The sequence below is a fragment of the Ursus americanus genome, chromosome 13 (assembly GCF_024610735.1).
Source record: "Ursus americanus isolate L20-20 chromosome 13, mUrsAme1.1.p, whole genome shotgun sequence".
NCBI classification, from domain to species: domain Eukaryota; kingdom Metazoa; phylum Chordata; class Mammalia; order Carnivora; family Ursidae; genus Ursus; species Ursus americanus.
Genome location: NC_142139.1, coordinates 28,918,326 through 29,062,504, shown reverse-complemented (window position 1 = coordinate 29,062,504; position 144,179 = coordinate 28,918,326). Strand labels below are relative to the sequence as shown.

At 36.1% G+C, this 144,179-nt stretch overlaps 1 protein-coding gene across 1 annotated transcript; it reads left to right on the top strand.

Moving 5' to 3' along the window:
- Window positions 1-56,820: 56,820 nt before the first annotated feature.
- Window positions 56,821-136,527, top strand: SLC7A11 (solute carrier family 7 member 11). The gene is made up of 12 exons (XM_045798970.2): window positions 56,821-57,440; window positions 61,170-61,296; window positions 65,129-65,244; window positions 72,805-72,930; window positions 77,043-77,142; window positions 85,168-85,212; window positions 111,691-111,814; window positions 113,725-113,828; window positions 114,654-114,750; window positions 116,263-116,412; window positions 117,659-117,836; window positions 129,099-136,527. Exons 1-12 carry the CDS (start codon window positions 57,164-57,166, stop codon window positions 129,164-129,166), a joined length of 1,512 nt encoding a protein of 503 aa, XP_045654926.1. The 5' UTR covers window positions 56,821-57,163; the 3' UTR covers window positions 129,167-136,527.
- Window positions 136,528-144,179: the final 7,652 nt, after the last annotated feature.

The window sequence follows — 144,179 nt, the reverse complement described above, 5'->3', positions numbered from 1 at the left end:
GTTTTGTTTTTACATCTATAGAAATGGGAAAGAAAAGTTCACCCCGTGGAACTGTAGGATAGTGGTTAGTGCGAGTACATGAAGCATAGAAAATGTTCTGGTAATAATGGTTAATCTAATCTTCTAGAAATGTTTATTATCCCCTTCAGAAGTTAGTCTATGAGAACAAAATTTTCAACCATCATTGTGGGCTACATATATAATTCAGATGCTCTTCTTTTTCAGAAACTGGGGATCAAACTATAGATTGATGTTCAATGTATACTTGTAAAATACTTAAATTTTTCTCTAATGGAAAAATAAATTCACTATTTATAAGGTTCTGTTGATTTATTTAATTTTTCCACCTTGTAAAGATTTGACCCATAGGATTTTTTTGTTCTCCTATAGTTCGAATGCTAAAAAGAGTAAAATTGTAAATAGCTTTCTTTTGGTGATATTGAAAAACGTTCTCCTCCTTATATTAGAATAATAAAATCGTAAAGATTCAATAAAAGGGTTATGCAGAAATAGTATTTACTATGTTTAAACACGAGGTTTTTTGTTTGTTCGCAGAATTCTAATTGTAGTTTTGCAATGAGTTAATGTTGAAGCTATCAGAGAACATTTGGGTTCCTTCTGACCCCGTGATTTTTTTTTTTTCATTTATTGAAGATTTATTAATTAGGCTATCACTACATGTGGGCATTGCTTTAGGTGCTCAGGATATAGCAGTGAATAAAACAGATAATGATCCTGTTCTCATGACAATAAATAGACAACAAAAATGTCAAAAGTATGTATATCCCATATTAGGTGATGGTAAGTGCTGTGGAGGAAGGCTAAGAGAAACAAGAAATGCTGGGTAGAGGAAGGGAATGTAATTTGGTCTTTTATATTGGAAGGGTACTCTCACAGGGTGGTATTTAAGCAAAGGCTTGAAGGCAGTGAAGGACCAAGCCATCCTGATGTCAGGGAGAAAAGCATTCCACATAGAAGAAGTAGCAAATGCAAAGGCTTTGAAATGGAAGAGAAAATGAAATATTTCAGGAACAGCCAGAAAGCTAGTATACATGAGAGCAGACCTTTGGCTATGGATATTTAGTATTCATGACCAAACTAAGACAGAGTTAAATTTAAGAACTCATGGTTTAAAAATAAGTCCTAGTTAAAAAGAAAATTGAAGTAGACATAGGTCATCCAGTTACTTTAACCTTCAAGACCTTTACTTATTCTGTAAATATGCCTCCTTTCCTAACAAAATAAGTGTGTTAGTATGTTTGAGTTCCCTGTGAGAAGGCATTCTCATTGCCTTTGCTTAGGGATGAGATTTTGTTTAATGTTGCTACTAAGATTTGATTACAGTCTTTAAGCTTTATGAAGGGTTTATAAGGGCTTTTTCTTTCCTATATTTTATTTATGTGATATCATTGGCCATGGCCTTCTTCCAATATGGCACAGAGATTGCCTTACCTTAATCAGATTAACTGAGACCAGGTCAATTCTCAATATCAGAAACAATTATATGAATACTAATATGCTCCCAAGAAATATATTCTTCAATATTTATGAAAATAATAAAAAAAGACTGATAGTCTTGACTCCTACTTGGAATAAATTCAGTGCTTTAAGTATTTTGGTTTAAAAAAACCTTTAAAATTTTTTTTCTCAAAGCATTCACATATGAAAAGTATAAGCATCTTAGATAAAATCAGATATGTTATCCTTTATCCCCATTCCAGGGTTCACAGAGACCTGTTTTCACTGGAACAGGCAGTCAGACTCAACCGTGAGGGAGTATTATTTTGTACTTTGTGGAATCTCAGGGAGACAATGTTTAGATGGGTTTTGCCTGCTGGGAGCTCTACTGTCCTCCCTGTGGATTTCAGACACCCGCAGGGGTGTCTTCTTTGTGGATGATAATCACCCTGTTTGGATTGGAACAGTATGGCCCATGTCAGTGTGTGTGTATGTGTATAATTGAATTTTAATTTAGGTCAATAGCTTTTGTTGGCTTTAGGGTAAGACAACTTCTTATGTCTTTGGAAATACTGATAATCAAATATTTTTAAATGACATTGGGTTGCTGAGGCTAGGACAGAACTAGGTCAATTTGTTTTTTATCTAAAATATTGCTTTTAAAGATAATTCTGTCTCATCAGTAGAGTTTCATATGTTTTCAGATAATTTCTAAAAATGGAAACATAAAAAGTTAATAAATTTTGAAAAAGAGAAACAGTTGTCCTAAAGCAAATATTTTTCAGTGAAAGAGATAGTTTTTACCTTTTCCTAAAACTCAAACATTCTACTATAGCATGTTCTTGCATGTGCTTTGCAGGCAAATTGGCTCTCTGGGGGAAGAAAAAGCTCTGATTTGTAGCATTTACTGATTTCCATGTTGGAGATACTCCCACCATGGCCAATTTCAAGCTACCAACAATTTAACAACCAGCTCACAAAATTCCTGAAAATTTAGCAATCAGCTTTAGGGAGTCCAAAAGAATAGGTTCCAGAACACATACAAGATTTGTTCTTTCTCTCTGGAAAAATGAATATGGAACCTACCTTGGTTCATTTTAGGACTGCTCAAATTTTCTTCTTGTAACTTATTTTTATTGCTTTCCTGGTCTTGGTCAGTTTTTGTTAATTTAGCAAGGAAGGACAATATTCTTCTGACCGCATGGGAACTGAATGAAGTAAAGAAACAGCTGTGATTTGGATTGTCCAATAACTTGCTAAATTAATTGTCGTTGATCTAAGTGCACAGGTGATATCATCTTGATTTTTCCCCTAGCTCTTCTCTTGGCTTTCAGGAGATTTCCTCTTTCACTAGGCTGAGGTTCACAACATCAGTAGAGGACAGTTTCAATTAAACAGAAAAAACAAACATTAACCAAATTTGGAACTCAGATGCAGTATGGTCTCAATCCTAATGTGCCATCATTTACAAAATGTATCTTTGACTTAATACTTTTTGTGGAAAATAAACTACATTAAATATACCTATCATTTATAAAATGTAAAATCCCTCAGTGTGTGTGTGTGTGTGTGTGTGTGTGTGTGAAAGAGAGAGAAAGAGAAAATTAAGTGTGCATATCTTGGAATTAAGGAAACATGGGTGGTAATATTATATGAATACTTTTGAAAGCTTTGGTGTGGTGTGAACAGAACTATCCAAGGACTGTGTTTTTTTAATTGGGGGAGATAGACTTTCATTGAAACTCTTATGTCACAACATTTGCGGGTAATGTGTGGACTCCAAACTTCTCTGCTATCGCCTATCAGAGAATGAGCTTTGCAACAATTTTCCTGCTCTTACCTTTCTTTAAAAATATCTTGTACTCTTTTGGTTTAAATTGCTAAACAAAGCTGATACTCTGACTTAGAAGCTCATGAAAACCCTGACGCCACCTTGATTGTATTATCATCTGAACCAGAACCACACAATCATATACCAGGAATTGGCATTATTACCTTTAAGGTAAAACAACAGATGAAGAATTTACATTGGAAAATCTGTATTCCCTCCCTCTCTTTTACGGTAATTGGATTTTTGTGTGATATGTTTTAAATTCCAAGTTTTTTTACTGACTGTCTCTACCTTTATCTTTTAAAATCTATCCTTTATCTCTATGGATTGAACAATTAATCAATTGATCTATTATAGTATTTAAGGTAAATAAAAGAACAGAATTATAAATTGAAAGTCCAAAGCATAGAAACAATATTTTCTTTCTTATATGTGCTGCTGTTACTAATAACTTGTCCATTAATGACATAATAAACAGTTACTTATATGGTATTCTTTTTTTTTTGCTACTGATTTTTTTCTCAGCTGAGAGCCTTATTTGGCCATTCTCTAAGTCTTCTGTTTATTGGGTGGGATGAGGAGTGCCGTAGATAAATATAATACTCACATAGTGAGGATTTATTTAAAGGAAAACAAGGTGAAAATTAGATTAAACTATTTTTATTGATAAATTTCCCATTTATGAAGGCAAGGGATAGATATTACACGGTGAACACATTACTAATTAATTCAGTAAGCATGCCAGACCTGGGGTTAGAAAGATCAATAGGAGGAGAAACTTTCCTCTAAGATCTTAATGTGTTATGGGAAATGTACTAAAAATATAGATTTCAGAGCTCTACTCAGACTGAGAATATCAGAATCTCCAGAGGGTGAGCCTGAGCATATCTTTTCAATAAACCCACACATTTTTTAGTGAATTTATTGTACAGTCATGTTTAGAAATCTCTGGCGCATACCAAATATGATCCACAGAATAAGTCAAATTAGCACTGGGGTATCTATCTTCTCTTTATCCAAAAGGCAAACGTATTCCCGTCTTTAAAGTATTTTTTCCCCAGCTTGAGGTTTTGCCACAGAAAAAGTTCTTTCCACTCTTAACTCCATTCCCAACTACTCTGAACATCCACTCCCTGACACACTCCCCCCCCCCTTCCCCAGTCCCAACTGTGGGGAAACTGTTTTCAGTTGGAGAAACACAACTAGACAAAAGTAATTTCTTTAGCCCTCAGCCAATTCTATATTGCTTCTTATGTTGAAACAAAGATCTTCATTTTTATTCCGTCTTCCTGCTGCTTCTGAAATTCTTTTTCTCCTTAATTTAATGAGCTCCTGCTCTGCAATACGCTAAGCATAGTATAGGAGAAATATAAAGATGAATACATGTGCTTACATTCCACTGGGGGAGGCCAGGGTGATTTACATAAGTATAACACGAGGCAAAAATCAGATTCGTAATAAGCTGAACGTTCCCAAGTCCCCAAGGTTTCTTGGGTGCTTTTTCTTTTATGTTCAAGTAAAATAATTCAAGACCCCTGCCCACACACTGGGAGGAGTTGTGTCATTTCTGGTGTTTCTAAGGATTCCTGCCTGCTGGCACCTGGACTCTCCTAGTAGGTGCCCTCCAGCGTCTTCAACGACTGAAATTAGGATCACTTTTGCCTGTTTCTTCCTGATTCTCAGGGCTTTTCTCTAAGTCTGGATATTTTCCCTTTATTCCTCAAAAGAATCACTAACATAAGGTTCTTGTGTTGGGTAACTGAAAATCTAGAAACAATGGAAGCCCATTATAGAACAAACAAGGGTCTATCTAAAATTGAATATCAGATGTTATTCCAAAATTATTTACTTTGGTCAGACACTCCTGGTGTATGAAAATTACTCACTCATTAAGTATGTCTTTGCCTCCCTGACTTCCCACACCTTGCTGGATTCACCCTCATACTAACCAAAATCTACCATCTGTCTCTATTTCCTAAACATTAAAGAAAAGTTTCCAAGTCACCAGGCAGAATCAGAAATTGGTGATACTTAGTTACAGAGAATAAATTGGCCCCTTTTAGTTTCAACCTCTCTCCTCCACATCATCCTGAGAGCCAGCCTGGGTACAACCAATGGGCCCAGAGAAATGTTTTATAAATCAAGCAGTCTTCCTTCAACATCACTTGTAACAGTAGTGACCTTCCTTCCATTTCCATTTTATTATAGAAATATAAGCTAAATGCCATAAGGATGTGTAGCTCTTGGAATGATACATAAAACATATGAGAGGGAGAGAGAAAGAGAGAGAGGGTGGCAGAAGGGGAAAGGAGGGAGGGAGAGACAGAAAGAGAGAGAAAGAGAGCTTTTTGGTGGTTCCTAACCATCTTTGTTCACTATATTCTTAAATTCGAACATACTTCTGGCACAAAATTGTCATTTGTTATATGCTTGTAGAATGAATGGATAATTGAATGATAAAAAATGTGTCTTGTTCTTCCAGCCATTAAATGTGAATGCCAAATCATTTTTGAAGTCTAGGAGACATGGAACACCTGTGTGGGCTGAGAAAGGATATGTGGTGGGGTGTGGTCATCTACTTAAGTAGGCAATTAATTTTTCAACATAATTAGTTATTTAATTGACCATTCATGTAGTGTTAATGATTCAAATTCCTAATTAATTTCCATTTTACTTAAAGCATTTTATATCTATACCCCCAGTTCTAATTTAACAGTAAGTGGCCTTGAATTTTGAAGTGTATTTGCCACTAAGCATGCACACACACGCACACGCACGCGCACACACACATGCACACACACACACACACACACACACACTTACATGAAAGACTAGGGAAATGAGACAAGTAAAGTCAGCCCTGCTGGCTTTTTAGAAGATTAAAAAAAATTAGATGGATCTCATTCCACAGAATTTTATTAAAAACATGGATTATTCAAATTTTTAACTTCTTTTTCTAGATCAAGGGTGACCAAACTTTTTCTGTGAAGGACCAGAAAGTAAATATTTTAGTCTCTGTAGGCCATACAGTCTCTGTCCCAACTGCATGATATGTAAATTAAGGGACAATGCTGTGTTCCACTAAGGCTGTACTTAACAAAAATAGGCAATGGGATAGATTTGCCCTATGGACTATAGTTTGCCAGCTCCAGCTCTAGGCCCATTTATGTGATTTATATTTGTCTGTTGCCAAATGAGGGCTCTTGCTTTTAACTTTGTCTTCCTCTAAATATATATGGTCTTTTGATCTTGAAAAATGGTTTTTTTTTGTGTTTCTTTTTGTTTTTGGGGGGAGGTTTTTTTTGGTTGAGAAAACGCTATTCCAACTAAGAGATCATCTTGCCTATCTCCTTCCATATCTGAAACTTTCCTCTTCTTCCAACATCTGTCATTCCCTCATTTTCTCAGATGTTAGTTACCTAGAATCCACTGGAAGCTAGCAAACTTTTTTTTAAGATTTTTATTTGAGAGAGAGAGAGAGAGACAGAGAGTGCATAAGCGGGGGGAGGGACAGAGGGAGAGGGAAAGAGAGAATCTCAAGCATACTCCCTGCTGAGCACGGAGCCCAATGCAGGGCTCCATCCCCCTGAGATCATAACCTGAGCTGAAACCAAGAGTCAGAGTTTTAAACAACTGAGCCACCCAGGTGCCCCAACACCATTGTTCTTATATTCCTCTTGTACCTAGCACAATAAAAATTCCCATAGTTCTTTCTTTAAGTAGATTTTTCAAGTCAATTTTTAAATTGAGGTTTAATATACATACAGAAATATGCACAAGTCATAAATATACAGCTTGAAGAATTTTCAAGATTTTTTTTTGTTTTTAAATTTTCATTATCCAAATATTTTAGAAATAGTCATAGTGGTTAGGAGCACAGACTTGGGAGCCAGATTGCTGGGTTCAAAACCCAGGTCTATCTACCACTCACTAAGTTGATGACTTGTGGCAAATTATTTGATCTCCTTGTGCCTTGTTTTTCTCACTTGTATCATCTATTTCAGATGGTCCCTCCCCCCAGCTTTATTGAAATGTGATTGACATATGACATTGTATAAATTTTAAGTGTACAACATGGTGATTTGATACTCCTATATCGCCAAATGATTACCAGAGTAGCGTTAGGTTAATACATCCATCACCTCACATAGTTACCATCTTTTTTGGGTGAGAATACTTAAGATCTACTCTCTTAACAACTTTTAAATATATAATACAGTATTATTAACTATAGTCACCATGCTGTACATTAGATCCCCAAAATCTACTGTAAGTTTTTACCTTTTGATCAACATATCTCCATTTCCTCTACCTCCAAGTCCCTCGTAACCACCCTTCTACTTTGTTTCTAGGAGTTTGGCTTTTTCAGGTTCCACATATAAGTGAGACCATACAATATTTGTCTTTCTCTGTCTGGCTTCTTTCACTTAGCATAATGCCTCCAGGTGTAACAATGTTGTTGCAAATGGCAAAATTAGCTTTTTTTTGGATCATTATTTATATATATATATATATATAATGTATATAATATATATATAAATATAAATATATATAAATATAAAATATAAAAATATAAAATATATAAAAATATATATAAATATATAATAATTTATATATATAAATATATATAATATATATATATGAATATATAGTTATTGGAATATATATGTTGGAATATTCATGACCTGAGCCAAAATCAAGAGTTGGGCACTTAACTGACTAAGGCACCCAGGCACGCTCTTTGTTACGAAATTTTTAATCTGTAGCTATGACATTCTATTTTATGCTAAGATCAACCTAAATTTGATCACATATGAAAACTCTATACACTTTGACTCCTTGCTTTCTTCTCTTTATCTCTTCCTTTCTTTCTTTCTTTCTTTCTTTCTTTCTTTCTTTCTTTCTTGAGTTGTTGCTTTGGTTTTAATTTTTTTCTCTTGTTTTTTTTGAAATATAATTAACATATAACATGTTATGTTTTTGATATCATGATTTACCTCTTTTTTTTTTTTAAAGATTTTATTTATTTATTTTACAGAGAGAGACAGTCAGCGAGAGAGGGAACACAGGCAGGGGGAGTGGGAGAGGAAGAAGCAGGCTCCCAGCGGAGGAGCCTGATGTGGTGCTTGATCCCAGAACGCCGGGATCACACCCTGAGCCAAAGGCAGACGCTTAACGATTAAGCCACCCAGGCGCCCCTGATTTACCTCTTTTTATATTGTGTATTCATTAACAAATAATTGTAGCTATGGTTAAAATAGCTTGTCCTTTTATTCTTATACTATAGTTAGGTGGTTAATACACCACCATACTGTAGTATTAGAGTATTTTGAATTTGACAGTGTACTTACTTTTATCGTGTATGTTTCATATTTTATTTTTTAAAGTTTTTTTCTTTATGCTTCATATTTTAATATATAATTTGTCCACTTACCTTCTTCTTTTGAAGGAACTCATTGCCTGAATCACTATGCTCACATGATCATACTAAACTGCAAGGGAGGCAGGGAAATGTTGTCTTTTTATTGGGTGGTAAGTGCACAGCTAAAATATTGGAGTTCTATTAATTATGAAGAGAGAATGAATTTTGAGAAGCAGATAGCAGCATCTGCCAACAGGCCTTATTTCTCTGCTCTTTATTATTTTATTTTTATTTTTAAATTTTTCTGGCATTAATAAGTAATTTTTATTATTATTATCATTTTATTTAAATTCAACTAGCCAACATATAGTACATCATTAGTTTCAGGTGAAGAGTTCAGTAATTCATCAGTTGCATATAACACCCAGTGCTCATCACATCACATGCCCTCCTTACTGCCCACCACCCAATTACCCCATCCCCCTCCAGCAACCTTCAGTTTGTTTCTTACAGTTGAGAGACTCTCATGGTTTTTCTCCCTCTCTGATGACTTCCCATTCTGTTTTCCCTCCCTTCCCCTATGATCCTCTACACTGTTTCTTATATTCCACGTATGAGTGAAACCATATGATAATTGTCTTTCTCTGATTGAGTTATTTCACTCAGCATAATACCCTCCCGTTCTAGCCACATCGATGTAAATTGTATTCCTCCTTTCTGACTGTTGAGTAACATTCCATCTTGTGTGTGTGTGCGTATACCACATCTTCTTTATCCATTCATCTGTTGATGGACATTTTGGCTCTTTCCACAGTTTGGCTATTGTGGACATTGCTGCTATAAACATTGGGGTACAGCTACCCCTTTGGATCAAGACACTCGTATCTTTGGGGTAAATACCTAGTAGTGCAATTGCTGGGTGGTATGGGAGCTCTATTTTTAACTCTGCTCCTTATTTTAAATAACACAATGGGACACTAGTGTTAATTTGTCTTATTATAATTTATTTTGGGGGGATTGTAGAAATAAGACTACTTTTTAAGGCTCAGTTTAGTGTAACAAGTGTTTATTGGGCATCATATTGTAAGGTCCTAGGGATGTGAACAAGATATTGTCTCCTGCTTATGGGGTGCGTACGGGATGATGTGTTAAATGCAATGATAGAGATACAAATGGATCTCTATGTATCTGCTGATTCATGGATTGATTTATATATAAAAAATTCTCAGTAATGTACATTTAAGTTTTATTATTCTTTTGTAAGTTGCCCTCTTCAAAAGGATGAAACTACATGAAGTTTAAAAAAGGATACAGAGATTATAAATCAGTTCTTATAACATTTCTCTTGACATTTCAACATTTGTTTATTACTGAAGTTGATAGCTATTGCTTTTCTTACACTTAATTGAAGAAATATCTTTTCACATCTCTCTTGGCAAGTCTCAGAGTAATTCATGTTTTAGATTATCAACAGTAATCATTGTAAATGATTAGGTTTCCTGTTCCTAGGAATTTGTGAAACAATGAAATGACCCCTCAATTTTAACATTCACACCTAATAATGAGAAGATTTCACACATTTGTTTTATGTTTGACATATTGATTGATGTTTTCTTGTTAAAATCACTGAATAGTTTCAACTATTGATGATTATATATACTTTCTTCAAGTCTCATTAAAATGATTTAAGGTCACAGATTTCATCACAAAAATTTTTGTACAGCAGTGATTCTCTATCACGTAAGCAATCAAGATTTGCTCAGTCAACTTAATCAGATAATTTAACATGGACACCTTTTCTTACTTGCTACCTTAGATCCAAAGCAGAATGGATATTATGCCTATCAGTTCCTTGTGCATATCTTAATTAGTATATAGAAGAAAGTCATGATTCTGAAGAAGGAACGACATTTACATGAGGCTTTCAGTGTTGACATATTCTATCTGACCATTTTGGAAATTAGAACAAATGAAAAATACAGGAAAAATTATGTAAGTACCATTACAAAGTTTCTTTTTGCTTGAGTGAGATGTGCTAAACCTTTTATTTTCATCATGGGAGTCCTAAATTACAGAAACTGTGGAACGTACTATGGTCTTACTAATAGTTACATATTTAAAATGTAAATCTTAAAATGTAATTCTTAATTTAAAAGCCATATTAAAATAATAAATTTCTTTTTGTTTTTGGAATTAATATTTTTCTCTACCATAAGCACATTATAATTATTATTCTTTATTTTAAAACTTTTATATGAAGCATTACAAATATATACAAAGTAAACTATATATATATAAATTATTAAAGTGAATAGGCCTGGATAATCAGCACCAAGTTCAAGAAATAGAACATGGTCAGCACTCAGAAGCTTGCATTATGACCCTTTGATCAGTATTCTCTCCCTCTGTCCAAAAGCTATTCTGACTTCTGACATTATAAAAAAATTTGGTCTGTTTTTGAACTTTATATGTATAAATCATACCTGTGTTTGGCTTCCTCAACTTAATATTATGTATATAAGATTAATCCATATTGTTTTGGTGTAACTGGAAGTCATTCATTTTATTGTTTTATAGTATCCGAATGTATCACTGTAACAATTGGAGACTGTGGATATGTATGATTGTAATAATTCTTAGCTATTATCTTTTCAAATATTACCTCTGCCCCATTACCTCTCTCTGCTCCAATTACACATATAATGGACCATATAGCTTTTTGACCATGTTGTTCATGTCTTCTATATTCTCTTCTGTATATTCCATTCCTTTATCTTTCCATGCTTTCTGATGCTTATTTTCTTTTCAACTTGCCTTGTAACTTACTAATTCTTTCTTCAGTTGTGTCTAATTTGCTGTTAAATCTATCCAGTGACTTTTACATTTTGGTTATTGTACTCTTCAGGTAGAGATTCTATTGGTTATTTTTTTTTTTTTAAAGATTTTATTTATTTATGTGACAGAGAGACAGCCAGCGAGAGAGGGAACACAGCAGGGGGAGTGGGAGAGGAAGAAGCAGGCTCCGAACGGAGGAGCCCGATGTGGGACTCGATCCCGGAATGCCAGGATCACGCCCTGAGCTGAAGGCAGACGCTTTAACGACTGCGCTACCCAGGCACCCTATTGGTTATTTTTTTTATACTTTCTAGTTTTCTGCCAAAATTCTTAGTCATATATTTTAGTCTCTCAAACTTAAGCAACATATTTATTTTTAACTTATTTTTAATTTAATTTATGTATTTTTGCAACATATTTATTTTGAAAGTCTCTTTTGCTTATCTGGATCTCTTAAGATCTGTTTCTACTATTTATTGTTTGTTTTTTTAAATCAAGTTAATCCATCTCTTCATGTGCTTATTTATGAGAGTTGGATATTGGTGTGAAAATTTGTAAAAATAATTTTATGCTTAAGATACAATTATCTTTACTCAGAGATGATTTACCTTGGATTCTGTTGGGTAGATAAGAATTCTGTTAATACTAGATTATCTTAACACATTCATTTCATTTGAAGTTAAGCTGCAGCCCCTATGAGGGCTGTTATATTTCCTATTTACTCTTAAACTATAGTCTTTAGGTTCCCAATCTAAAGCTTGAGAGGTTTACCAGGACCTTTAACTGCAAAACTTTCCCCTTTGCCTCACAAAGATGTCAAAAGCTCTGCTCAGCTTCCAGACCTGATAGATACTAATTCTGAAGTAAGTGGATTTTCCTAGGAGAAAAGAGAATTTGAATGACACGTTCACCTTTCACATTCTATTCAGCTGAATGAAATACAGTGGTGTAATGATTTTTCAGAATGATGCTAATTCCAAATCTGTCATATAATGGTGTTCAGATGTAGCCAGACTAAGTTTTATTCCCCTTTCCCCACAAGATATTAGCCCTGAAATTCCTGACCATTTTATTAAAATCTTTGAGATCTTAAAACAGATCTTTTTTTAAGTTTAGCCTAATTTTCTAATTGTTTTTAGCAGAAGAGTTGATCCAAGTTGATCCAAGAGTTAGTCTGGTTTTACTAGAATCAGAACCTATATACATTTTTGTAATATGTAATGAGTAATGGTAGTTTTTATTTGATAACAGTAATACCTTCAAATGAAACAGATGTTTTGATACCAAGAAAAATACTCTAATTGATTGATACTATAAGCTATTAAATTAAACACTGATTATATTTTGGAAAAGGTTAATATTCTAACTTTTGTCTATATACTTACACGAGGCACTAGTGAAGAGTATAAGGTCTAGATCCATATTTCCTGGATTTAAATCCCACATCTGCAACATGGTAGTTTTGTGATCTTAGCATGTAATTTAACCTCTTTAGGCCTCAGTGTTTCCATCAATAGAATGAGATAATAAGTGTCCTTCAAGGCTTGTTGTGAGGGGTGAGTGAAATAATTCATTCAAAGCATAAAAATGATTTCTGTTCCATAATATACACAAAGTGTTGGCTATTATGATTTTGATGAGATAATTTTATAATCTATTGTTTTCTTATTGACTCTTCTGTATAATTATTATTCATTAAGGAACAGATAGTGGTTATAAATAGAGAAAAACTGGTACTCAATGGTGATGTTCAACTGAATAGGATAGAATGGTGTAATTGTTTTAGGGATTATGGCATTTTTATATCTCTTATATAATGCCATTCAAATTTTCAAAGACTCTCTTAGCCACTTGATTTAATCAGGGTGGTTGGTAACTGCATGGGTATTATACCTGCCATATGCCAAAATTTGACAATCTTGAGGGATGTGCCATCAATTTATAAAGTTTTCTCCTTGTAAATAATGAGGATCTTCTTGTGAGATTTAATTTTACAGTCACTTTGGATTTTCATGGGGAAAAAAATGTTTTCTTTATGTATTATTACCTTCATACTACCATAAAAGAGGAAGATGGGTTTAGGAGGATTCATGTACAGAATATGGCAAAATTTCACACTAAACTGAATTTTTTTCACATATGAAATTATAGATAGTATTATCCCTGCCACCCCAGCTAGTAATCTATCTCTATATTTATTCAGTTGTTTATAGACAAACACATGGACACATTTATTTATTTCCTCTTTCCAGGTACAACATTCTTATTGATAATAACATAATATTCTGAGTATTCTAGGAGTAATTTAGCCAGTGACACTACTATTACATCAGCAAATATCAATGATCAACAATCAAAAATCTTTTCTCTAAATTCAAATTCTATCGATGTATATAATTTAAAAAGTTATTTAGGGACGCTTAAGCAGAACCATTGTGTTTTGAAAATAATTTTCAGTAAACTATAATGTTAGAGAATTTGGTACTTAAGCAAGTTTTAGGATATTTTGGATACTTGATTTAGTGAGTTAAGGAATGAATGGAAAACTAGTGGGATGAATACAGAGTGTTTAATCAGTACTTTCCTCTCAATAAAAAATTACAGTGGTACCTCAGAAGCAGAAAAAGACAAATTTGAGTTTCCCAAAATTAAAATTTTCTATGTGGCAAAAGAGGCCATAAACCATCTAAATATAAAAATTATTTGTGAGAAAATATTAGCAATACATATGGTAGAATAAATCTAAATTTCTCTAAATATAAAAGGCTCCTTCCAATTAAGGAGGAAATGAAAGGAAAAGATACTCAGTATGAAAACTAGAACAAAAGACAAAAGCAGGCCTCCACAGAAATATAAATATAAATAGAAAATGTATAAAAAGATGCTTAATCTGAGTGAAATTCAATGAAAAGATCAATATTTCATTTTCAACTGTAAGTTTGTTGAAAATCAGAAGACTGAAAAATTCAGTTATTTAGAGGGGGGGAAAAAGGTGTTTTCATGTATTGCTCTGTGAGTTAAATTGCCACAACTTTTGGAATGTAATCTGTCAATATCTATTAAAATTAAGAGTATGCATTCCATTTAACATAGCAGTATGCTTTTGGGAACCTATCTTAAGAATGTAAGCCATAGGGGTGCCTGGGTGGCACAGCGGTTAAGCGTCTGCCTTCGGCTCAGGGCATGATCCCGGCGTTATGGGATCGAGCCCCACATCAGGCTTCTCTGCTATGAGCCTGCTTCTTCCTCTCCCACTCCCCCCTCCTTGTGTTCCCTCTCTCACTGGCTGTCTCTATCTCTGTCAAATAAATAAATTTTTTAAAAAAATCTTTAAAAAAAAGAAAAAAGAATGTAAGCCATAAATATGTAAGAGTACATACAAAAAAATTTGTGAATCAGCTGTGTTTTGTGAGAAAAATTGAACACAATCTAAAATATTCATTAATAGAGAAATGTTGACGAAATCATGCTGTAGTTACTGTCCAAACTGCGGGATATTACGTAGCTAGTGACAATACTGACATCTATGAGATACTAGTAAGAAGAAAATAGATGCAAGATAAAGACTAATTTGTAGAGCAAAAGTTCATATTTTTGTAAAAACAACACATTCTAATACCTAGGATACCATTTTTATTAGTTTATGTTAATATAGAAAAAAGTTAGGAAGAACGTATGCCAAGCTATTGATATTAGTATCTTAATGAGGACAATGATAGGAGAAGACAAGATTTGTCATTTTTTTCTTACTGTATTTATGTTATTTTCTATTTAAAATGAACACGTTCTGTTTTTGTGGCTTAAAAATAAATTCTAATAAAGCATAGCAATAATAAACAACATATGTGAAAGGCCCAATTCCCCAATAATCAGAGATTTTGTAGTATGTAGTAAGTAATGGTAAGTTTTCTCTTATAAGGGTAAGACTATTCATATAGATCCACATTTGTTTATTAATAATGATTGACATTCATTATTTTATAATACAAATGTAGATGAAACAATTTTTCTAAAATTAAGTACTTATATTTGTATCACATGTCTGAAGTAGCTCTTGTTGTATTTCTGGTTTTTGAAAGTTTGCAAATGTATCAGACTAATCTTAATACTATTCCTTAAAGTCCTCGATAAAAATATCTTTTTGTTAACATTTCTATAAATATTTATTAGAATTTTCTCAAATATTCCATCAGATTTATTTATACAATTCCTACTTTTATTGTACCACTCTTTTTATGCTAAAAAATAAAAACTAGTCTGTCAACATAAACTGTAAATTCTCTGAGAACAGCTGGGCAGATAGAACTCAACAAATACTGAGTGATTGATTAGAATACTAAAATGGTACAGATTAGTTTTATTTTTAAATTTATAACAGGCAATGCAGAAGTTTAAAAAGAATAGTCATTCTGAAGAATAGAGAATGTGGTTAGGGCTCAATAACATTAAACAAGTTGTATATTCTGTGCGTACAACACTGTTTCCTTTCATGTTCTTTTGTAAGCTCAATTTGTTAATTTCCTTTTGGAAAGGGTGGCATGAAATTGTTGAGAAGTTAATTTCCAAATTCAATTATTTTTCTTAACTCTAACTTATTTAATGTTGTTTGCAACCCTGGGTGATTTTATATTCCCTTGTCATGTATGTGAGTTTTCTCTGACTACTGTAACAACTTACCAAACTTGATAGCTTAAAACAATACAAATTTATCATCTTACGGTCTCATTGTGTGGACTTCTGGAGGTAGAAGTCCAACATGGGTCTCACTGGGCTAAAACCAAGATGAGGTCAGGGCTGCATTCCTTTCTGGAGGCTCTAGGAGAGAATGCGTTTTCTTGCCTTCTCCAACTTCTAAAGGTTGCCCCACATTGCTTGGCACTAGCCCCTTCCCTCTTCAAAGCTGGCAATGGCTATTCAAGTCTTTTTCACATTGTGTAATTCTGACAGACTCTTAGGCCTCCCTTTTCCACATTTAAGGACCCCATGTGATTCAATGGGCCCATCTGGATAATCCAGGATAATCTCTATTTTAAAGTCCACTGATCAACAACCTTCATCCCATCTGCACAGTTAATTCCCCTTTGCCATGTAAAGCAACATATTCACAGGTTCTAAGGATTAGGATTTAGACCTCTCTTGGGTGTCCATCATTCTGCCTACCACATCGTTTTGTTGTATAAGGAACCACAGATGGAAATGGAATAGAGAGAGTCAGAGAGATGATCAATTTTTTAAAAGATCACATTCTCTAAATCAGCAGTTCATATATTATTTGTTTAAATTTTGCCTTGGAGGGAGAAAAATGTGTTCCTGATTGTGGAATAAAAACAATTGAAATAAAAACAAGAGCTGGTTATTTACAAAAATATTAAATATACTTTGAGATATAGGATTTATAAAATTTAGAGATTTTGACATCAGAAATATGCATAGTCCCAAACTCTAAAATTATTCATTATGGTAATTATTCCTGAATTATTGCCCCCTTTTAACCAATGTATATTTTAGAAATTTCTTTTACTATATATACTTAAAAGTAGATATATTTACCTTTCAGATGAAATGGTGATTTAATTCAAAATGAATAATTACTTTCTCTGAAGTGCATTCTGTTGGCAAAGGATCGTTACAAACCTCTGTCTCTGAGTCTAGAGTCTTACCTCTCTTCTCCTCTCATCACTGGTTACTTCTGCTGCAAGTACACTGAGCTAGCTATAGTACCCTTCCTCAGGCAACATCTACACAGTACCGTGTACTCTCAAAGAAGGAGATGTTATGCACCCCCTGCCCCAGTTTTTCTCTTGCAAGAAATAAATAGATGAAAACTTCCATCGATTAAATTCATGAACGGGAAGGCTGTGCTTGGACACCATTTGCACTCCTCAGAGGTCTTAGGAGTCTTGTTTATACTACACTTGGGAGCAGTAAGAAGGACAAGGGAGAGAGTGCACAAAACTCGTGATCGTTGCACCTGTTATAGCTGTCCTTAAATCACCTACTTTATCTCTGTTTCATTTTCCTAGTTTGAAAAATTGAGAGATTGATGACTTGTACTTCAAGGTATCTTCCAGTTCCAAAATTCTATGATTTAAAGATCTCTTTTTTTGAAGACTAAATTCTACTTAGTCTAGAAATTGACAGTTATGGTCATAGTTACCTGTATAATCCTTTCCACTAAGATTATATCATCCTTACTAATTGTCAGTGGGAAGGACTACCATCTTCTCAAAAGCCAGTCATCTAGGGGGTATTCTTTTCCAGGTAAGAAAACCTCAAGCACACAGAGTATCCCTTAACATGTTTTGAGCAATGGTTTTCTTGCATTTTCATGGACACTCTTCCATGCTCTTGCTTCCCTTAGCTGGCCCTATCTCTGTCAGCCCTGGAAACAACAACACCTACCAGTCATAGAAGGATCTCTGTCCTGCAGGTCTTTAAGGACACAATCTTTTCTCTTGGTGAAGCTTGCTGCCTGTGTGTGCTTTTCCACAAAGGAAGACTAGCACATCCTGCCTTTAGGGTAATAAAGGGTCTCTGTGTGAGAAAATAAACAAAGAAAAGTTTTCAGCTCGTTCTTCAGAATTATTTGTGTATGTCTTAGTCAGTGTCAATAAATACATTTTATCTCACTAAAGTACACACACAAAACACAAAAACCAAAACAGAAAACTTCCCACTATTCATGGGAAGAAACAAGGGGGCTTTTCTTTGTACTGGTGCTTTCCCAGTGTGGGAGCCATGGGGGGAAATCTGTTTCATCAGCTTTCTTGGAACCTGGGGAGACATGTGTCTTTCTTACTCCTCACATTCATGTTGTCTTTCTCCAAAACTAAATTCTTTTCTTTCTGCATGTTCTAGGGATTCGTTTTGCTTTTCTTTCCTGTATAAAGCAGCCACTACCCACTTTGTACTTAGAGGATTCCTTTCTTCACAAATTTGACTGATAGGTGGAATGCAAATATCCTTTATAGTAACCACACATTTATTCACTCATTTATTCATTTGCTTGTTCAGCTTATAACTTAACTCCCTAACTCCTTTGGGCCATTTGCTCTCTCACTATGCTTTCCCTAAATGGATTTCTATTCATACCTCAAATATACCAAGCTCCTTTTTACCTTGAATCATATCTTGTGTTATTTCAACTGTCTGGATTGCTCTTCCCTTTTGCTTTTTTGCAAGGCTGACTTCTTATCCTAAATGCTACATTCTCAGAAAGGGCTTCTCTGACAACCTTATGCAGGACAATTCATCTCTATCCCTGGAAGTTAGGCCTTCTATTTTCTCTTTCACTTTCAGGTAGAATCCTAGCAGTTCATAAGATCTACTGGGTTGTCATCTCATACCTGAGCACTCACTCAAGGAAGCATGGTCTGCCTGTCTGATTTACTGAGCCTTTGAAATCATCACTGAATAATGTTCCGAGAAGTACTCATCTGTTCCACTTAAAGCCCTGCCAGGGATTTTTGTGACTGTAAACTTTTTATCTTTTACCTCTTTCCATCTTCAGTGACTTTGACCTCCCTCTCCTCCTCTTTCCAAATTAGCTTCATTAATTTCAGGACAACAGCAGGCTCGCATCTCAACAAACTGTTCTAACCAGGGATCCAAAGTTTCTTCCTCTGGGAAGTTCAGAATTACCTATATTTTTACGTCTTGCTGGTTTTCACAAAACACTGGACAGCACACTCTTCTGTCCCTTCTATGAGATAAGCCTGTTTTTCTGGTGGTGTGCCCTCAACACTTTAGGGAGGTTTGTCAGGTTGTAAGATGTAGGCCATTCTTGCACAGTTTTTCCTTTCTTTAGGAAGAGGTTCAGTCTTTTGAAAAAACTTGAGCATCTGAGGTGGTGTATAAATATCACTTTCAATGCATCCTTACAAGAGTTCCCTGAAGAATGCAGAGGAATCAGCATGGTCAGCAAGCCCTATCACAGCTGTATGCATGTTACTCCCACTTGAACGTCTAGTCAAGCACTTTATGTCTGCATAAGGGCTTTAAAGAAGATACTGGAAAGTCCCCATATTCATCACCATCTGAGATGTCTGGTATTTCCCAAGCTTGTGCTGATGTCTGAGAACCTACATCAAAACTCTTGCCTCTGTTCTCAAAGAATGTCATAGCCATTATTTCAAAAACTCATTGCATCTATTTCTAGGGATGGCAGTCATTAGTCCGTGTGTGGATAGATGGATGCTTCACATCAGAATTAATGACAACCCAAGGTTGCATTTGGGCATTTTATCAAGCTCTGGGATTTAATTGTCTTGTTCAACAAACCTGAAATGGGTGGGGCACAAAAACATGAATATGTTTTACTTTTTCTCCTTGTCACCATTTAAAGAGATTTATGTAGACTCTAAAACTTTCCCAGTTTTGTAGAAAGGTCCAGTATGGTCTAGAAGAGTTTAGCATTTTAATCTCATTTCTTTTTTTTTTTAATTTTTTATTATGTTAGTTACCATACAGTACATCATTAGTTTTTGATGTAGTGTTCCATGATTCATTGTTTGCATATAACACCCAGTGCTCTATGCAATACGTGCCCTCCTTAATACCCATCACCAGGCTAGCCCATCTCCCCACCCCCCTCCCCTCTGAAACCCTTGTTTGTTTCCCAGAGTCCATAGTCTCTCATGGTTCATTCCCCCTTCTGTTTACTGCCCCCCCTTCATTCTTCCCTTCCTTCTCCTTCCGATCTCCCTGCTATTCCTTATGTTCAACAAATGAGTGAAACCATATGGTAATTGTCTTTCTCTGCTTGACTTATTTCGCTTAGCATCATCTCCTCCAGTCCCATCCATGTTGCTGTCAAATGTTGGGTAATCATTCTCTCTGATGGCTGAGTAATATTCCATTGTATATATGGACCACATCTTCTTTATCCATTTGTCTGTTGAAGGGCATCTCGGCTCCTTCCACAGTTTAGCTATTGTGGACAACACTGCTATGAACATTGGGGTGCATATGGCCCTTCTCTTCACTACGTCTATATCTTTGGGGTAAATACCCAGTAGTGCAATTGCTGGGTCACAGGGTAGCTCTATTTTTAACTTTTTGAGGGACCTCCACACTGTCTTCCAGAGTGGCTGTACCAACTTGCATTCCCACCAACAGTGTAAGAGGGTTCCCTTTTCTCCACATCCTCTCCAACATTGTTGTTTCTTGCTTTGTCAATTTCTGCCATTCTAACTGGCGTAATGTGGTATCTCAATGTGGTTTTGATTTGAATTTCCCTGATGGCTAATGATTTTGAACATTTTTTCATGTGTCAAATCTCACTTCTGATCTAAAACTCTCTTTTCTCCTCCCCTTACTGATCAGCCTAAAACAATGGTATGTGGGGGTCAGGGGGGAAGCTCTAATCCAGAGACACTGTCTCCTTCATCTTAGATTGGGTTGTCAGATTTATCAAAAACAAACTAAACTGAACAAAAAAGCAAAATGTCTAGTAAGATTTGAGTTTAGTATAGGTATAATCCAAATACTGCATAGTATGTATTAGGCTAATTGTTCTGTTGTTACTGTTGATCTGAAATTCAAATTTAACTGGGCATTCTGTGTTTTATCTGGTAACCCTACTTTTATATCCTCCAGAGTGTTGGCACTTGGAAAAGGGGAAAGGAAAGAGAAAAATATCTTTTGTGTAATTGAGCACATGATAGGCAGTTTCTTCTCTATTGATTCTCTAGGTTCTGCTTTGCTTCCCTGAGTGGTAGAAGCTCAGACCGGGTCCTCTCATAGGGGCACATGCGTAGTCTTAGGAAGCTCTGCAGGTGATGTCCCACCCAGTGTTCAATTCCCTGACCCAGGGAATGTGTTCTTGTGTGACCTCTACTGAGTCCCCTCAGGTCCTGCCTCTGACAGGAGACCCCACAGCATAGAGGGAAGACAGCAAGTCCACTGAAAAATCAGAAGTCCAAAGTTGTTCAAAAACCCATTTCCCCTATTGACTGATACCTAATCTCTTTGAGTGGTTTTCTTAAAGCTCCCCTCACATGGTTTTGATAGACATTAGTTTAAGTGACAGTAAGAAATAGATATCATATTTGGGGCACCTGTGTGGCTCCATCAGTTAAGGGTCCATCTGCCTTCAGCTCGGGTCATGATCTCAGGGTCCTGGTATAGAGCCATGCATCGGGTTCCCTGTTCATCGGAGAGTCTGCATCTCCCTCTCCCTCTGCCTCCTCCCCCCTGCTCATGTTCTCTGTCTCTCTCTCTCTCTTTTTCTCAAATAAATAAGTAAAATCTTAAAAAAAAAAAAAAGAAATAGATATCATATTCAAAATGGTCAAATGAGAAGAAGTTTACAAAATGTAAAACGGGAGAAATAACTATTTACTTTTTATTTAAGGTTGAATGATATTCCATTGTATATACACTACATTTTATATTATAGTATAGTATGGTGGGCATGGATTGTTTCTATGTTTTAGCTATTATAAAAAACAATGTGTTAGGAACATGGGTGTACAAATATCCCTTTGAGGCCTTGCTTTCAGTTCTTTTGGGTGGATACTTAGAAGTGGAATGGGTAGATCATATGGTAATTGTATTGTTATTTTTTAGGAACTGCCATATATTTTCCACAGTGGATGCACCATTTTACATTTCTACCAACAGTGCACAGGGTTCCAATTTCTCCACATCTTCACCTGTACTTTTTTTTTTTTTTTGTAGCCATTTTAATGGATTGTGAGGTGATATCTCATTGTGGTTTTGATTTGCATTATCCTTAATGACTATTGATGTGGAAGAGCTTTTCATGTGCTTGTTTGGTCATTTGTATATCTTCTTTGGAGAAATGTCTATTCAACCTTTTGCTGTTTTTTGAATTGAATTGTCTGTTTTTGGTGGTGAGTTTTTGTAGTTCTCCATATATTCTGGATATTAATCTCTTATCAGATATATGATTTATAAATATTTTATCCTATTCTATGAATTGCCTTTTTAGAGACAGGAAGTAAAGTGTTGGTTGCTGGGGGAGGGGGAGGAAGGAAAAGGGAGAGTTATTGTTTAATGGGTGTAGGGTTTCAGTTTTGCCAGATTTTATGTAAAGAGTTCTAGAAATGGTTGATAGTGATAGTTGCACAATGATACAAATGTACTTGAAACCACTGAAATGTACACCTCAAAGTGATTAAGATAGTGCTGTGCATTTTACCACACACACAAAATTAGAAAACAAAAATTCACCTGGGAAAACCTATGGATGAGAAAGTAAAACTTTAAATGTTATAAAATGATCAAAGTAAAATAATAAATTTCATTTACTCATTAAAACATGACTATTTAAAAAGATGGAGGAATATGAGAAAATCAAAAAGAAAAATTCAATACCCTTGAATTCTTACAGTCACTATCCCTAAGACTGAAATACTAGGGAGAAAGTGGTTACTGAAGGAGGAGACAGCTGTGTAGAGAAGGTCACCCAATGTGAGTTGTGTCCTTCACCTGCTAGGTACAGTCAGCTGTTGGTAACACCGTAGCTCTCCTTCCTCTTGCCAATTTCCTATCCATTGTCCTCAAGAGTGGCACCCAGCAACAGCCAGAGGGCATGAGAACCCACTGATGCAGCCCACACTGGTCATCCTCTCCAGGGTAGGGGTTTCAGGATAAGAAGGGTTGGTGAGTTGGGGATAGGGTGTAGAAGTGTTGGAAGGTGCATCTGCTGGGGAAGAGAAAAGGACATTATATTCCCTCCTTAGGCAAATGACTCTTGATTCTTATTCACTCTCTGAATTTTTTAGTCTGCTTTTATATAAGTCCGTAAGGGTATGTAATGTTTGGAGCAGCAGACAGAACCTTTAGTGGGCACATGGAGATGTGTATATTGGCAGTCTCTACAATGTGTGATACTTAGCCCCAGTAGTCCTCAGCTTTGGAACATTAGCAGAAATCTCAAACTATTGAAAGAGGCTTATTCAACATCCTGATTCAGGTAAAAATTAAAAAATATGTATATATTATTAATACACCACCTAGAGGAAGATAGAAGTTTTATGGAACCTGAAGTTTGTCCGATTTTGTAGAAATTCTTTACAAAAAGGGTATAAAAGTATGAGTACAAATTTAGCTATGAAAGAAAGTATTGATATAGAATTCAAAAACCACAACACATTTTAAAAAGTTGAATAATGCCAAGGACATCACAAAATCCCCCACACCACTGAGGTCTTGTTTTCTACCCTTTTGGGCTGAATACTCTGAACACTTCTTTATATAAGAAATATTATATAGTATTTTCTGTAAAATATAGGAAGATAATTCAGCCCTTCCTCTGAGATTAGTTGATTAAAATTTGTTTTTATTGGTATTTTCACCACTTACCATTGATATCATCATGCCAGTTTTTAGAATTTAAGTAAACCACTATAGTGTATTAATAATTGTATACACTTATCCATCAAGAATATTCTTGACATAAGTCAATTCTTTTTGACTAGCTGTCAACGTGAATCAAATTCTCTGCGTATAATTTTAACTTTTCTAATGATTAGAAAATTTTCCACAGCCTACCTTCTGGCTGTGTACATTTCCCATCTTGCTTCTTCTCTACCCAAATGCTCTGGTTCCAGGTGCCATAGCATTTGCTCACATTGTGACTTGACCTTTGGACCTGTATATTTGTGTTATGAAACTAGGTGTGTCTATATAATAGTGTGTTCCTAAAAACCTCTCCCAGCTGGCAATAACCTAACCACACACATAAATGACTGAGAACCACAGAAATATATCTCATTAAACTCCATGTAGATGTATTCCTGACTCAACTTCTGCGTCACTGTATCTCAAACATGCCTGTAACCACGCCAACTCCAGAGCAGGCTGGGGTGGAAAGAGGTGGTAGTCTATAGTGGTTGGGGTTAAATATCTTATATGTGCTAAATTTCCAAAAATTCACGACATGTGATCACTTCCTTAGACCCTCTTAGCATAGTGAGGGCCCTCAAAGCGTAAACCTCATTCATGGTAAACCCATCTCCGTTTCCCAACCCTTTCATCCTGGACCACTCAAAGTGCTTCCTGTGTGGTCAGCTGTGGTGAGTTCTCCTGTCGTGCTCAGGTCATCTTAAGAAATCCAGCATCCTGTGCTGTCTTCTTCAGCCTTTATAAAGTAAACTCTCTCAGGGAATTGGCATCTGTGAATATTGGGTACTTTTGCTCCCCCGTTCCCAGTCCCGTAGGCTTTAGTAGTTATTTAGAAGGACAGAGTTGTAAGCTTCATTTTTTTCCTCCAGGAGGCATCTCAGCTCTCAGGTAAACCTACAGGTATAACTTGATCCTTGGGGGTGAAGTCACATATATATTGCAGATACTTGAGTCCCAGGATGACTGGGACCAGGATGCCTCAGACTGTCTCTCTGCTCAGGTGACAACCATCAGGAGTGCCCTTAGAATAATATTGGACAATATTGCTTATATATTGCACATTTTTATATTAATTTCATTTTTAGTCCATATAGATAAAGACTACTGATAATTTTACTGTCAAGTCATTTGAATGAGCTGATAATGCTTGTAATTTTAAATGAGGTGAGCATCTAAGGAACCTCAGATTAAAATTGTTTCTTTATTCTGCCAAATTATGGGTAGAATACTAAAGTCAAAAAGAAATGTCTTCAGTTCTGGGAATAACATATTCCTCATCATATTGAATTCTGCTGCTGCTTATTTTGCACTTTTAAATTTGTAATTTAAATAGTGATATCATACAAATATGCAGATGTGTGCTGCATATATGACATGCATATAAAGGATTTCTGTTTTTTCAGCCATTTAAACAAAATCAGTATCATGTCCCTATTAGCAGTGAATGGTGTTCCTGTATTGGCCATACTATAGGGTTCAGATACTTAAAGCAGAGATCCTGGGGCGCCTGGGTGGCTCAGTCAGTTAAGCATCTGCCTTCAGCTCAAGTTGTGCCCCCGGGGTTCTGGGATTGAGCCCCGTGTCGGGCTCTCTGCTCAGCTGTGAAACTGCTTCTCCCTCTGCCTGCCTCTCTGCCTACTTGTGCTTTCTCTCTGTCAAATAAATAAATACGAATCTTTAAAAAAATAAAAAATAAAACAGATCAAGGTTAGACTGCTAGTACTTCAACTATAATTTGAGACATATAGACATAGAAAGTCAATTCTTTATGACCTCCCTACCAGGCAAGTTCAGACTTTTTCTTTCATTGTCAAGAGAAAAGAACAAGCACAATGTTACGTGACAGCAAGGAGAGAAATTAGAATACAGGGATGCCTAAGGTGTATGATAATTGCTAGCTTACCTATACTATATGGGTGTTGTGACAGTCTAATAAGGTGGAGTACATGAAAACATTTTGGAAAATGTAAAATACTATAGCCAAACATAATTATGTTTGTGTTTTACAATTATATTTCTCTCTACTTAAATATAAATATTGACCCAATAATCTGTGCATAGCAGGAGTTCTTATTTTAAAAATTCACAAAGATTTAATGGATTAAAAAAATTTCTTGGAAACCTGATGGTTCTAATTATTCCCATTAAGTTGAATGTGGTTTTGTAAAAATAGTTCACTTGAGAACCTTGCAGATTTTAGCAAATAGTGTGTTTGAAGACAGTTTTACTGGGAAAAAAATTAAGACCAAAAAAGGCATACTCCTGAACAGGCTTGAATAAGTCCAGTGGAATAAAATGTAACATAAAGATTTACTTCAATGCAGTGTTAGCATATGTTTTACCTTCCCCCCCCCATTCTTATCTGCCTGCTTATTACACTATTGACAATGATATTTTCCCATAAATTTTATTTAAACATTTTTCGCTATAATGGAGGCAGTGATCACAGATGTTGGTAGTTCCTGGTTACCTTTTTCCCCCCAAACTTTAATTTGATATTTTGAATGAATTCCACAGGATTCATATTGGGAAAAAAAAGAAGAAAAACTCCAATTTTGATTATTTTATATGCCTGTTTGTGGCTCATAAAGCTATAAATTGAAACTTTGTGTTTAGCTTACAAACTTTGTATGATATACACACTGTTGTTAACTTTTAGTGTGCAGCATAATTAATATATAAATGCGGATGGATATATATAAACAAACACTAAATATCTACATATATTTGTGTATATATATATTTAAACATTGGACCATAAAAGATTAGACCCCTATTTTGCTATCTTAGGATGATATCCCAGTTGTAACAGTAAGGTATAGTTTATAAACAAAGCATTTTATTTATCAGATTACTTGAACTGTGAAGAAATAATCCTTTTGCTTAAAATTATTGAGGTCTAGCACCTGTAAATACTTTTTAAACCATAAAAAATTTAACAGAGTTGCTCTCACAGCCGAAGATCAAGGGCATGTATCAAACTAAAAAACAGACATCACATCTGATTTTTAATTCTAGCAAGACACAGTCCATATTTCAGTTTACGTCTTTTCTGATTGATTCAGCAGGCCTGATGCTGAACAACATATAATATCACCAGCTTGATGAGGTGTGACCTGTCCTAAGGTCACTGAGTAACTCTAAAAAAACTCTGCATCTATGTTCCCAAGTCTTGGGCTTCAAAATTGGACGGTGTTTCTTGGAAATATATTAAAAAATGATGTTGCCAATTGCTACGTACTTTTAAGGTTTACTTTGCTGAAAAGAATATTCCTTGGAGTAAATTAAATAGCAGTATTAGAGACAGAACCAAGGAACATTCGTAATAGGAAATATTGAATTACTGTAGTGCAGCAATGATTTTTGCATTTCATTAATGAAATAAAAATGCCTTTGCTTTAAAATAGACAGTTGAGTTAGATAATTATGTCATTTTCTTTCTAGCTCTAAAAGTCTATAAGTAAACAATAAAGATCAATACTATAAAAAGAAAAGCAGCAGAGCCAAATGGAGGCTTTCTTCTCATACTTTGTAACTTGGATCTTTGTTTTGGCTTTCCCTTTCAAATCATGTTTTCATTCAATGTATTAAGTATCCTAAACAGGAATCATCAAGCTTCAATCAAGCAAAAACTTAGTAGTGAGACAAACCAGGAGATATCCAGAAAGGTAGCTGATGTGTTTATAGTCATATCATTCTTGTTCATTCTACTTTGAAAATGGAGTTATTTGTATGTCACTAGCAAAGTCCTTAACAAAATAACCTCCCAATCTGTTTTAAAGTGGTTGAAAGGGAAGAGCAAAAAATAATTTGATTTCCACTCTCCGTGATAGTTTCCCTTCCATTAAAAAAATCCATTAAAAAGGTGTTTAAAAGCTCCTGTTTTTGACAGCCACTGCAAAGGCAGGTCCTACGGCTGCACTCTCGCACAACTGTCAGACAGCAGGACCCAGGAGCATCTGGTTGAATAAATCTCCGGAATTATCCAAAATGATTATTTGCAAAAAGTCATTTTTCTTCCCTAGCATCCTGGTCTTCAGTGTTGAATGACTTTCCTGTCTGAATATGTTTTCTCAAAGCATTGCTAAGCAGAGGTGATGTGGGCAGAGATCATTATAAAGAAACATAACCTTCATAAAAACTGTGCTAATATACATGCTTGGAAATGGGTATGATTTACTCTGATATATTTGTGTTTGCTTTTTGGTATGTCTCCTAGTTCATGCAGCATTTCTAAGTTGAGAGTAGAAAATAGAGCCCCACAAGCAAAGGGGAGGAGAATTTGGTAGGAAAATTTGCATTCTAATAATAGAATAAAACACTCTGCTTCTCTGAAATGTATTTAATTTTTGTAATCACTTTAAAGAAATAGTTAATTAAAAAAATACCCAATGGGAAGTTATGTGCAACATTTATACATTATCAGTTTCTTCCCTAAAGTTTTCATAATAGATTATTTTTCTATAAAGATCAAGGAAATACTTACTATAAACACATTCTGAGTAGGATAAATTATAAAATTGCTTAGAGTAACATAGCTTAAAATATAATTTCCTCAAGAATGTAGCACTGTAGGATTAATTTTCAATTATGAAAGTTTCAATTATGAAGTATGAACATCATAGATATTAAATATACAATCTGGTAACTAAAGTAAGTCATTCTTAGGAATATTATTTTACCAATCTTTTGAAAATTATATGGAATATTTAGGAATTTTGGATAGAATTTAGAAACAAGTCAGGATTGTGTCAACCCACCCATTTTGTAGATGAGAAAATTGAGATGGAGACAAGATAAATCATTTGCCTAGTATCCCAGCAAGACTTGGGGTAGCATGGGCAGCGGGACTGTTCACGGATCACACTCACTCTCTACCGCAGGAATCCTTCTAGAATGTAAGGCTGACATAATATTATGTATCCAATGTAAATGCAGCACCGGGAAATTTTTACCTAACTTCATACTGAAAATGTGTGTAATATTTCACAGTCACTCTGATGTAACATAAGTGAAATATTTTATGATTCTAATGAGGGTTTTGATTCATGGCACAATACTTTCTAAATAGTGAGGTGATTTGTTATTTGAACACTGCACTCCTCGTGTCATTGCACGTTCTACTTCAGTTGTCGGATGCACAGCATAAATGTATTAGCGGATAGAAGGTATGCTTTTGCTTTTGAACTTCACACCTGTTCAATGGAAAGAAAAGAAGTAATTTCACAATTATACACTATTTAGTATATTTAGGAATTTGAATATTGTAATCAAATTTTTAAAATCATTTTGTTTGATGAGAGTATCATTTGGGGGACATGTTGGCCAAATTGTAGCTTCCTGATGCAGGCGTCCTCAGAAGCTTACCATCTGTAATAAATTGGGGCTTTGTAGAGAACAACTACTGAGACTTCAGATAGAGTTTCTACTTCTTAAGAATCCAATAGAGAGAATAACAGATGTGTTTCCAAGCATACTTGTCAATACAAAAGGGAAAAAAATGAAGAATATTAAGAGGTCAGGGATTATACAGGTAGGTTAGAGATTGAAAAGAGGCGAATAGGTAGATGTTGAAACACACAATTAGACGTAAGATTGCCATATGCTTTCCTGGAAGTTGTTCCAGAAGTAAGGAATGGCTTGTGCACGGGCTCAAAGGTGTCTGAAGCAAGGAAACATACCATCAGAGAGGGTATGAAATGGAAGTTAGTGAGGAAAAAATATCACGGAATAGAATTGTATGGGAAGGGAATTTGATGTTAAAGAGACGGGTGTCATCTCTTACACTCATGATTTCTAATTTCATACAATTTACACTAAACACAGAATTGTGGACAAGAACATGGATTCTGGAAGCTTTATAACTTAAGGGTTCTCTCTAACTTTAAAATGTGGATAATTATTCCACTTACCAAATACCACTTTCTGAAATCTTATTATGAGCCAAGATCTAAACACTTTACATATATCAACTCATTAGACCTCAGGATAACTCCCTGAGGAAAGTTCTAGTGCTCTTGTTATGAGGATTAGAGGGACGATAAAATGACATGCACTTAAGTGAACATGGCAAAATTGAGAAAAAGTTAGCAGTTAGGACCATCTTAGTGAGATGATTTTCAAATTAAAATGGACATACATTTAGTCCAAATCTAATCAGTCATTGTTGGTAGTGACATCGCCAATGTCAAGAGAGTAAATGAACAGTCACAGCTAGAATTATTTGTGAATTTGAGCTTCCTTATCGTATCTGAAGATCAAAATAGATCATCCCGTCCATGTGTGATGCTTCACATTTGTAGGTCAACTATTTTTATTTGTTCCTTGTCTTTTAGGAAGTGCCTCTTTTTCACTGTCCACGGATATGCCTTGAGGATGGGTTTTCTAAAGAATACATTTTTGCTTTTGGCTAGTTGGTTCTATTTAAAATAAATGTAATTTATAATAGAATCTGTTAACCTTTTGGGGGAATTTAGTTGATTCCTTAGTGATTTCCACTCCTTGTCCATAGTAGTTTTGATTATCTTTTCTCACTGTGGCAAGGCCTATCAGAAAATCTCAATCTTCATAACAGAACTCTGCAAAAATAATTTGGGCCAAGGTTCTCCAACACGATGGAACAGGTGCTGATTGTAGGGGACTGGAAGTTAATGACTTTAGCCGAAGCTGAGATTTGCTTCCACATCTCCCTGGTCTGTAGCATAGAGCCATTAGGGTTAAGTAAGATAGGTTTACTGATCTACTATAACGTGCATGAACAGGTGCCTATATCAATAGCAAATGAAGAAAAGGGCAAAGGTCAATTCCTTCTGAATAATCACCCTGGATAAGAAAGAAATAGATTTGTCTTTCATATTAGATTTTGTGGTTTTTGACTGAGGTGTAATTGTTACCTTAAAATCTTCAGCTTTTTCTGGTTTTCAGATATTTGTATATTGTAATTTAGTCAACTAAAACGTTATTAATCAATAAATGCAATGTGAAGTACATGATAAAGTGATTTGGCAATTAGGCACATGATTACTATCCTCGAGAAAACTGCAATTGGGCAAATATCAGGGATATATTTTATTTTACTTTACTTTAGAAGAATGTACCTTTTTAAAAGATTTTATTTATTTGAGAGAGAGAGCACTAGAGAGTGAGAGCAAGCATGACTGGGGGGCAGAGGGAGAGGGAGAAGCAGATTACCTGCCGAGCAAGGGAGCCCGACATACGGGGTCTATCCCAGGACCCTGAGACCATGACCTGAGCTGAAGGCAGACGCTCAACTGACTGAGCCACCCAGGCACCCCAGGAATATATTTTAGATTTCTTTTTTAGGTAGGGGAATGGTGTGAATCCCTGGCTACAAAATATCCTTGGAGATTGTTGGAAGTTAATTTATGCAATACATTCAACTCACCATGATGGCCTATTTCTGTTATGATTACGTTGCAACTTTTTTAGACATAATTATTAAAGATAATATACTAACCTGAAGAGCATATTATAAAAGTGGAGAAATTGAGCCCTGATACTTTTCAGAAAGCCAAAAAAGGAAGAAGTGGGAATAAATTTTGAAAAATGTTTGTGGGGCTAAAATAATGATTTCAATAAAAATGCAGGAATAAAATATAGGCTGTGCTCCTATAAACTAGTAACCTCCTTGGCTGGGCTTCAAGTAATGCTCTTTCTGATTGAGCATTTTTTCTTTAACAAGATACAGTGTACACATTGGCTTGTCCCACTAATGAACCCCTCTAGAATCCACTGATGGCGATTCAACTCTTAACTCTGAGAGCATTATATGAGATCTGATATACTCATCCTGAAGGCTTCTTTTTCACACCTCGGATGTTATCTCCATTTTTATTTTAATTTCTTTCGGAAATTAAAGAGAGAATCTATGTTGACTCAAGGGGTTTTTTCTACCCTTTTGTTTTCAGCATTGTCTATATTCTTTTGAGAGTGCCTTCCTTCCAGCTGTTGACTCAGTAACTTAGTCAACTTCACAAATCAGTTTCTCCTCGGATCCAGCGTAAGTTTTAAGTGGAGATACTGATGATCTTTATGCCATCCCTTTAACAGCAGAAGTGATGACTGCCTTCTCCAGCGATACAGACAATGTTTTGCCGCACAGCTATATTTGGAGCTTGTACATAGTATACGAGAGAAAAACAAAACGTTTGTTTACGGGAAATTGTACAGAATAGCAATACTTTCACATGTATTTCAGATACTAATTTGTGTCGAAGGATTCAAGAAATAATGCAGTTTATACGTCAAGATTCTTTGAAAATAATGTCCAGTCTTCTACAGTTAGAGAGGCCATACAGCAGAGTACCAAGAATAGACTTTGGAGAGAGACATCTCTATGGCCAAATCACACCTAATGGGAATTTTTAACCATCCGCCACGCTCCTTACACTCTCCGAGACTCTGCTTCCTCATCTGTAACACAGGGGTTTTAGTATATCCCCCATAAAGTCATTGGGAGCATCGCATGGGATTATTAAGCAGAATAAAACATTATAACAGCAGGAGACGACAGTTCTGAGAGAGAAGAAATATTTATCAAATTACAATCAGAAGTTTGTAGTTTTTTTCATTGTAGAAGATATTCCAATTATATTTGGTCTTGCTTTGTGAGAATTGAGAAGTAAAGTATATGATCTAGGTACATGTAAACATTTTTGGAAGCCCACACACTACCTGTTTCTGCCTATGGAGTGTAGTACAGGGGAGCACCTGTTCATATGATGGTAGAAGTTTGTAATGAATGACTGGGCCCTGGTCTGGCTCTCAACAGAACAAAAGTGAAAACGCCAATTTAAACAGGGCACCTGAATATCTTTGACGTTGTTCTAGGCAAAGGGACGGAGCGATGAATAAAAGAGACAAGATTTCCTGATTTCTTAGAGTTTATATATAGGTGAAGAGAACAGATAAGAGCTAAGATAAATAGGTAATTTTAAACACACAATAGAAACGAAGTAAGTTCTTTGGAGAAAAAACAAGGAAGTGATTGGGAATGCTCACTGGGCAAAGAGGGAAGGCCTCTTGCTTAAGACTTGAAAGAGGGAAGGAGCCAGTAATCTCTATAGTTAAGTGTTCCAGGCAGAAGAGCATGGGGTAAATTCCCTGAGACATGAAGGAAGTGGCATTCCCAGCATCAGCAGGAAAGGCATCAGGGGAAGGGACTGAGGGGAATGAGGAGTAAATGCCCTCAAACAGACTGCAGAAACTTCTAGGCCATTTTAAGGACTCTTGGCCATTGTAAGGACTTCTGCTTTCCCTTAGCATGTGTTAGAAACCAGAGGAGAGACCTGATAGGACTTAACATTTTAACTTAACTACAATCACTCTGGCTTCTGTGTTTCAAATTCTCAGTGATCTGTGAAGGTGATAGGCAAGATGATTTATTTAAAATCTTAAAATTTGTGGGGCGCCTGGGTGGCTCAGCCCATTAAACATCTGACTCATGATTTCAGCTCAGGTCATGATCTCAGGGTCATGAGATCGAACACTGAATCTCGAGCACTGAATCTCGAGCACCGAATAGGACTCCATGCCGGGCAGAGTCTGCTTGAGATCTTCTCTCCCTCTCTCTCTGCCCCCCCCCCCTTACTCACGCTCGCGCTCTCTCTCTCTCTCTCTCTCTCTCTCAAATAGATAAATAAAATAAATCTTAAAATCTTAAAATTTGAAACTGAAGAGTAAACGATAAAAGTAGTTGCATATATTTGTTGAAAGATTTACCCTCTGGTTAAATCCTGCATGGATTTCATGTTCCATAATCTCATTTAATCCTCACTAATGTAAGAGGTGGTACATATATTATCCCCATTTTACAGATGGGAAAGTGAGTTTACAGTTCAAGCAACTAAGATCACGGGGCTAATGGGTCACATGGAAAAGATCTGATTCTAGAGTCAGGACTTGAATATGTCTCTCCTCTTAGGATATTAGGTGAGATTTTTGAAAATTTATGTGTGTGTATGGATTTAGGTGTGCATGTATTTAAATTTTTTTCTTTAAATTCTATCTTCTTTCTACTATGAGGCCTAGTTATTAGTTTTTAATAAAATACATTGTCTTTCATATTAATGACCATGAACACATGAAAATATCTTCACATTTCCACCTACTGTATTTTGTAGCAAGGAACGAAGGTTAGCAAACATTTTTCTGTAAATCATATGAGATATTACTTAATATATGAATGCTCAGCAATGGGACGATATGTAAAACATTGATTCATAAATGTATGCTCTTATGTCTTGACAGTCGTTAGCTAATAGCTTTTTGATGTAAAGTGTATTTATTTTTTTTCATTTTGACACACAATTTGGCATCCTATTTAAGCCTTTCCAGGAAAACAGCAGATTTTAAAATGGATTGAAATGAATAGATATTTACCTTTAATCTAAACCTCTTTTCATCTTTCAAATGTCTTCTGCTCAGGTTCTAGTGTTATAGGTAAAGCCCAAAGTGCACTGACTGTTTTCGAAATACTAAATGTTTTTTGAGAGCCCTGAGGAACTGGCTTAGTTTATGTCCTAGTGAAAACATGAACATAATAACCAATCATAGCTTTAAGAAGTGGAAGGCATATTTTACTTTGCCTTTCATACAGAAAGGTTAGTCTTCGTGTGCTCCCTGTGGTTGGCTGCATAATATCACCCCCACCCCAGAGATGTCCACATCCTAGTCTGAACCTTGTAAATGTTACCTTATGCTGCAAAAAGAACTCTAAAGATGTGGCTAATGATTTTAAGATGGGAAGATTATCTGGGAGTATGTAAGTGGGACCAATGCAATCACAAGGGTCCTTAGAGGAGGGAGGCAGGAGATCAGAGAGGAGTAGTACATGTGATGACCAAAGCAACAGTTAGAGTGAGACAGAGAGTAGCCACGAGCCAGGGGAAGCAGGTGGCCTCTAGAAGCTGAATAAGGCAAGGGAAATGGATTGTCCCTTCTAGCCTACAGAAAGAGCCAGCCCTGCTGACAGCTTGAGTTTAGTCCAGTGAGGCTTTTGAATTCACTTCTGACCTCCAGAAATGTGAAAGAATACATTTGTGTTGTTTTAGGCCAGTGAGTAGGTAGGAATTTGCTATAACAGTCATAGGAAACTAACACACTCCCGTGTTTCCCTCCAGTCTCTGTTCCACGGTTGTCTTACAGCTGAAGTTTTCCCTGAACCCTCTACGTAGAATAGCCATGCTCTTCCTACCAAGCCACCACCTCTGTAGCACTTTTCCTCTTCATGTGGTGCTCTGCTGCTGAGTGTCTCCTTAGTGCAGAGTTTCATCGGGAAGGAGTCCATGGGGTGTGGAGAGCTCAGCACTGTCACACCTTACTATGGCCCCTTTGCTCTCATCCATAGATTGGAGCCTGCAGAGCCCACTTGAAGTTTTGGTGGCTGCCTATAGCTGGCCCTACGAAGCTTTCCAATGAGTATTTCTTGGCAATACTTGGTCTCTTCAGTTCTCAAGGCCTTCAGAAATCCCCTGTGCCTTACCTCTATTTTCTCCTTAACAGTCTCTGAGGCTATGTGGTTCTTTCCACTTTTGGTGGACTTGTGACCACTGACTCATATTTTGGGATTTGTAAGGATACTCTGTCAACTTAATTTTGTTGTAGATATTGTCTGTCAGTTTTGAGTGTTTGCTTGTTGTTTAGGGGGATTCAGGGAGATTCCAAAACTATGCCCCCACTGCCATCTCTTCCCAGAATCTTCTCTTATCATTTTAAATATTCACAAATCTGGGAATGGAGCTTTGTGTTTTGTTTTGCTTTTATTATTTTTTTAAAAACAGGTTTTGGAGAAACACAGAAAAAACAATTATATGTCACTTAGGGATTTTGCAACTAGAATTTTTAATGGACACTTACTAAATAAGCTATCAGCCCAGTACAAACTTCTACTTAACATTTTCTTAAGACAGACCTCTCTTATTTAGAAGGGAAGTCGAAGCTATTTCATTTACTGTATGTTAGGCGCTCTGCAGAGTAATTGGTGTTTGTTTGGTCAAATATTCTGCATAATCTTATGAGAATATGTGAGCCACATGAGACAGATAAATAGACTTGGGTTGAGCATGTTTGGTTTGCTCAAGGTGGTAGGTGGGATGCTTACAGAACCCTGGCTTCTGAGTGTGATGCAAAGACAAGGGCTCCCAAGAGAGATGTAGTCAAGGTAGGTCTCTAATTACAGTGGAAGAGAAGATGTGGAGAAACAGGCAGAAAATTATTCCTGGGGGCTGGGCTAGCATGTTATGGGCTTGGAACTTTAGTATGGGGGTGGACATGTGGATGAGCCGGAGCTACTCTCTTGGCCTCTGGGGGAAACGGGACAAGGCTTTCTCATCCTAACTCCTGAGTGAGTGAGGCTGAAAATTCACGACCTGTCTTCAGCAGTACCTGGGGTGATTAAGAGAGGGAGGAGCACTGTGGAGACAAGACAAGGCCAGTATGCTACAAACAGAGTGATACATTGTTGGGTTTGGCAGGAGTTAACAACCTATTAGAAAATCTATTGAATTTTAAAAAAAGAAAATCTATTGAGTTATTGTGTAATTACTCTTAAAATACATGAAATAAGACTACTCTGGCAGAGTAAGCAAGAGCTGCTTTGAAAGTTTCCAAGTCAAACAAACAAGCAAAACAAAAGCAGAAATAAAAACAAGACAAATAGACAAAAAGACCTTCCTACACATACCATACCATCAACTGATTTTAGTTAGAAAATATGCCTTTGATGTTTGACTTGTATCAGCCCCATCTGTCCCTAGTATGAATGTCTTTAGTCAGATTGCTTTTTTTGGTTGTTGTTGTTATATATAAAAGAATGGGAGTTTTCACTGTTATTTTGTAATGGGGCACTTTAGTGAAAAGTGAATTTAGTTGGGGGATTTCAACAGACGAAAAACATAACAAAAATATTTAGCTTAAAAGGAGGGAAAATGATGACCAAAGGATGCCAGCAGTAAATTTTTTCTTCATTTACCATTTTCCTAAGTGTCCACGGGAAATGTTCTCTTGGGAAGACCCCGCATGCCACAGATTCCCTGTACTTCATCTTTGAAACCAGCAAAAGTATTTTGATTCTGTCAAAATTATAAAAATGGTTGATTACAGTTTCTTTCTCTCTTATATTTAAAATATGTTGGAGAAAAATGAGTTATTATAATTGGACACTTTCCTCATACGGCATTCTCAATTAAAATGACCACAAAACATTCAATCCTGTGTATATTTTTAAAGAATGAGCTTCTTCATTCTTTCTTCCTCTTTCCCTCCTTTCCTTCTTCTCTCCTCCCCTCGCTCCCTTCCTCCCTTCCTCCCTTCCTCCCGCCTGCCTGCCTTCCTTCCTTCTCTCCTTTTCTTCCTTTCTTAAAATGCAAACTAGCGTTGACTCAGTTTGTTAGAAAATGATGTGTGACACTAACAGATACAGTTTGAACGCTTATTTCTTTGGCATGTTGATACCAAAACTTCGAACCTATCATTGGTCAAATTTCTTACTATTCTTAATCAAGAAATCCAAGCCACCGAAATGTGCTCAAATAATTAGTTATGACAAATGCCCTGGATGTTGTGGCTGGGTACATCACTGAAATGGCTGCATTCTGCCTTGATATTAGTGGAAGGAAAAGGCCTCTTCGCCAAATTAAAAACATACTTCCAATTTAGAGCTTTGCAAGTTTAAGTTATTGTCAATCGTGGTGCATTTGAATATATAATACCTAAGCAGAGCAGAACTACCTGCATTAGTTCAAATTTTTAAACATGCTCTGAAGCTTTACTTCTCATCTTCCCCTTCTTTTCAGCCTGCTCGTGAACACCTGTCAGGTCTTGATACTTTTTTCCTTTTACATTTTTCAAAATGTGTTGGTTCCAGATTCACTGACACTTTCCCAGGCCATGATATATGTTTTTGGTTAGCTCCAGCCTGGCTTTCTTTCTTGGTTCTTTCCCAAGACATTGTGCATTTGATCACTGTAGGGTTGGGTGGGACAGACTGCTAGCTTGCAGTTTGCTCATTAACCTGGCCGATTAATCAGTTCAGAGTTTCCATGGGAGACAGAGCAAATGTACCACATTGACGTTTTGTATGGTTGTCATTTCAGTGGCCACTTTAGCATTTCTCGCATTTACTATCCTCACCATTTCAACTAACACCTCTCCACCCCCCACCCCACGCACATACCCCACCCACCCTGGCCCCGCCGCCCCCAGACTTGCACAATGTATTTAACTTCCAGGAGCCATAACTATGCCTGCATTTCTGAGGTTTCTGCCACTGCTTGTCTGTTAACCAAAGTCTTAATATTCTTTTTGCTTTGTCCTCATATTGTATTTTGCCATATATTAGACTTTTTATTAGTATTTTAGAAACTGATGGGTACACACCACAGACACAAATGTAGTGTTAGATATAAATTTGTATTTGTTGGAGGGAATTCCATTATAATTATTTTAATAAGGCACTGCTGACTACAAGGCACTGGCCAGAACTGTTAGACAAATTTATTACAGCACATTTTACCTTTCAATATTATTCCTTTGAGATTGATGTGTTTGCTTTTGCTTTATTCTTATTTACAGTTATGCTTTCAAAATTGTAACGAGGAGGAAAAAAGAACCTGTTAGCTTAAGTGCAAGGGAAGGGTTCCTCTGCGGTCAAACAAATGAATTTCTCAAGTGTTGCAAGGGACCGTTTGGTTTGTGGAATGTTGTCTTTCGGTATAAAAATCATAAAAACTGTCTAAGCTAGGGGCACCTGGGTGGCTCGGTCGGTTAAGTGTCCGCTGCTTGATTTCAGCTTGGGTCATGATCTTGTGGTTGTGGGATCAAACCCCACGTCAGGCTCCGTGCTCAGTGCGGAGTCTGCTTCACACTCCCTCCCCTTTTGCCCCTCCCCTCTTGTACTCTCTCTCTCTCTCTCTCCCTTGAGTGAATAGATGAAATCTTAAAAAAAAAAAAATAAGAATAGTCTGGGCTAGGAGTAAGGCAAAAGCAAACCAGTTGCTCTGAATGGCAGAGTAAGTGTAAGTTTCTCTAGGCAGCCTGGGAATGAGACAGAAGTTGAAACGGGGTGAGGGAAGACAGGACAGTTAGCAACTTCCTATATGGACGGAGGGTGGCCAGGCAAAAGTCTCCAGTGCCAGGAGTGCCTAAGAGATTTGAAAAACAGGTACGCCTCATGTTTAATTTCAAGTAGTTCTCTGTATTGCTCTGGTAGGTAACCCCCACCTCCAACTCTGATTGCACCAAAATTTCACTCTAGTCTGCTAGGCATATGTAAGTAGATAACTTTGAGTGGTTGCTATTTGTGTGCGTGTGAAAGGGTTAGGGCAGTGTCCAAATAGGATGGGGTGAAGAGGGAAGGAAAATCAATAAGCAAAGGCAGAACAGTGATATAAAATTCAGCAGAAGTAACCAGTGCCAGTGCCAGTTGGCAGAAATATAAGTGCTGCCCTCTTCTCACTCCAAATCTGTAACACACCTGAGATGAGAGGTTTGGTCGGCTTTACTTAAGGGACAAGGCGACCTCAAAACTATGGAACACTTCTTGCACCTGCTGGCTGACTTTTGCATTGCTATGCAATCTGTAGGAGGAAGGAGCTCTGCTTCTAGTAATGCCATGATAGAAGTTTTAGATTGTGCGTGTATGTGTACTGAGAGCCACAGGAGACAAAAAGTAATGCAAGGAGAAAGGTGAGAGAAAGAAGGGAAAGAACAACAGGAGGGAGGAAAAGGCACGCCAAAGTTCTCCTGTGCTTTCAAAATTGATCGTGAACCTGCCGGTGATGCTCTTCTCTCCTCCTCCTTTTCTTCCCTTCTTACTTTCTCTTCTTTTTTTCTCTTCTTTCATTCTCTCCTCCTCCATGTCCTTCTGCTCTCATTTTCTTTGCAATAAAAGAGAACAGATTGAGAGGTAGGAGTGTCATGAAAGAATTTGGGAAGAAGGTAGCTTTCCATTGGCAATTGCTGCTTCTCTTGGGTTTTTACTTACATGATACAAGAAAATAACTGCATGAGTGCTCATAGGAGCCTCTGCATATTAAATGGATGAAGTATATTTGCCAAAATTTGGAGATGGAGGCCAAACATGGGCTCATTATCAAAGAGTAGGTCAGGATGTGGGGAAGAAAGGGGGAAGAGGAAGGAAAGAGCTGAGTAAAGTCCATAGGGGTATGACATTGGCTTCCAGAGACAAGTTGTATTGGGTGACTGGAGCAAGATAAGGTCGTTGCTAGAAACTGGGAGTGTTCTTATGCCTTCTCAGGGACCTGTCATTTTGACTCTCAGAAGATTGACTCACTGTCATTTTCACTCTCAGAAGATTCCTTTTTAGTATGTATTATAATTGTAATCAGTTTATTAGTTGTTCCTTCCGTACTAGTTTGTAATCTTCATGAAAGTATGGATTGTAAAGTGCTTAGATAGTGTCTGGACATAACATCATCATCATCATCATCCACTAAATATTCCCACCAAGTATAATGTACGGCACATGGTAAATATTTATTGAATATTTGCTGAAAGAAGAAATGAATGGACAGAGGCTCAGGAGAAAAGCATGACTTAAAGAGTTCAGTGAATTGGATTGAGTCCTCCAAAGTGAATGTTCTCATCTAAGGGCTGTATACAGTCAGGTACATGACTTTGTATAGTATTTATATGCCTTCAAAGGATGTTCAAAGTATAAAAAGATTTGTGTAGCAAAATTAACTGAAATATTTACTAACATAAACATATTTGAAAAGTAATCCAAATTTAGCAAAAGAATTTTATATTTTTTTGATTTTTGCAATTTATTTATGGTTCTTTGTGACACCTGCTATGGTGAGTCAGCCATTTTATAGAATTGTTTTGGTGAATTCTGGCCCTGAATTTTACATTGAGGTTTTCATACAACTCATGACTGAATTATCTAGGTTTGATTTCACAATTCATTAGTTGTTTTGTTTAATAGATTAAGTATGTAAATTTATTTATGTTAGAGACGGGATTTCACCCTTTCCTCCTTTCAGAATGCTTTTATTTTATTTGCAATTATTCTCTGGCAAATTCCTTTAATAAGCCTCCCCCCCCCCCCAGCACAGAGGATGAAGTATAGGGCCTTTAACAAATTATTCCAGTGAATGCTGACATAAACCATAGTGTAGAGACGCCGTCAGTAGTAATGAAGGGTGTATCCTTTTCAGAGATTATAAGATTTCCTGCTTCTTAAAAGAGGAAGGAGTGGATATCCAAGTTGAGACTTGCCCATAGCTATATTGTGACTCAATATCATGATTAAAATCGAGGCATATGATTTTTTTTATAGCGTCAATTCTTGAAATGGAAATACCATGAAAATCATGGTAGTTCAGTTGTACATATGACCCATATTTAAATGTATAAGTTACATTTATAATTTTCCTTCGTTGCTTCTGAAATTTTCTCTGGAGCTCACATGTTTTCAAAAAAATTGCAGTACAAAAATTGAAGATTTTAATTACTCTGTTTTGAAATTGCTCATATATGAATGATTTTAGTTTGTTTAGGTTTAATATAACCTCAACCATCTGTTGTAGAAAAGTACTTTCTGCCATTCCCTGATGATTGAGAAAATTTGTATTATAGGAGGCTAAGTACTCTTCCCAAAGTCTCTTTCATGTCACGGTTTAAGATAAGTTGAGTCAAATAATTACAAGCAAACCTGGACATATCTTACCATTCCAAGATCCACTGATTCCCTTATGTGTGTGCTATGAATTCTTACTGGAACTAATGGTGGTTACTGGGACTTTAGGTAAAGTTTGAGATGTCAAATTATTTTGTTATAGAATTCAATTAAATTTTTTTGTTGAAATCATTCTAGCCTACAGAAAAATTTAAAAAATAATGTAAAAAACAGAGGGTACACAATTTGGATTTAACAGATGTTTTTTTGTCATGTTTCCTTAAGTTCACACCTTATTTTTATTTGAAAGAAATGAAAAGTTAAAGATCCCCACAAAATATCATCCTTGTAACCCTTTCCTCTTTTGCCTCCTCAAAAGTAACCAGGTAACCATTCTTCTGGAGTTAATATCCCCATATGTGTTTTTGTTTTTTTTACTACACATGGAATAGATTCATAAACAATATACAAAATTATATTGTATACTTTTGAAAAAATATTTATTTGAGAGAGTGCATGAGTGGGGGGTGGGGCAGAGGGAGAGGGAGAGAATCTCGCCTGGTGAGCATGATCCCAATGTGGGGCTCGATCTCACGACTCTGAGATCATGACCTGAGGTGAAACCAAGAATCGAACACTCAACTGACTAAGTCCCCAGGCGTCTGTATTGTGTACTTTTAAACTTTACATAAATGGGATCATACTGTGTGCCTCCTACTGCAACTTCATTTTTCTCATGTAAGCTTATGTTATCTAGATATTAATGCATGCAAATTTAGTTAACACATCTTACCAGTTGTATCACATTTTATAGGAATAAACTACAATTTATCCATTTCCTTATGATGACTATGTAGGTATTTCCACATATTTGTGATTGTAAGCAGTACTGCAGGAAATGGTCCTTGAACTTGTCTCCTTTGAGCAGTTGTATGGGAATTTCTTTAAGATAGATTTCTGGAAATGAAATTCCTAACTCATAGGGCAAGTGCAACTTTAACTTTTTAAGGTATTTCTACATAGTTCTCTAACGTTGTTGTATAAATTTTATGCTCTCACATCAGCAGTAAGGTTTATTTTCCCCCATATCCTCACCAAAATGTGGATGTTATCCATCTTAAATATTTGTCAGCCTGGGAGGCGTGAAACATTAACCCCTCTTTATTTCATTTTCCTGCATAAAATATCTGGTTAAGATTTGTTACTAGGCGAGCAGAAGATAAAGTTACTCCCCTTTATTTCCTTTAGGATCTCAGGCAGAAGGAATTTCATTTATTATATTCCTAGGTTCATGATACAAAATCATAATAAGTCCATACATGATCATATTTTTATTTGCCTGTTTACTTATAAATAATGTTATGGGCACTCCTGAACTTTTAAACCTCTCTCTTTGCCTCCTATAACCTTGAATATTAAAGTGTTTATCATCTCCTTGCTTTTTAGGAATTTGTGCATTTGTGTGTGTGTTTTCTTTAACTTTTTGAACATGAAGAGAGTATCATATTGAATGATTTTGGAGACTTTATTTTACTTAACATTAGGTAAGATTCATCCATATTGTAGCATATGCAGTTATAGTTTCTTCTTTCTCACACTCCGTTGTGTGAATGAAGCATAATTTATAAAATACTCTCCAGGAGAGGGAATTTGCACTGTTTGTAATGTTTTGCTTTCTGACGGTTCTTGTGGATATCTCAAAGAGCACATGTGTGAGCAGTGCTCTTAGCTAAACAGCTACGAGTAGAATTGACGGGTTGTAGGGTATGCAAGTTGCCAACTGTACTAATCTTTGAAAGTTTTTGTATGACTCACCTGTAAAACCATCTTGATCTGGGTTACTCTCGTTAGCTTTTGCAACTCTCCAATTTCCTTAATAGTTACAGTGCCATTCAGACATTTCTTGTCTTCACAGGTTAGTTTCGTTAGGCTAACTTCCTCTAATAATTTGTCACCTAGGTTTTCATTACATTTGAATAAAGTTGTTGATAATATTCACTTATTACCTTTTTAATTTCAATTGCGCTATTAGTTTTCTGTCTCCTTTACCATTCATATTGTGTATTCCCTGTCTCTTCTTACCCCTCGGTATTACCAAACGTCCGCTTCTATGTTGTCACCTTTCGAAGATCTGACTTACAGTTTATGGAACGTCTCATTTCATCTTTCTAATGATGTCCTTTACTTTCTTTGGGCTTATTGTTTGTTTCTAATTTTCTGTTAGACTTTTACTCTTCATTTTTTTTAATCTTCTTTTCTAACATGAGCAGTTAAGGCTGTATATTCTCCTCAGTGAGGCCTTAACCAATGTCCCCAAATTCAAATATAGCGTTTTGATTTTTATTAATCTCTACAAATTTTTAAATTTCTTACCATTTATTTTGTGACCAATGAGTTCTTAATGGGCATTTTATTTTTCCTATGCACAACTTCTAACTTAATTGTGTTGTGGCCAGAGAACATGACCTGTATGATACCTTTCATCTGAAAAATTGTGAGATTCGTTTTATGGCCTAGTGTGTGGTCAACTGTGGTAATCATTGCATGTGTATTCAAGAAGAATGTGTTTTTCTTCTGATTCTATTTTGGACGAAACTATGTCAGCCTAGGGTGGGCGAGGAAGCTGGGTGAAGTTAGTTCATGTCTAGGCGGAACGTAGGGTAACTTGCAATCAAATTGTAGATTGTATACTTCTGAGATTGATGAGATAAACCTGGCCTAGATGAGGTGGTTTTGGCATTTACCCAGATCAGTTTACATGTAGAAGTAGTCCAGGATTATTTATGTCAGGCAAGGTCTGGGGAGTGGATGTCATGCTAACAGAAAGCCAGGAGGACCTCACTCATTCATGTGTTCTGTTCTGCCACTGGTGAACTGGATCCTCCATCTCTGTTGAAGAATGTAGCTGAGATCTCTGAGGTACGTCTTGAGTGCCCTTGCTTCCTTCTCTGCACGTTAGGTAAGTAAGCCTCATTCTATTTTTCCAAGTGGTGCTGGAAGTGGCAAATTTATTATTGCCATTTGTCAGTAAAGTGGTTGTGTACCTAACGTGGTACACATTTTCATGTTTCTTGCCAGGTAGATTTTCTTTTCTGCGCATAGTCTGATTAAATCCTATCTTTAATTGTTTGTCTTTTCTTTAAGATTTGTACATATCTTTATATATTCTGGACTTTAAGTTCTTCGCTTAGGGGGAATGTAAATATCTTTCAGATATGGCCTATTTCTATGTTTATGAAGATTTTTCCAGAAAAATTTTCAACTCACTGTAGTAAATTTATTAATATTTTTCTTAGTTTTTAAATATTTTTATAATTCTACAAATGTTATTGAGAGAATACTATGTGCAAGGTGCTAGATCTTGGGGACAGAGGAGTGAACACAATAGACACAGTCCCTACTCCCATCTCCACAGTGGTAATATTTCTGTGATGACAAATAAAACAGGGTAATAATATAGAGAATATCAAACATCAAGTATGGGGGCTAGCTAGTATTCTATATCTGGTGGTCAAGGAAGGCCTTTATGATAAGGTGACATTACAGCAGAGAACTTATTAAATGAGGAAGCAAGCCATGTAGATGGCTTTCTTGTGTAAGAAATCTTTCTCTGTCTGGTAATATAAAATTTACTCCTATACATTCTTGTAAAATATTTTTTTAATTTGCCTTTCATTATTTAAGACTTTGTCTACAATATTTGTGCATGTGCATGTGTGTGTGTGTGTGTGTGTGTGTGTGTGTGTGTGTGTGGTGTGAGGTAGGGGTAGAATTTCAACTTTTTCTGCATAGATATTTTTTCCTACATAGTGCATTAAACAGGCCACTCTATCTCCACTGTTTTGTAGTGCTACCTGTCAAATACCAATACTCTCTATATAATTAAGTCTTTTTAATAAGCTCTCTGTTCTCTTCCTGGTCTGTTTGTTTTTGTACCAATATCACATGAACTTAATTACTATGTTTTTGTAATAGGTCATGATTTCCAGTTGGTCGAATCCTCTTCTTACTAGTTTTTTTCTAATGTGTTCTGGATATTCCCGGCTTTTCATCATAACATAAATTTGAGGATGAGCAATCTAGTTTCATAAAATGATAAGTTTTGATTTAAGTTTGATATATCAGTTCATTTAGTGAAACTGACATTTTTAAAATAAAGAGTTTTGTCATCAAGAAGAGGGTATATATCTGTTTAATAAATCTTCTCGTAAGTCTTTCAGTAAAGACTGCAATTTTTTTCTAAAATTTGAACTTATCTTTAGGTATTCTGCATCTTTTAAAAAATCATTAATGATATCTTTTTTTAGAAGAGGTAACTTGGCATTTCACTTTTGATTGTTTGCTAGATGGAAATAATAGATATTTCCATATATTAGCTTATTTAATTCCCTGCCACAGACCCATCACTTAGCAAATTTCAATTAATGATACTTTTTAAAGGATTATATTTTATAATTGTTTATTTTATGTTTAGAAATGTAATTTCTTTATATAGTGATCTTATATCCAGCAACCTTACTGAAAATTCTTATTACTTTTAATATATTTCTTGGTAGGTTCTCTTGGGGTTTCTATTTAGATAAAAATATCATCTGTGAATAACAAGGATTTTTAAAAAATAATTCTTGTACTTTTAATTTCTTTTTCTGGCCTTTTTGTGTTGGTTAGGAATTCCAATAAAATATTGAATAGAATACATATGTGTATATTTTACAATATATGCATATATAAAAATAATATATATAAAATATGAAATTTATAATTTTAACACCCACTAATTACATAATTTAAAATATGCACTGATTTTTCTATTGTTAAATTAATTTTATATTACTGAGATCTCATGATTTGATTATTAGGAATTGTTTAATACATTATTGATTATAGTTAACTAATATTTAATGATTTATATTACTGCTTTAGCATACATTTATCTGTGTTTCAAGTAAAACTGGGTGCTCATTTTCCTTGTTTTTACTGTCTTTCTATTTTTTGATATCAAGATTACACTAACTTAATAAAGACAGTTGAGATTTGTTTCTCTTTTGCTACTTTGGGTAACAGTTTGCTTATGAAAGAAAGTATATGTTATTTGAATGTAGATTTTCCTATAAAGTTACCTGTTTGTTTTTTGTTCATTTGTTATATATGATTTTTTAAACTGCTGATTAGTTTCAAAGTATGAAAGAATTCAAAATTTCTATTCTTGAGTCATTTTGGTGATAGATATTTTTCTAGAAAGTTGTCTGTTTAATGTGATTTTTCAAATGAATTGGTTTGAGTTTGTACCACTTTATTACAGTTTTTAACCCTGTATTTTGTTGATAGTGATGACCCCTATATTTCTTTTACAAAGATTTGCTTTTACCTTGTTTGTTTATACCTTAATGCATCCTGCCAAAAGTATTCTTAGCTTGTCAGCTTTTCATAGAATCATATGTTGTTTCTTTTGTTTGTTATTATCATTTATGCCAGTTTCTATTGCCTTATTATCCTCTTTTTTCTACATTTTTTTGAGCTTTCTCCACTGTTCTTTGTTAAAAGTGTTGTTGTTGTTAAAATAGGTATTCATTCACAGTAATTCAATATCAAATAGCACTAAAAAAAGTATATAGTGAAAAGTTCTTTCCTACTTTGAGCCCATGTGCTCAATTTCCACGTGGAGATTTTATGCAGTCATATTTATACACACACCCACACAATGATTGTTCTTCCTTTGTTATTTAATAGCATATATATTTTAGAAATCTATGTATATTGACATTAAGAAATTTGAAGGTTTGAGGTTTTTTAAAATAGCTGGCTAGTATTCTAATGTATATTTGGATAATTATTTAATCACTCCAGTTTGGATGGGCATTGATGTTTTGAAACATTTGCTACCACAAATTATGATGTAATGTTAATATTTTACTGCATTTAACTTATCTCTGTTTATACATATTTTTGCTGAACCACTTGGAAATAAATTGCATACATCATAATACCTTATCCATATATATCTTATATACATCTGTGAAGAAAAATGATATTCTCCCAGGTAATCACAATTTCATTGTGATACTTAGGAAACTAACAAATATTCTGTATATTAGCCAAAACACAGTTCTTATTCAAATTTCCTCAGTTGTCCAAATATATTTTTTATATCCTTTTTTAAAAATCTGAGGTTCAATCAAGTTTCACAAACTGCCTTAGGTTGTAATATCTCTTTAATTTCTTCTAATATAGAACAGGCCCCCTCCTCCCTTGTCTTGTATCACCTGGAATTTTTTAAAAAATCATAGGCTACTTGTTAAATAAATGTTCTCTGATTATGGATGTTTCTAATTTTTCCCCCATCACTTAATTAAGGTTAAATATTTTGGGCAAGAATTCTACATAGGTAATATTGGATTATCAGTATTGGTTACATCAATAGGCACCACTGATGGTATTTACTTTGATCACTTAATTAAGGTAGTGACAGTCATATCTCTGTCTTGTAAAAGGTCTGTTTTCTTCTTTGAAAATTATAAATATTTTTTGGAGAGATAATTCAGGCTTATGTAAATATTCTCTTTTTCAACAAGGTTTCACCCTGTGGTTTTGACAGTCATAATGACTGTTATCTGAATCAATTATTGCATTGAATTGCAAAATAATTCATTTTCTAATTCTTCACTCCTTTTACATATATTAGCTTGATTCTTTCTTTCTTTTTTTAATAATATTTATTTTGTTATATTAGTCACCATACAGTATATCCCCAGTTCTTGATGCAATGTTCCATGATTCATTACTTGCATGTAGCACCCAGTGCACCATGCAATATGTGCCTTCCTTAATACCCGTCACCAGCCTATCCCAATCCCCCAGCCCCTCCCCTCTGAAGCCCTCAGTTTGTTTCCTAGAGTCCACAGTCTCTCATGGTTTATTCCCCCTTCTGTTTACCCCCCTTCATTCTTCCGTTCCTTCTCCTACCGATCTTCCTATTTCTTATGTTCCATAAATGAGTGAAACCATATGATAACTGGGTATTTACCCCAAAGATACAGACGTAGTGAAGAGAAGGGCCATATGCACCCCAATGTTCATAGCACCATTGTCCACAATAGCTAAATCATGGAAGGAGCCGAGATGCCCTTCAACAGATGACTGGAGTATATATACAATGGTCCATATATACAATGGAATATTACTCAGCCATCAGAAAGAACGATTACACAACATTTGTGGCAACATGGATGGGACTGGAGGAGATTATGCTAAGTGAAATAAGTCAAGCTTGATTCTTTAAAGAACAACTTTCCTTTTTTCTTCTCTACCTTCCCTTGCTCCTAGGAAAATTATATTCATCATTTTTTAAAATGATTTAAAAATGATTTTAAAAATTATTTTTCTTTGCAGTCAATATCTTTCATGATGCTCAATTATTCCAAGTTTGGATAATAGTAGCTGCTTCAAAAAAACTTCTCTTCTTGACCAGCTTTACTTATTATTAAACACATCCTTGATTTATGGAATTGCATTTCTCTCAATATGAGTAAGCTTGAGCATCTTTTCATTGTATGAAAGCCATTTGTATTTCCTTTTCTGTGAAGATTTATTAATATCCTTTGCTAATTTTTTATTGGGTTGAATATCTTTTTTTTCCTATTGATTTGTATAAAATTATTACATGTAAAGAGACTAGGTCTTTGGCTGTAATATTAAATATATCATCCCCATTTTCATTTTTTTTTTTTTAGATTTTATTTATTTATTTGACAGAGATAGAGACAGCCAGCGAGAGAGGGAACACAAGCAGGGGGAGTGGGAGAGGAAGAAGCAGGCTCCTAGCAGAGGAGCCTGATGTGGGGCTCGATCCCATAACGCCAGGATCACGCCCTGAGCCAAAGGCAGACGCTTAACCGCTGTGCCACCCAGGCGCCCCCCCATTTTCATTTTTGACTATGGTTATTTTGCCACATGGATTTTAAAATTTATATTCTCTTAATATTATGATTTTTTGATGGCTTCTAGATTTTGTGTCATTTAGATAACTTTCTGCACTCTTAGATTCTACAGGAATTCTATGTTTTGTTATAGGACATTTCATTTTTACATTGATACCCTGGATCTATTAGGATTTTATTTCTGTTGTATGGTGTGTATGACTGATTCAACTTTATGTTCTTATAAATGGTTATCTAGCTTTCCTCACTTCATTATTGAATAGTTCATATTTTCCTCTCTAGTTTGGGATGATGCTTTTATCACTTGATAAAGTTCTGAATGTATTTAGGTCAATTCCTAGGTTTTGTATTCTACTCTGCTTTTAAAATACTGATGCCTCAAAGTTTTAACTGCTGAAGAATTATAATACATCTTGCTGGTCTAGTATTTGCTCAATGCTCTTATTTTTCAGGATTAAGAAACAACATTCTCATGTAACTACAGAATCACTTTTTCTAGCTAAACAAATTTTTAAAATTTTCATTTGGATTGTATTCTATTTAGAAATTAATTTTAAAAATTGATAGCTTTATATTCTTCCTCTTCAAGAACATACCTTTTCATTTGCTCAAGCTGATTTTTTAAATATAGGCTTTACCAATTTCTTGTTAATTTCATTTTACTTTTAAATTTATTATTATAAATGACATAAGTACTTTCATTATTTCATATAATTGTTTTTATATGTAAACATACATATATACAATATGTGAAGCCTACTGCTTTTCTATTCATTTATTTTTATTTGTTACCTTACAATATTTTTATTATGGTAGGAATTTTTCATTGTTGTTAAATGTTTTGGTTTTTTTTTCCAGGTAATTATAAAATAGTGACAATTTTTACCTTCACTTTTTCATTTTTTTAATTCTTAAGTTTTAAGTTCTTTTTCTTATCTAATTGCAGTGGCTAGTACCAAGATAACATTAAATGATAATGGTGACAGTGACTTACTTTGTCTTATTCCTGACATTTAGAGGAATGTTTTTAGTGCTCCGATATATGAAAGACCTTGTGCAAGGCAGTGCATCCCTTTCCAACTGTGTTTTATCTCAGTTCACCTCAGAGGAAAGTCTTAGTAATTGCAATACAACAGCCTGACAGTGGCTATTAGTATTCTACTTGCCACTAGTGTTGGGGTCCTTACTGCTATTTGACAGGTGAGTGAGTAAACTACAAATCTCTTTCTTAGAGTTTGCATTCTAGACTACTTTCAATATCAACCATCTTAGGTCAGATTCTCCAGACAAATCCTGTGAGATGAAGGATCACATGCAAGTGATCTACTAAGGAATGCTTTAATGAATACTGGTAAGAGCATACAGAAAGCAGGTCAGGGAGGATAAAGAAAATAGAGATACAATTTCAGGTAAAGTCCAAGCCTGTTCCTACAGGAAGAATTCTTAAGTCTCTTAAATAACTTCTCTAAGAAAAGAATTATTTAGTTCATGAAAATTTAGTGGGTCTTACATATAAAACAAATGGGGCCTAATTTTTGTTTATTTGTTGTTGTTGTTTTTGAGTCAAGCATATCCTTGATTACCACTTTGTTATTCAATTTTTCTATTTCTTCTAGTGCCATTTCAAATGCTAATATTTGTTTTCCAGAAATATGTCCATTTATACTAGGTTTTCATATTATTTGTCATATTGTTGTTTATTATATCCCTTTATTTTTTAAAAACTACCTAGCTCTCCAAGATATTTTCTCTTTTTCATTCCAGATATAATTGATTTCCTAATTTTTCCTTGTTCACTTTTGTCAGACGTTTATCTATATCAGTCTTTACAAATAATTAAAATTTGCTTGTGGGAATATTTTCTATCATCTTTTTGTTCTTACTTTCCTGACTCCTGGAATTATCTTTTTTCTTCTTTGAATATAGTCTTTTTCTCCCAAATTTTGTGTTGGATATTTGGCTTATTTGACCTAAATTTTTCTTCTTTTATTTTTTTTAATTAAAAAAATATCATTCCAGTATAGTTAATGTACCGTGTTGTATTAGTTGCAGGTAAACAATATAGTGATCCAATAATTCTATATATTACCCAGTGCTCATCCTGATAAGTGTACTCTTAATCTCCTCACCTATTTCACCTGTCCGCCCTTCAACTTCCCCTCTGGTAATCATCAGTTTGTTCTCTCTAGCTAGGAGTCTGTTTTTTGGTTTATCTCTTTTTTATTTTGTTCCTTTGTTTATTTCTTAAATTATGCATATGAGTGAAATCCTGTGCTATTTGTCTTTCTTGGACTGACTTATTTCACTTAGCATTATACCTTCTAGATCCATCTGTGTTGTGCAAATGGCATAATTTCATTCCTTTTTATGGCTGAGTAATATTCCATTTTGTATATTATATACATAATATATATATACCTGTACAAATTTGCATTCCCACCAACAGTGCATGAGGGTTTCTTGTTTTTTGATTAATGTAACTTATAGCCTTGAATCTTTTTCTTAATTTTTTACTGAGTCTCACAAATTTCAACATAGACTTTCTTATTTAATTTTAAGTAATTTTAAAATTTTTCTCATGTTTCTTCTTTAATGTAAAGATACATTGATAATATATTTTTTAGATTTCCAGACATGCAAGGTTTATTTTTTAGTTTTACAATTGTTATTTTTTAATTTTGTTGCATTGTGATAAGAGTGTATAGTGTTGGTGTTAATTCTTCAGAATGTATTGGGGTTTCCTTTTATTGCAGACATGGCTTCTTTTGTGAAAGCCTTACATATACTTTAAAATAATCTGTATTTTCTGTTTGGTGAACAGGAAGTTCTCTATAGAGCTACCATCCTAAGTTTATTAATCATAGTCTTCAGATTTTCTCATATTTTGCCTGTTTGTCTGCTTGATCTGTTTTTGACACTCTATCATAAATTTTCAACTGAAATGCTTGTTTTTAAAAAATTGAATTTTAACATAGAGTGAAGTACAAAAATACAAGTGCACAGCCTAGTGAATTATCACAAAGGTGAAAGACTAATGTAATTACTACTCGGGTTGCTAAATAGCATGTTACTAGGACCCTAGAACTGCCTTTGTTACCCCCTCAATCACTAGAATCCAGTTATTGCCAAAGAACCATCAGAATTCTTACCCATTGAGTCATTTGCTTGTTTTTAAATATGTTAATTAAATCATATAGTATTTTATTTTGCATCTTCTAATATTATGTGAGAGTTATCCATATTGTACATAGCTATTGTTCCTTTTTTACTGTCTTGTATTTCACTGAAAAAATACATCTATCCATTTTACTGTTCATGGACATTTGTATTGTTTTTATTATGGGCCATTATGAATAAAGCTATGAATATTTTTGTCCATATGTTTTGGCACATAGATGTCTTGTATTTTTTGGCTTATATTCCTAGGAATGGAGTTTATTGGTCAAAGGGTATGCGTATATTTAACTTTGGTAGATTTTACTAGTTGTGCCACACTTTGCCACTCCAGGTGTTGTCATCTTTCTCGTGTGGGCCACTGTGATGGTGGGAATTAATATCACATTGTGGTTTTAGTTTTAATTCCGCTAATGGCTAATATGGTTTTGCAGTTTTCAAAAAAAATGCATTGGCCATTTTATCAAGAGTGTTCAGATTTCTTGTGGATTTTCTATTAGGTTGTCTGTCTTATCCCTATTGATTTGTAGGAATTTATTATTTATTCTGCGTATGAGATCTTTGTCAGTTGCAAATACTTTCTCTTATTTTATGGTTCGCTTTTACAATCTCTTACTCATATCTTTTGATGAACTGAAATTCTTAATTTTAATATATTTCAATATATCTTTTGTGATGAGTACTTTGTATGTCCCTTTTAAGAAATCCCTGCTTAAACCTGTTGAGGAATATATTTTATGTTTTCTTCTAGATCAGCACTGTCTATTAGAGATATAATGTGAGCCAGAAATTTGAATCACATATATAATTAATTAATTAATTAATTAATTTGAGAGAGAGGGGGAGAGAGAGAGTGGGTGTGGGAGGCACAGAGGGAGAAGGAGAGAGAGAATCTTTTTTTTTTTTAAAGATTTTATTTATTTATTTGACAGAGACAGCCAGCGAGAGAGGGAACACAGCAGGGGGAGTGGGAGAGGAAGAAGCAGGCTCCTAGCAGAGGACCCTGATGTGGGGCTCGATCCCAGAACGCCGGGATCATGCCCTGAGCCGAAGGCAGACGCTTAACGACTGCGCCACCCAGGCGCCCCAAGGAGAGAGAGAATCTTAAGCAGACCCCATGCCAAGTGCAGAGCCCAACACGGAGCTCAATCTCTCACGACCCTGAGTTTGTGACCTGAGGTGAAATCAAGAGTTGGACACTTAATAGACTGAGCCACCCAGGTGCCCCATGTACCACATATATAATTTTAAGCAGCCACTAAAAAAAAAAAAAAAATTGAATGAAACAGGAGAAACTCATATGAATAATACAATTATTAATGAGAAATTTTTGTTCTTTTTCTAAAAATAAGATTTTAAATTCCAGTGGCTATTTTACACATATAGCACATCCCAGTTGGACAAGCCACATTTTAGATGCTGATAATCACGTGTCTAATGACTACCATATATCATATATCAACGCATTTGAGAAGCTTTAATGATATGCCATTGACATTTAGCTCAACCACCCATGTCGCTGTGTTGCGTGTGTGGTGTGAGGCAGCATACCTAACAAGGAAACTATAGAGCTTATAGAGTTGAAGGAAGATCCTCGAGATCTAGGGCCAGTCTGGGTTCCCTCGGAATGAAGTCAGGCCTTGATGATTGTGAGACTTTGAAAGTGTCTCTCATCTCTGCATATTCTTTTTTATTTCATGAGCATTTACTCACCATGGCAGAGCACATGGCCACCAGTTGTTCTGGGTCACATCTTGACAACTTAACAATAGTTGAAAAAAGATATTCTGTTTAGTTATGTCCTGACTCAGGTCACATTCCTATACCTGGCAGCCAGGAAGAGGATTAGTTTTGGCCAGATCATTACATGACCATATTTATAATCATGGGACAGAAATTATTACCAGAAAAGGAAAGCTACCACAGTATATCACATCTGTTTCTTCCGTAAGATACTTTTAGAGAGCTGGGGTTATCCATTGTGCACAGAGAGCACTAGATAAATATTTGCAAATAGCACTAATTTGACAGAAATGCTTAAAATGAGGCCTGAAGCAGGAGGAATATAAATGCACTGGCTTAGAACTCATTTTTATGATACACACATATTTGAAGACCATAAATTATTAGTTTACAAGTTCAGGACTGCTGATTATAAGGGTTTGTTGACATTGAAGGTAACTCAACATTTTCTTTGTAACCTAAATTTTCTGCAAATTTGTGGGTGGTTCGAAGAGGTATGCTGTGTCTTTGGTGACTATGTGCAGGTTTGCAGAATTTTTTATGAGTCTCTTATGTGATGGTATAGTCCTTTTGGTCATTAGTCAAACTTCAAGTTTTCTTCATAAATACTGCTAAGGAGGAAAACGTTATTTGATATTAAAAGAACATTTTTTCTTCTTTTAGAATTTATCTAACTTCCTGTCTGAGTGAGGTCATAGTCTCAATTTATTAGTTCAGTCATTTAGCATAAAATTTAAAATCGAAGTGTGGCTCCGTGTGAGGTAAAGATGAAAAGTTATTCCCTGGGATTCCCAGCGTTCTACTTTTAACTCATATTTCTTCAACACTACTCAGTTCTCCTTTTGGGGAAACAGAGACCTCTCCCCTCCCTTGTGTGAGGGGAAGGACAGGTAGGGCGGGGAGAAGTGAAGAAGAATCTTCCTTTACCTTCCTTTTTTTAGGAGTGTCAACAAGATTGAATGAGGGAAACTACCCATTTTTACTTTACGAAAGGCATAACAACTGGGAAAAACTATTTATTTTGGCTGTATAAAACCCCCGACTTGGGAGACCCAAAGCAAATTAGGTAGGATTTAGGTGGATAATATAAAAAGGAAATGATAATAGGCTCAATTATTTGGCTGGGAGAGCATTGAAGTGGTAGAATTTTCTCAGGTGCTAAAATAACAGAAATGGTTCTAATCTTCTCCGTGCTACTTTCCTAGTGGCTGTTTCTTTCTTGCATCCTCCTGAACCTCCCACCCACCTCATCCCCACCTCTCACACACAAGTTTTTTTGTTTGTTATTCTTGTTCAGACATTTAGAAGTGTGTTTAATGGTGTTTGTAAATGTAGCTTCAGGGTAATGATAACGTTAAATTCTCACTGAATCCGAAACCATCTATAACCACAGCCAAAAGTGGTATCTAGGATTCCTTTTCTTTTGATATCTGTTTTATGGACACCAGATTAAGAAAGTTACAGGGTTTGAAAATGTTTTGCCTTACTTACTGTTTTAAGTAAACATTTTAATGTTAGCTTATATGTGCAGGTCATTTTAAATTTATAATCATCATATAACAATAACTCATACACTTTAGGAAAAAAATACATAATATCACACCTTCTAAAACTATTATTCTATGTATTCCTTTTCAAGTTTTTGCTCTATGTGTAGTTTTAAGTCATTGTAATCCTTGCTTAATTTTGAAATTAATTTTTTTGGTAATTCAACGAAACAACATGCAAATGAAGAATATGTGTCTTTTACTTAGTTTAGGAAATCATCTAGAACTGATGAGAATCAGAAGATGGCTATTTTCTGGAGTCACTGTTATTTTTAAATCTGTCACACTCAGGTGGTGATTTTAAATACACGTTTATTACAGGCAGCAAGAAATCATTTTTATCTTCTAATGTTGAGTAAGTCTCACGATTGTTACATGCGTGACAGCAGCTACACAGAATCATCCTAGCTTGGTAAAAACTAGACTTGACTATGTAATTCAGAGACCCAAAATAAAAAAAAACTAAGCAGGAAACATTATGAAATCTAAAAAGTTTTTGTCATAAACAATGCAGCTTTGGGTTGTGCTCTGTTATCCAAGCGGTTGCATGTGAAATGTTTTACGCTTTAAGTTAAAAAAGAAACTCCTTACAAAGCAGCGATCATTTCCTGTTTCATTTTTCATTTTCTTTTCGCGTGAAGAGCTTTTGTCCCTGCCTAGGAATAGTTGCTTTAAATCTCTGGGAAGGTCTGTTCCGAATTTACTACTTCTGGATTGGTTAAGATCCCTTTTAAGTGTGGGCTTTGTTCTCTGAAAAGCTTAGGTCAGTTGAGCAACATGCTGCTAATTTTTTTTTTTTTTTTCAAGAAAAAAAAAAAAGAGCTGAGTAATGCTGGAGCCTTCTCATGTGGCTGATGCAAACCTGGAGAATTTGCATCATCATTAAGCTGGAATAAGTTGGTGTGACAGGCAGGAGCTTAAATACCAGCCCCTGAGGAAGCTGAGCTGGTCTGTAATCATAGGGCGGTAACAGCAGCCGCGGCAGCAGAGGTAGTCCGAGGTGGTGGGGGAGCGAGAGCCCCATGAACACACAGGTGTTTCTGAGGCGTCCTTAGATAGCTGGGCACGAGAAAATACACCTTCGAGTTCTTACCTGTGAACACAGTAGCACTGAGAGAGACAATCTGAGAGCAGAGAGGAAGAGGTTTGGTCAGTCACACCAAGAGACACCAAAGTTGAAAGTTTGGGGCTTTTATTTTTATTTTTTTCCTCTGTTTCGTTTCTTCCCTCCTGCGTGTCACTACAATGGTCAGAAAGCCTGTCGTGGCCACCATCTCCAGTGGCGGTTACCTGCAGGGGAGCGTTAATGGGAAGCTGCCCGCCTTGGGTGGCAAGGAGTCACCTGGGCAGGAGAAAGTGGTGCTGAAGAAGAAAATCACTTTGCTGAGGGGCATCTCCATCATCATTGGCACCATCATCGGAGCGGGAATCTTCATCTCTCCCAAGGGCGTGCTGCAGAACACGGGCAGCGTGGGCATGTCTCTGATGATCTGGACGGTCTGTGGGGTCCTGTCACTATTTGGTGAGTGCGGCTTCTTCTCTGGGGGTCTGTCTGTGGCGCTGGGCAGTGTGCTCTCTGGGAAAGCGAGGGGGAATTTTTGAGGAGTGAATGGATGGCACAGGCTACATCAAATTTTCTGATTTTTGTTTAAGTGTGCGAACGACCCAAACACGGTGTCCACTGTTGGCAGGACCCTGAATTCCAGCAAGTTGCTTCCTGCAGCCCGTGCTCCCTTTCCTGACTAAGACTGTTTTCTGACTTTCCCTGTGGTGATGAGAGCGAAAGCTAACTGATGACCCAGTAAAATACACGCGAACTTTCTGTACCAGGCAGTTTGCTGAGTTACGTATGTTTGAGGCATCTTGGCAGCCGTCACGCTGAATGAAACACCTGTGAAGTGAAACCCAGCGTGGCCTATTTAGGCAGAGAGTGGAACATTCAACAGAAGTGTTATGGTGTTTTTATTGCCAAAACAAACCAAGGGGGATGGGGTGCAGGCTTTTTCTTTGTAACTTTTTAGCTTTGCTTGCTTGTCAGTTCCTAATGTTTTCTCAAAAGTCCTTGCCATGATACTATGTGTGGTGGCACATAACTCGATTCCTGTGATAAGTGGGAATATTGCAAGGGTCCGAGCATATTTCACATTTTTTTCAATCTTTCATCTCTCCCTAACACCTGTAAACTTTCGCAATATATATAGTAAAACTGGAATTGGGTGTTAGCTTGCCGTGCTTGCCCAGATCTGTTTCCTTCATTTATAGTTCACTTGGTCTTCAGGGACACAGATAACGTGTCCACCTGTCCACTGAGTCAATCTGAACAGAACTAGTAGTAGAAGTATGATGATCAATTTTGCTTCAAAATCTAGCTCTCTTTTATTGATTTGATGTTAATAGCAAAGAGGTAATAAATGCCTTTCATGGGATAGGCAAATTACTAAAAGTTACCTGAGTTAGTTATAAAGGTGACAAAAACTGGTGGATGGTCAAAAAAAAATTAAATTTTGCTATGTACTATGTGGTAAATGTCTAAGATCTATTTGCTTTCTTGTGGCAACTAGTGTGTTTTAATTGTAAAAGGCCCTACTCTTTAAAGGTACTAACACAAAGCTTTGTGGTGACTCTAGGACTAAGTCTTAACTCTTGGTCCTATGTGTACCAATCCATTCATTCTTAAGGCCTTGTGATGTTTTAATGCATTCCTTTGGGTATACACCTAGAGAACTCCCATTTCCAGTATTAGGAAGAAGGTATTTCAAGGAAAACTTGTTAAAACAAAGCCTTAGTATAGGAAGATCTGTAGAAGAATGATTTTTTTGGTTTTTAAGAAGAGTTTGTGGTATTCTGTGTGGTTCTATCATGTACATTTATACACAAAGAGAAAATTGTTGCTCTTCTTAAACGACTTTATGCACCCTCAGTCTTTAATTTTCTACAAATACTTGGTAAATTGAGAATAAATCAATGCCTAATAGGGAAAGCCATAACCAATTTCCTGAACTTTTCATACTTACATCCATGCAGCTCCCACTGTGTGATTTGATGTGTATACACAATAAAAGGTTATTCAGATGCAGTCAAATGGATTGGGCCAAGGATTGAACCAGTGAAAATGCTATTGTACTATGAAAATATGGTTCTGTGTAAGTTTATCAACTCAAGCAGATGCTCAGGAAAGAAGAGTTAAAAGGACTAGCTAAAGTTACACTTGAGTTGGTATTCTTTGATTACTAATCACAGGGAGCATGCTCCTGTATTAATCTACTTATCTGTATTTGCATTTTATTTGTCATTTAAGTTCCTAGGAGCTTTTTGACTGGAGTGCTTTCCTAACAGGAAGCAAAGTAAAATGTAAGGAAAACAAATCCTTTTTCTTAAAACTCTAGAACTCTGGGACCAAGAGTAAAGAATCTGTATATTTGGTTTACAATTTTTTTTTAAAGCCAGGGTCAATACATGGATTTTTACATCCTGTTTTGAACTTTTTCATCTGGGTAAAATGGTTATGGAGCTTGAGACTTTTAAATGAAAATCTCACTCCTCCAGAACTCAATTTAAACCTAGGGCAACCGTCCTGGAGTTTCAGCAAAGCATACACAGGTCTAGGTATTGATTCTCTGGCAATAAATTCCGAGGTACTTAAGACTTTCCAATAACATTTTATATTGGATGCTTTTTTGTACAGGCTACCAACATGGCGACTAGTTTCCAACAGAGTGAATTGAAGCTAGTTGCAATTAGTTACAAATAGGCTAATATATTAGTGATCCTCAAATATCAATCTGCAGACTAGTTACTTTAAAATCATCTGTACAAATTTTAAAATAATAGATTTCTTTGGATCCCTCTATTGGAAATCTGGACTCACTTGGTAGAGAACAGGTATGGGGTATGGGGTATGGCCTTAGAGTCTGTTCTTTGTGTGTATTTAAAGAAAAAAATTACTTCCGGTGATTCTGATACAGAGCTGGGCCCAGGAATAGGATAAATGATACTAAGATTTCACTGAATATCCAAATTTCACTCCTCTTGGACAGTTCTGCCTGAAGCTTTTCTATTCAGTAATAATTTCCCACACTTTTAGTCTCTGAAGTAGCTCAGCCAAAAATTGTATTACATTTGAGTACTTTGCAGTATGAATAGAATTTTTCACATAGTATCAAGATGTATTTTTCATTTTCCTGATAGTTAATTGCTCAAATTAATAAGTACATTTCATGAGGTGTTCTTTATGTATCAGGCCCAGTACTGTCCTTGGCGCCCATTATCACATGTAGACACACAACTCCCTTATGAGGTGAGAATTTAGACCTCCATTTCACAGAGGAAGAAATGTGGGTTTGGGGAGGTTACCTAACTTGCTTAGGTCCATGTGAATTGTATTGCCAAATGTTGAAATACTGTTTCTAATTAATTTTACCTAATATACATAAGTTATGCATCTCTTTTTAAACAGTATGTTATTTCAACTACGTAGAAGTATGCACTTCAAAAAAATACCAGAAAATCTTTTCTAGAAATAGAATATCGGAGTCAAAATTCATTTTGTTGACAAACCATATCCTACAAATTAAATGAGGTCTTGCAAGGCCTAGAGTCTATACATCTCTGAAGAACAAATAAATCTTGATAATTTTGACGTGCAACAGAAATATCATTTATTAAAAGGATTCTTAATATAATGAAGTCAATTTGAGATAATTCCTTGTCTTGGTGTGTAGTTCCTTTAAAAACAGGTTAGTGTTGGGGCGCCTGGGTGGCTCAGTCGGTTGGGTGTCCGCCTTCAGCTCAGGTCATGGGATCGAGCCCTGCATCGGGCTCCCTGCTCAGTAGAAAGCCTGTATCTCCCTCTCCCACTCCTGCTTGTGTGCACGCTCTCTCTCTGTCAAATAAATAAATAAAATCTTAAAAAAAATAGGTTACTGTTATTGGCATCTATCTTCTCTTTTCCTCAGGTTTAAGATTAAAAATTCTTAATAATATACTATTTTAGAAGTTTGTCTTTACCATTTCAAATGAAATTACATTGTTTGAATACAGTGAACTAGATCTCAAATACGAGAAAGTTATAAGGAGAATTTGGTGGCTCCTAACGATCAGATGACTGTTTCTTCTCTTGAGATAAGGACCTCATTCAGACCAAATGATGTAGTAACAGCTCACATAACGTGAACATTATCGCATCAATTGTTCTATTGGATGACTTGGTAATATTTTAACTTTGTACCTTTTTGTTATGCACATTTCACAGGAGCCTTGTCCTATGCTGAATTGGGAACAAGTATAAAGAAATCTGGTGGTCATTATACATACATTCTGGAAGTCTTTGGCCCATTGCCAGCTTTTGTACGAGTCTGGGTGGAACTGCTCATAATACGGTAAGAGGATAGATAAGAAAAATACTAAGGAAAAATAAGTCCATTCATTACACCCTTATAAATCATCTTAATTATTTTTAACTAATTAGAAATATGCATGTCATGTGACTATGTTATAAACATGCCTATTTCAGGGTTTTAAATCTGTGATGAAATACCTCTGTCAATTAATGTTTTTAACACTGTTTTGTGACTGGCAGTAGTTTGCTATCCATGCCAGACTTTTAAAGTAACTAATTTTCTTTAATGTTCAATTATTCTCTGACATTTCTAGAAAATGTGTTGACCTGAAAGGATATGAAGCATGAAAATCTACCTTGATAAATCATACCTTTTGACTGGCCAGACAAAATTAAATGTTACAGTAGTAGTTGGAGTTTTTCTTCTTGTAGATTACATCGTCGCTTAACTTTACTCAGTTGTCGTGACTAGGAAACTTCTGTGCCTAACAATGTAGTGTGTCACTGAGTCTACTACTTTACAAAAAACAAAACAAAACAAAGCTCGAGTGACTCACTTCCTCTTGTTAGGCAAATCAGTGAACTATAGTTGCGAAAAAAATTTTTATTGCTGTAAGATATGTTCTCCTTTCTAATTGTCTTGGCTTAAAATCAAACCAAATAGTGCTAAGTCACTCTGAATAGCAAATTTCCTTTACCTTTGTGGGAAATCTGTGATGTCATATGAGAAGTTAGAGTATCACAGTTCCTTAAGGCGAACTGCCACCACAATATGTGACTTGGACATTCTGATTGCAGAGTCTAACAGAAATAACTGCAGAAACGTGCTCTTACTGTAAACTTATCAGACATACGCAGCTGAGAGCTCCTGTGAGCTTTTATCCTAACATTTGGGGGCATAAGTGGCAAATGCAGGGTTGTAAGTATCGATTTGACACGAATCATGATTTTTATAGTGGTAGGTATCTCTTTTCTAACAAAGACCTTCAGAGTAGTATTTACTTCTATAAGTCTGTTCTCATTTTAGACAATTTGGCATTATTTTAAACTTGTTGTAATGAAATAATGATAAGTATTTTGGTCCTTTTCTGAAATCTGGGATTTGCCTGGAATGTACCTTCTGCTCTTTTTTGATTTACAGGTTAACTTAAATCCTGTCTTTTCCACAGTTCATTTCCTGTTCACCCTAATTTATATTTTTCTCTCTTAATTCTTCTGAAAAAAATGCAGTCTTTCCTTATTCAACATGGTATCTTATATTCTTGTGTTCTTACTTAGTATTTCCAGGTGTCTGTGTTCTGTTTCTCCCATTAGAACTGCAGGCATTTTAAGTACATAAGACCAACTGTCACACTTCTTGAAACCATTATAGTCAGTATCCTTAGTATCACAGATAGTAATTTCTTTTTAAGCAGCAATATTAAATTCTTTTTGAATAATTTAATTCTTTTTTTAAAGATTTTATTTATTTATTTGACAGAGATAGAGACAGCCAGCGAGAGAGGGAACACAAGCAGGGGGAGTGGGAGAGAAAGAAGCAGGTTCATAGCGGAGGAGCCTGATGTGGGGCTCGATCCCATAACGCCGGGATCACGCCCTGAGCCAAAGGCAGACGCTTAACCGCTGTGCCACCCAGGCGCCCCCTTAATTCTTTTTGACTGAAAGCTTGAGGCTACAATATTTTGAATACAACATTCTCAGCATTCAAATGAGGATGCTGCTTATTTACAGTGCTGGCCTAGTAGGATGGTGGGCTTTGGAGCCTGATAGAGCTGCACTTGAATCCCTTTTCGCTATGTATTTGTTGCATGTCTTTGGCTGATTGTTTGGCATTATAATGAACATGATCACTCTGTTAACAGTAGCAGAGATACAGCGCTCATTCACTTATTTATCCATTCCTTAAACAGCTACTGAGTGGTGAATGGTAAGTTAAAGAGATCTACAGTGGAATGAGCCACAATTCCTCTTCCCAAGTAACACATAATTAAACATTAGTTTAACTGCAAGAGAGCTGCTTCATGGTGTGTGTGTGTGTCTGTGTGTGTGTCTGTGTGTGTGTACTGACAGAGGAAATTACATAAATATATTCTAGAAGGTTTTTTTAAAAGAGTTCATATATTCCTTTGTAATAAGAGACTCACATTGCTTGGTTGGTCTTCCAAATAAGCAGAGTAATGAATGACTTGAGGGATGACAAGATACCTAGGTACATTAATATTTCTCATCTGTCGACAACGTCTGTGGTGCCTAAGTACTTAAAACTATGCTTCAGACTTGCCAGGAATAATCTGTAGAACACAGATTTCAAGAAAATAAATATCATACATCAGTACATAGCAGGGGTCATTACATTGAATTCACACATTAACCATATATTCAAATATTTATTGGGTTTCTATTTATGATAGATACTATACTAAACACTGGGGACAACATAGTGACTAAGATGGACAGAGTCTGGAATTCATGGAGCTCAGGGTCACATGAGGGAAATAGTTATCAATCAAGAAATCACATAGTGAAGATAAAGTTGCTACTGTGATAAGCACCATGAAAGGGAAGCCATGAGATTCAGTGAGAGAGTGTACTCACTCATGGAGCTCTCACCCAATCGGAAGGTTAAAGGAACTTCCTTGAGCAAAAAAAGATTGAACAAAGATATGGGGTATGAAAAGCTGTCAATGAGTTGCAGGGGTTCCTGGCAAAGGGTATTCAGCTCCTTCTGGTGGGAAGAAGCAAACCAAGAGGAAGGGAATGGTTAGACCAGATGGAGCTGTAACTGAAGGATTTTGCTTATCCTGAGCATGTTTTAAAAGCACTAAAATCACATGATCAGATTTTAATTTATACATTAAAAATTTACAAATGATGAAGAATAGGAAAGATCATCTTTTGGAGGTGAAAGAGGAGAAGGTACTTAGGAAAAGAAAATAAAAAACTATATGTTGCTCTCTAGTGCAAGCAGGCCAACGTTGGAGCATAACGGTGGTCGGTTTTCTGACAGTCTAGGGGTTGAGCATGGTGCTGAATAACTATGAGAAGAGAAGCTGAAAGCAAAGATTGCCATGAGACATTGATAATTCCATGAACTTGCCTGTGTACCTAACGAATATGCATTCTTATAGAAATATTTTTGAAGGCACATGCAATTTTCGCATAGAAATATTTGAAGAATTAAAGTAGAATCGTTTGTTACCTATTTTACTATAGACCTGAACTTATTTAGTTTTCTTATCTCATGCCTGTTTTCTTAATTGTATAAAATTGCAACAGCATTTCTACTTTTCAACTGATACTTCACCTCTAAATGTTTCTATGAAATTCAGAATAATCACTTGGCACTTCAAGTTTTTGTGTGTGCTGGAAAAATAAAAAGAATACAATGTCAAGAACAAAAGCACATATGTGCAGTGAGCACTTATTAATAATAATTTTTGAAGTTGGGTTTTGTATTCATTTTCCGGACTCATTAGATCTGTACCCTGAACCGATTCGTGTGGTAGCTGGAGCTTAGCTGTTGACTTATTGAGAAGACCGCTTCTCGTAAAGCCCAGCTCTGTCAGGATCTCAAATAATAAACTAGATTTTTAAGAAAAAAAAAAAAAGTCAAATCTAGGAGAGCATGGACAAAATTGATAGCACCCAGTCTTACTTCCCTGCATATGGGAAGTTTCAACTAGCCACCAAAATTATAGGCCATGTTTTACTTGGAATGTCTGTGACAACCTAAGCAAATGTGAAGTTTGGAAAATTATAGGCTTTTATATTTAACATGTTCTTTATGTTGAATAACATTATCTCAAGGTAGAATCAGTTTAGTGAAGATACTATTTGTTTTTTCCTTTGTTAACCTAATTTCTTTTTTCCAGCCCGGCAGCCACTGCTGTGATTTCTCTGGCATTTGGACGCTACATTCTGGAACCATTTTTTATTCAATGTGAAATTCCTGAACTTGCAATCAAGCTCATTACAGCTGTGGGCATAAGTGAGTATCATAGGTATAAATATGAAAAGGGAAATAAAAAACAAAAGTGTTATAGTTTTAGCTGCCCATTGATGGTCATGATAAAAGTCGTCTTTTCATATTTGATTATTAGTAGCACTTCTCGGATTAGGTCTCCAAATTAGGAATTTGTTCATTTTTATCAATATGCACAAATACTAAACATTTTTAAAAGAAATAAAAAGAGGAAAATACACAGTATTACACAAGTGATATGAAGGCAAACCTTCGAATATTATGAGAAACAATAACTTAATTCTAGATGCTAATTGAATTAGTTTTAAGAATCAGTATGATCACATTTGATTAAGTTTGAACTATTTGATAACAGAAAACTATACAGGAGTAACTGAACTGCATACTCACGAAAAAATTTCAGTTATGCATGGCTGAAGTATTTCAATAGAACAATGACGAGAACAATGCACATTTGCCAGTAAAGAGGTGAGTGGTTTTTTGGCAGGAAAGAGTCAGGAATTCCACATAAAAATATAACGTGTATATGTAGTATCTAGTGTAGAAACATATATTTTTGGGGGCGCCTGGGTGGCACAGCAGTTAAGTGTCTGCCTTCGGCTCAGGGCGTGATCCCAGTGTTATGAGATCGAGCCCCACATCAGGCTCCTCCACTATGAGCCTGCTTCTTCCTCTCCCACTCCCCCTGCTTGTGTTCCCTCTCTCGCTGACTGTCTCTCTCTCTGTCGAATAAATAAATAAAATCTTAAAAAAAAAAAAGAAACATATTTTTGAACTTAGGTTCATTCTGGATTTGCTACTTTATCCACCAAACAGGCACACACTATTATTCTGTGAAATCTTTGAAGAAAGACAAAGAAAAATACTCAAAGTAAACATTTCTGAGTTCTGGAGAGGTAATGGCAAACTTAATTCATTGTTTCCTTAACACACACTACAGATGTGAGACTCAGGGACAAATCGTTGAACCTTTCCACACCTCAGTATTCTCACCTGTAAATCCTAGGGAGTCTCGCAGGGTGTTTTGTGAGGATTAAATGATATTAACTGAGACAACATATGTATAGTGTTTTGGGTAATGCCTGCAATTTATTAAGAACAAATTGCAAATGGTAGCTATTTATACTCTTGTGGGAAAACATCATTTGAAGTTCCATGAGACCAAGGGCCATTTCATTGCTGTATTTCCAGCCCTTCACATGGCTCCTTGTGTGGTATTGGTGTTTAATAAATATTTGTTGACTGACTGATTTTATGAAAAGAGGTCTAAGAATTTTTCTGTAGCAGAAAAATCTACTTGTTAAACCTGGAGGATTACACATCTTCAGTTTTCTCAGGCAGTAGGACAGTGGTGGTAAATGAAACAGAGTTTGTTCAATGTGATCTTCACATCTAATACCATGAGGTTTTGTGGGATGAACTGTCTTAGCACAGTAGTTACTGCTTAGGCTCTGAAGACAAACAGCCTGGAATTGAAACTTATTGTGGCAATTTCTTAGTTATGTGATTTGGAGCTAAATATTAAACCTTCTTAAGCATTGCTTTTATTTATTGGTAAAATATCTGTGAGAAGATAATTTGTCTTGGATGGCTGTAGAAAGTTGAAACTACATCAGGTTTTTAAGGCCTTTAGCAAAGTGCCTTGCCCATAGAAAGTTCTTGATAAATCTGGTGTCCCACTTGAACTAACAGCCATTATTGTAACCATTATATTCTTGTCTCTCGAATGACTGAGGCAGAATGCTACCACTATTATTATATTTGAAAAGAAGATAGAGGTAATGTTTTTAAAGAGATTTGTAAATTTATAATAGAAGTTTTAAAGGCTATCTCTAGTGTAGGCACATGTATTTCTCAATTTAAAGAATTAGCAAATTTTCAGTAGATTTTATGTAAACATTTACAAGTCTGCAAATATTGCCTGCTTTGGACTTTAAATGAGATGGATGATCATGACATATTACTACATCTAAGAGTCTGGAAAACTCTTTTTCTTTATCCCAATGCTATTAAACTTTTTGAAGGGAAAGTCTGTGTTTTGGAGGAGACGTTGGAAACCATTCAAACAAAAATTTTAGCACAATTGTAGGTAAGGCTAACGAAGCAAGTTGTGGTTTACCAAACTCCTGTAGTAGAGACTGGTGATAGAAGAGTACAAAGCCTGAATCTTAGGTGAATCTTAGATGAACCTAGACATCTTATTCATTTGTGCCATTAGTTAGAACATTAACTTACAAATTTTGATGTTCCGTTTGCAAGTTTGAGATTCTAAGGAAGTGCCTTCCTATAATCAGAAGCACCGAAAGAGAAAAGTAGTGGTAGGTAATGTAGGTAATGCAAATCAGTGGCCTCACGGGGAAAGTGAGACTCTTCTTTGAGAAGAATTTAGCCTTCATGGAGCAAGGGTGGACATGAAGAGGGACAAGGAGAAATTTACCTGGGGGCAAATCTCTCCTATTCTAGTTGAAAGTGAGTGTCGGTGATTTTCTGCCTGCAAAGGGTGGGAGGTTAGTGAGATGTGGAAAACAGAGTCTAATTGCATGAATTGCTTCCCTGTATTCCTTGGGGGAAGGAAATAGTTTGTGATAGTTTGAAATCTCTAGTTCAAGTGTAGAAGAAACGCAAACCTGAAGGATCTTGTTAGAATCAAGTCACCGAAAAAAAAAACGAATTTCAAGTTTTGTAAAATGTTAACCAACAATTTGAGAAATGATAGTGGGGTAGGAGTGGGGAGTTACTAAATGCTAATTTATGTGACCTTTGTTGAAAGTACTCAATTTCATTTCTGTCAATTTAATAAAGATGAAAAGTTTTTGCTTATCCAAACTCCTGTCCATTTGGATAAACTTGTCAGGCACAGAGAAGTCTAGCTGGGAAATCTCACACATTCACATGAAGTGCTCTCCTCCAGCCCAGTCTGAACATCACACCCATGCAATGCCAGCAAGATTCCCTGTCCATGGAACTTTGGCAAGCATTGAACGATGTTCGATCTATAAAATGATATCCAGTCTTTTGTTCTGGTCTCCTGAAACTCTTCCCTATATATAGTATACACTTGAATGGCAGAATATTATAATAAAAATACTTTCTTCAAAATGTGAAATCTCATCCCAGACCCATGCCTAATGATCTCCAAGTCTCATTTCCTTCCTTACTTAGTGTGTGTATGGGTGAGTAAAGATCCCCACCCTGCTTCTCATACCTGGTGGGAATAATTAGAACCAAAGAAAATAACACTTGTAACTGCATTATAAGAAAAAAATTAGCCAGTTCCATTCTATATCACTGTACTTTCTTTTCCCAAACTCTTTTCCTGGCATCACTGAATTATATGAAAAAAAAAATCAAGGATCCGTTCTGGGCTGGCATTTCAAATACAGCATGTGGAGTGTGGTTTTGCTTAAATATTCTCAAGTCTGGCTCTACCCACCCCTTTTCTAGCATGCCTAAATTACCAAGACAGTGTATTCTTAGGTAGATATACATGGTATTGAAATATGTAAGCACTGAAAACCAATAACTATATCCTTCAGGAGGATGACAAATAAAATGTAGGATCAAAGTATCCTGAAATCCTAGCCAAAATAAACATGAACCTTAGCAGAGAGGCAGAGCCATTAGGAGTTTGAAAGAACTAAGTATACTAGTGAGATCATGTGTGCCTTTTGAGCTACTTCCTCGTTGTTACCTGTGAGTTAGGGGTAAAAGTGTGGCCTCTGAAGTCAGTTTACCTAGGCTCCAGTCCTGTCTTTACACTTACCTGTGTGAACGTAAGCCTGTTAGATACTATCCCAAGTTTCAGCTGCCCATCTGGAAAATAAAGACAATGATGGTGACCCCATCACAGAAAGATGAGGATTAGATAACATTACCCATGTGAAGTCTTTGTACAATGCCTGCCATATAATAATAGTTTACAATTATTTAATGTTTACCGATTTTATTCTCAATATTGAGATCCTAGATATAGACTGTCTCTCCTTTTTAAAGATGTTTATGGGTAGAGGTGTTTATCTTCTCTGAAATCAATACATCCAGGAAATGACTGCTAACAAAGAGAAAGGTGACCCAAGCAGCTGTTATAAAAACCATGGAATGATTGACTTTAACTCATCATGTGGCGTCCCTACAGCATCCATATACTTTATCAACTTAGCATGAAGCGGTCAGAAGTAAGAAGCCAGAGAGAACCTAAACCTGGGAGAAAAACCAGTATATCCAGGCTCAGTAATCTTACTCAACAAATCCAGAGATGGACTTGAATTAGAGAAGCGCATAAAGAAACACTTGCCAGTCCTTCACATTTCCCTAAAAATCCTCTTCAGAAACCGCTCCCTTCGAATATGTATTTCTTATCTCCAGGATTTATACATATAGCTTTTGGCTGTGTGTGTTTCAGTTTTTAGAAAACTGCACTAAAAATAAGTAAATAAAAATGATATGTCCCTGTATTTTCATTTTGGTAAGAAAAAAAAAAAAGCCAAAATTGATATAAGTAGTTTCTAATGTATGAAATTTGCAATTATTATTCAAAGGAAGTAAAGCTTGGTGGGACCACAGAACTTACTCAAATTTCTTTTTTTACAATGTGGGTAGATAGGCTATAAAAAACAAAGTAGATATTATTTGTTGCAGAAACTCAGAAATCTCTTGCATTTAGCAAATCCCAAAGCCCCCTTTCAATATTGTTGGATAAGCAACATATGTAGACTTAAATTTTTGTGTAAAGACACATGATGAAACAGTACTTCTAGTCACTTGAGGACCTTCACGGTGCCTCTGTACTGGCTGTCTTGTTAAGCTGTATCCTTCAGGTCATAGAGTACATCTCAGCTGGAATTTGGTATACCAAATAATGAGTGCAATGTGTGGATGTTCAGATAAAGTGGGGTTTTGAGAAACCTTTGAGAGGAATCAGTTGTAACCGGAATTTTTACTTCAGCTGCCTGAAAGGAATGCAAGGTGAGATTATCAATTCATAATATTTGCTTGATTTTGCTTTCCATTTTTCTAAGAAAACTTTACAAAATAGAAAACCCCAAATGCCCATTTTTTTCCTATTTCAATAGGCATTAAGACTTATACTCTTTATGAAAATAACAAATCCTCTTTCCTCTTCTCAAATATATAGATAGAGGTTCCAAAAATAAGAATGCCTCTTTCTTTGTCTCTCCCCTCTCTTCCTTCCCTCCCTCGCATCCACCTTTTTTTTTTCTTCCTCCCCCACTTCCTCCTTCCGTTCCCTCCTCTCCTTTCCTTTCCTTTCCTTTCCTTTCCTTTCCTTTCCTTTCCTTTCCTTTCCTTTCCTTTCCTTTCCTTTCCTCAATCCTTTGTCCTTTTTTTCTCTCTATACAACAGCTCTTTTCTATTGTGGAGTACTTTCAGAAAGAGTATTTTAGATTTTAGGAGCTCTATTTAAAAGAAAACAGTGCTCTTTTGTTGTTGGTGGGAACATGAGTCCAATTTTTTTCAGGCCAATGCTGAATCCCTTAACTAAAAAAATAATGCTTTTCATATGATGACTCATTTATCACAGAGTCATTTGCATAGAAAAAAGAAAAGAATAACTGGATGATGAAGTGGGGAACAGAGTTGCATTAAATTATTTTCAGCATATAAGTGCTTTATGTTGGAGAAAGAAAAATTATTTTTTATTCCCTCTGATAAAGTAATGCACTCTGCCGTTAGCAATGGAACTGTCTTTCTTCATGTTTTTAGCTTCAAACATAGGTAAAATATTTCCCTTAGCCTCCCATGGAGATTATTTGGGGTTCTAGCCTTCCTGATCATTCTCATTATTACTCCTTTGAAACATTTCATCATTAGCAGACCCCTATTTAACTTTGTATGGGATCTTCTGATCCCTTACTTTCCCATCTTTGAATTTTTCAAAAATGAAAATTGTTTTATTGATTTTTCACTTAAAATGCTACATGTCCACTATAAAAATTATTAAATGCAGAAAAAGAAATAAAAATAAAAAATTATTCAGTATTCTGTCATCCATAGATAACTCTGTTAGTGTTTTGGTGAACACTCAGATTTTTTCCCTTCATTTCTCTCTGTCTTTGTGTCTTCATCCATCCTTCTCTCTGTAACTTGCTGTACTGGTAATATATCATGAACACCCTTTCATGCAGCACATATTTAATTGCATCATGATTTTAAATGGCTGCATGGTAAATCATTAAAAAGGTGTACCTTAATTAGCCTTCCTTTAGGGGTCTAGGTTATTTTAAAATTTTTGCCATTACTGTTTGTGTTATGTGTCGATAACATTTACACTGATTCTAAAGTTCTGAAATGAGCTAGTGATTATACAAGGCAATGGAAACTATGAAGATAACCGATGAGTGTATAATAGGAAAACTTCTTATTGCAACTCGAATTATAAAAATCCTGTGTGTGGTTTTGTCCCCTGAGAAGTATGTTCATACATTTGTGTTATTTGTTTAGGAGGGATATACCTTTTTAAAAATAAAGCTTATAGGGGTGCCTGGGTGACTCAGTCAGTTAAGCATCTGCCTTCGGCTGAGGTCATGTCTTGGGGTCCTGGGATCAAGCCCTGCAATGGGTTCCCTGCTCAGCAGGGAGTCTGCTTCTCCCTCTCTCCCTGCCTCTCCCCCTGCCTGTGCTCGCTCGCTCTCTCTCTCTGTGTCAAATAAATAAATAAAATCTTAAAATAATAAAAATAAAGCTTATAGATAATAACTGCAAACGTCAGGTATGAAGTGTCTTTGGCAGGGGTGAGGGGTAAGCACTGAATATAAACTTCTGGAAAGAGCATAAAGTTGAAATCCGTGGTCTAGAAGAACCTCTAGAAGTCATTCCAGCTGAGTATAGAAGTCAGGGTCTTAGAGTATCACCATTCATTTCATGCCTTCTTGGCTGAAAGGTAGTTTTTTAAAAGTGAGGATCCAACTCATTCATTTATTCAACAAAATTGTGTTGATTATCTACTTGGACAAAACATTGAGCTGGACACTAGCAACACAGAGGTAGAAAATGCTAATCGTGCTAATTGGGAAGCAGAGAGGAAAAGCAGGGTGCCTGGTAGAGCCAGTTCTGAGAGTGAAGAACAAGGTACTAGCCAACTTCTTGACATCTTTCTTGAGTGATTCCATCCTGGCAGGTGCATATGTGTAACATCATTGCAGGAGGAAATAGTTGCCTGACTTACAAAGCTGGAGATCATATACAGCGATTTGATTACATATTATGATGACTTCAGGATTTGGTTAGAAGATATTTTTATATGATTTTTAGGAAACTGCAGTATATGCCCACGCTTATTGACATATACAAAGACCAAGAGATGAATTCTTACTGTCCAGTGGTTTTATCCAAGCTTCTCGAACTTCAATGTGCATGGAAATCACCTAGACATCTTGTTGAAATGTATCTATTAGGTCTAGTGCAGTGCCTGAAATTCTGCATTTCCAAAATGCCTCCAGGTAATGCCAACTTTGCTGGTCAATGGGTGGCGCTTTGAATAGCAAGGACCTAAGGTGTCTTCATGCCAATGAGAATTCATCTTCTGTAACTTCATCTATTTGTTTGCAGCTGTAGTGATGGTCCTAAACAGCATGAGTGTCAGCTGGAGCGCCCGGATCCAGATTTTCCTAACCTTTTGCAAGCTCACAGCAATTCTGATAATTATAGTCCCTGGAGTTATGCAGCTAATTAAAGGTATGGACTGGAAAGTAAATGCTTTTTAAAATACGTATCTGCTTTTGATCTTTCCTAGCACTAACTTTCACTTATACGAGCAGAATCCCTTAATTAGTCTCTGTTTGTGGAACTTAGACTCTATACTGTCATCTAATTGATTTGAAAAACTGCTGCATTGGGGGTGCATTGGCATTTACAGTTCAATGGCAACAAGAGACTTAAGACTGGGCCAGGCAACAAAATAAGGCATCAGTGAATCCTCTCCATATAAAGTCTTTGGAGTGAAAACTCAAAACAGAAAAAGAAAGCTGTCATTAGTTTTGACTACAGATAAGTATATCCTCTTATATTTAAGGTACTTCACTAATTGTAATAAAGACAAAAAAAAAAGGATATCTGGAAAATAATGAAAGATGACCAATAATTCTTTTACTCTATGGCTATTATTACTTTTACCTTGAGAATAATCTTGACAGAAGGGGAGTCAGATATGAAAATAACATTCCTAAAAACCAGATATTATCTGACAAAAAAATTTGTAAAAACTTAATTTTTATTATTACATATTTTTAAAATAAAATATGCATTTTTATGGGAAGGTAATATTTTGGGGGAGTATTTGTAGAGTTGACTGTTTAATAAGAAAAGATGAGATAGTTGAGCAGGTGTTATTTAGAGTTTCAGCTGTTTTAGGGAAGAAGGTACATGTAATTGCTTGGATTCAGTGGAAGTTATTGGAAGAGCAGGAGGTCCAGGTCAATTATTTAATTAGCAATGGGCTTGGTAGTAGGAAATAGGAAAGTAAGATGAAATTTTGAAGGACTGACATATAATTTGGGCATGTTAAGTATTTAATGTTTACACTGATATTATCTGTTTCAGGAAAGGGAATTTAGAAAGAAATTTTATGAAGTTGCAGGAGAAGAATTACACAAAGCAAAACGAAATGCCAAAATTCAGCAAAATCATCACTGATGGTAGAGGCATCAAACAGTAACAAACATTGAAAGATTTGTCACTCTGTAACTAGGGAAAGGGAGCTGCTATTGTCTGTTTACTAATGGAAGATCTTAGAACTCTCCTGGCTAAATGGTTGCATCAAATCCAGCAACTTCGGCCAACTCAGAGTAAACACAATAAAGATTTTAATGCTATAGCTTACATTAAAGAGAAGACATGAGCTCGCTCTTCTAATTCACATTGGCTGCCACAGAGCTGGCCTGCTCATTTTATCCGATCCATTAGAAATGTAGAGCACATAATCTGTTTTGTTAGTGCTTTCTTTTTATGGGCTAACTCTTTAGTCTTCTGTAAGGAGTTTCTTCCATTTTTGGAAAGTGCAGAGACCCTGAGTCATTGACCCTACTTTAGTTCTAGTTTAGGTTCCAAATGATGATATACTATCCTTTAAAACTAAGATTTTTTTTTTTTTTTGGTCTAATGTAAGACTGTAGTCATTTTTTTTTACCACATATTTATATATGTATTTGAGATGAGATGAGGTTTTCCAAATGTTATTTTATTGCAGATTACTTAAGAGCAGAGATCATAATGTATCTTTTGGATCATTTTTGACACTTAAAATAGAATGATCCTTTAATTAATACTTATGCTATCTATCAGTGCTTAATGTGAACAGGCTTCCTTTATAGCTCACCTAATAGAGAAATGCAGTAAGAATATTACTACATTTAAAGTAAATTTTAATATTTTGAAGAGCATTCTTAGCAAGCCTATTTACTCTTAATACAAAATGTTGGTTTTTCTTTCTAACTTAATCACATTAATTTGAAACTCCAGGATGATAAAAGCTTTACTATTATAGAGCATGCATTTATTTCCACTCTAATCAGATCCTGAAAATAGTTGTATGTTCTGTATTTACTTACGAGGATTTGTCAAACTTTCCTTTGAATATTATGACTTTCATATTCCTGAGACCTCTGTTATTCATCCAAAATATTCCTGAAGTTTAGAAAAACTTCTCTTTTGTAATACTCTCAAAATGACACTTTTAGGATTTATGCTTTAGGACCTGATCTTTAATAAAGTTTGGTTTTTCTTATTGCTTATTCAATACTCTACTCTTAGAATATTATCTCTTTAGGCCAAGGAGACCATAGATCATGATAAAAGAATATTCAACAGATGTTTTTATCTGAGCTCCAGTATTTCTATTTTCTTTCTATGAGGACACAGAGATGTTTTAGTAAAACAGGCATTTCTGAATTCACTGTGTCTTTTTTTTTATTTTTATTTTAATGAACTACACTTTGGAACTGGATACTTTGGTGGAAAAATTAGTGCATAACTCAACCTTCCCCATTTTTTATCTCAAAGCTCATATATAGTATATTAATACATATTGTCGTCTGGGCAACCCAGGCAACAACTGAGATTTCAGTGAAGAGAGAGGGTCATAATCACATACATCATCTACCTCCCATCCCTCTTTTGTTTTTCTTTTCAGATAGACAATGGATTTTATTTTATAAAAGTGTATCTCACATATTGCACGGGACATAGTTAAACTAAAAAAGTATGATTTCTACAGAACAATAACACAGTGATAAATATTCTTAATCTTTTATATGCCCATCCCTCCTTTATTTACTTGAGTGAAGACCAATTTTGAAACAAAATCACATTTCCCTTTTGGATGATCTCATTTGCTATTTTCTTCGAGAAAGAGACTTTTTATGTTTAACTTTGAATATTAGCTGACTAAATTGGAATTTTTTTTTGTAATTATCCAAAGGATATACAAGAAAAAGGCCCAGTATGATTCACAAAATAGGAAAAAATGTTATGAATTAAAGCGTTCAATCCACATGTTGATGCAAAATTTGTTAAAACCTATCTATTTTAAAATTTAATTTAATTTCGTTTCAATGCTTCTAGAAGGAAACCATGCCATTCTCTAAGACAAGGTCAATAGACTTTTTCTGTAAAGTGCCAGATAGTAAATATTTTCAACTTTGCTTGCCATACAGTCTCTGTCACAACTACCCAACTCCACTTTTGCAGAGTGAAATCAGCCATGGACTGATGATATCAACCCTAATACACAAATAAGTGAGCCTGGCTGTGTTCCAATGAAACTTTATTTACAAAAGAACCTTTGGAAGGCAAATTTGGTCCATAGGGTTTTCCACCACTGTGGGTACTTAATAGACTACAGGGGAAAACAGAAAGCAGAATGAAAGTTAAATGATATGAGAAGGTGGTTCTTGGGTTTTTTTGCTACCTCCTCATTGAGAGTAGACCTGTGGATATTTCTTTCCAAGTGTAGATGTCAAGAGCAGTCTGCCCCAAGATGGGCCACATTGACATGACCATGATTTTGAGTTAAAAGCAATCAAAACCCAGTAGATTGAGGAAAAGCTCTTTAACTCCCCCTCAACTACCTGCTTATACCAGGAAGAGAGCTACTAACAGAGATTCCTCTTTACCTAAGATACTCATCTTACACAGTAGGGCAACTTTTGTTTTCCAAACACCTCCTTTTACCTTCCTGCTAATGTTCTTTCTCCCTTTTATATCCTCAGAATCCTCCTCCTCTTCTTAGCTCATGTGACTATCATATTGCCTCACTGTCTTTGGAATTTCTATGTCTGTGGGGGTTCCCCATATGTATGCTATTAAATTTGATTTTCTCCTGTTAATCTGTCTCATGTTAGTTTCATTCTTAGTCCAGCTAGAAGGACCTTGAAGGGCAGAGGAAATTATTTCTCCTCAACACAAGCATTATATTACCTTTATTTAAAAGAATTCTATCATACTCCTATAAACTATAGCTTACAGAGTATTGTTTAGTGTTCTTTTATGCTCAAACTCTTAAGAGTAGAGGCACACTCAAACAAGGAACTGCTTTGCTCTTTGCTATAATTTTATTAAAAGAGAAATGTGAAATAGTGTTAGTGGTGATCAATATACTTTTGGGACTCCTCCTCTAGAATGGATACAGTATTAATAGATGAATCTGGCAATGAGCAGGGAGTGAGAAATCTGGACCTGAAATAGTATAGTTCATCCCCAACCCTCCCATATCTTTCTCCATGTTTATGGTTAAAGAATGAATAATAATCAATCCTTTGGAACGTCCTAAGATCTTTCTGTTCTCATTGCAGGGCAAACACAACACTTTAAAGATGCCTTCTCAGGAAGAGATGCGAGTATTATGGGGTTGCCACTGGCTTTTTATTATGGAATGTATGCATACGCTGGCTGGTAAGTTGATATTGCTAGATCTGGTGGTTTGTATGGTTCAATAATTCCTTCATGTACTTTGGTTAAGTGCCAAGCAAGGTGCTAGACGAGTGTGAATAGCCACAATCCAGCACGGTCTGCCTTTCTTGAAGTGAGAAAGATGGTGTGGCTCCCTCCACCAGGCCAGTCACTGTGCATATGACTTAATGTAAACATAACTGAGTTTTTCAGTCAAGTTGACTCTTTGACTTAGCCTGATGTTATAAAAAACAAACAAATGTGGATCTTCATGTTTCCAAAAGATCTGTTACAGCCACTAACTCAGGAAACAAATGGGGAACGCTGGTGCACATTGGCAGGGCCAACTGTTGCATCCAGGGGAATCTTGAGGGGGCTGGACAAATTGAAAGTACGGCTCCTGGCTGGGCTTGCCAATACTGTTGCCAAACAAACTCAGATGAACTTGTTGCTAGAGAAGCCAATACCTCAAGCAACAAGCATTTGGAAAAGGGAAGGAGGGAAGTTTAGTTCAGATGCTGGCACCTGGAAGAGGTGGCAGGCTCAAGCCTTAACAATCAACCTCTCTGCCTGTAAGATGGACACCTTGAGTTTTATAGGGAGAGGTTCGGGGGGGAGGTAAGTGCAAGAGAGCAGACAGAGTGCACATTATCATGGGTGGGGTGGATATGTGTTCAGCCCATGATCATGGGTAGGAAGGTGACGTGTAGGGTGTGGTCTTCTAGGCATTCCGTTGCTATCAGGGCTTTTCTGGTCCAGTGGTTAGAATGTTCTGGTCATTGCAAAATGTCTTTGTGCTTCAAGAAAGTATAATAAGAAATAAGCACAATGGATTTTAGTTAGAGCATGAGTTAAGTGGTCTTATCTATTTCTGGTTTTAACTGTTAGGATCTACAATTGAGCAAGAGAACTTGCTGACATTAAGAACCAATGCAAATCACTTGTAAGTCTGTATCAGTGAGGACATAGTAGTGCCATGAGAAATTAAAGATTAATTCTTTGCTTGTCAAAAGGCCTTTCAGTTGAAGCTCCAAGGTTGTTTGCAAATAGTGATTAATTGATTTTTTCTACTTTCCCATGAGAATGAAATAATTCAGACACAAAAATAAGTAAGATGTTCCCAGGAGGTAAAATGATACTGTAAAAGCAGGGTAGGAAAAACTAACATAGTGAAATCAGGTATACTAGATAATCGGTTACATTTTAAAGGCTCTTACAAATTCTTTAAAATTTCTCAACATTTGAAGAACAAAATATGCAGCAAAGATGACTAAAATCACGTGCCATGGGTACATTTCCTTTGTGCGTGTTCAGCTGTGATAACCATTGTGGTTGAAGCATTAGAACTTTGTATTTATGCCTTATTTTATTCAGGAACTTGAATAACAATAATCATGGATAAGAGTGCGATTTTTTATTAATTAAATTTTACTGATCGAAGATTCAGTGGAAATGACTGTTACAAGAAAGCCCAGTAGGTAGAAAAGTGTTGCTTAAACATCAAAATCATTGTAGTAAAATTAAATTTCACTGTTTTGGAGTAATTAGTAGCAAAATCTCTTTTAAAAAATTCTTTATAGAGCTAATAGTTGTACAACTTTAGCTGTGAGAATGTTCTATGCACATAAAAATAGTATCAGGAAACCACACTAACTCAAAAATTATATAAATGCATTTAATATAAATGTAATATACTTCTGTTTCTTTAGTTTTTAGTGCCTGGAATATAAAGATATATTTCAAAATAAATGGAGTATTTACCCTATTAAACTTATTGAATTGTGAAAATATAGCATTAGAGGAAAATTAGGAGGGTGTAGGAATTTAAAATTTTAACCCAGCTTTTGAAGCAAAGTATGTTTGAAAGGTGTTAGAAGATTGTAGCTCCAAGTGGTATAGTGTAAAATATTTGTATATTCAAGAAATATTCTTACAGCCATTGTGTGTAAGTATTAATCTTGAATCACACAGTGTATTTGAAGTCTTTTTTTTTTTGTCCAAAGCACAATGTGGTGCTGGGCAGAGGGAAGAACAGAGTTGTGATCACAGGGTTAGGAGCAGAAGCAACTATTCTATGGCTATTCAGCCTGGATCAAAGCTCTGGTGCCCTAGGGGCAGCAGCCAAGCTACTGGGAGGGTAACCCAGAGACCAGAGTGAAGTGGGGAGGTGGTAAAAGCTTTCAGCTAGAGCCAAGTGTTGGGAGCCCAGCAATATTCAATCAGGAATGTGGAATGTGGAGATAGTCACAAGGGAGATTTGATTAATTCTATTGAATGAAGTTTCTTTTGCCTGTGAGTGCCATGCATCTGTTCCCACGGAATCTTAAAATAGTCTTCTATCCAACTCACTCTCCCACTCCCAGCACCAGATATTCAGGTCAGCAGCTTCCTATTCAGCAAACCTTCTCTACTTCTGTAGGCTTTGGAGGGCAGAGGGATTTTTCCATTTCTCTCACTCTTTTCATTTTGAATTATCTTATTATCTTAATATTCCCTTTTATTGATTCTGAACCTAAAATGCTACTCATGTTAAAATGATTTAAAAAATAATTTAGGTGACATAGACAAACTTTATTTAACAATTCATGAAGTGGGCGGTCTCTGCTTTCAAGAGTCCAGAGAACCGCAAAATGGGGTGGAAGACTAGAAGCTTTTATAGGATATGCTTTTATAGAATTCTTTCAGAGAATAAGGGACAAGGAAGAGAAAAATAGAAAATGAATAAGGAACAAGGAAATAAGTATAGATCCTGGAGTTGGCGTTTGGGGACTAAGTGGCCCCGTTTGGGGCCTAGAAATGTATTTCAGCACTCTCTTTACAGGAAACGTGGGGTTTATGTGAACTTTTGTTTATACTTTTACCCATATGATCCTTCTCTCCACTTCCTATTTTAAAGAAGAGAAAACTGTTGATTTTCTCATATTCCTAAGGGGAGTTTGATTATGGTACTGGAAATGAAGGCCGGGATTTTAAATGGAATGTTATCTGATACAAGTGACTTGTGCAGAGACAGAGGAATAACTGCGTTTCTCTAAGAGGGTTGTTATGCTATCCGAATGCAGCTTCGTGGATAGGTAGAATTCATCTGGTTGTTAATCTATGGCCATCAGTCTTAGAAAAAGGAAGCCATATCTAGAAGAAATAGTCTGTTGGTTCAGAGTTGCAGAGAAAAAGCTAATATCTGGTTGTAAATGGAACAAGACGGAGATGAGACAGGTTCACAGAGAGGGGTATTTAGTCCCTTCCCAAATGTCATTCTGCCTCTCTGACCTCTCTCTGTCTTTCACAGTATAATGACAAGACTAGTTGGTGGAATTATAAATGGGGCACGGTAAATGAGTCTCCACTCCCCTTGCTGCTGCCGGGACAACGTTTGATGCAAATAAAAAGTGTAGGGGGCATTGCAAATAAGTCAGACAGAAGCAGCTACTGTCGTCAGAACTTAACCACCTAGGGTGTAAGTCAAAGCAGGGAGACCTTTGTTGTCCAGGAGGCCTTTCTGTGTTAGCAATTCAACTTCTACATGGAGAATAGGAAAAAGACCCTGCCAAACCTTGGGTCTGAATAGAGTAGGCTTTTGGCTATGAGGAGTGCAGAACCTTTTTAGAATGATGAAAACTCCTTCACAGAAACATGATTAGGGGGAAAGAAATCATTAACCCAGCCAGGTCACAGAGTTGGGTCAGAGTAACTCTAATATTATTGCCAATGTCTGCATTCAGAAAGATATGTCTGCCAATCTTCCTCGTGGCCCAAGGGAACTCAACCAATTTCAGTCCCATATCCTGATCCAAAGCTAAATATTGCTTCGTGGGTTTTTTTTTTAAAACTGTGTGATAGAAAGTTTTTCGGTGTCTTTTTTCTCCCTTTTAAATCCTATCCTCGGTGGATTTAGTCTTTCTAAAGCACCTGCTGGGATTATTTTGTACTGTTGTGTCAAATCTAATCTAAAGAATAAGCTGCTTTTTAAAAATAATTCACGTAGTTGGGTACTGGAATGCATTGCCAGCTTTGTGGTACTTTTTATACACAATTATGGAAAAGCTGAAACAATAGATCTTGTGAACATCCTCTAGAGGCCTTGAGGAGATGTAAAGCAAGGAGAATGCTGCGGACTCATTGCTGGAGACTAGGAAAGCATAAAGGTGTATTTTCCCACAGGATGTGAATGTTTGGACCAAAATAAGAAGCGCTCTCCTTCACACCCCCACCCTGCCCCAAGCCCTTTCCTTTTCTCTATTCTCTGGAGCTATGGCAAATATTTGAAATTCTGTTCCTTTTTTCACAAATATTTCCTTTCTTGCTATAAACATTGTTGGAAAACACGCTTTTAAAACAACTATGAAGAAGGAACTGGATATTTTTGACATGAGAAGCCTGGAAACATTTCTCTGTGTGTGCGTGTGTGTGTGTTTTATGTTTTGGAGTTCTCTTCTCTTCTCTTCTCTTCTCTTCTCTTCTCTTCTCTTCTCTTCTCTTCTCTTCTTCTTTCCTGCATGTTCTTCCTATACTTCCCGTTGCTTTGGCCTTATAACAAACACACGAAATCCCTCAGAGTGCATATCCCAGATATAAGTATTGATTGTTGCTTGCCTTCCTGGTATAACTATAGTCTCTATTTTTAGAAACTTACTTTCTAGTCATTAAATAATATCCTTGACTGCTAACTTTTTGGATCACCTTTACTGCTACTGTTCTGTCAGCTATTCAAATGTTTCTACTTAAGACATAGTCCTCAAAATATTAGATGCCTTAATCTTGTTAAAAGATAAACTGGAGCACATTAAAATGTATAAGAGTTTATTTGAGCAAAAGTTGATTTGAATCAGGCAGCATTTAGCAGATAGAAAGGAGCTCTGAGGAACTGTACAAAATGAGACTTTTGTAGGCGGAAGGGGGCAGGCACAAAGAAGTTAGTATAGGCAAAAAAGCAGATTGGTTTTTGCAAGGTTACTTTCATGTGAGCAATGTCGGGGATCTGTCAGGCAGATTACCTAACTAGTACCAATCAAGTGATTCCTGATTGGTATAAAATTCCTTTACTGGGAGAGTAGGAACTATATTGTCTTGGTTTGGTGTTGTGGGGCTTAGCATAAGCAACTCCATTTTGGACTTGTCTAGTTTTTGACAACCATGAACATCAACTTCCTAGTTGTGAATTTAGATGGGTTTTTATAAAGATGAGACAAGATAGGTTTTCTCTTTTTTATTTTAAATTATGAGATATTTTAAGTATATTAAAGTCTGTTGAGCTAATATTCTAACCATTTGGTTTTAGGTAATAGAAAATTCCTATCTATAGGGGTGCCTGGGTGGCTCAGTCGTTGTGTCTGCCTTTGGCTCAGGGCGTGATCCCAGGGTCCTGGGATCGAGCCCCGCATTGGGCTCCCTGCTCCACTGGGAGCCTGCTTCTTCCTCTCCCACTCCCCCTGCTTGTGTTCCCTCTCTCAATGGCTGTCTCTCTCTGTCAAACAAATGAATAAAATCTTTTTTTTTTTTTTAAAGGAAATTCGTATCTATAGACCCAAGCTTCTGTGTACCTATATAATGGCTGTTTTACCTTCTGCAGAATAATAAGAGGACAGAGAAAGTTTTGAAAATATAACTTTTTTATTTTGTGGAAATGACCTGAGCCTATCAAATGAAGAGGTAGAAATGTCTCTGTCTTTATATGTTTAGCTTTCCCGTTATGATCCCTTGGTTTTCCCATCTTCGCAATTCAGTTATCTATCTATGTTTATTTGAGGATGGAGTCTGCCTCAATTGTACATCTTGGAACCTTAGAAAGGAACTATATGTTGGCTAACGGAACATAATGAAAAAAAAAAAAAGAATTATAAGGGCTTTAAAGCGTCTCCAGAAGTCCCTTTCAATTGGAAAAATAAGGGTGCAAGGTGGTGGACATTTTCTGAGTGAGATAAGTAGAGTCACAAGTGAAAGAAAGGAATCTGCATTTATCTACGGCCATAACTTTAGGGTAATATTTGTAATCCTATGAAACTTTAAAGTGAAATATTGTATGCCTAGAATGTTTTTTTTGTCATGTAAGGGACCCAGAAAAGTGTTCAGAACTTGGGAAAAGTGTCCAAAATGTTTTGTTCTTACTAAAGAACAATCCACTAATAATGTAATGACTAACAGTGTGTCAAAAAACAACTTCATAGTCTTGTTATTTGAGGTTATTTGGATAGGCAGATACCAGAAAACAGTGAATTGAATGGAAGAAGTACAAATCGAGAATCTATTGTCTTAGATACCATTGTCAGTTCCTACTTGCCCTTTTGTGTTTATATATGGTCAATTCCCTAAAACTGAGAAATGCTATTGCCATACTTCTCTTGCCCTACAAGCTTTGACTGACTTGCCAACACCACTAAAATCTGGATTCCTGGGAGCCAAAGGCCATCTGGTACTTAAATTCTGTTCTTGCTGCTCCTGCCACACTTTGCACTGGAAAATAGTAAACTGTTGCTCACACCCCCATGCGCATGTGGTATACTCAGTCTGGACTGTCCCTACACCACTTCACTAGGGCTAGATGGTAAGCCTTTTTGAAGACTCAACTTGGATGATGCCTTCTTTAGAAAACCTTCCTGACTTGCCAGTCTGGGTTAGACCTCATCCCTGGCTCCCATCGTGTCCTGTGTATGCTCCAGGACTGCCTCCTGTGCTGTGTCACACTGTTCGATCAGCCATTGTATAAACTATGAGCTCCTTGAGGAGAAATACTGTGATTTCCCACTTTGTTTTCCCCAGTCACTGAAACATGATAATCTCCTATATTGCTGGGAGCTCAAAAATGGGAAAAAATAGTTTGACCAGTAAACATACATCTACCCCATGACCCAGTGATCATATTCTGAGTATATGCTGAAGAGAAATAATTGCATGATCCCCCCAAAAAACATGTACAGCATATGTATGGTATCTATTTATAACAGCTATAAGTTGGAAGTAATCCAAAACCATCAACAGTAGAATGTATAGTGTAATAAAATGAACATCAATAAAAATAATGAATTATCACTACATATAACAGCGTGGATGAGACTCACAAAAAAAAAGTCCAGAAAAAAAGCCAGACACGTACACACACAATAATTATTGTATAATAGTAATACAAGCAAATGTAAGTCTGTTTTTTTTAAGATTTTATTTATTTATTCGCCAGAGAGAGAAAGAGAGAGAGCACAAGTAGGCAGAGAGGCAGGCAGAGGGAGAGAGAGAAGCAGACTCCCTGGGTGCCTGGGTGGCTCAGTCAGCTAAGCATCTGCCTTCGTTCAGGTCATGATCCCAGGGTCCTGGGATTGAGCCCTGCATTGGGCTCCCTGCTCAGTGGGGAGTCTGCTTCTCCCTCTCCCTCTGCTGCTCCCCTGCTCGTGCTCTGTCTCTCTGTCTCTCTCTCTCTCTCTCTCTCTCAAATAAATAAATGAAATCTTTAAAAAAAAGAGAGAGAGAGAGAAGCAGACTCCCCGCTGAGCAGAGAGGCCATCTCAGGGCTTGATCCCAGGACCCTGGGATCATGACCGGAGCCGAAGACAGACGCTTAACGGACTGAGCCACCCAGGAGTCCCAATATTAGTCTATTGTGATGAAGCAAGTAAAACTGATTAAAGGTGATAAAAGTCAGAATAATGCTTGCCTTTACAATATTGCCTCTGGTATTGACCAGAAAGAGCCATGAGGGAACCTTCTAGGGTTCTAGGAATGTTTTATCTCTTGATATTTTTGTTGGTTCCGTAGGTGTATAAGTATGTAAAAATTCATCAAGTTGTAGATTAAGATTTGTGCACTTTACTGTTCATATGTTATACCTCTATAAAAGTGAAAAATAAAAAAATCCATACGTATAGTTTAATAGAAGAATGATTTGTGGGAGCTTTGATAGTTGGAGATTTTTATCTTATAATAAGTATTTTTCAAAATTTTGTATAATTCGGAGTTTGATTGTAAATGTTTAAAATTGGATACTTTGGGTTATAACTATAAAATATATTGATAATTTATAATTCATTTATATCTTTTTAGGTTCTATCTCAACTTTGTTACTGAAGAAGTGGAAAATCCTGAAAAGTAAGGGGCCATATTTACTCTGAAATATTTCTGAGGAATAAAATGTAAGGTTATACAGTTGAGAAAGCAGACCTAAAGAAGGTCCTCTGTGTGGGCTAATTAACTTTATCCTCATCCTCATCCTCATCATCATTTTCTTAGGCAGATAAAATATATTTGACTTTATTATAAATTAGATGTAAATAACTTTATTATATATTCCACAGTCAACACTAAATTGTCTGATAATCTGAAAGTATAAAATAATAAAGTTATATTTTAGGTAATCCATTTCATAAAAGCCTACATACAACTTAACATGGACTTTCAGCTGCCCACAAATGTTCCATAAGACATGAACTCTAAAAATGGATTATTTCTAAAAATTCGTGTGAGTTTCTTCATAACTATTCAATTAAAGAGAATAATGCAATTAATGAACAGTTAGTTATGAAAGCCAAGAAGTTACTGCAGAATACTATAAGAACTTGTAAACTTTAGTAGCTTTTTGTTCCTAGATAGTACTTTGAATGACTAGGTAATTTGATGATCATTTACGTAATGCTCCTAAGTTGAATTATTTTTAACTCAGAACTTAGATAAGTGAATTTTGTGATTTGCATAAAAACACTTGACTTTATACAGGAAAGCAACATAATCTGTGGGCAGAAGAGGGACATTTTAAGAAGTGCCGTGTAAGATATGGACTGAATTATAAAGTAATTTAACTCATCTGGCATTCATTAAACATCTACCATGTTTCAACCATTGTGCTAGGAACTTCTTACATGATGAATAAGACTTGTATTTATGATTTTATGGTCTAGTCAGTTACTCAAGTGTGTAAACAAACGAAAGTAGCGTAGTATGATGCCATAATAGAGTATGTACTCCATTGGACGGAGAGTAAAAGAGGAAATACTTAACTCTGTCTGAGGAGATGTGCTTATTATGTGGAGTACCAAATGATGAACAGGTGTTTTTAGGTAAAAAAAAAAGTGAGGAAGAGTGAGAGAGAGAGAGAGAGAGAAAGGGAGAAAGACATCTAAGAAACAAAACACGTACAAAGGTGAGTCAATTTGAAATTGCCCAAGTATCAGAGAATAAGTTCAGGTGTTCACAATTCACACTAAGGTAGACAAAGCAATATCGGGAGGGAGATAGGAAGCCGATTAGATCTGGCCACGTACCAGGGTTGTCAGAATTTTGAACACGCAAACCAGCAACTGAGGTTAAAACGATGTTTCATACTATCTGATTCAACTGTTATGCAAATCAATATGTAATCTAAACATGTGAAAAGGTTATTTTATTGAGAAATATGAGAAATTTATGACAGTACTTTCATATTTATAACTGGAATTGTGGTAGAGAACATGCATTTACCAGGAACTAGTTTCTTCTAGCATTACTTTGAAATGATTAGCAACTTTATAACTCTAAAGCTATTGATTACGGAGATAAATAGCTTGCCCTGTTTTTACTGTTTTTGAGAATAGTGTGTAAGAGGTAACACAAAGAACAGACTGCTCCTACTAGATTTTATACATGTAAAATATGTATTGAATTTCCATTGTATAAAAGAGATCACTATGGTTTATGTCTTTTAAGTCTAAAGACCCTTTAGAGAGTCCAGTTACTAAAATCTAGTAGCAGAGAATATTTCTTAGGGAAAAAATGGCAAGCTGTAGGTTTGTGGATGGGACCTATAATGTGACATTTGTTATATGACACATCGGTGATATTGACATAGTTCAGATTCTCTTGTAATGGTATTTAACAGTTTAAGCATAGTTTTATTTGCTGTATATATAATACTATTGTGTATATTAAGCATATTTTAAAATTATTTATGCCATGATTACCTTGATCTGAATTTCTGAAGCATTCTACTGGAAAAGTATGCCATTCAAGGATTTTCTCTATCTCTCTCTCTTTCTTTCTTCATTTAAGGGTCTTGGTTTCACACATTGATAATGTCTATGATTCAATATGTACAGCCACTAAAGAACAGTGTTGTATTGATTCAGTGTTTTGTTGCTGTTGTTGCCAAGGAGTTTCCTCATCTCAAAAAAGTGAGAATAATTATAGCACTTACCTCATGGGGTTGTGGTAATGAGTTAATATGTATAAAGTGCCTAGATTAGTGACTGTACATTTTAATTTCTATATAATTGGTTGTTGTTACTATAATTATATTCTGATTTTAAGAACAACATAAAGTGTTACTCATATAAGAATATTTCCTCAGTTAAAATATCCTAAGTGATTCTCTTTCTTCATATTTTTGAAAGAAATATGAAAAATTATTTCACACCATTTTGAAGCCTGTTCCATAAACTTGCAGCACTGAAATTCCTTATGCATTTTATGATCTCTCCTCTTCTTGTGTACAGATTTCATTTAATTTTTTACATTTAGAGAAAATAAACTTGTATTTTAAAGAAGAAACATAAGATACACGAGTTTGATAGTAATTTAAAAGTAACTATCAAAACTGATTTAGACTGATTATTATCACTGGTTATGCCAGATGAAATAGTTTCATTTTCTGGAAATCATGATTCTGCAAACGTCATTAAATATTTCTAGAATACTTTTAAGTTGATATTTTAAGGTCTTAAGCTCCTAAGGAATTTCTCAGGAGAGATTAAGTAAGAATCTGTGGAATTTTAGGTCAAGATAATTAGTAACTGCTAAGACTTAAGTTGAAGAAAGAAACCTCTGGTACCTTTTTGTTCTGCTATACTAGGTATTCAAATATTCAATTTTTGCCCGAAACATTCTGTGTAAAACTTAGCTAACATGTTTATTTTCTCAAATTCAGAATATGAGAAATCCACAAAATCCCCTTAACGGAAAGCAAAGATTAAATTTGTACTATGTACTTATCAACCAAAGAAATTCAAGGTTTTAAGCAACTTATTCAGTGTCTTAATTTTAAAAACAACATTTCCCTATAACGTTGACAATCAGTCCAGGTCTTTTAAAACTAAATCTTATTTTTTAAACACAAGGAACACTTTGGGAAATATTTATGGTTGAACATAGAGAACAGATGGTAAAATTATGTGAACCTCGTCCAGATGTGTAATTTGTATTATTTTGTAGGTAGATACAGCTCCAAAATATCTTTAGTTACAAGGGAGAATAATTATAATTCCATCTCCTTTGTGACATGCCAAGATAAATGTGTTTCCCAATCAGTCACGGGTGCATGTGTCCAGGTGTGCTGCAACGTGTAACTTTCTGGCAGCTGGTGAAATGAATCATCAGCTGAACATACAAGCCTTTTACTATCCTCCTCCACCTAGGCAATAAAATTTTGCTAAAATTGTGACCTAATAGAAAAAGTGGTCATTAATTTAGATCACTGAAAATAACAATGTGATTTAAAATATACAGAATGTAGAATAAGGTTTCATGATCACAATTGACTACCCTTTACATATAATTTAATTTCAGTGGAAATCTTTCAAATTACCTAATGTCACTCTATGGAGTAATTTCGGAACTGCTATTACGAGCATGACTTATAGACAGTTCCCTAAGTGTTAAAACAAGTGAGAGGTAAACTGGGAGATTAATGGAATCAGGATAACTAGCTCATGACTTTTTCTTTTATTATGTCTCACGTTCTATTTAATGCTTGTAAAGTACTAATCCTAAAAATTAGGGCAAAAATCCTGCTATGTGATTACATTTATAATGCAGTGTTATGTTTTTGTTTTTTTTTAATGTTTTCTTCTCTAAGAGTAGTTTTGGATCTATGGAAGTAGCAATCCTTTAAGAGGCATTTAACATATTTATGTAAAATGACAGTAATTATTATGGAAATTTTTGTAACATTTTGTAATTATCTGTAACATGGTGGCTGACTCCCTAAGAGTAAAAATAGTATTTTTACTATTTGGACCATGAAGGTGATAGAATCCCAAAGAATATCTGAAATTTAAAATGTCGCCCCATCAAATGAAATGCCTAGTAGTAGTGAGGATGGCTAATGTGCACCTATGTTTTTAAACACCAAAGTGTTTTTCTTTGCAAATATAATGAGTTTTGCCTTATGACATTACTTGTGTGGTGACTGTGCAATCTATCATTGTTCCCAAAGTTACACAGTGCAAAGAACATATCATTGAGATGTATAATGTTTGTAATCCTACTCTTCGATTGATCAATCATGTCTTGTGTTGATGAAAGCCAAGAAATGAATTGTTTTACTTTGACCTTGGGGGTCTGAGATTAGTCGGTTTGTCTATTAGACTCATTCCAGTGTTCTTCTCACTTCATTTATTCCCTCTGTCTTCAAGGGTTGGAAATAGTCAACTTGGTGGAAGTCAGTAAACCTTGATATCATCAGTCATTTTTAAAGAACAGGCTATCAACATGGTCTGAATAATCAACTTTAATAGAAGGTTTAAATAATCAGAGTGTCATGTTTAATTAATACTTTGCCTGCTTCCAATTTATATTAATTGATGCCTGAAAGTCATCACACCTTGTACCAATGATAACTTAGAAGAAGAGAAACTTGGCTTGGGGAAGATGCCCAAAGACCTTTATTTAGGGCAGTGTGATCGATCAGACTGGATCATAAATGGTCCATAATCATGTTATTTGCATTCAGTTCAGATATTGCCATCTTAAATTCTTAGTATATGTGTTTCTATCCTTATTGATTTGTATTAAGTCAGTGTAAAGGCATTTCTTAATAACACTATACTGTTTTATAAGGCCTATTGCTTATAGGACATCTGAAACTGTTAACCTGATTAAAAACACAGCAAAACAAAGCAGTCTAAAAGGTTTGCCCAGATGTGCAATAGCTAAGTTGCATGACAGAACATTAAAAGTTGATTTGACGTCTTTTATTTTGCACTTTAGCATTTTAAGGATGCAGTTTTCTATGAGAGACTAATCTTCATCTTTTTATACTTTGTAGCTTTCTAACTTAACAGTTGCTGGAAAATAGCATATAATGTCTTGACTATAAATGTGTAGATTACAGGAGTACTATGTGTCGTGATTTTTTTTATTACAAAGCAACATTATCTGCATTCTTAGAATATTCCTAAAGTTTATTTTACAAATACTCAAGTGATATATGTTCTTAAGTAATGTAAACTAATTTTCACAGAAAATTAGCTCACTGCAAATAAATTCATATAGAAAAATCTGGATTATTAAGCAGAATTAATTTGTAAAAGTATTTGCTGAATGAATTTCTTAAAAATGACGTCTCCTAATTGAGTTAATTTTTAAAAATTTTTTAAAGATTTTATTTATTTGAGAGAGCACACACAGAGAAACAGAGAGGGAGAAGCAGGCTCCCCGCTGAGCAGAGACCCGATGTGGGGCTCGATCCCAGGGTCCTGGGATCATGACCTGAGCCAAAGGCAGATGCCCAACCAGCTGAGCCACTGAGGCATCCCTAAAATTGAATTTATACCCAAGTTACAAAGATTTTTTTGGCAAAATAAGGTATCTCTTTATTAATGACAATAAGGAATTGTTAGAATTATCTTAATATGTGACAGTGCTTCTCTTTAATCATTGAAAGAATTGATGCCTAAATTAAAATTATTCTATTTGTGCATTTCTTCTGGAAATATATGTAAAAAGTTTGGCATATCTGTTTTTAAATATGTTTCAAAATACATATATACTTATACTGGTTGAGCCACTGATGTCACAGAGAATAGATGGTCCTATGTTCAGAGAACAAGGTCACCAAGTTACTCTTCCTGCCTTTGCTTAGTCTAAGAATTTCTCGGTGATGGAACATGTGGTTGATATACCCTGGGATCAAAATTCTTGCATTTCTCAGCTTCACACATGCATAAAAAATACATTTGTCTTAAACACAGTTTGTTCATGTAAAGTTGAAGTGTCAGTTAAGTGGTGCAGAAATTATAGGATTATAATATTTTATCAGGCAGTAATTGAAGAAGACAGATATTAATCCTTCAAGTGCTTTGTGGAAGCCATTTAGTTTAGTTTTTTTGTTGTTTTTTTGTTTTTGTTTGTTTTTTAAGGATTCTAAGGATTATGTGGCAAAAATTTGAAGGTCAGTGCTTTTGACTGTTTTACATCCTTTCATATTACTTGTTTCTAAATTTTAATTTTAACTTTATTGAAGTTTATATTTTGAGTTTAGAATCAGGAACTAATGTTTTAGGTGAAGTAATAGCAGCTGATTTAAATTTACCGTATATTTCTGTTTCCTTTAGTTATTCATAAAATAAGAGACCAGAAGTGGTATAATGAGTAGAATAAAGAAACTTCAGAATTAGGAGGGCTCTTGGACACTATGTAATCTAGCTTTCCACCAGAGGCATGATTTGCTTCTATAATATCTTTAAACAGATGTAACTCATAGGAAGTAAAATGAGAAACTGACTATACCTTCCGTGAACTGGGCTACCAATATTTTTGGCTTTCACATGTTGCTTAGCAACCTGTTAATTTCTGTGACCATTTCAAGCTTTGATAAATTCTTGGTTGGATGGCATAAAGAGGGTAGGGCAGACGTTTTGACTATAAAAGGTACAACCCAAATGAAAAATTAAATGACACACATCAGAGGTAACAGAGTTAGAATCCTTTTATCTGAAAGGAAATACCTTTTGCAATCAGAAGTAGATGTCAGTCATTAGGTTGTCTCCTGCTGCTGAGTTCATAGTTTAGTGACTCCCTTATCCATATTCTCATTTATGCAAATAAGCTACTTTTCTCTGGTGCCTGGATTGGAATGTTAATGATTGTACCCAAAAAGTAGCTCACAAATAAGTTTTATGTTCTGGATTATACTTGGTGCAAAACTCCTTAGACCACTAATATTTACTCTATGGTCTGCTGCTTGGTATTCATTCAGATTCAGTGGTTTAAGATTCTCACAAAAATAGTATAATATCCCATGTTGTTCTTTATGCAGAGACAAGATGTATCCAGGCCATTGTATTTACACTGGCCATGCAGTGGCATAATTTTGATAATTTTGTTCTTGTCATAATCAAACATTGACTCAGCTTATCGATCTACTCAGGAAAATGAGTAACTTTTGAATTTGTATAGACACAAGCTAAAACTGTATTACCAATGTAAACATCTAAAATGAAGCAAATGAAGTCAAGGCTTTCCAGTGAAGCAAGATTTCCTTCACTTTTATGAACTGTGAAAATATTTACTTACTGAGTCTTTGAAGATAGCACTAGTTTAGGAAATCAAAATTCTTAAGACTGTCTCCTCTTAACTAGCTATTTGACCTTGGGCAGGCCTCTAAGTTGCTTCTGAATCTTTGTTTACCAGTTTTAAATAGAGGGTGTTAATCCCCATATTACAGTTCTCATGGGGTTGTGAGGATAAAATATGTGAAATTCAAAAATGTTAATGAGCTCGACAAGTAATATACAAACGCCATCTGCAACCCAAACCTATATTCTTGAAAGATTAGAATATTTCATAATTTTTGAAAAAAATTAGAGGATTAGCATAATTGTTTTATGAACAGGGGTGCCTTTTCTACACAAATGACCTATTAATCAGCTTGAAAAGTTGTTCTGCATCATCAGCAAAGTACTCAATTATTAGTAGTTAAAAGGTTCAAAAGATGATGAGAACTGCTTTTTATTTAGTAGTCTCTAATCTCCCTTAGGTGGCAATATGCTCGCGCATCATAATCAGGATAAATTTCTTGGCAGATTTTTTTTTTCCTTCTAAACCAAATATTTGTATGCCCACACCCATACCGTCACCGACACACTGCAGGCTGATGGTGCTGATATAATGGATGGACTATTTGTCCTTCAACCACGGTTACTTATTTTTAGGTTCACTGTATTACCAAGAAACTCCTTTATGAAATCTGGCAAACAGGGGTTTGATCTGAGTGACTGGCCTCATGCATTTACATTTTTATTCTTATTTCCAGAAAAGAAGCTATTGAGTTGGTATAAAACAGGAGAACACAAGTGTTAGTTTACCCCCCAAATTCTTTTTAATGAATTTTTGCCTAACTGAAAAATGCATAGCCTTTATTAAAAATATAAATAGTATTTGTTATCTGAGTAATGGATGGATTACAAAGTAGCACTTTAGATTATTTTCAATAATATTATGTATATTATTTCCATTTTTTTAACGTGGGGCCCAAACTCATCACCCCAAGATCAAGAGTTTGATGCTCTCCCCCACTGAGCCAGCCAGGTGCCCCTATTTCTATTCTTCAGTTAAGAAAGTTAAAGCTCGTAGAAGTGAAGTAATTTTTCATGGCCGTGTAATTAGTGAGAAGATTAGGATTATAATCCATATTTGATATAGTGCGTGGACTGTTTGGCTTCAGAACTTGTACTCCTTCCAGAATGCCAACTGTGTCTTATTTAAGAGGCAAAGCAGAAGTGACTCATGTGTGTACAAGGTGTTGTAATGGCTAAGAAAGTAACTTTTCTGTGGAAGAGGAAGTTGGAAGACAAGTAGGATTTACAAAGGTAGAATAGAGAAGTAAAGCCATCTCAATGGGGGATGGGCATATACAAAGCCATAGTTTCAAGAAATAATGTGTAGACTGCTCTAGCTTCAGCAAAGGATTAAAAAGAGTAGAAGGCAAAATGTTAGTAAGATGTGGATGCTAATATGGGATGAGCCTCCATTGTAAGAATTTTGAACCTGATCCAGTAGACAATGGGATGGGGTGAGTGTGGGTATGTTGCAAGTTTGGGGTATATATGAAATGGTGTTTAGGGAAGATGAACCTGATGGCAGGTTCAGTGGATTTTCTTTTCGTGACATAAATACAGTTTAAAGAGTTATAATCCACGAGGTCACATTTCAGTCTTCTTTTATATGTTTATTTTCAATCAAAGCAAATGTCTTTGAAAAGTTAATTGCCTTCTAAACCTGAACATTACTACAGTCAGACATGGTGACAAATAATGTGGCATAAAATTCTGGCAAATAGCATCATAATGGCCACATTGTCCCAGCTCAAAGATATGAACTAAACTGCTTAGAGAAAATGGATGAGTCAACCTGGCGTTTACATACTCTCTTAAAAATAGAGTTGTTATTTTTTTTTAATGAAAAAGGTGGAATTATTTATTTCTATGCCAGAGCAAGAGCAAATGAGATCAAGTTAAATGAGAAGAAAGTTCATTTTAAGATAAAATTATATTCAAAAGTATTGAAACAAGAGAATTTGGTTAGTCATTGGAAATCCCAAAATAGAGATAAAAGAAATGATCATTTAGCCACGATTCTTTAGATACTCAGGTGGAAAAATGAGGCAGACCATTGCTTAAGTTTGCTTCTAAGTCTATAATATGTTGGTTCTATTTTTAGGTTAGTGAATATATGGAAACCAATGTGGGGAATCACGTACTACACCACAGGTCTATGTTACTGGAGAGAGGTGTCACACTCTGGGAAGATAAAGGAAACCCTTACTTAAAATTTAAGGTCAAATCGAATCCTAAGTCAAAGTTGGAAATATTCCAAATGAGATGTGTCAAAGATCTGGCTTTCAAACAGTTGGCGTTCTAGGAAAGTTTGGGTTAAGAAGGAGAGGGAAATAGCAATGCCAGTACAGGGGACGATTTGGGCTGGAAAGCAACTGGCACTACCAAGCCCAGTGAGACTCACATTGGTGTTGTGGAAGGAGCTCTGTAGCTGGAGCCAAGTGACTAAGGTTCTACTTCCAGTTGTGGAGATACGTAATTTTGTGACCAGATACGTAATTTTATCCCCTCTGAGCCTCTGATTTCGCAGCTGCAGAAAAGGAATGATAGAGTACCAAATTCTGAGTTTCCTTTCAACTCTAGTATTTTCTATGGTTCTTATAAATGACGTGCAAGTACCTTGTTTGACAGGAAGATCTCATTTGGGAATATGGCCAACGGAGAGAAACTTAGACAGGAGATCCGTCTCAGGAAGAAAAACAGACACAGAGAAAGGGCTTTTGCATCCAGTTTCTAGATATCATGATAATTGGGAGATTAGGTAGGACTAAAACTTTCTGAGTTATTTCAGGAAATGATAAGAAGTTTGAGTGGACAAAGGAGGGGGGGGTGAAGCCAGACTGACACCCTACCATGTGGGAGTTTTAATTATTAGATCTGGAGATCCACGATTAGATCTAAGCTGTGGAATCTAATTCAGTGGGGTCACCTGATGTACAGGATCTTGTGCTATGGGGAGTGCACCAGGAGGGATATAGGTAGGTGTCAATGTACTTGTTGGGGAGATCAGTAATGTGTGTATGATGAATCCTGTATTCTGTTTACTGTTTTTATCATCTGTAGAAGGTGTAAAATGGTCTATAAACGTCTGTGGTGCAGGAAATGGTTCATACCAGTCTTTTTATGTGTTTCATATTTTTTCTCAAGAAAAATTGGACCTATATTGTGAGGGAATTGCCTGTGCAGAAAGGTATCTTCTCTGATAGGTCTAATACTTTAAACATTAGACATTTCTAATAGTCCAGTTAGTATTTAATTAATTAATTAATTAATAATAATAAATATTTTATGTTGCCTACCTAAGGAAAGAAAGAAGGAAAGGGTGAGGGAGAGTGAGAGAGAGAGAGATTGATTTGTAATAACTTTAAAAAATGTTTATTAATTCCCTCAGCCATCTGTTAAATGGACATTCTCTGCTTCTCTTGCAGAGTTTTTGTGAGAATTAGAAATAATATACTATGTGTCTGACGATACTTTGCTCATAGTAGACATTTACTTATTGGCAGACCATTAACTTTTTATGTTTGTTATGGAACATGTCATTAGTTCATTTGTAATCTAAGAGGGGTTATCAGATCAGGATTTGTGAATTTGGCCAAATTAGTTCTTTTTTTCAGCACTGCTTAAATGTTGGATTTGAAATCCATTATGACAAGGTAAAAGACATCCGGTTTGAAACACCTTGTCAAGGGAAGCAGAAATTATCTCAGTCTCAGAAGTAGGCATTTCTAGTCTTTCCTATTGGAGGTTGTTTTTCAAAAACATGTAGTACTTTGTTGGTTTTCTAAGGAGACAAGCACATAGCTTTTAATAGTCAGCTGCTTTTCCCAACTGTTTACTGCTGTGTCATTTTCTCATTTGTTCCTTTTCTCATTCTCTCTCTCTTTCAAATTTTAATTTTTTAAGATTTATTTATTTTAGAGAGAGAGAGAGAGCTCACAGCAGGAAGAGGGGCAGAAAGAGAGGGAGACAAGCAGACTCTGTGCTGAGCAGGTAGCCTGACACAGCGCTCGATCCCGCGACCCTGAGATCATGACCTGAGTGGAAATCAAGAGTCAGGTGCTTAACCGACTGAACCATCAAGGCACCCCCCTCTCTCTCTTTTAAAGTTAGATATGTGGAACAGAAATAGGGAGAGCTATCTGTGACAAAAGCTTAATAATAATCAATACTAATGCATATTAGTTGAGAATGCAGTGATCAAACACCATGGCCACAGTTTTATATGGTAAGATATACAGTATTATATGGAAGATAGTTATGAAATTAAGTCTATGGCATAGGACTCAAATATTTCATAATATGTAAAACTAAAGTTTATAATATATAGTCATATAACACAAAATAAGAGAGATTAAAGACTATAATGCATGACTTTATAAGCAGAGTTGTTTTTAGAGACTGGTTGTTTGCCCATCACAGAGCTTTTTATAGGCATCTCATGTCCTACCAAAGTGTCTCTCCTGTTGGCCTTTGATTATGTCATCTTTTTCTTTCTCCCTGATACTCTACTGTCATGGTCATTCTCTTAGGGATAGATAGCAAAGGATGTGATAATGTCTCTAAACTTCTAAATTGTTTCAGTTTTTATGTTACCTGTGTGTACAAATAGTTCTCCTCCCATTCACCTTCCTCCATTCACACATTGGCATGGCTGGCCTAGTTTATTAGACTAACTCCCTATTACAATTAAAAACACAGTTGTCTTGACCTTGAGAAAATATTTTACAAAAGCCTGGGATTTTTGAGTTGGGAGGGAAGTAGCCATAAAATTTGCTATCCCTTTCATTGTAAAGATAAAGAATTGAAGCCAGAGAGATGGATTAATTTGTCTATATTTACATTTGTTTATATTTAAAATACTGATCCCTTTCCAGTCCTCTTTTCAAACACTTAGCGTTGTTGAATACAAATCTAAGAGTGATGGATATGGCAAGATTTTAGCCTCAAAATTAGCTGGGGGAAGAATGTAATCATTAGGAGTGACCTGTATGTTATTTGAGAATGGAACAAAACTGCTTTTAAAAATGTATAAAAGCATTAACATTTGCCTGCATTCGACTTTCTAAAGCTGTTTTTCAAACACATAATGAAAGGGGTCCTAGGCTAGCTGAGTTAAATAATCTATTCCAGGTTGTTTATTGAAGGTCATTTGGTTACACGATTAAAACAGAAACTTTATGACTAGGAGATGCTGAAATGCTAGGATATTGTAAGGATATAGTTGCTTTTTATTTTCTCTAAGATTTTTACTAACACACTGATTCTCAAAATAGTTCTGATATCTCATTGGGGGGGGCAATATTTAATTTTTCTGTATTGATATTATCAAGCAATCAAGATTTCACTTCCCATATTCTAGCCTGAGGCAAGCAAAAGAGAAATTGATATAGAAGATACGATTAATTTTGTTTCGAGCCAGAAAATGACAAAGGAAACGAGTGAGATAGATCGCAAGAGGAGGTCATACTTCTAACCTACTGATTTGTAGCTGCTCAGGGTCTGGTGGAAGAAAGGTTAAATATGTTTTAAATGTATGTACATGTTTCACTATTTGATCCTCTTCATGCCATGGCCTCTGGCCAAGGAGAGGTGATCAGTGGCAAATGCTGGGAGAAGACAGCTGCAAATTGAACTCAGCGATGTCCCTCTCTGGTAGCACGGAGCCCTTTGTCTGTTTGTTGAGCCACAACCTGAGCTCTGAACTGCAGCAAGGGAGACAGCTTCAGCCTGGGCATGGAGGTTCTTTCCAACCCTCAGGTTTCTGATGCAAGTCTGACCAGGCAGACTTCCCACAGGTTCCCGTTCTCCAAAAGACAGGGCTACTTCTGCCCCTGTTGTCACCATTTCTAAGGCATCTCCCTGCAGACTTCCCTCACCTCTGAGCCCGGCCTCCCCAACTTCACGGCTCAGATCTAGGGGGGCCCGGGAGCGCAAGACATCCTGAGGCTCTCCTATTTCTCCCAATAGACACATCTTGTTTATGCCATTTTTAAATGGTGAGGATACAGATTTCCACCTAGCAGTTATAGTCAAACGATCCATTTAATTAAGTTATAGAAAGGAAAACTTCTACGTTTTCTGTACCCTGCTAGAAAAAGTCAAAGTAAAATTTTATGATTTCCATAGTATTTTCATTAACAGTATGGTGTCTTTCCCCCTTTAATTTAATAATAGTAGAGAGTCAAATTTCAAAAAACCAAAAACTATGTAGAAGAAAATTAAAATCACCTGTTATGTCATCGTCACATCAAATAGAAGTCCTGTTACTATTTTGATGTTTTGCTTTTCTCCCTTCTGTGTCATTCATTGCTGTATCCCCAGCAGCTCGAAGGCACCATGAAGTCCATCCTGCCACCAGATTTGTTGTGTCTCAAGTTCAGCTCTAGCACTTTTTATTCACCTAGATCTGTACTGCTTTTTTCACTTAACATCATTTCATTAGATTTTCCTTGATCTCGTAAATCTTAGCAAACACCATTTGTAATGGCAGCATAGTATTTCATTGGGTAGGTATACCAGCATTTATTCATTTTTCTGTTAGGCATTGAAAATGTTTCCATTTTCTTTTAGTGTAATAATGCTGTGTTATTCATTTAATAGACAAATTTTTGTACATATTCAGTTATTTTCTTAGGAAGATTGCTGGAAGAGAATTATGTCAAAGGCAATAAACTTTTAAGAAGTCTCTCTCTGTATTACAAGATGCTTTCCAAAGAATTGGAGTTTCCTCACTCAATAGCAATAGTTAAGAATACTTAATCAGCATTGAGTGTCATTATTTACAAAAATCTTTGTTAATTGAAAAGCAAAAATTATACCTCATTGTTTTAAGTTGCATTTTTAAAATCACATATAAGGCTTAATACTTCCTCCATGTTTAGTAGTTATATGTGGTTGACATTTTGGGGCATGAATATTTGTGATTCAACACAATTCTTTGTGTATTATGGGTACTAATTCTTTATTATATTGATTGCCAAATTCTGTCACAGTTTTTCATGTAACTAAATTTTCTTTATGATTCAGCTCATAGAACTTTGAATTTATATATTGTAATTTAATTAAATATTTACGTTTACTACATTTAAATATAAGTCTTTTTGCATCCCTAGATCATTTAAATATCACTCATATTTTCTGTTTGTTAGTTTGTCTTTTTGTTCCTGATTTCCTTTTGACATTAAGCTTTCTCACTTACCTGGAATGGATTTCTTTTAGCATGAATTAATGTAGGCTTTTGATTCCCCCCAGTTTTTCAATATCCCAGCATTTATTGAATAGTATTATTACCCCCTAGTTTATGATATTTACTTAGTTTATAATACTAACTCATAAATTATGGCGATTGTTATATATTGTTTTTATGTTATTTACTAAGTTGTATTTCGAGGTAATTTATTCTGCTTGACTTATCTTTCTATTGATACATCAGCCAATTACTATATAATTTGTACTGAAAGTTTTAATACTCTTATCTGGACAGAAAAATGGCCTTACTGACTACTCTTCCTCTCTGAATAAATAAATATTCAATATAACATATTTGGAGGGCGGTAGTTTCTACTCTCGGCTTTTCATGAGTAGAAAGAAAACCTGCATAATGCTTTGAAATTTAACACTCATAGTTTTTCAAATTATCTTGGTAGTATTCTCTTACAGAAGAATCTGCCCTAGATAAGGATATATTCTACATGTATGGCTAAATCCTTTATAGTCCAAACATTTCCTTTCCTCTATCCTACAGTTAATTATTAACTTGTTTTCTTGTCTCTCTTCTTTCACATTTTGAAAATACTGGTTAAAGTAATCTACAAGGTAACTGTCAGTGATATTAGTTTCACTCTTTTCCCCTTTTCGTCTTTCTTTTTTAATCCCTGAACTCTACTAACAGAGCACCTTTTATAATGATTTTCTATTTCCCAGAATATTGTTCTAACAAAACACCAAATGCCAAAATATTAATGGAAATATCAGTGGAAACATGTAAAAAATATTTCCTTATGATCTTTATAATTGTTGAAACTGCCCTTTAAGGGATTAAACATAAATGGTTAATTATTTTTTATATATATTTATATATTATTTATATTATATTATATTATATTTGAACAGTTGGATTTATATTCCTGAGAAAAAATCCTTTACCACATAGGTTATAAACATAGTAATAAACACAGTTCCTAAGCAAACATACATCAGAAAAAATAAGATACTTTTTTTCCTTGACATCTTTCTTATCTATGAACCAAATATCTGTTGGAAAATATTCGAGTCACATTTTTATACATCTTTTAGATGTTGACTCCTTTTCTTTTACAGAACGAGGATGGCAGTGTTGATATATTTCATTACTAGTCTGTGTTTTCTTATGGTGGTTCCCATTCACTTGGTATAGTCTAAATTTATGCATAAGATTCAACACAAAAGCACAATTGCGTTGCTCTCTCAAATCTAACAGTCAATCAGGAAGCTCAGTGTTTTGACCAGGACTGTGAGTTGGCTGCCGTCGTATATTTAGAAATGAGTCTTTCTTGAGCCCCTTCGCCTTCCTCATTGACACAGTTTCCGTCTGTGGTCCTTTTCCATTGGCTGCTTCATCTTGATTGCGAGGCCTGATCCCTCCCATGGTTCCAACACCCTATTTGTTTGTTTTGTTGACACCCCACTGATGGCTGCCAGCCGATTGTGCGTGCTGCGTTTGTGTTTTATGGGGAAATGTTCATGTGTGGCTGCTGTGTTTGATATTAAATCTGAGATGAACTTCAGGAGGTTTCCTGCTTTTTATTAAAAATGATTTTGGCTAGGGGCTGTGTTATCCTCTTCATAAATCACGTGTTCTCAGAGATTTAATAATTTAGAATTCTCATGAGGAATTGGTGGAATAAACATTTCTTTTCTCTGTTAAAGCTGCATCTTAACTTTTTTTCTTTTTCCTCTTTACGGCTTCCATTTATTTATTTTTTAAAAGTCTTCTTTTGGAAGGTTTGTGCAGATCTATCTCATGGCTGTGAAAATAATGTAAAGGAAAGTCGAAATGATAGCTTCGTTTGGTTGAAGTAATTTAAACTTGTTAACTTTTGAGTCCTCCCATCACTATTGTAAACAAGTTTCCATTTTAAAAATTTCTTAAATCCTATGTTGTATCTTCAAAATAGTTCTCTTCTCTCCCTATTTTAATGAACCACATGTCCTAGAAATAAAAGATTGATAAAAAGAAACAAAAAACATAAACAGAAGCCAAGGAGGCCGGGAATTTTTTCCATATGTGGTTACAAGCTACATGAAAAGCAGAGGTATCTTTGAGGGTAACAAAGAGTCCTGTCAACTCCTCTCAAAAATGTTTACACTACAGTTTTAAAGGAAATACTTTGAGGGCACTTTACAATGCTCAGTGAATGGCCTTAAGTTCTTTGTAAAATTTGGCGAGTATGAATAGCTGGAAATGACAAATGATAATATTCCTACAAATGTCCTCCTAAAATTCAGATGATTTTTTAAAAATATATTTAAAATCAAGTTTTGATAAAAGCTGAGACATAAAATATAGTGACTTGCAGAGACATTCCATGAGTGTCTATGACAAAATGGTCTTATCCTGTGGCCTTCCAGAAGTCTGATGTGATCTACAGATACGATTTTAGAATCTGGAAGAATGGACTGACCACTTTTCATTTAAGTGATCTTTAGTAATGATCCATTTTTTCAGCCAGGGTGACACTTTGCAGTTGTAATGATAGAAGGTGTTTGAGATGCTGGTACTCCTGGTTGAGGATAGAATCATTATCTCCAGAGGCCAGGAGGAGAGATTGTAAAGTCAGTGTCCTATTCCTTCCTCCAAACAACAGAACAAGGCAATGGCAGGCATCTCCTTAGAATGCTTTGGTACATGAACAAGTGCTCCACTGAGTTTTTAAAGTATTCTGTTGAACAATCTCTATGGATTAGCTTTATTTGCTAAAGTGGTTAAATAATAAACTTTCAGATAAAATGGACTTTAGACTCTAGGCATTCAATACCCTTTTTAAAAAAATATTTATTTACTTATTTGAGAGAGAGAGAGAGAGCAGGCACACACACGTGTACAAGTTTGCATGTTCATGAGTCAAGGGAGGGGCAGAGGGAGAGAATCTCAAGCAGACTCCCTGCTGAGTGCAGAGCCTGACTTGGGGCTCAGTCTCAGGACCCGTGAGATCATGACCTGAACTGAAACCAAGAGTCTGTGCCTCAACTGACTGAGCCGCCCCAGGTGCCCCAATTCAAAATACCCTTTTTAGCTGATAAGGAAGTTTAATCCTAGAGAGATCCAGTGATCTCCTTGAGTCCCTGCAAGTGACTGGAATGTGACTAGACCCAGCCTTCAATTGGGGTCTAGCACATTTTTCAAAACTATGAACTTAAGATAAAATCAAAGGCAAAACTCCAGAGAAAAGATGTTGGGAAAAGACAATTTACAACTGGGATGGCACATATATATACCAATACATATATTGGTTGTAGGAATTTGGGGAATGGGGCTGAGAGAAAGTATAAAGGAGAGGGGGAATTAAAAGGTGGGCGAATGTGAGGACCGCCTCTATTTTCCTAGTCCCTCAGCCACTGCACAGTGTATTTGACTTGAGAAAATTATCCCTAGAGAGAGGTTTGCCTACGAATCCTTGTAGTCTAAGAAAGGACATTAGTAAATATAAACTATAGCACAAAAGCTTATTGTTCAGAGGGTTTAACTTTTGAGCCGAAAGAAAAAAGATGACAAAATTTCCATTTCTGCTGTATGATCTCTGTGAATGGACAGCCTGCAGAGAGGAGAGTGACGGCTTGCAGGGGGTTCTGCCATTCTCTGGACCTTCGTGACCTTTTCGGGGAGCTGCGACCTGTTCCTATCAGGAGTCTTCATCATCACTTTCTTGACAATGACATATCACCTCTCTCAACCAGCAAGCTACTCGGCCCATCAACTCTGTCTTCTCCTCATTGCTTTTCTCTACCCCTTCATCAGCCTGCTGTGTCACGTTCTCTGGTCCTGCCGTATGGATTTACCACTTACTAAAGCTGGGCCATAGCTCTTGGCTCGTCTGTCAACTTTGTACCTTTCCTGCTAGAATGACCGTATAAATAGGGAGTATAAACAGGGACTCGTTGCAGTAAAAAACATTATTTTCAACTTTATGGAGTAAAATGTATATATGCATACCTGTATAATCATTCATATATAGCTACTTTATGAAACAAATTTATATATTTTCAAAACTGTACTTTAGGAAGCTAGTATTGGGTCCAAAAAATAATCCAAAGACATAATTCGACTTGTAGAATGTAGAGCAGTGATTTTAAAAACTATTCGAAAGCCTCAGTTGCGTGGCAGAGTATCAATGCATAAAACAAAGAGAGGATTGATTTGGTTGAAGCAAATGAGAACAGGGTGGTCTGTAATCTTGCCAATTGTCCAGTTTCTGTTCCGATTCCCAGAGCACCCAACCGGAAAGTCACTTATCTATATGACCACCAGATATCGAAGTGATATTATTGCTAATAATTAGGTTTGTCGTTGTCAGTCAAATGTCGAAGGCGGTTTTTGGTGGTAGAAGCAGTAGTGTATTCGTCATGGCTGAACGTCTCCATGTTGACCTGTTCCATTTCTTATCATGTGGCTGATCAGAAATGTGCCTGGACCTGATTTATGCATGATAGTAGGAGAAATGTTATCTGTTCCTTCCGAGATAGTGCTTATGGCCTGAGGGAATTTTGACTCTAATTCCCATTTGCTATGCCAAAGTGGGTATATTTATTTTATGTGGCCTTGTTCTTGGCATAAAAGATATTTATTTAACATTACATTGTGTTATTATATGTCCTTGGTCAAAACAAGAAGCGATTGTGCTTTGATCTTTGTTGGAATGGTGGCAGCTGTTAGAAGTGCAGGAGTTTTTATATTTTAAAGTAGCAAACAAGGGGATCTATCTTTGCTCTGTTCCTAGGAAGTTTGAATAATGACTAATTTTTACTATTCTCAGATGTGAATGTTTTCTTTTGGCTTTTGTAACTTGGGACATTGTTTTAAGAATTTTATATCATATACTGATCTCTTATAAAACAATATAACACAGGATAAAATTTAATGAGGACCCATTTTAACTCTTACATAAACTAATTGAGATCTTAATATAATGAGGCCTTTCATTCTTGTATTAGTTAGGGTGATGCCAGCTGCTACAGCGGACAAACTGCAAGTTTTCAATGGCTTTAAACAGTCAAAAATTGGATTTTTAAATCCTGTGACCTCCAGTGTTGGTGTCCCTGGCTAACTGGTGGGCCTTCCTCCACATGTTGAGTCTGTGACCTGGACTCCTTCCCTGGCGTGGCTTTGCTCCTCTCTAGGTTCTCTGCAGCTAGCTGCCAGTTAGGCAGGGCAGGTGATTAGGTGTCTCACTTCTCGTCCACCTGGGCCTTTAACTGCCACATCAGTTGACATCAAGGATAAGCCACCTTCTCCCCTACATACAGGAGAGTCTGGCAAATGTGGCCTATGTGGGTAGCTCTTCTGAGGAACAATTTATACTGTGGAAAGAGGTATACAAAGGTATGGGGGGTAGTTCATATTTCAGCCATGCATTTGAATTTTAGGGACTCTGGTACAAAGAACAGTTCGCTGAGATGTTGCGTTATTGTAGTGTACGTCAGGTCAAATCCTGAGGAAGACAATGACATTTTAAAAGGCGTATTGTAAAAACAGTGTAACAAAAATAAGAATTGAACATCGGTGTGAAATTTAATTTATTTTTATTAAAATATTTTCTCTTTTCAGTTATTTAATTGCTAACATTTTATTGGAAACCAATAGTGTTTTTGTACATTCAAACTTGCCTACTAATATCTTTATGTTTACCCATGATAAATATGAGTAATGGTAATATAGCTGGAAGACATACTCTAAATCTCCAGAAAATGATAAAAAGTGAGATGTAGACCGTGTTACTTTTTTAAATGATAATTCAAGCAAATGAAAATTTACTCTCAAGCTTAATTTTATTTACTGATGAATTTATTTCAATAGGATAAAAAATTAAGTATTTTAAGGGACTGAATGCTTATACTAATGCTTCTGATTGCTTCTTACACTATGTTTCTGAGGTGTAAGTTTCCATTTTAGTTCTTTGTTCTCTTTGGTGTGACTGTATCTACTTCTCTCCTTTCATTTTCCCACGAGCCTCCTTCAGCCCTGCAGTCTTTTAATCTGTGTCTGTTCATTTCTTACATCTCTCTACAGGTCTCTCTGTCTTCTCTTTCTGTTTATGGACTTCTTCATTTGTGGACAATGGAGAATGGTGAGATTTAGATTAGACATCAGTGGTATTGAGATTTAAAGTATTTCAGTGAAAACATCCATAGCCTTGCCCTGATCCTGTAAGGAGCTGAGGGCAGGTGCTTAATGCCTGAACTCAGTGGGATCACTGTGTACCTTTATGTGACAATCTGCTTGCCACATCTCTGTGTTCATCCTTGGCCCAGAAATTGTCATTAAGTTAGGACTGAACATGATTCTTCCTCTTGCTACGTTTTTTTTCTTTTAGTGACAGCCCACACACTTCCCTCAACTACTTGTTATGTCCCCTCAAGTGCATTTCTTTTATGTTATTAACAGCCCAATTCCCTCACACTGTGTATAACCAGAGATATAGCGATAGCACTAAATGACAATGAGGCAAAATCACTGAAAACACACAAAGGAATGTGTAATTCCAGCCATCTGTAATCTAATTGTTTCACGTCTGGAAAACTATCGAAAACACTTATTTGTAATTCAATCCCTGCTAGAAATGTCTGAAATCACATAGCCAGATAGGATGATTCTGTGCCCAGGGCTCTCTGGAACGTTCGGTATGAGCAAGAGTCAGGGAAAGTATATAAAAATGTATGGAAAAAAAAATCATGTGAATGAAAAATATAGATTGATTTTCTTTAAGATATATTATTACTTATCTTTTTTTATAACACATGACTGAAGTTTGAGGAGTAAGATAAAATTAACAGCAGTGTATAAACAGTGATTCAGCAAAAATTAATTAATTAATTGATCGGTGGATACAAAAGAGAGAAATAAAAGAGGTGCTTGAGTCATTTCTGTGTCAGAGCTATAGAAGAGCTTTTCAAGGTCTTTATAGGGTAATTATAAAGAAAATGTGAAACAAGTATGAGTCTAAAAAACTTGGAAGCAAGAGGTACTTAATATAATTTTAAATACTTAGTGTTGAGATGAATCAGTTACATTTCAATTATATACGAATAGTGCCTAGTTTATTAATAGAATTGGAAAATATTTTGAAAGTTGTTTTACTTTTTTTTGTTTTGCATCTCACATATTAAGAAGTTTACCATTTTCTTGCACTTCTTAATCCCTCCTTCCCCCTCTCCTTTCTCCTGAGTGTCACATACATGTGTTAAAATATTAATGATTTTTAAATAGAAAGTGTGAAGCGTCAGTCACTTCCCTTAGAAGATTCTTGAACATAAAAGAGCAGGCTTTAACAGAACTGACTGTCATCATGCCCAGTCCCCTGGCTCAAACTTTGGACGCCCCAGGATCAATGAGTTCTGTGGTTTCCATTTGTGTGTCTGCAACACTGGGGATTGTGTGGAACTTATTTTGGTTCACACAAATCTCAGGAAATTTTGATCAAGTTATAAAACAATTTTAGGAATATTCTAAATTCAAGTGATGACTAAATGACCCATATGGTTTGAAAATCAGAAATCCGGGGCGCCTGGGTGGCACAGCGGTTAGGCGTCTGCCTTCGGCTCAGGGCGTGATCTCGGCGTTATGGGATCAAGCCCCACATCAGGCTCCTCTGCTATGAGCCTGCTTCTTCCTCTCCCACTCCCCCTATTTGTGTTCCCTCTCTCGCTGGCTGTCTCTATCTCTGTCAAATAAGTAAATAAAATCTTTAAAAAAAAAAAAGAAAAGAAAATCAGAAATCCCTGTAACCTTCAGGTGTCCTCAAACCTCTGGCGAATCAAGCGAGGTTGACTTCTTCTGTGTTTGCAGCAAGAGTCTTCTGGCCAATATAAAGCATTGGAAACAGTGGTCATTTCTGATGCTCTCACGTACAGTTGTAAAGTATATTAAAAAATGCATCCCATGCTGCATTATTTGCAAGTTTATTTGTGATGACTATTTGGTGCAGAGAGAAATACTTTTGGCATAAAACGTGTCACATTGTTACATCCAGCCTTCGGGTATTTGTATTACTTATACAAAATAAAACACATGTTTGTCAGCACGTAAGAATCCTAGGGACCTTGTATGTGGAGTTAAAGCAGGCACAAAGCAGCCATGGTGTCATGACAGGATATATGGTGAATGTGGAACTTAAAGCTGGAAGACGTAGGCTCAAGTTTCAGGCCTCCCACCTACTATTTTTGTAACCTTGGCCGCATCACTTAACTTTCTGAGCCTTGGTTCCCTTATTTGAAAATGGTGTGAACAATTTCAGCAACCTCTTGTTTCATTCAGTTGTTGTGAATTTTGTTTGTTATTCGTTTATACTCTCTCTCATTCCACAAAGGATTTGGAGTGGCATGTGTATATTCGAAGATAAAGTGTGTTTGTCAGTGCTTTGCAGAATATACAAATATAAGCTCCCAGCCATCACTTTGGGGACCATTTGGATTCCTGGGGAGGTCTGTTCCCTAGAATGAAGTGCTTTTAAGCAGATGTAGCAGGGACTCCCATTTCATAATTTCAAAGAAAACAAATATTTATCCATGTGTGACATAGATGGGTTATAGGTACCAATATAAAGTAAACCCACAGGAAAAGATGACTATCCAAGACCTTTGGATTGAAAACTAAGTGCAGCTAATAAAATTATTGGATTCTCACGTACTTAATGGCCTTTAATTGAAAAGACTTTGTATAATGACTAGGGGTCTTAAGGATTAAGTAACTCTTTTCAATACATTTGTATTTTGTTAATCATAACAGACAGGCACAAACATTCAAAAAAGAGTGGAATTCATAGGAGTGAGTTGTTTTTATTCAGCTTAAAGACAATGCTTTTGTTGCACTTAGAATTGGAGGATACCTCACAATAACACAGAGGCTTTGAAATATCAGTGGTCTAGGAGTCCCTTTAATTCATTTTATTATTATGTGCCATTTGCCTTAATCTTAAGTTCCTAACTGTGCTTATCTGCCCTCTGCATCTAAAGCCTCCAGAAAGACTGCTCTGGCATGGCCTAATAGCTTTTATCAGCTCACCCAGTAGCTCTTAAGCTTTGGTGCTTGAAACCCAGGAGTTAACCACATGGTGCCAAGCCCTTCTGAACACGTCAGCTGCTGTCCTCACTAATTGATTGCTGTTTATGCCAAAGCAGCCACAAACTTCTCCTCCTTCCCCTTGTCGAAGTGAAATGGAACCTGAGGACAGAAGATAGTGGCTCTTTTGCCACACCCCCTCCAATTTCATGGCTTAATTTACTTAGAGAGGAATTCCTGGGCATGTTGTGAACTGCAACAAGGTTGGACCCCTTTCTCACTTTTGTCTTGTATTTTAAGCTCCTTTGATTTTTCCCTGTAGTATCTATATAGTATATCTGGCTGATAGTAAAATCGCTAATAATCTATACATTTCAGCTTCTCGGACAAACATGCTTGCTTTTCCTCCTTTCCTGCAAAAATTTTGTAGGAAAATTTATTAAGTGACCTTCCGTTGCCTTTTAAATCTAAAAAACAAAAACAAAACCCATTTTCTAAAAATTGAAACTTTGAAAACATTCACTCGACTTTATGGTTCATATTACACAGAAAAATTATAAATATCGTGGAATAACTCTTTTCCTTCCTTTATAGTAAATAAAACTGCATTTTCAGTGACTACATGAAAAATACAGTCTTGATAAGAGCTTTGCAATAAACATATGCAACAATTACGATTTCTCTGAAAATTAAGAGTTGAGAGATTGAGAGAGAGCATACACTTTAGTGCTTCAAATGCTGTGACTTCAGCTAGGATTGATCAGCTGACTTCCGGGTTCCCACTTACCAGTTGTGTATCTTTAAACAGTTATTTAGACTAAGACTTCATTTCCTCACATATAAAATCGCGATGATGCCCTAACTCACAGGATTTTCCAAAGATAAAACGAGCCAAATATGTAAAGTACCTAATAAAATATCCAGCACGTAACAGCCACCAAGTAATGACAGCAGCTATTGCTATAGTTTTTGTCATTGACAAGTGGAGAAAAAAAAGTTGGATTTTTTTTTTAAGGATTCTTTCTGCTAAAATCAATTTAGAAAGCTTCTCTCAGATGTACCGTAATCTCCAAGCAGGAAGAGCCAAGCGGAGGCTTGATTCTATGCTGGGAGGGCCACAGCCCACGGTTCAGACTGACTTGTCCCTGCTGATTTGCAGTGCCACACGATGTGACAGTGCTACCTGTCCTGGACACGTTAGTTGCTTCGCTGCACTGAACAATGTCACCTCAGTTTTTATTAACAGAAACTTTACACTTCTTAATCCCATTCTTGCAAAGGAATAGAGAGTCTCTCTCTCCCCCTCTCCCTCCCTGCTTCTCTCCTCCAGAGAAGGAGCTTAACACACCATTTGGGATGTTATAAAAACAGAAAAGATTCAAGTTTAAAATAATACAGCGAGTGGTTGAGAAGCTGCACATATACCTTCAAGTTCGCCTTCTTAGCCCTTTGCATTTACATCTCGTCTTTCTTTCGGAGAAATAGAATTCATCTTTCATGTGCCTTACGCCACTCACTCCTTTTATTTAATTGGGCCAGTGATTTCCTCTGCTTAAATTTAGCATTTATCAATCACAACTAGCAATGCATGTTATGGTGTTAACAGAAAATTCCACAGGACCCTCTTCACACTGGGGAAGGGGAACATCTGCTACTTTTATATTAGGATGCCAGGATTTAGAGGTCAATGTGTTTCCCCATCAAGGCTTAAGGCTTTGGGGATCAGGGGAAGTGTCAGGCTCCAAGCAGCATAATGAATGGCAGTTGCTGACTGGCTAGGTTTGCCTGTTCTCAACAGGGGATAGTGCTGTTCAGCATAATGAGCTGGGACTTTGTGTGCTAAACATACCCAGCTTGGGGAGCGAGGCAGGCTGTGCCTCTTTTTTTTTTTTTTTTTTATCCCCGCTCTGAACTGTATTTTCATCTTAGAAGAAATTATATTGAGGTCTTCATTAGTGGCACCCAGCAGGGTTAAGGCTCCATGAGGGCTGATAAGCTGTATGGCTAAAAAACCCATCAGCCTTTGTGCAGGGAGCTGAAGGTTTAAGTTGCTTGAACTGGAAAGAGTCTGAAGAGGTGATTATGTTAAGCAAGTAATGTGTATCGGTAACATGGAATCAAATTATTAGGGTCAGTAACTCCTGGCTTTCCCGGTGCATTAAATGAAGACATAACATTGCATTTGTGCCGGGTACTTGTGGATGCCACAGAGTGTCAGCACGGTCCGGTCATATGTACTTCACAGCATGTCACCTCTAATTTCATGGGATTATCTGCACTGTTGCTTTAATAGATACTCATGATCTTGAGCTTCCTTTGAACTCACAGCAGGGCAGTGCAAAGTCATTATGGCGAGCACTTCTGTGCTTTTTGTGTTATATATAAAATTATCATTACTATCATTTAGAATGGTAGATATATCTTGCTCTCCTGCATCCAAAAGTGTACAACTTATGTGCTGATAAGGGAAGCTACTGAAGGAGAAAAGCTGGATGGGAAAGACCTTCCTGGGGTCTAGGATTAGAAAGGTGTCGAGGCAATAAATTAGTATTAGGAAGGTATATGGGCCCATGGTTTTCAAAGTGTGGTCCCCTGGCCAGCAGCAGCACAATTGCCCAGGAACTTGTTAGAAATGAAAATCCTACTGAATCAGAAAGTCTGAGATGGGATTAGCAAACTGTGTTTCAACAAGCCTTCCAAGTGATGCAGGTTCAGGTGTGAGAAACACAGCTATCGCGTTTATGGAACGCAAGAAGAGGATGGACCCATATGTTCTGGGGCTAGAGCAGTAGACAAGGCAAATGGAGTATCTGCTCCCATGGACCTTATTAAATTACAAAGGACTCTGTAGTACTTCACCCTGATAAAATATACATGCCCAACAGAGTCTATAATTATCATACATACTATTTTATTTGTTGTTTGAATTAGCCTGTTATCATACCGTCTTTGCTTTCAGCGAATGACTAACAAAAGATGACTAATAAGCAATTCCTTCGTGCATTTCAGAACCATCCCCCTTGCCATATGTATATCCATGGCCATCGTCACCATTGGCTATGTGCTAACAAATGTGGCCTACTTTACGACCATTAGTGCCGAGGAGCTGTTGCTGTCAAACGCAGTGGCGGTGGTAAGTCCAAGTTGGGAAAATGCCAATTTGAATTTAGGTTAATGAGTTGATGCAATTTCGTAGTAGTTCCCTTCAGCAGAAAGTGTTTTGAAATTCAGTAATCTTTTCTTGACCTGAATGATAATGAGCATTTAAAAAATTTAGAACACACCTTAGCATATTCCATTTAACTGATACAGCCAAAGTCCTATACGATTTCTCTGCCTTGTTCATTTCGTGTAAAACATTTCCCCATATTCATGCTTGAAGACACACTTCCACGCGTGCATGTTGAATAGAAGATAGTGTTCTTCCAACCTGACTTTAAGGATAGGAGGGTAGTTACTGAATTTAAATGCATGTATTTTTTTGGTATGCGAATTATAATTTATTCTGCACTCTTTCCTGTTTATAAACTTTTCAAATGCTAACTTAAAATCTTTTTTCCCAAAGTACCACTTAAGAATTTCCAAGGGATGACCATATATATTTGTTCTAGTATATCCGTTTGAATACCAGTAATGGGATATTATTAATTTTTGGAAATACTGAGTTATTCAAAGTTAAACAGATGTCAGTGCTATAGCACTTCTCAGAATATTAAAGATGCTAATGTGCATTTTAGTTCCCTTTGAAGTGGATACTTGTAATTTTACAGCATTTTCCAAAATTTATTTGACTTCAGGACCATCTTTGCTCTCAAAGGTCATGCTATGGGACTGTTATTCTGTGACACATACTTTTATTTTGTATAAAAACTTAGCTGGTAAGGGAGCATTTATTCATGACCTCATAACAATGAAGGGTGAAAAAGTAACTTCCCATCACTAGATGTCAGTTCCTTTTAAAACAGTCACTATTAGCTCATATGGGCAACATACACAGGGAACAAATTATCTCATTTCAAGTGAACCTATGTACGTGTTCACTGTGTTAAAAAAAAGACTTTGCGGCTGCTGTAAGTCCTACCAGACAACCAACTGTCCAGAGCTTACCGATGTTGGGTCAGTCATCTCATCGTACTAGACAAAGGGCAGCACTTACTCTTTGAGCGTAATGTGGTCCATTAATTACACAGCACCAGCTGCATCAAGGACAACTAAAGAATCCCACGTTGTGTGTGTGTGTGTGTGTGTGTGTGTGTGTGTGTGTGTGTGTGTGTTTAATACATCCTTCATGGAAATTTGCAGTGTTGCCTATGCTTGGCATAAAAGGAAATTTCAGAAGTTTTGTTGTTTATTTTTCGTATTTTCTGTGGCTTGATTTTCTCAGACTTGTATTTTGTATTCTAGCCTTTTTATAGGAAACCACAGAAGGAATTGGCAGATACCTGAGAGGGAGAGAGGGACTCAATAAACAGACATTCAGCTAATGTGATTATTCAGGGCAAAAGATTTGCAGAACTGCTCGTAGATGCGATATAAATGGTTAAGTCGTCAATTATGTCTCACTGTCCTTCTGTGTCACAGCAGGAGGACTGGTACCTGAAACAAGAATCCGTGATACTTCTCAGTGTACATTTAAACTTCACTATCAAAATGCGGGTTTGCAGGCTAAAGAGAAGGCATTTTACAGCAGGATTTCTGTCTCCAATAGGAGAACTTCTGAACTGAGATTTTTCTACTTACAGAATAAGAGCTGATAGATATCACAGTTGATAAAGATTCAATAAATGGATCGTTGCTTTTTGAAAGTAGAGAGAAGGTGCTTGTTTAGACCTTTGCTCATACTTTTGCAACAAGCGATGCCATGGTACCTGCTTTTGATTATTGTCTAAGAAGTTAGTTTGACCCTAACCAAAAAGAAAGATTATAAAACATACATGTATCAGCACGCTAAAAGAAAGTCATAGAGCGAGGTTGGCCTAAATTGCTTCATTTTATTCTACTTTCTGGCAGAGCATTAATTTGCTTCGTTCTGTCTTTCACTAGACCTTTTCTGAGCGGCTACTGGGAAATTTCTCATTAGCAGTTCCGATCTTTGTTGCCCTCTCCTGCTTTGGCTCCATGAATGGTGGTGTGTTTGCTGTCTCCAGGTGAGTGAGTTCAAGCATTTCCAGAAATGCGTTTCTGTTTTTGAGATTGGATGTGATAAGGGTGGGTTTAAAAAGAAAAGAAATAGTGCCTCCAAACCTGTTGTTTTTAAAGAGACATGGTAAGATTGAAGTCTTCGTCCAAGTAGCAACAGCATGTCTCATTCTGCCCATTAGAGGGCACTGCTTGTCTACTCAAAGCCTACACTGAAGCCAGGCATGGAGACTTTTTTTTTTTTTTTTTTGTAGTATGTCTACAGAGTCTAACAACAGCAATTTATTTCTGGTGATAAAATCTTTTGTTTCTCTAAAGGTGACAAGAAAAAAAGTAAAATAAGAGACACCAGAAATCACCACCCCACCATCCGTATCCCTTTTGTTTTGTTTGATGAAAAAGCCCCTTTTATTTTCCCATGAGGTTAATATCCAGTCAGAAAAATGTAAATGTTAGGTGTGTACACGGGCATGTCTGTGTGTGGGCGTACGTGTGCATGTGTGTGTATATTGGGCTGGAGTGGCTGACAGCACACATCCAATACTAGGAACCTAGAGATATTTATATGTAGGGGAGCCTTGCTGAGTCGGATGTTGCTATTGTTTCTCCTCAAAGGGTAAGAGAATATTTTGGCAGATTTTAGAAAATTCCGAAGTCAGATTTCTCTTGATGATTCTCTGCGTTACCTGAATGGTGAAACTTAAATAATCACCTAAGAAATGCCAAACCATTTGGTATCGAATTAGATGCAAGTTTTCTCTTAGATTTCTGGATTTTTCCCTTTGAAATGATCAATTATACAGTCAATTCCACCCACATTTTTCTCCCATCAGGTTATTCTATGTTGCGTCTCGAGAGGGTCACCTTCCAGAAATCCTCTCCATGATTCATGTCCGCAAGCACACTCCTCTGCCAGCTGTTATTGTTTTGGTAATGCATATTAAAAAGTATACCTAGATATAAACTTGAGTAACAGGTTAGCAAAGAGGATTTCAAAGCAGACTTTAGATAGTGCTTTCCTTCCTCATTCATTGCTCACTTGGCTCTGTGTAGATCTTGGTGGAGTTTGGGAGGCAGGATAGTTTCCGTCGCTTCCCTTTATTCAGTATTTCCAATGCATATTTGATGCTATGGGGCAATAACCACATCACTTCCTTTTCACCTCTGTAGATATTTGTGAGGTCTAAGGGAAATGATTACCTTGGCTTCTGTCATCGACACAGAGCCTCCCAGAAAAAGAATGTAGAGCGACAAGTTCCAATTCTGCAGACCGAAAGTGGAGCTAACAGCCACAGTCCCAAGAAGCCTAGATGTACATCATAGTATCACAGGCCCCTTATAATGAAGTGCATACAAAATTAATAGAAAAAATCACTTAAAGTCCTAGACTGTGCCGTAATTCTGTGATTTAAAGTGAGATATTTGAGACCAACTCTAAAGGGAAGAAATAAAAGCACCAAAACTGAAACTTGAATTGTAGATTTCTTAATGCGAAGTGTTTGTGAAGCCTGGGATACAAAAAAACTGGGTAAGGTGTCAAAGTCCTGCCTAATATCCATTGGCAATATTATATTCATTTTTACCTACTACTTTGTAACATTTTTGTCAAATGGAATCTGCTGCCAGGAGCACCATAGAATACACTGGACATTTTGTTTCATGTATTTAATTTGTTTCAGAATGTTTCCTTGAAATCTCTTTGTAAAGTATGCGTACTCTCTGTGCGGAATCTGGAAGTTAACGTCACTTGTGGGAACAGAATGTATTATTCGGTGGAGAGGGCTTTCATTTTAAGCCTCTGCTATCAGTCGTGCTGTCCTTGGCGTGTGCAGCTGCAGAGACTTGCTGTGCTGATCTCTGCTTCATTCTCTGCGGTCTCGAGGGTCACACATGGCAAGCACACGGGGAGAGTAAGTGTGGAGGAAGGAAAGGTCAATATTTTGCATTCAGGAGTCGACAGAGTCACCTCGAAGTGGCTGTGTTTCATGTGTGTGCATAGCCAAGGGCTCGTCAGAAACCATTTACAGAGCGCTCTGCGAATTTTCTAATTGGGTACACTTTTGATTTGTAGCGTTCGTTATTTGCTAATCATCTCAGTCTCTGGGTCTTTAAATTTAAGTCATTGAATATCCTGTGTTTCACTCTTTGAAAACACGTTCTCCTCTCTCAGATGAAAAAACAGCTAAGAACTAAACATCCATATAACATTCCATCTGATTAAGCGGTAATAATGATCTTCTCATGCTGTTACTGATGCGTAATGGGGTAGAAGAGCAGAATATAGATAGGAAGTTAGTTGAATATAGGTTTTAATCACTGCAGTAGTTTATCGGTATAAATAATCATATGAAAAAGGTAATCGTAATGTGTAGTGATGTTATTGTTATCGGCTCTGCTCTCTTTAACTCACCGAGCGTGGTTTTTCTCCCCCTTCCCCCCCAGCACCCTTTGACGATGATAATGCTCTTCTCTGGGGACCTCTACAGTCTTTTGAACTTCCTCAGTTTTGCCAGGTGGCTTTTTATTGGGCTGGCGGTTGCTGGGCTGATTTATCTTCGATACAAACGCCCAGATATGCATCGTCCTTTCAAGGTAACCTCAGTAATCTTGATGGGTTTACATAAATCTTTCTTCTAATACCTAGTCCTCCCTTTGTCATAACTTGATGATGAGGAGCTTGGGCGGGGGGCAGCATCCTCTGGAATAAAATGTTTAACTCTTGCAGGTAGTGCCTTCATACTGAATTTATTTTAGCTTGGAATAATAATTTATCAACTCGTTTATGTGATGTGCCCAACTTTGCATGTCACATCTCTGAGAAGGGGTAGATATATAGGGTATTTGTTATGTTGCTTTTTCTTGGTTGTGTCTAATGACCTGCTGTGTTCTCAAAGTGTGGGATACTTGTAACTTTATGCTGAGTAATTGTGGATAACCGTGCTGAGAAAGAGGGAGGCAGAGCCATGTGGAATTGTCACTAACTGAAACTCTAAAAGGGATGCCGCTTTACAAAACAGGCATTTTAAACATTCTTTAATGTTACGACTTGTGACATCGCTCTTCGTCTACATTATATATTCCCGAAGAAATAGAAGCGTAAATACACAGGGCAAGTGAAGGTGTATGAATGCACCACTTAATAGAATACCCTTTACCATAACTAAACTTTTCCTTTGGGGAGGGCTGACGAATGTATTTCTCATCTCCTTTAGCCGTGAACGTTCGTGGATTGATTTGACCTCACTATTTATTTGCTTTTAAGAAATAACACAGATAATGCTGTCAGTCATGTTGTCAGAATTTGTTTCTAATTACATCCATTGCTGAATGCTAGCAACATCTTTATTAGTGGTTGAATAGGAGTTGGTTTGTTTTATTCCTGTCAGTTCTTATTGTGAGTCTCCAACAGAAAATCAATATGCACTGAAAGGCTTTAACATGTAACAAGCAGCCCGTGCTCTTGACTCTACGTTAAAGCAAATTCTAATCATAATTATCAAAGAGCCAACCTTTTAAAATCAAAAACATAAATCGTAATGGTACTTATCTAGTCCAACCATTCAAACAAAACATCCCTAATGAAACACACTTACTTATCCTCAGGTTTTATTCTATTCAAAGATTTTATTTAAAAAAAAAATGTAAGGGAGTATGTTTGCTACGTTGTATGTGCCCTATCAAAGAGCTGCTGCTGTTCAGGTAAGGTAGGATGGTACCTGTCACCTGCTCACACGACCAGTGGGGGTCAGCCGGTCCTATGACTGATGTGCTCCTCTTGAACCCATCTTCTGCCTCTGGATCTGCTTGAAGTGATTTTTTTCCCTGTGCTGTGTTCCAGGTGCCGCTGTTCATCCCAGCTTTGTTTTCCTTCACGTGTCTCTTCATGGTTGCCCTTTCCCTGTATTCCGACCCATTTAGTACAGGAATTGGCTTCATCATTACTCTGACTGGGGTTCCTGCATACTATCTCTTTATTATATGGGACAAGAAACCCAAGTGGTTTAGAAGAATGTCAGGTAAGACTGTTACACATTTCGTGACCTCTTGAGGGACCATGTTGTAGAAAACCCATCTATGTGTACATACACACACACACCCCTTAGTTTAAAAATATAAATAAGACAATTGCTAGTTTAAATATATCATTGCATTTTAATTAGAACTAGGAGAAGAAAAAGCAGGAAGGATGTTTAGGGTACAGCCTCTCAGTCCTTTCAGGATATTTAGTTTGAGCTGCTCTAATCCCTTCTTTAGAGAACAGTTTTTTTGGATAGAATTTTATCAACAGTTCTGTAGGTGACCTAATTGCTTTCCTGACTCCCTTACTGACATAATTATTTTTTATTCTGGGTTGAACTCAGTTTATTGATTCTATATCATAACATGCTACTTGCTGAGTGAAAAAAGATTTGGTTGGGAGTGAGACAGAGACCCACAAGGGTCCTAAATATCATGATTATGACACAACCCTACTTAATAGGCATGGCGAACCACAGGAGGGTAAGAACAGCAAGAACAATGAAGAGAAGAATAACAACTCACATTTATTGTGTGATTTCTGTGTGTTAGCACATATATTACCTTATTTAATCCTTATAACAACCTTCCAAGGTAGGAAAAGTTATCCTCCCCATTTTATAGATTTTGAGTTGTATCATGGAAGAATTCATGTGACTTGTTCCAAGTCATGCGGATGTTAAGTAGACCAGCTAGAATTCAAACTCAAGTAGTGTTGTATTTTATAAAAATCATCCTGGGTACAGTGAGGATGGATTAGAGAAGGTCAAGGCTGAAGAGACTCAAGATTGGTAGTTACCACAGTAATCCCATATAAGGATTAAGAAGGGTCTGGACACAGACAATGCAGGCAGGGTCCAAGAGAAAGTGAAAGCTGTTAATGAGGAAAAACCCAGTGGGCTTGGTGACCAAGTAAGTTGGCGAAAGAGGGAATAAAGGATATGAGTAGGTAGAAAGGCTGTCCCTCTGTCAGAGGCTCTGCTGAGTGAGGACTTTCCCTCACATCCTCTCATCCCATCTTCTACAGGCTCCCTGTGTGAGATAGTGTTTGTTATTCCTATACCTGGTGGGAAACCAGGACTCAGGGAGATAGAGAATTTACTTTTGAGTGTATAGATTTTAAACCATTGAGCTAGGATTTGAACCCACATCTGCTGGACTTCAAAGCCCATGGTCTTTCTAGAGTGGGTAGGGGACAAGAGAGAAGTAAAAAGAAATGTAGCCAGAAGAACAGCCATGTTCTAGCAGGTGAATTTGATGAGTTTAGTGAGTTTAGAAATCAACTATTTTTCTTATCATTCATTTTAATTTACTTCTTTAACCATAATTAATTTTTAAAAGCCCAGTAAGAAGTTCAGGGAGATTTCTGATATTTCTGGTAAAATTGTTAATAAATAAGGTCAGTGTTACTAAAACTAAAAAACAAAAAACTCCAAAATATGCATATATATCAGCTCTCCACTGTGCTACGCAAACTCATTTAGAAGTCAGCCATTTAAAATAGACTTTTGCTACTACTCGCTATTAGCGTTTAATTGGTATTTGGTATCTTTAGGCCTTATGCTACTATTTATATCTGAATTTTTTCTAGCCAGCAACACTTACTTACTCCCTGAAGAGCCATTACTCTAAAAGTTGGGTTCCTTAAGGCTAACACGGGCACACTGATTGTCTGGCAGGGTATTTAATCTCTATTTCCTGTTAGATCACACTAGTTTTCTGTGCAATATTTTTATTTACATTTTCTCTGTTGGAGGCAATAAATATAGAGGCTTTCCTGAAAAGAAAAAAGAATCTTGTTAAACAATAACTATGCTTAGGATTGCTGTCCTCATTACCAATGTTTGGGACAGATTAACGTTCATCATTGCGAGGTCTGTGTCTGTCTCAGATCCTGGCTAGAGACAGTTCAAAGCCCCGAGCACCGTGGGAAAGCAGGCGAATTGAGGAAGAGAGATCTATAGCCCTGGAGTTGGACCATGATGACGGAGAGCATGATGAGAGAGCAGATTCCGTGCTTTCTCCCACGTAGTAGGCATTGCGCTCCCCCCATCGGGAGGCAGCCAACTCTAAACATCCTTTCCCGTCGCTACCATGTTCATATTTTGCACCATTTCTTTGTGCCGACCAACTGCCAGTTTTCACACTTGATCCTTCTTTGATGGTTTTCTATGCTTACGTGATTTTGAAGTTTTTTGTTGTTTTTCTGTCTCTAATGATGTTTCAAACATCTCCAAGGGCTCCAAATTTAGTGTAGCCATTTGTGAAAGCAGCCGCGATGCAGTAGTCCCATAATGGTTATTTGGATCTCAAAAATGCCATTAAGTCTTACCAGGGAGCATGGCAATTCTGCTTTTAAACTGCGAGCCTTGTAACCCTTTATCTTTATAGCCGCCTTGAAAGTGAGTAGCAAAAAACAACAATCCTCCATAATTTTGTTTGATTTTCCTCTTAGGCAGCATTCTTGTAGTAAAATAAAGAAAATTCATAATATTTATTGCTGCAATAGCAAGTAGTTTCCTAGCCTTTGGCCAAAACAAAACACTCATACAATAGACACACAAACAGCGGAGTCCTGCCCACCACCTTGCCTCTTTCCCCAACTGTCTCCTTGTTAGGAAAAAGCTCAGTGTGAACTTGGAGAGCTTCCGCTATTTAGTATCAGATTTTTATTGCTGTTGTTGGGTAACGTTCTCTAGACTTTCCATTATCGTTTATTTTCACCCTGATATGCATGAACAGGTTAGCCTTCTGAAATGATAGTTGATCAAAATACATCTTAACCTCAGGTGCTTTCACAGACGATGTGAGGTGACCAAACAGCCTTCAGGAAATGGTGAAAAGCTGCTTGGTACAGACAGCCAGGAATGTTCAGAACCTGAGGATCTGAGATTTTCCGAGATTTGATTAATTTCTCTGGCCACAGGATGCCAGTATTGAACCACGGTTTGTTTGATAGCGTTCCTAGGGTGAAAAGAAAATGTGCTCTTAAGGGAATAGTCAGATACACAGAACACATTTTTCTGCCATCTGTGACAGAGTAGTGAATTTTTCTGGGTATTTATTTATTTATTTATAGAAACATGAGCTTCTCACCCAAGGAAAATGGGGCAGACACCGCACTGACATGCTCACATACATGGAGGTAGCTAGAACTGGCAAGCTCTGGCGAGGGCTTGCAATAACCACTTTGCTTGGCTGCCTCTATTTATCGGCCGGACTGTGTCACAGCCGAGATGAATGGGATGACTGGACGTTGGTCCCTCTTGCTAAAGCAAGATATGGAGGCCAGCTGTATTTAGGCAACATCTTTGTTTACAAAGACTCGTACTGGGGAGCACCAGCAAAATGATCATAGTCCATCTCGGTAGACAATGACTTTGCAGTTCCAGGGTCCTAAAAGCATATGCTGCTTATGTCGTATCATTGGTAATGTAGCTTATGATACCTCACTGAAAGCTCCTTAATGCATTTGACTGGCTCTTCACGAAGTCTGCAGTGCAATATTTTACATTAGTTAAGCTTGCCTACATCTCTTAGGGGCCCAAACCACCTTTATTGTAAAGATAAAATGAGACCATGCATGTGAAAAGGTTTGGAAGCCTTAAAAAAAAAAAATACATACTATTATTTCCACTATGACTTGTGCAGAAGATTGGTTTTCTGCTAATACTTCACAGACTTACTCAGTTTTGGCTGTAGGTTCCATGCTTTTACCAAGGGTGATCGAGTAAGTCAGATTTTGCAAGGTCAGTTGTTGTTTCAGCTGATTTCAAAAACTACTAAACATGAAAAGTAAAGCTAGAAATACTACAATTGCTGTTTGCTCTTGTAACTTGCAGTCACTGAAAATACCAAGTGGAGACTCATTGGCTCAACTTTATTTAAAAGAATAGTGTCATGGAGGGGCGCCTGGGTGGCTCAGTCGGTTAAGTACCTGCCTTCAGCTCGGGCCATGATCCCAGGGTCCTGGGATCCAGCCCCGCATTGGGCTCCCTGCTCAACAAGGAGTCTGCTTCTCACTCTCCCTCTGCCCCTTTCCTGCCCACTCCCTGCTCATGCTCTCTCTCTCAAGTAAATAAAATCTTAAAAAAAAAAAACTATATATATATATATATAAAACCAGTGGGCTTAAATCTTAAAAATCTTAAAAAAAAAACAATATATATATATATATATATATATATATATATATATATATATATAAAAAACCAGTGGGCTCGTTTATATATATAATATATATATATATATATATATTTTTTTAAAGAATAGAATTATGGAATTGACTATCCCCAAAGTTAAAAGTCTTATATGAGCATGTGTGCATTTGAATGCTACATGCCCCACAATTCTCCTAGGCAAGCAGGAAGCTTCCACAGAGATGTATTTGGGTCTGCCGAGTTCGCCCGTCTGATCCCATCACTGTAGATCACCTAGAAGGAAAAGCAGGTGTATTTCCAACAGCTTACTCAGGGCCAAAATCAGTCACTCTGGCCAAACCTCCATTATGATGAGAATTATTCAAATCTTGGGATCCCAAGAGACAACATAGGAGAGTCACAGGAGAGAATGTAATAGGACTGATTGAACATGGAAGAAGAGAATGGGTGTGCAGAACTGGAAAACAGATTCTTTGGCCCCATATGTGCTGCTGAATAGAAGATCTAAATTGAGCTCAGAAAGGAGAATGTCACACTACCAAAGCATCGAGATCTCTAAATTGTTCTCCTTTTCTCTGGAACTGATGCAGTGTTGTGACATGGGTAAGACGTCTAAGAAAGCAAAGGGCTGGGGGCCCCAGAATACAGAAACAGACTTTTGGAAAAGGCTTTTGTTCAGTAGATACATGCACGAATAGACACACACACACACACAAACACACACACACACACACACACACACACACACACACTCGAAAATCAGTCATTCTAGGCATTGGTTCAGGGAGGAAGAGATGGAGAGGATGTATATTTAATCCCAATGCTTTGCAATCTTACAAAAGCCATATATCCCATACTATTGATTGATACTTCTTTTTCCACAGTCTATTTTTCTCAGTTAATTTTATCACTTCCCTTTTCTGTAAACATGGACTTTTATTAATCTTGAGCACTCCCTTGTGTTCCACATATATCTCAGTGTAGAGTGGGCTGTAACAATATAATTTATTCAAGAAAGATTTACATGGAGTTTATCATTTGCCAGAACTGTGCTGAGCTCTTGATAATTAACGTATATTATAAAAAATTAGTGTGTGGAGAAAAACAACTTTGGGGAACACTGTTACAAAGCAATGGATGAAAAATTTATCTTTTTTAGTGACGTGAAATACTGCTTGAAAGGGACTATTACAGGTGACAAGTCATGAAAGAAGAGAAACATTGCATGTCTGGATGAGAGATGATATGGGTCTGAAACTATCAAGAAGATAGGCTCCGGAGGTTCCAGGATCAGTAGCAGTTTAAAGAGATTCTGTGGGGATAGATTACAAAGATGAGAGATGAACAAGAACGAACACCCTGGGAAACTAGCATCTCAGAGTTCTAGGACTGCCAAGATAAAATGACCTTAGAAATCATCTAGCCCACTGGTTTCTATATTTTAGTGTCTAGCAGAATCACAGATTTCTGGGCCCCGCCTTCAGTTTCTAATTTAGTAGGTCTGGGATAGCACTTGGAAAAGTTGAATTTCTGATAATTCAGGCTATGCTAATGTTTCCAGTCCAGCGATAATACTTTGAGAACTACTTTCTAGTCCAAGTTCCTTCTTCTTTTTTTAGTTACCTTTTTTATTGAGGTATAATTTACATTATGACATTATATAAGTTTCAGATGGTACAATGTGTTAGTTTGATATAGTTGTATATTGCAATATGACGGTTACCCTAGCATTAGTTAACACCTTTTATAATGTCATGTCTTTATCATTTCTTTTTGGTGTTGAGAATGGTTCAGATTTAGTCCCTTAGCAATTTTTGTAATTTATTGTATCATTGACTTTAATCACTATGTTGTGCATTAGAGCTCCATAACTCAGTTTGTCCCCTTAAACAACACCTCCCCAATTTCCTAACCCTCTGGTCCCTGGTAATCATCATTTTACTCTCTATTTTAACAAGTTCATTTTTTTAGATTCCGTAATGTAAGTGATATTATACAGTATTTGTCCATCTCTGTCTGACTCATCTCACTTAGCATAATGTTGTTGCAAATGGCAGCATTTCCTTCTTTCCCATGGCTGAATATATTCCATAATCACATCTTCTTTATCCACTTTTCTGTTGATGAACACTTAGGTTGTTTCCATATCTTGGCTATTATGAATAATGGTTGCAATTAAAATAGGTGTGAAGATATTCCTTTGAGATACTGACTTCCAACTTCTTTGTACACACAACCAGGAATAGGATTGCTGGGTCGTAGGTAGTTCAGTTTTTACTTTTTTGAGGAACTGCCATTATGTTTTCCATAATGGCTATACCAATTCACATTCCCACCAATAGTGTGTAAGGGTTCCCTTTCCTTCACATCCCCACCAATATTTGTTATCTCTTGTCTTTTAGATAAAAGTCATCCTAACAGGTGTAAGGCAATATCACATTATGGTTTTGATATGCATTTCCCTGGTGATTTCGATGTTGAACACCTTTTCATATACCTGTTGGACATTTGTATATCTTCTTTGAAAAAATGTCTATTCAGGTTTTGCTCTTTTTGTTATTAAGTTGTGTGAGTTCTTTATGTATTTTGAATAAGAGTCCCTTATCAGACATGATTTGTGAATGTTTTCTCCCGTTCAGTAGGTTGTTTTTTTCAATTTGTTGATTGATTCCTTTGGTGTGCAGAGCTGTCTAGTTTAATATAGTCACACTTGTTTATTTTGGCTTTTGTTGCCCGTGCGTTTGGTGACTTATCCAAGAAATCATTGCCTAGACCAATGTCAGGGATCTTTTCCCCTATGTTTTCTTCTAGGAATTTTATGATCTCAGGCCTTATATTTAAATCTTCGATCCATTTTGAGTTAATTTTTGTGAATGATGTAAGGTAGGGGTCCAAGCTAAGGTTTCATTCTTTTGCATGTGGATTTATATATATAGGCTCTCTATTCCATTCCTCTGTGCGCCTCTTTTTATGCCAGTACCATACTGTTTTGATTAGTTTTGTAATATGACTTGAAATCCAGTATTGCAATGCCTCCAGCTTAGTTCTTTCTCAGGATTGCTTTGGCTATTCAGAGTCTTTGGGGTTCCAAACTAATTTTAGGATAGTTTTTCCTATTTCTGTGAAAGATGTCATTGGAATTTTGATTGGGACTGCATTGAGTCTGTAGACCAGTTGGGTCATATGGACATTTTCACAATATTAATTCTTCCAATTTAGGGACATGAGATATCTTTCCATTTATTTATATTTTCTTCAGTCTCTTTCATGAATGTCTTATAATTGTCAGAATACAGGACTTTCACCTCCTTGGTTAAATTTATTCCTAAATATTTTATTGTTGTTTTTTTTTTAAGATTTTATTTATTTATGTGACAGAGAGACAGCCAGCGAGAGAGGGAACACAAGCAGGGGGAGTGAGGGAGGAAGAAGCAGGCTCATAGTGGAGGAGCCCAATGTGGGACTCGATCCCGGAACGCCGGGATGATGCCCTGAGCTGAAGGCAGACGCTTAACGACTGCGCTACCCAGGCGCCCTAAATATTTTATTGTTTTTGATACTATTGTAAATGGAATTGCTTTCTTAATTTCTTTTGCAGGTAATTTGTTCTCTCTCTATAGAAATGTAACTGATTTCTATATGTCGATTTTGCATCCTGCAATTTTATTGAATTCATGTAATAGTTTTAAGTTTTTTTAGTTGAATTTTTAGGGTTTTCTTATATGAGATCACCCATCTGTGAACAGAGATCATTTTACTTCTTTCTTTCTGATATGGGTGCTATTTATTTCTTTTTCTTAATTAATTGTTCTGGCTGGGACTCCCAATATATGTTCAATGCATCCTTGCATCCCAGAGATAAATCCCACTTGGCCATAGGTAAATGATCCTTTTATTGTGTTGAATTTTACTTGCTAATATTTTTGAGAATTTTTGCGTCTGAATTCATCAGGAATGTTGTTCTATAATATCCTTTTCTTATAATGTCTTTGTCTTTGGTATCAGCATAATGCTGGCCTCATAAAATGAGTTTGAGAGTGTTCCTTCCTTTAGAATTTTTTTGGCACAGTTTGAGGATTCCTTGAAGGTTTGCTAGAATTTACCACTGCAAGCCATCTATTCTTAGGCTTTTCTGTGTTGGGAGTATTTTTTATTACTGATTGAATCTCCTTACTTGATATTGGTTTATTTAGATTTTCTACTTCCTGATTTAATCTTGGGAGAGCATATATTTCTCGGATTTATCCATTTATTCTAGGTTATTTGGTTTGTTGGCATATAAGTGTTCATAGAAGTCTCTCATAATCCTTTGTATTTCTGTGATATCAGTTGTAATGTCTCCTCTTTTTTTTTTTTTTTTTTTTGAAAGGGGGACAGAGGGAGGAAGGGTGGTGGAGGGCAGAAGGAGAGGGAGAGAGAGAATCTTAAGAAGGTTGCATGCCCAGTGTGAAGTCTAATGCAGGGCTCCATCTCATAGCCCTGAAATCATGACCTGAGCTGAAATCAAGAGTCAGATGCTTAGCCGAATGAGCCACCCAAACACCCTTCCTTTTTCTTTTTGATTTCATTTTTTGAGTCCTCTTCTTAGTTAATCTAGATAAAAGTTTATCTTTTCTTAATTTCATTGATTTTTTCTGTTGTTTTTCTGTCTCTATTTCATTTATTTCTGCTCTGATCAACATGGAATATTTTGAATTTGACTATATATTCACCCTCATCAGTGAATTTTCTACTTTCATATGTTTTCATGTTACTATATATATATTTTCTTTATCTTGAATAATTCTCTTTAGCACTTCTGTAGGCAGGTCTATTGGCTATAAATTCCCTCAGCTTTTGTTTGTCTAGGAAAGTCTTTACCTCAGCTTTTCTGGATAAAGTATTCTTGGTTGATGGAAGTTTTGTTTTTGTTTTTGTTTTTTTGTTTTTTTCTTTGAGCCCTTTGAATATATAATCCCATTCTCTCCTGGCCTGCAAGTTTTCTGCTGAGAAATCTGCTGATAGCCTTACTGGGATTTTTTTGCCCCACGGGAGGAAGCTCTAGTTAAGGAGTCCTTCCTTGGCACCTGGTCAGTCATGCTGACACTCAGAGCCCTCAGAGCATTATTGGAGCTGGCATCCTAGGATCAGGTGCATATGGAACTATCACAGTGCCTAGATCCTGGGGCATAGATATGCTTGTTGTGGCTGTGGCACTAATGTGTAGAGTGTGGGCATATGCAGATATCCCGTGTAACTGGTACCTGGGTCTCAAAGACTCACCAATGTGACTCGTGCTGGTAGGAGGGAATGCAGCAGTGGCAACGGTCCTGGAATAACAAAATGTGATGGTAGCACAGCCTGAGGATGTGGGTGAAAATATCAATTCTGGCACCAGTACACTTACAAGATAGCAACAGCACAAATCTGTAGTGGTCTATTAAAGGTGTAGGGACCCAGGGATCTGGGCACAGAGCAGTGGCAGCACTGCCCTGGCAATGACATTTCAGAGCTGCAACCCAGAACCTGGGGGTAGGGTTAAGGGCAGCAGTAGCCTTGTCCCAGCAATGTTAGGTCAGAACCCCAGCTTGAAACCTGAGGGGTGGGGCCCATGGTAGTGTCAGTGTCCCTAGCAATGATGGGTTAGAACTGTGACCTGGAACTCACAGGACAGGGATCAGGAGCCCATCTCAGCAATGACAGCTCAGAGTCTTGACCTGGAATGGGGGTTCTCAGAGCAGTAGCTGCACAGCTCCGGTAATAGTAGCCAAAGTGTGACTCAGGACACAGGAAGTGAGTAACACTTGGGGTAGTGGCAATGCCCCTGGCAATGATGAGTATGAGCCAGTACCTAGAATGCAGGGGTAGGACTCAGGACAGTAAGAGACTGTCTCAGCAATTATAATTCAGAGTCTTGACCTGGAAAAGTTGTCAGAGGAGGGGTCAGGACAATAGTAGCCCAGTTCCAAAAATGACAGCCAAAGAGTAACTTGGGACCCTAAGGGCAGGGCTCAAGTGAGGAGACGTTGCCTCAGTAATTATGGGACAAAGCCCCAGTCTGGGGCTAGAGTGGACAAAGAACAGTGGCAGCTCCAGTCTTGTGTATGGTGACGTACTGTGGCACCCAGTCCTTGAGAGTGGGCTCATCAACAACCAAGACCCCCCAAGGGCAAATCTCAGCTCAGCAGTAACCCCTGCCTCTGGGAGCAGATGCGGAGTGGGGGCACTCCAGGCTGCTCCATCAGCTGGGACCAGTGTCATTGAGGAGGACCGTGGAAGACCTCTGTAGCAAAAGCTGCATGCATCCGCAACACTGAGGCTGGCTGGGGTCCTCCAGCATCTGACTAGGGTATAGGATGATGCAGGCAAAATTCTTTGTTTACTTTTCTAGGCAGACGTCCTCAGTTTTTTAGCTCTGCCAGACCTTTGCCCTCTTTTCTTTGTGGTTTAAAAATTTCCCTGATCTGTTTTCTTCAGTTTATAGCTGTTTATTTATTGTTCTTGGGGTATTTTTTGGTTTCCTTGTTTTGTTTTTTTGTTGTTGATGTTGTTGTTTGTTTGTTTTTTGTGGGGGGGGGCAAGTGTTGGGACCTCCTAGGCTTCCCTTTTGCTGATGGCACTCCTAAGTCCCTCATTCTGGAGATGAGGTAATAAGGCCCTGGGGTACAACATGTTCTACTCAGTAACATGCTACAAATTTAAGACTGGACATTATAGTATGTGTCTTTCATTTTCCTGACGAATTGGTTGTAATCTCATAGGTACTAAAACAACAAGCCATCTTTAAACCGAATATGAAGTGTATTTTTGAACATTTATTTATATCTTGGTTCTATTGCCTCAAAATATTTTCAGCCTCCTGGTTTATGAATAAAAGTTCCTATTTGAATACAAAATATTAATGTATTCTTGCTGAGAAGCCATCATGGGAAGTTACAGAAGTGACAAATAAATTAATTGAGCATGATGGGATTCTAATGAAGTAAATAATTCTTGAAAGTGCTCTATGAAATAGGTGGTTGTGTGTTTTCAGTATTCAACCCCAAATAATTCACATTTTGCTGTTCTTATGCGTTTCTGAGTTCTGTGCATTTTTAATTTCTCTTCTTTATTTCTTTGTAGACAGAATAACCAGAACATTACAAATAATACTGGAAGTTGTACCAGAAGAAGATTGTCATAAATTATGAATTAATGCATTTGAAATCTTGGCAATCTATGCTTGGCCTTGTTTCTGCCCAAAGGGCTGAAACAAAATGTGGATCTTCACTTCATTTTATGAAAATCCAGAGGATTGCAACTTTGGTGTGGACTAAAGGAATCAGTTATTGCTATTCATATCTTTTAGTGTGTTCAAACTGGTTTCTAAGAAATTTAGTTATAACTCCGCATAGTTATTGAAAGCAGATATGCTATGCAAGTATTCCATGAGTTCACATGATTTTGGAATTCCTGATACCTACAGGAAATTAGAGGAAAAATACCGAATGAACAATTACTTTAGTGGTCTTTATAACATATCTTATCATGAACACCGAGATGTTTTCTGTATATATGGCTTTTATAGAAACAATTTTTATATACTGTAGATGACCATACTGTGAAAAGTGTTTTCTACTCTTCTGGGGGGGAAAAAGCATATGTCATCATTATGGACCGAAGAAAGAAAGAAATTTATTTTATGTTGGCATTGCATTGCCTCCCCTTAGATACCAACTTAGATATCACTCATCTTTTAATGCATTCTACCCAGAGCATTTTGAACAAAGGACAGAGGGGATATGCCTAATTTTAATGAATACATTAAAGAAGAGTTTCCAGGGGCTGTTATGAGAAAAATCCAGGAATTATGTCTAAAAATTCTTGATAATTGATTATCTTAAGATTTTTTTTTTCACTCATTATCAGGAAGCTCCACGGCTATGGGCCACTCTGTTTTCATGGCAGCCCACTTGATCAGGAAAGGATGTAACATCTTTCTTAGAGCAAAGCAATAGTCAGTTTGGTATTAAAGCCTCTTAAGCACAATCATTTGTTTCACTAATAATTTACCCCTTGATAATATAGCTAAATATATGCACTTTTAAATCTTCAAATTGCAATGTCCATATAAGACATAAATCAACAAGAAAGAGAATACCCAAAATATTATGCCCAACCCTATAATCATATCTATATGCAGTGTTAGTAATTATGAACAATTTTTTAATCTCATAGCTATTTTTACATGGTGATAAATTTTGACAGTTTGTACATTTCCTTTATATATTTTATATTCCGTTAAAATATCTCTTCAGATGAAACTGTCCAGATTAATTAGGAAAAGGCATATATTTACATAAAAATTGAGAAAGAAATGTCACTGCTAAATAAGATTTACAACTGATGTTTCTAAAAATTTTCTACTTCTTTATCTCAGCTTTGTCAGTAATTTCCTCACCTTAATTATCATTCAACTTGCAAAAGAGATAACTGATAACAAATTCACTGAAAGAAGGAGAAAATGTGTGTGTGTATTCAGACAGGTGTTTTTATACTAGGTTTAGAAAATATTGTGGTTTTCATAGTGTAACATAACGATGGAATGTGTAAACTATTATTTACATACATCCAAGATGAAATAGTCATACCAGAGTATGTTTCATCCTCTAATTTTAAAAGTAACAATTTTTGAAAGAACTGTACTGATTAAAATCATTAAGAGCTGATAGAGAGTTTATAGGAAATTGACCAAAGTAGAAATGATGATTTATAATTTGAGGCAATTCCAATTCACCAATTTCAGTTTTTGCTCTTGATAACATTTAATACACATCCAAGATTGACATTATTTTCAGCCAAACCTGGTGTTTGGATCTCTAAGTGAATTCATAAAAATTCCTTCCTTTTTCTCGTACCATCTGGTTTTCAAATTTGATCTGTAGTCTCTGCTTCTTCTATTTGTCTATATCTCTTGCCACTCTATTGTTGCTGAGGGAAAAAAATAGATTGTCTTTATATTCCTTTTTTTTTTTTTTTTTACAGTCTAGGCCCATGTAATATAAACCAGAAAACTCTTATTTAGGTTTTTTGTGAGGTTTATTTTTTGTTTGTTTGTTTTGTCTAATGAAAAAAATGGTAAAATCTCATGGAGAGGTTTACATAGTTCTTTACATAGTTCTTGATTATTTCTGAGAGCAATGTGCTTGTAACTACAGCGGCAGATAGGTCTCATTTTATTCCTTTATTTTTTGTTTTAATTTCTTTTTAAATATAACATTGTAAAAGCTAACTAGGATACGTTCTCATTATTTTTTACATCATTTTCAAAAATGATTTTTGCATTGCTAAATTTCTGATGCCACTGTAATACCATTTTTAACCAGAGAGTCAGTCAGTCAGTAATTTTTTTTTTAAGTAATAAAGATTAAGTTGTACTTCAACTTATACATCTCAACAAGATGCAGGGTTTCTATAATCGGGGAATCAATATTCATAATTTCTATTCAGATGGTATCACATCAAGCCAATTCTATTTGAAAACTCTCCCATACACTAATATGTATATTTTTATTTATACTAAGTAAAATTTTTTCTCATATATTTAGAATTATATATAGAGAGAATTACAATTACATTACACTTACTTGCACCAGTAACAATATACTTGCACCAGTGTGGATATTCAAATGTTTATATACATATTACGAGTTTATTATAACACAAAAAGTAAAAGTGGCCAATACAGTTTAAGACAACTAATATGCTATTTTCGAATGTACTACTTTTTGGGTAACTTGGAGTCTCAAATATTTAATTGAGAATTAAACAGATTTAGCAAAGACTTCCAAAACTAAAACAATCTGATTTAAAAATGGACTGATTCTCCTTATGCAATTATGAATATTTCAGTAAATATTTTTGACTCATTTTTTAAAATGTTAGGTTATTTTCCTGAGATTTTTCTTTCATCAGTTGAGGAAAACTGGACTGTTATGAATGTTTAGGTCAGCTGGAAGTAGACCTTGTTCTTATCTTTCTCCAGGAGATTAAAGATTTGTCCTAGAAAAGATGGCGGACTCCAGTACCCAACATAAATGTTAGGTGTGTGCACCCACAAATATACATACGTGCTTATACTGTTTTCCCCCATCTCTGCTGGCACAAAAGTAGGATAGATTATTAGGTTACATTAGCAATGAATAACAGTTTCTCTAACACTAAAACATGTATGTTGAAACAAATTTCTGGATTATTTTACGTGTCTGGTAAAATTGTTTCCCCAGTTGCTATTTGATATATTAACAGATAGTTAACCTGAGTATAATTACTTAACTCAACATAATTTTTTATGGACTGTAATTAGTCTTCAGGAAACTCATTATTTTATCTCTATTTGTAGATGAATGTAATGCCGTACAAGAAAGAAGTCATCTTTGACCTATAGTGGATTTCTTATAATTGAGGTATAGGTTATGAAAAGATAGAATACTGAAGGTCAGAGTAGCAGGAAATGAAAGATAGCATGTGACTGGAAGTAATGATATTTTGATGTAACTTATTATGCAGCATAGTCAAAGAAATATTAAAAATTAATCGTCTGTTGTGCATAAGTGGATATCCTAAGTAGCTAATGGAATGTAGCTTCAGTGCCCACACTTAGACATGCCCCTTCCAAGGTCCTGTAGCTAACGTTGCATTAGGAAATTTGTATTAATTTTCTTGAAGAAGATCAGAAAAATCGTATACATTTCTGGCATTACAAAATCTGCATCTGTCACTGTGAGTATGGTAAAATAACTTCCATTACTTTTTCTAGTAAAAATAAACACAGGCCAGTTACAGAATATATTTTTAAATAATACAGTTTTGAGTTAATTGAAGTGTCTATATATAATTATAACTGACTTTCTCATAATATATATTTTGCGATATATAAGGAGAGAGTTCATTTTTGACATATTTTATGATTCAGTTCTGAATGATAGAAAAACAAAAACTAGGGTTTTAATTGTAATTCTTTTTCTTAGGAAAGAAATAGAGTGAGATTTGGGATTTGAAGGCAGATGAGTAAAAGATTGATTTTACTTAAATGTAATCTTGCTTCATTTTACCCAACATGGTGTATGTAGGTGCTGATAATGTTTACAGAGTCACATTTTACTTTGTTAACAATTCAAAGTCAGGTATTAAAGCATGGCATTGTGTAACTGGCAAGAAACTCGTGGTGGATATAAATTAGAGTAGATAATGAGACATCTTGACAGCTTCTGTTTACGTAATTTATATGTAAGGTAAAAAGTTACTACCTATAAGTGTATTTTAGGTTAATTTTCTCATAAACAGTATTTTAAATGTATCTCAATATATATAATACCTAAAAGTGTAACTTCTGGGTGGTTTTAGTACTGTTCTTAAAAAGTTACTTTAACAGCCAAGTTTTGAAGATAATCCTTACTTCTTTTTGTTGCATTTTCAAATTAGTTGGTATCTAAAAATAAATGCTTGGCCTGTTTTTAGATTCACTACAAATTCACAAAGGTGTAAATCTTGGTCTCACAGAAAGTTTACCAGTGTTCCATGTTGTGAGATGTTGTCCTTTTTTACAACCTCCTAAGGATATTAACTCGATCTTTTTGAACCATTTCTGTTTTTTCTTTTAAATGAATCAATGAATTCCTTTGTTTTATTTGTCATATTTTGACATGATAGCCTCAAGATGGGAGTTAGTCTTAATCTGAATTTATACAATGACCCTAAATATCCTTAGTGTGAAACTGCCACTTGGTTTACTTCTTTGGGAGTCCTCACTTCTCTTCTCTTTGTTACCGTTGGCCTTAAAATATCACTGGGAGATGGTTATCTCACGCAGTTATCTATTACATGTGTATATTTCAACTACTTGGGTCAAGGGTACATTTATGTTATCAGTAACAGCCTTAACAGTTTTATAGATAAAAGTTCTCTCAAGAAAACTGTGGAGCAGTAGGCATCTGAGAGCCATGCAGATGGATGCACTGGTTTGAAAGTGAACATACTTGTTTTTCCTTCCACACATACACTACTGACGTTTTTTTTTAAAGTATAACTTTCAAGCGAATTAATTTATTGGTTAGAAGACTTGTTTGCTGAGTCCTTCCTTATTACCTCTTGAAGTCTTTAAAGGTCATGCTGAAAGCTAGAGAAACAAACAAAAAAGACTGAATCACAGTTATGTCTTTTGCAGAAGTGACTGTATTTTGAGCACCTTGGGTGACAGTGTACTTTGCACAGAATCTTATGGGAAAACATAATAGGCCTTTGGATGTTCCATCTGGATAATTGGTTGGGTTGGGAGGGATTTGACTTAAATGATGATTGTGAAGAAAGACCTCACTTACTCCTACCAGTTAACAGTCTTCAGCACATGCTCAGAAGCTCATTTGTATCACACCTGGAGGCAATGCAATGTGGTTCTTGGTTCTAGGTTTGAACTGTCTTATTTCAAAAGATTTCTGAATTATTTTCTCCCTAGCATTTCTCCTTCATTCCAAATTTCCGTTTACTGACTAATGTAATATAAAGAAAATTATCTTAAAGTAAAATAATACTTTGGGGAACTAAAACAGATTGTTTCAAATGAATGTATGCTTTTAACAGAATAGGAGTGAACTACATTAAACTACTGTTGTTTTAATAATTTCAAACACTATCATATAGCACTTTTTAATTGCTCTGGATGCCAAAAAAAAAAAAAAAAGACCCCAATATATACCTGTGGTTATCACATAAACCACAAGAATCCTCCAAAAATTTTAAGGAGTCTTGGATTTTGTTTTTTTTGATCCCTTCCCTGGAGAAATTTTTTACTTCATTGTTTTCCCTTGTGAATAGTATTACCAGTGCTGTAAATCTGGAACGAAACTGTTGATACTTACATCTTGAAAACCGAATTCTTCTTTTGGCATTCTCCATGTGCAGAGAGTGATATATGACTTTACTCTTTTAGGATATTTGGGGTCAATGTTATTTTGAACACAAGCATGAGCCTCAAGTTTCTATTTCTTTGTAGGTGTGTTGCAGTGTAATAGTAATGAGTCTTCAGTGGTACCTCTCAACATTTTGAGAACTTTGCAAACATAAGCATTAGATGTGTTAAGAGTTCATTGCTTAGTACCATGAAATATAGTCTTCTCTCTGTGCCAAATTGGTGAACAGACATGGAGTTGTGTTCTACTAATGCTAAATGTTGGCTACCTGTGTTTTTGTAATAAGCACAAGTTAGAAAAAGGCACGACAAATGGCCTCTTGTATTGAATTCTTGACGAACTTAATTTGTCCTACTTTTCTGACAAATATTTGACTCCAGATTTCATAGAGTTTTGTTTCTTGTTTTTTTACTTATTGTAGAGTGGATTAGATGGTAGTGATGCACTGGTAGAGATGGTGTTTAGTTATTGACTCAGAATTCATTTCATGATGAATTTTTTGTGTCTTTTTATTGTATGTATATCTGTATTTACTTTATATAAAAATGGATTTAGTGAGCTTTGTGTTAAATCTGCCTAGTAACAGTGACTTCTTTTTCAATTATCAAGGGATAGAAAATGTGTGCTGGTATGTTCATATTAGCATATTATTAGGTACTGTATATGAATGTGTTTAAATGCTTCTGACATTCTATACGGCAAGCACCAGTAATTTGCACCCACAGGATCAGGTTAGACAACTGGAAAAAATGGTAGTCAAAATCCTCTGGAGGGTTGTGCTGGCAGCCATCTCTTTGATCTATGTTTCAATTGTAATTTATAGACAGCTCCAACCCCTAACATGAATCTGGAATGCATTTGTCATGACCTTGAACCATTCCCCTAACTGAGGGGCAGGAGGAACAGCGTTTGGCCTGGTCATCTCAAATACAGGAACAGAGAAATCTGTCTGAGGAAGAATGAGCCTCAGTATCCTAAATGGTCCTCATCTGTGGTGGGGTTTCTTCACTCTGACAGTATGATGATAAAACTTGGTAAAGGGGTCTGTTTGTATTTTGTACAAATTTTACACAATGTCTTATATTGAATAAATTTCTAAATAGCAAAATTCCTTTTCTGTGTCTACATTCCAACCACATTAGGTGTACTGATTTATTTAGATATTTAACTATGAAAATATAAATGGCGCAAAGGGACTTTCATGTGTGGATTGTGTTGTGTTTCTTAAGGTTCTCTGGCACTGATACTTACACCATCATGTGATATGTGAAATAAAATGGATTTTTCTACAGTTTAATGATTTCCCTCTGGGGAGAGTTCTGGTGCAACAATCACACTGCCAGATGGTGTTTGTGGGCTATTTGTGTGAGTGGTAAGATACTATGATATAAGAGTGCTTTCATCTGATGGAAAGTCTTGACGTGTGTTTTTGTATGGAATAATTTTTGGTGCAATATGATGTCACTCAGTTTTGCAGTGAATTTAATTTCATTTGTATTTATGTATCTGCATAACTGTCATGCTTTTAGTTGCTTCAACCTTTGTATATGTATTTTTGTCCATTTTTTTACTTGAAAATATTTTCAATGGAAATGAAATAAACGCTTGATAGTTTACATAAGAAAAGTCATGTTTTGCTTTTTTTAAAAGCAGTGTACATCCCAACAAATCGATGGCTTTGGTTTTGATGATTGAATTTATCTATCATTGATTCTGTGAATTTGTTGACGCATTCCCCTTGGCATTAATTCCCTATACTAAAAACTGAAAGTGGGGCAAACAGTAGAGTCAAGACCATAGACACTCTTCTTTCTCATGGCTTATGTCCATCTGTGCTCTGGTCTGAAATATCTACCAACTTCTCTCTTCTAATAGTCCCCTGTCTTATTTCTTGCCTCTTAACAAAAGTCTCATGTCTTGTCTATCTCTATTTCAGCCTTCACATGTTTCCGCAGAATGTTCTTTACAAAACACAAATACAGTAACAGTCTTCCATGACTTTACATTTACTTATTTGATTTTTCTGGATGGATAAATCCAAACTCCTCTGCATAACACAGTGCTTTGCATAATCTGCTGCCCTTCTTTCTGCAGCTACAAATGACCACTTCCGCATTCTCTGCAGCCATATAAAATGGTTTTGTGTTTTTTTTTCAGTAGTTTAACAACAACAACAACAAAAAGATTCTATTATTTCATTTGACACACTGTGGAGTACAGGGATTATATTTTCCTCACCCATTCCTATCTTTTACTTTCAAAGTAGCAAATTTCTACCCAATATTCAAGACCAAGTTCAAAAGTCACCTCTTCCAGAAAACTTCCCCAAGACTGACCCCTGAATACCTTCACCATCTTAGATGTACCTTTTCTGTAGAACCCATCACACCACTGAAATTGCAGACTTGACTTCTTTCTCTGCCTCTGTGTGTGTGTGTGTGTGTGTGTGTGTGTGTCTTTCACTGACTAAAGCATAGTAGGTACTCAATGTTTATGAAATTTATTCAATGAATGAATGAATGGTTTATATTCGTTAGGTTTCATGATAAGATTTTCTTAGGTGCAGTTTTATTACCTCTAAATTTAAGCAATCCATTAGATTCTATGGAATGAATATTTCCGTGGAATATCTTAACTTCAGCATGTAAGAAAACTGAGGAGTTTCAGTCTCTGCCCTCCCACCCTCTCCCCTCCCATTCTCTTTTTCTTTCCCTTCCACTGCTCCATCCCCAGTTCATGTCAGTAAGTGGGTCCTGATGGAGAAATGAACAAATGACCTACAATGAACTTTTCTTGTGAAAAGACATTTAGGTTTTTATATTTTCAATAAGGTATTATCTTCATAATAATTTGAAAAAATGCTCAGAAATGTAGAGCAGAAGGAACCTAAAGTTTTGATGACCAAAACTCTCTTTGAAGTAGACACAGGAGATTGAGTAGCACCTTTTCCTGGTGAAATGCTTTGGGAGAACAATAAAAAAGTAAACTAATAACTTTGGCACCTGTTAAATTTAAACTATGTTGAAAAGAAATATAAACCATGTCATATGTAGATATACTTATTTTAAAGTTAATGTGACTGGAAATGTGCTTAATAAAAATATACAGAAAAACCTAGATGATACATAATGCCTAATAATCTGCTTTTAAACTATTGCTAGACTCTTAAACATGCTGCTTTAGGTTTATAAAGACTTTTGCTGCTGAAATACCTCTAACAATTATCTACTTGAATTCTTAGGCTCTGTCTAATTTATAAAGATTTGCGGTCATTATATGTGCGGGGATGGGGTGGGTGGGCTGTGGATACCTACTGTTGCTTTTGCCTCCACATGCCCTAAAAATTACATTTGCAGATTTCCTGGAGATCTGACTTTGAAGGTCAGGTCTTTATAGCCATCTTATTGTTTTTATAGTCTTAAGCTTAAGAACACCTGGTCACCAGCAGGCATGGGCTAATTCTTTTAAAAAGTGTTTGATGTTTGAAAGAATTCAGAAATAAAAATGTAATTAGGATTCAATACCTCTTCAAACTTTAGCTTTGAAGATTTATTAATCTCTGAAATGTGAAACAGGGTTTCAAAGTTGTTAATTCAGATTAAATACTACAAAAATTGAAATACCTTCCAGCTATAATAAAATAACGAAGTATAAATGAGGATAACCCTAAGAAAAATGTGAGCAAGCTAGTTATTTTCTTTTTTCTTAAAAATAAGAGAAACTAATCTTACTTTTGTCATAGTAATTAACATTGTGATTATATAACTGCATGTTCTTTTATCATCAAGCCTTCCATTTCCTAAAATCTAAAGACGCCATAAAAATTTCTTTCATGTTCTGAATTCTGCCTTAAACTTATGTTTACTTCTTATTCTCCCATTGTTATGTTCCTTTCAGAATTTGTTGCTTAAGGAAGTAAAGTCAAAGTTTTAAGCACCTCCCCGGTGCTAAGCTATATCATGGGTGTTAGAGATACAAAACAATTAACAGTCTGTATTGCCTCTGCTTCGTGAATCGGGGCGGGGGGGATATTTTTTCTCCTAGTCATTCAAATGTATTGATAAAATTAGGGTCTCAGGTGCTATAAAACTATATACCTAGATGTGATCTAGTCCTAGAATGTTGGGGAAGGCTTTACTAGAGGTGAGTATGAAGTGATATTGAAGTGATATTGAAGTGATATGAGTGCACATTAACCAAGTAAAGTGGAGCCTGGATGAGGAGTGTTATAGGCAAAGCAAGCTGTGTGATAAAGGCCATGAGCCAGAAAAAGCAGGGCTTATTTAAGGAAATAAATGCAGGACCAGTGGAACAGTGCATGGGGACAACATATAATGTAACCCTAGAGAGGAGCAATTGTAGGGGACTTACCAGTCAATGTTCAAGACATTTGTTTTTACCCAGGGTTATGGAGCTGGCTTAGACAAATGGAATTCACACATAATATGCACATTGAACTTTTTAAAATTTTGAATCTTACCCTCTGCTAAAATCTCTGAATAGAATCATTTCAAATAGTAAAAAATAATTTCCATTTTACTTCTTTTTTTATTATTGTTATATTTTATCTAATTAGTTTACACTGCCAAAGTGTTTGTAAACTGAAATAAGCTCAAGACATATATTTTGAAAAGGAAAGTAACTGCAGGAATTACATAATCGACAAATGGAAATCTTTTTTTTTTTTTCCAGAAATGTCATTGTTGTCTCTGCTTAGCATGTTTTCCCTCCTCTTTTTCAAGTTAGGTTACATCTGACCTACACTGTTGAGTGCTCACCAATGTTCATCTCAAGGCCAATTCATAGTTTATATTTTTGAGAAATATTTTTCTGTTGCTGTAATTTTAACCTAATCATAATTTCTAAAATGTGTTTTTTCTCCAAGTGAAAACATTAAACAAAACTACTTTGCATGACATATTATTAAACAGTTATTATCTTAGAAGAAACATATTAATGTTTTAATATGAAAAATGTGAGTACAGTAAAATTATTTGAATTTTTTCTGGTTTTGTAGAAGTAGAATGAATTTGTAGTTATTTCTACTCTTCATAATTCACAGGATGAAAAGTGACTCTTCAGCAAGATAACGTTTGCTTACGGAATTAGAGAAGTAAAGAAAAATTATTTGAGATTACTTAAAGAACACTTACTTGGAAAACGGAATTATCTGATATACTTCCCCCCACCCTAGCTTTATTAAGATATAATTGACAAATAATATTGTGTAAGTTTATATAATGTAATGATTTGATATATGTACATATCGTGAAACTGATTACCACATTAAGGTTAGTTATCACTTCCATCACCTCACATAGTTACCACATTTTTTGTGGCAACAACATTTAAGATTTACTCGCTTAGTAAATTTCAAGTTTACATTTTCATCATCCATTCATCTGCCATCAGACACTTAGGTTGTTTTTATACCATAGCAATTGTAAATAATGGTGTAAGGAACAAGGTTGTGTAGACATGTCTTTGAGATTCTGATTTCATCTCCTTTGGATATATATCCAGAAGTGGGATTGCTGGATCATATTGTAATTCTATTTTTTTTTTTTTTGAGGAATCTCCAAACTGTTTTCCATGGTGACCATACCAATGCACATCCCTACCAACAGTGTGCAAGGACACCCTTTCTCCACATTCTCATCAGTACTTGTTATTTCTTGTCTTTTTGATTCTAGTCATTCTAACAGGTATGAGGTGGTATCACTTTGTGGTTTTGATTTGAATTTCCCTGATGACTAGTGATGTTAAACACATTTGCGTGTATCTATTGGCTATTTGTATATCTTTTTGGAAAATGTCTATTCAGGTCTTCTGCCCATTTTATTTTTTTATTATTTTATTTTATTTATTTATTTATTTATTTATTTATTTATTTATTTAGAGAGACACAGAGAGAGCATTAGTGGAGAGAGGAGCAGAGAGAGAGAGAGAATCTTAAGCAGACTCTGCTGAGCCCATATGGAGTCTGTCACAGGGTTCCATCTCATGACCCTGAGATCATGACCTGAGCCAATCAGGAGTTAGACACCCAACTGATTTAGCCACCCAGGTGCCCCTCCTCTGCTCATTTTAAAAATGGATTTTAAAATTTTGTTTTGTTTTTTGGGTTTTTTTGCTATTGAGTTATAGGAGTTCCTTGTATATTTTAGACATTAACCCCTTATCCAATATATGGTTTACAAACATTTTCTCCTATTTCCCAGGTTGCCTTGACATTTTGTTGATTATTGCTTTTGCTGTGCAGAAGCTTTTTATTTTATTGTAGCTCCACTTGTTTAATATATTTTGTTACTCCTGCTTTTGATGTCATCTTCATAAAATTATCACCAAGAACAATATCAAGAACATTTTTGTTGTTGTTTTCTTTAGGAGTTTTATGGCTTCAAGATTTACATGTAAGTCTTTAATCTATCTTGAGTTAATTTTTTAAAAAGATTTTATTTATTTGAGAGAGAGAGAGAACAGAGCAGAGGGGATGTGAGGGGCAGAAGGAGAGGGAGAAGCAGACTCCCTGCTGAGCAGGGAGCTGGACATGCAGCTTGACCCCAGGACCCTGAAATCATGACCCAAGCCGAATGCAGATGCTTAACCACCTGGGCCACCCAGGTACCCTTTTCTTTGAGTTAATTTTTGTGAGTGGTTTCAGATAGGGGTTAAATTGCATTATTTTGCATGTGATTATCCAGATTTCCTAGCACCATTTATGGAAGATTATCTTTTCCTATTGAGCGTCCTGGGTTTCCTTGTCAAATACTAGTAGACTGTATATGCATGGATGTATTTCTGGGCTCTTGATTCTATTCCATTGTCCTATGTGTCCACTTTTATCCCAGTGCCATACTATTTGATTACTCCAGCTACATAATAAAGTGTGAAATCAAGAAGGGTGGTGCCTCCAGTTTCCTTCTTCTTTCTCAAGATTGCTTCGGATATTTGGGATCTATTGTGGGTTCCATACAAATTTTAGAATTCTTTTTTCTAATTCTGTAAAAAATGCCATTGGAATTTTGGTATGAATTGCATTGAATCTATAGATTGCTTTGGGTTGTAGGGACATTTGACAATGTTAATTCTTCTGATCCGTTAACATGGCATATCTTTCCATTTATTTGTGTCTTCTTCAGTTTCTTTAATCATTGTCTTATAATTTTCAATGTACAAATTTTTCATCTCCTTGGTTAAACTTACCCTTAAGTATTTTAGTGTTTTCAATAATTTTGTGAATAGGATTATTTTCTTTATTTCTCTTTCAGATAATCTGTTGTTAGTGTACAGAAATGCAACAGATTTTTATGTGTTGATTTTGTATCCTGCTACCTCACTGAATTTGTTTGTCAGGTTTGATAGTTTTTTGATAGAGTATTTTGAGTTTAGTGAATGTATGATCTTGTCATCTTCAAACAAAGACAAGTTTAGTTCTTCTTTTATGATTTGGATTCCCTTTATTTCTTTTTCTTGCCTGATTACTCTGACTAGGACCCCCAGTACCAAGTTGAGTAAGAGTGGTGAGAGTTGTTGCTGGTCTTAGAAAAACTTTCAACCTTTCGCCATTGAAGTGACAACTATGGTTTGTCATATAGTAGCCTTTATTATGTCAAGATGTTTCTTCTATACTCAATTTGTTTAAAGTTTTTATCATCAAAGGATGTTCTATCGTCAAATGCTTTTTCTGCACTTATTGAGATCATGTGATTTTTACCTTTTGTTTTATTAACGTGGTATATGACATTTATTGATTTACATATGTTATACCATCTTTGCATCCCAAGAATAAATCCCACTTGGTCATTGTATATGACCCTTTCAATGTGCTGCTGAATTTGGTTTGCTAGCATTTTGTTGAGAATTTTTGAATCTATGTTCATCTGACTTGGCTCCCCAGCCAGATGTAGGGTGCCACTGGCTAGACTGTTTTCAGGCTGGGCTGCAGGCTGGCTTCATGATTGGGCAGTCTGCTGGCTATGCTCCACTCTCTGGCAAGGCTTCTGGCTGGGGTCCCTAGTCAAGCAGGGCTACCAGCTGTGCCTTATGGTTGGGTGGGGCTGTTGGCTATGCTCCACAATTGGGTGGGGTTGCTGGCTGGGGTCTGTGCCTAGACGAGACCAACAGAAGTACTGTTGGCTCAGGTCCAACTCTGCCTGGGGTCACTGTTTGGGCTCCCTTGCAGATAGCGCCGGAGGTTATGCTCTACAGTTGGACCAGCCTGCTGACTTGACTCAGTCTAAGGAGGGCTACAGAATGGACTCCACAGCTGCCCAGAATCTCTGGCCAGGCTTACTGGTGAGGCAGGACTAGAGACTATACTAAGCAATTGGATAGGGCATTGACTTTCTTCCTTGCCCAGGAGACTCTAGGGTGTGCTTGGTGGTTTTCTCTTGGTACCTAGATAAAAGATTTGAGTCTTTGTCTGAGTTTTTCTCTTGATTGGAGGAGATGTATAAACTCAGGAGTTGTATAGCAGAGGCCAGTACCTGGAAAAATAGAAGTTTTAAGAGTCACATAAAGCACAGAGATTAAGAAATGGAGAAAGAGTGTTGCCTGGTTTCCTGTAGCTTTGCAGTTCAAGATTTGGGGCCCTTTCTGAACTGTTAATGGTTCTTTAAGACATGGCTATTTCCTTATCATATTCTTGCTTTTGCTTTAATTACGTGAACTGGTCTCTGTTACTTACATCCAAAAGAGTTTTAGATAATGTGATATAATACATCACAATGAACTTATTCAGGCTAAAAGTATGTTTTCGACTGCTTCTGATAGCAGAAGACAATACAATACAGTAATTATCATTGGACATATTTTCACTTACCACATACCTGAAACCACAAAGTCCAGGATAGCTGCCAACTTGAACAAAATATGAGAAATAGAGATGACATCAATAAGATGCTGTATATTGTGTCATCCCAAACAGACTTTCACCTTACATCCAAAGTCTTAGTAGATTCCCACTGCTCTTTTCCCTTTTAGTACTCTGTTCCTTCCATTCTTCCCCAGATCATGCAAGCTTACTCCATGGGGACTATGACCTTCTCTTTTACACTCTCTTTAGTGGAAAGCCATCAATTCACATCATCTTTAACTGCCAATTTTATTTATTCATGTAATCAGAAAGTATTTGTTGAGTAACTGACATTTTCTAGGCACCATGCTTGAGTTAGATTATGGGTACAAAGTGCAAAAGACATGTTTTCTGAACTCAAAGTGCATTTCTATGCAGAGTACTCCTAAATGTGATGGG

Bases quoted from the DNA above. Each gene is read 5' to 3' on its own strand.
- SLC7A11 (XM_045798970.2), top strand. From the start codon at position 57,164: ATGGTCAGAAAGCCTGTCGTGGCCACCATCTCCAGTGGCGGTTACCTG. The intron at 85,213-111,690 runs GTAAGGGGCCAT...CGTGCATTTCAG, and splicing joins GAAGTGGAAAATCCTGAAAA to AACCATCCCCCTTGCCATAT. The intron at 111,815-113,724 runs GTAAGTCCAAGT...GTCTTTCACTAG, and splicing joins TGTCAAACGCAGTGGCGGTG to ACCTTTTCTGAGCGGCTACT.